Source organism: Python bivittatus, unplaced genomic scaffold, assembly GCF_059951505.1.
Source record: "Python bivittatus isolate LINGU-HERP-01145 unplaced genomic scaffold, Pbiv_v1 ctg000580_np1212, whole genome shotgun sequence".
In the NCBI taxonomy this organism is placed as follows: domain Eukaryota; kingdom Metazoa; phylum Chordata; class Lepidosauria; order Squamata; family Pythonidae; genus Python; species Python bivittatus.
In genome coordinates, this window is record NW_028277087.1 from 2,453,203 (window position 1) to 2,597,381 (window position 144,179).

Here is a 144,179-nt window from a genome sequence, read left to right on the forward strand (position 1 = left end):
AGAGAAGAGAAGAGAAGAGAAGAGAAGAGAAGAGAAGAGAAGAGAAGAGAAGAGAAGAGAAGAGAAGAGAAGAGAAGAGAAGAGAAGAGAAGAGAAGAGAAGAGAAGCAACTAAAAATCTGGGAGTTGGGTCATGGTATTGCATGGCTGATCATTTTTTCATCATCATCATTGTTTGTACTGGACACCTATGTTGATCCCTGGCTAAATTCTTTAAGATCAGGGTTACATCGTAGGAGTGTGCCAGAAATTTGAAATTCAGCTGGTTTCAAGCTCGAAACAGCGGCCCTGAGTTTGAAATGGGCCATCCCTTCCCTTGTGGGTGGGACTGAGGTCAAATCAACTTTGAAGCAGCATTTCGAGCACAGTCCAGTGTTTCCCAATCTCAGCAACTGAGATGTACGGACTCCATACATCAAAGTTGCTGAGATTGGGAAACGCTGGACTAGACCCTCAAGACTATCTTGTGGGTTGATCCCCCAAAACCAGCAGCGTCCCCAACCAACTGAAATGACACTAACATGACACCCCACACCCCACAAATGCCATCATGGCATATTGACATCTGTGTCCGATGCCATTACCCAAGCCACAGCATTTCCTTGGTGACATCGTTCCTCCCACAACATTGTCTGCCCCCCCCATGCCCATATCCTGAACCCCTTCAAAGCTGCCCCTGCCTAAATGCTAATTTTCTATCTGACAGAAAGAGGACATTTTGCATCTGTGAGGAGCAATCCAATTCAGCATTTTAACTAATTCAGTAAGTAAATGTTCGTGGCAGGTTAACTGAAATTAAATCAAACCTTGCTTTGGCTCCCTGCAAGGTCCCACTGTACAGTCAAAGATGACTGTTGACCTTGTAAAAATTCTGCACTCCTGTTAAAAAGAGTCATCAGCTACTTTTCTAGCATTTAAATCTGCCATGTAGGCAAAGGAAAAGAATGGAGTGTCGGAGGGTGACTTCTGGCGAGTTGTTTTTTAACAACACGGCAGAAAGGAGTTACCCTCTTTTCCGTTTTTTAACATCCCCTGGAATTTTCTGGTGGTCTCCCACCTGAATCTTAACCCCAGCTGACCCTACTTAGCTTCCAAAGATACCTTGGTGGACCTCCCTTTTGTGAAGTCAAGGCGGTTAGAGCCCCAGTTAATCTTAAAGTTGTCCAAATAGTTGAGAGTGTGCTTTGTTTCAACGAAAGTTCAAAGAAAGTCTTTCTCACTATCATGCATCATTTCTCCTCCCCTGCTTTGCTTCGCTCCTTTTTGGATAATGTTCAGAGCTGTTACTTCTGAACAGGGGGAAGTACTGGAGGAAACCATCCAGAAGTTGCAAGGGGACCTAAAGCACCTTGTCCAGTTGTGTTGTATCTTTGCTGCAATGAAGAACATTGCAGCATTACTGTGGCACAAAGTCCCTTGTCAGACCAAATCACAAACCCCTCCCCTAGATCATTTGATAGAAAACCACACTGGGGTACTGGTTGTGGCACCAGAAGAGATACCAGGTGGCCATGAGTTCTAATTCCTCCTCAGATATGAAGCCAGCTGGATGACTTTGGGCCAGTCCCGCTCTCTTGGGGACTTTGAAGAAGCAGGAAAGGAAGAGTGTTGACAATCTTGAACTTTGGTGTTGGAAAGGACTCCGGAGAATACTGTCAACAGCCAAGAGAGCAAACCGATGGATCTTTGAACAAATCAGCCCAGAGTTCTCACTCGAGGGACCAATGACCAGGCTCAAATTATCCTATTTTGGACACATGATGCGAAGACCCAGCTCTCTGCGGAAAGTTGTGATGATGGGAAAGGTAGAAGGAAAGAGAAGAAGAGGACGACTAGCAGCAAGGGTGTTAGAGGGTATTATAACAATGATGGGTACACCATTGGAAGCCTGAAAGACTGGGCTGGAGATAGATCATACTGCAGAAAATCAACCTATGTGCTTGCTAATAGTCGACTCTGAGGTCATAGCACACAATCGATCAATCAACATGAAGACCTAGTTCTCTGAAGAAGTCCATAATGCTGGGAAAGGTGGAGGGAAAGAGAAGAAGAGGACGACCAGCAGCTGGTTGGAGGGAATCAATTACAGCAAGACCTGAAGGGACAGATAACCTTGGAGAAGATCTTTCTATGTGGCCTCCAAGAATCACCAGCAAGGTTGAGGGACTCAGTTACACCAGCGGTGGGTGCACCACTGGAAGACTTGAAGGACCAAGTTGGGGCAGATCCTCCTGGAGAAAATCTATCTATGTGGTTGCTAGGAGTTGAAAATGACTTGATGGCACCTAATCAATCAATCAGTCTTTCTCTCAGCCCCGGGAAGGAGGCCATGGCAAATCACTTCCAAAAATGTTGCCAAGAAAATTGCAGGGCCTTGTCTTTGTAGCTGCCAGAGGTCAAGATTGATTCAAAGGCACCCCCCAAAAATATAGATAGATAGATAGGTTGATCTACCATTATGGAGGTGGGATGTGGAATGAGGTTACTTCCTTTGGGGCACAGTCTCTAAAACATTGTTTTTCAACCTTGGCAACTTTAAGATGGGTGGACTTCAACTCCCAGAATTCTGGGAGTTGAAGTCCACCCATCTTAAAGTTCCCAAGGTTGACCCTGCTCTAAAGCTATGGACTCAGAACCTGCTCATGTAAGGCTCCTTGAATTGAGGGCTTACAGCCTCATGGGGATGAAATTAGTCCTGTGCAGAAAAATGCTCTGAAAGTCTTCAGCATCCATTTCACCTTTTAACCCTCTTCTCCAGCTCTGCCTGGGATCAAACACCCAGACACACACATACACACACAAATCTTGGCCTTGCCAAAGGCGCTCTGGGAAATGCAAAATGGGAGCTGGGGAACTTCAGTCCCAATACATCCCAAGGACCCCATATTGGCAAGCTTGTTGAAAGACCTTGAATCTCCTCCCCCAAAGAGAAACATTATTTATTTTTATTTTTTAAAAGGCAATATAGCAATACAGGTAGTCCTTGCTTAACAAGCACTCATTTAACGATAGTTCACAGTTACAATGGCCTTGGAAAAAGTGCTTTATGACCTGTACTTGCACTTACGACCATCAGAAACCACTGCACCACCCTCTCGTGGTTACGTGATTGCGATTTGCAATCTTTTTACGATGGTCGTTAAGTGAATCGCTGCAGTGGTTAAACAAATCATGTGGTGGTTAATCAAATTCCAGCAAAAAACGTCCATTGGGGAAGCTGGATTCACTTAATGACCATGTGATTTGCTTAATGACTGTCATAAAATGGTTGTAAAATCGAATCTGGTCACGTGGTGACTTGCTTAACAACCACTCTGCTTAATGACCAATTTTCCAGTCCTTATTGTGGTCTTTAAGTGAGGACTACCTGTATCTATCTAGCTTATATTGGAGCCTCTGCTGATTTTTGTTCCACAAAACCAAAGCCTCAGTGTTGACAGTTATTTACATATAAACCACAGGATAACAACCCTAATCTGTCTGATTAGCCGAGGTTTGAATTAAAGTCTCAGAAATTTACCTCTTTGCATTGTCAAAGTTAATAGCAGTTTCAGAGATAAATTTCATTTGAAATCCAGCTTCCCCGCTGAGCTAATTAACACCCGTTTAGTCTCTTAGATGGGTGGTTTGGTTCCAGAGCATTGGCAACTAGCACAACCCCTTTAATAAATCAGAGATAAAAGATACGTAGGCCAAGACACATGAAGAGGAGGTCATGGTGAGCAGGTGCAGAAAAGCCAGAGAATTGGAAAGAAATCTTTGCTTAGCCAAGTGCAAAGCTGGTGATGCCCATTCTGGGACGTGTTTCAGACAGTGTGATTCCTTGGGCTAACAGAACATGGCAAGGGATGGATAAGCACTTTGGAACAGCCCAGAAGGGTTTTCCATCCACCACCTCTGTTTTTAGAATCCTGTTTCTTACAGCCCTGCTTGAAGCCATCTGCCTTCTGGAGTGATCTTCCCCTGATTTTTGGTTGTCCCCAACCTTGGTGGCCTTCAGAAAGGCTTGAAAAACCTGGTTCTCTCCTCTGGCCTTGGGCCAAGTTGATAGGAGGCCCACCTGAAGGCCGCAACAGGAATCTGGGTTCCAATCGCCTTTTAATTTCTTGTGGCTGGTTTTATTTATATTGTTAGTGGTGGTAAGCCACCCAGAGTCCAAACTGTCCAAGCTGGGGGCCATATACATTCTTTAAAACAAAGAAATGCATACATAATGCCTTTGCCAGTAATTAAGGAAGACATTTTTCCAGATAGCAAGACCATGAGGAGGGAAACGTGGGTGAGCATTGCATCAGCAACGACTAGACCCCAGCCGTGAGACTTTATAATTTCTCCTCCCTCTCTTCTACCATAGCAGAAGGTCCATAAAACCCACCTAACCTATCTCTGGAGTCTGGCTTGCTTCTTGTAAGTAGGGTTTGGGGATGGGTGCTCAACCATCTGATCTGCCATTCCATCAACCCTGTTACTGGGCTCCTGGGAAATGATTTTGGAGATCGACTTCCAGGGGAGGCATGGCAAACTGAAGACATCTCCACCAAAGTGGAGCCAACAAACACAGCAAAGCCCAAGAAACTGGTGAGTAGATCAGTTTCTTAAAACCACTTTGGCTCAGGAGAGGACAAGAGATCACCCACATGTGCTCCGGACAGCTGCTCCTCGCAAGGAGGCTGCAGAACAGTGGTTTTCCATGGGTTTGAGCGCCGGGAGATGAAAGGATCAGCCATCTTGCTCGCAACCATGGTAGAACCTTTTAAAGGACACGAAGTTTGCAAACCTCCCTTTCTAATCACTTTCAGAAATTGTCTATTAACTATCTTAAAGCTATTAGAGACTTTTGGAATGACAAGTTTGAAAAGTCTCCATCGGGTGAATTTATCTTCAATGCTGAACAAAAGAAAAATTAATGTTAAGCTTAAGAACTTAAAGAATTTGAAATAAACAGCAAAAAGTTAAATAAGATTTTGATCTAAGAAAGTTATAAATGGATGAAGGGTCCAGATAAATTTGGAATATTGACTTTTACTATAAGATTTTGGAATTAACTATAAAAAATAAACAGCTTCTCATGGGAAATAGACTTATTTTGGCTATCCTGGCTATTGCAAGACGTAACAAAAATAAATGATGATTTTAGAAATTGTATATGAGAGGGGACTAAAGATTCTAATGAGAAGAAAAAAAATACAATCCTGTTCTTGCTGTTGGTTAATACTGGGACTTACAAAATGACAAAATGTTATAACATCAGAAATATTAAAGGAAATTGTTGAAGAATGGAGCCAGAAATTAGTAACTACAATATCAACGCTGTCAGTAATGATGTCTGCTTTTAAGGATAGACTATATCTAAAAGATGAAGGAATGACAGATGTGGAACAGATTTTATTGGACAAGATACAGATGGTATCGAAAGTGGATTTACAACTGACAGGCCAAGAGAATGATTTGGAAAAGTACTGGATAGACCAATGAAATGGGCTGAAGTCTTAACAATTAAAAAGGAAATACAACTGACAAACTAAGAAAATGACCTGGAAAATATTTTCTTATTGGATCTACAAAAAACGTTTGTTAAAGCTTCGAAGAAACCTATATGATGGGATAAAGAAGAATTGAAGAGAAATCAAATCCTACGCCAATGTTTGATTGAATTAATGATTAAGACTATTAGAAGTAAAAGGAAGGAATATAAAGTTGGTTTATTTGATCAAGGTTAAAATAAGACCTTGACCGTTGTTTGTCTGGTGTTAATTAACCAGACAAGCAATCAAGCAGTAAACAATTAGCACCAAATAAACATTCAGGCAGTAAACAATATCTTAATCAAGGAACTACCAAGGAGAAAACCACACCTCCAACCAACATTGACAGGATAAGCTACTATATATAAAGAGGGAGCAAACCCCACACTTCCTCGCACAGATGACGTTACCTAGTTGGGTAATGAAATGTCTGCGAGCAAACAACCAACCTCAGAGAGCTCCAACGACTCCAGCAACCAACACCCAGATAAGCAGGGATTAACACCAGACAAACAATCAAGCAGAAAACAATACCCCAATCCAGGAACTACCAAGGGGAAAACCACATCCCTATCAACACTGGCAGGGCAAGCTATATATAAACAGGGAGAAAACCCCACATCCCCTTGCACTGATGTCACCTAGTCGGGTAACAAAACGTCTGCAAGAAAACAACCCAGTTCAGAGAACCCCAAGGAGTCCATAGACCAAATCATTTACATGCATCCTGGAGTTTGGTCACTGTTTGGCAACTGTGGAAAGGCAAAACTGTGGACTTGGAGACCACGGATCACAAGGGCCACCTCGAATATTGCACGTGGCCAAACCATCTCCACCCTGAGATGCCATGATGGCTACCACAGAGTGTTATAGAAGAGAGTTAGCCAAAGTCACAAGGGAAGATGAAGCTATTCAAATCTCGTAGACTGGTGAGGTCTCTGCATTATCTCAGGGATTCAGAAGCAGTTTGTTTCTGAAGAACAGTTGGGAAACATGAGTGGGAGGATGCTAACATTTCTGTGTCCTGCTTTGAGGTTCCCATCTGCACCTAGTTAGAACAGGAGGCTGAACTAAAGGAGATTGAGCCCAATTTATCAGAGCACATCTCTCTTGTGGAGGGTATGAAGGCAATCCTCTTGTTTTGCTGGGGAAATGGGTAACTTGAACCAAAATTCACTCTGGGGCTGTATTGAAACACTCTTCCAGGACCAGCTAGATCCTGCTGTCTGTGTGGCTGGCTGGGGAATTCTGGGAGTTGAAGTCCATACATCTAAAAATGGCCAAGGCTGAGAAACACTGGGTTAGAGAGCCAGTCTGTCCCAGTGGTTAAAGGCACCAGGCTAGAAACAGGAGGCTTTCAGTTCAAGTCCTGCCTTAGGCACGAAGCCACTTGGGTGACCTTGGGCCGGTCCCTCTCGCTCTGCCCTAAGAAGACCAGAGCAAACCACCTCCAAAAAATTTGTCAGTAAAACTGCAAGGACTTCTCCACGCTGATGCCAGGAGTCAAGGCTGATTTGAAGGCCCCCATCCTCACAAAGTAAAAAATTATAGGTTAAAAACAGGCAAAGCTCATGTCAGAGAATTACAAAGTAAATTTAGCCCCACATTCACACAATTAGATGGCACATTTCCATGTCAAGCTTTGCGAAGTATTTAACTATTTTTCTCAACCAGGCACAGAAAGAAATGTGAGTTGTATATTTTAGAGATCTCCAGGGACTTTAGCCTGAGTCTCCTTTTTATATTCGTTCCTAATCTAATATTTACATAATTGTTCGTATCTCATTTTCGACAGTTACTGTTTGTATCTCATGTTTGAGCAGCTAAATTGAGAGAATATCATTTTCTCTTCTAAATTATAAAATATTCTTGTGTCAAACATCTTTATCAGTGTGTATGTAACTACCACGAGCCAACTTGGCTAGAAACATACAAATGAAAATGAGAGGATGGATGGATGGATGGATGGATGGATGGATGGATGGATGGATGGATGGATGGATGGATGGATGGATGGGTGGGTGGGTGGGTGGGTGGATGGATGGGTGGATGGGTGGATGGGTGGATGGGTGGATGGATGGATGGATGGATGGATGGATGGATGGATGGATGGATGGATGGATGAGAGAGAGAGAGAGATGATAGACATGTCTGAAATAGATTTACATGGTTAAAATTTTCCCAGAGTCTGGATGTCTGTGCACTGTCTCCTTTAACAACATTTCAGTCATTTTCCAGAGGTCTGTCTGATTCTTAGATAGACAGGCAAAGACTTTATTATCTTAACCAATACCTTTTATGATCCTTCCTGCTTGTGGCCACCATTTGACTTTTTTGACATACACACCCTCGTGTAGACATCTCTGCTCTGCACTGGGCAAAGACTGCTTCAGATTTCTCTTCCCTCAAGCAGTTCCGATGACGGTAACTTTTGACTGACCTCTGTCGACACTGATTCAATGGCACATAGTCAGTCAATCAATCCACAGAGCCAACCCAACCGATTCCTGACTCCCTCTAATACAGTGTTGTCCAAACTTGGCCACTTTAAGATGAGTGGACTTCAACTCCCAGAATTCCCCAGCCAGCCAGTTGAAGTCCACTCATCTTAAAGTGGCCAAGTTTGGACAACACTGCTTTAAGGGTAGTCCTTGGTACATAGCTGCATTCGCAAAACCCACTGGCTTGGTTACTGAATGAAGGCTTTTTCTGGGGTTCAGAGAATCATTCACTAACCCGGAAGACGAGGTTTGCATGATAGCTTGAGCATCAGACAACTAGCCAAAGGGAACCAAGTTTTGCACCTTGAGTGAATGCTCCTGTTGTGTCTTCCCTGACCTGCTCCTGTGTGAATGCAGCCCTAGAATGTACCTGGATGGGGGAGAGAAGAAAGAGCAGGTGAAGGAGAGCAAGGAGAGTGAACCTGCCCCAGGGACGGATGAAGGCCAACCGATGCCCTAAGCCAGTGTTGTCCAAACTTGGCCACTTTAAGATGAGTGGACTTCAACTCCCAGAATTCCCCAGCCAGCATGGCTGGCTGGGGAATTCTGGGAGTTGAAGTCCACTCATCTTAAAGTGGCCAAGTTTGGACAACACTGCTCTAATATTACCCCAAATGCTTCTTTTTTTGCTCTTTCTGATATCAGAGGACCAGATGACACAGACTTTCTTTCAGAATGATAAGCAGGCAGCATTCCAGCTCACCTTAAACCTGGAAACCAGGTCAGCCACATGGAATTGCAGTGTTGCATCCCCAACGTTATGGCTTGATGGTTTAACCCAGGTTTGCACCAATGCAAAGGAGAGACCTGGATTCCTCCACATCCTGACTCCCAACGACTCAACCTCATTTTCACCGTGATGAATGTGTGAACGGAATTATCAGGTTGGATTGTCTCTCTATTAGCTGACTTTTCTCTCTGCCCTCAGGCAGGGACTTTGCTTGCTTGCTAGAGCAATGTTTCTCAGCCTCAGCAGTTTTAACATGTGGGGACTTCAAGTCCCCAAATTCCCCATGCTGGCTAGAGAATTCTGGGAGTTGAAGTGCATACATCTTAAAGTTGCTGAGATTGAGAAATACTGATAGAGAGAGTAGAAGATTGCTCCCTAAATATATTTTCCTGCCTTGAAATACATGTTTTGATGTATTTGGTATTTTTTAAGCCCAGAATTTAGTCAGAAGACACAGTTTCTTTCTACCCAGGGAAATATGTATGGCTCTCTGTCTTCTGTTTCCTTCAAGATATTTTTATTCCAGGCTGTGTTTGGCTCATCTGCAGTGCTCTGAGTGTTTTCAGCTGCTGCTGGTTCCAACTTAATGATTTTCACTTAATGGCATATTGTAATTGTCCTGTTTTTATGCATATTGAAACTCTTGGTAAACAGGCAACGTTGGGAGGCCAACATGCCTTCAAAAGCAGGTTAGAAATCCATTAAATAAAATAATTGAAAAGATAATAATTGGGACGTGTGGAAACTGCTAGAGAACTACAACCCAATCCGCTCATTAGCCTCCGGAAAGGCAATGGCTAATTTCAGATATCTTGAGCTTTCCTTTCTCAAAGCCCTTCCAGAAAAGTCAGACAGCAGCGAGGAGGAATCCAAGCCACCGCCATCAACGCTATTCCCATTCCAGCCGCCCAGGTGTCCCTGCTCAAGCCGTTCTGGGCTTTGCGTTTCCCAACACGGCCCAGGAACATCCTCCCCTTCTTCCTGACATCGCGCGGTTGCCTTAATGGCCTCCTGGCTTTTCCTTGCAAACATCTCAGCTTTGGCTCTCCGCCAGCGGCTTCCTTTAGCAAAGCTGCCCAAAGCTTTGATCCAAGCAGGGAGCAGGTTGTTTTAACCTGTCACCAAATCAGCTGGGAGGGAGGGAGGGAGGAAATGGAGAAAGAGAGGAAGGAAGGTAGGAGAAATGGAGGGAGGGAGGGAAGGAGGGAGGGAGGGAGGAAGGAAGGAAGGAGAAATGGAGAGAGGGAGAGAAGTAGGGAGGGAGGGAGGGAGGAAATGGAGAAAGAGAGGAAGGAAGGTAGGATAAATGGAGGGAGGGAGGGAGGAAGGAGAAATGGAGAGAGGAAGGAAGGAGGAATGGAGAGAGGGAGAGAAGTAGGGAGGGAGGAAGGGAGGAAAGGAGGAAATGGAGAAAGAGAGGAAGGAAGGTAGGAGGGAGGGAGGGAGGGAGGGAGGGAGGGAGGGAGGGGAAGGAAGGAAGGAAGGAAGGAAGGAAGGAAGGAAGGAAGGAAGGAAGGAAGGAAGGAAGGAAGGAAGGAAGGAGTTGAAGTCCACACATCTGAAAGTTGACCAGGTTGAGAAACACGGAGTTAGACATAATTAAAAAAGGGGGACAAGGAAACTAGATCCCATCAAGGGGGAGTGAAGAAGATGGGTATATTTAATTTTAAGAAAAAATGGCTGCTGGGAGAATAAGATAGGATAGGAAGATTGGTGTCCAAGAAAGCCACAGGCAGAGCCAGAACACCCTCATCCACGACCTTCTACCCTAGAGTCAGCCCAAAAGCCCCCTCAAGAGAAATTCAGAAGAAATGCTCAGGCCCCCAAAGGAAAAGCCCAGAGAACGGAACCCTCTTTGGTGGGAGAAGAAACATTGCGCAGATTCCACCCACCGTGCCCTCAAAGTAGCAGCAGACAGGCATGGGTCATTCCCTCCATTCGGAACCTGACATTCTGCATGACGATCTATTTCTGATATTTGAAAAATCACTGTTGTGTCTCCAATCTTCCCTCCCCTAGATTGAATGGACCAAGTGGGTTCAACCACTTCCCCTTGGAGATGGTTTCCAAACTCATCATTCTCCTGATCGCCTTCTTCTGGGCACACAGCAATTTTTCAATTTCCTCCTTGAAATGGGACAGTTAAAACTGGACCCTGGGCTCCGGTTTCTCCAACGCATCTACGCTGATGTCTCTCAAAGAAACCAATCCAGTTCTTTATGCCTTCAGACCAGGATCAGGCCACTTTATCCCCTTCCTGACATTTCTCTACCCCCTTCCAGCACCCCTCCATCTCCCTGCATTTCTTCCTTTCATGTGGGAAAGAGACAATGAATTTCTCCAAGATGAATTTCTCTTTCCGGACAGGGCCAGAGAGATTGCAGTATCTTTAATTCATGGTCCTCCAGATATATTTTTGGCTTACTCAATTTGGCCTACTCATCATTCTCTTTCCAGCCTGACTTGCAGAGGAAAGATAGCTCATTTTAAAGGATAGATCATCCCATGCAGGAGATGAAGTCAAGCTCTTCACAGAGCAGCTCGAAGAAGACGCTGTTTGCAAAGAGGCAAGGGGCTTCAGCAATTGCTGGATGTATGCAACTTAAAATGACGAAAGTCCTGGGTGTGCAGCTAGCTAAATGCTAGGAGGCAGGAAGCTTTCATCCAGGTGGCCGCTGTTCTCCTGGGGCAGAAAGAGATATCCAAAAACAAAACAAAACAGGGTTTTTCAAACTGCTTTGTGTGGAACCAAGGGTTCCACAAGAGACTAAGAGCAAAAGAAAATGTTAACTTAAACACAGCGAATTTTCTATCACTAGAGTTTTGCTTCTTGATCAGGATTTATGTATTTATTTTTTCTTTTAACTAAAAGCTTCCACAGTCTGAAAAAGTTTGGAAACTCTTGATTTAGAGCAGTGTTGCTCAACCTTGGCCACTTGAAGATATGTGGACTTCAACTCCTAGAATTCTGGGAGTTGAAGTCCACATGCCTTCAAGATCCCAAGGTTGAGAAATACTGAGTCCATCCACTTTGCTGTTGGCCATCCTCTTCTTCTATTTCTTTACATCTTTCAGAGCATTACAGACTTCTCGGAGGAGCTGGGCCCAAATTTGAGCCTGGTCATTTGTGCCTTGAGTGAGAACTCTGGGTTGATTTGTTCCAAGGTCCATTGGTTTATCACCATGGCCATCCATGGTATTCTCAGGAGTCTTCTTCAGCACCACATTTCAAAAGCATCAATAATTTTTCTATTCTGGACTCTTAGTTTTGAGTGTTGTACCCAGCGCTGGGCAGTAACTTTTAAGAAGAACGTAGAGAAATTAAAACAGGTTCACCGAGCAACAATAATGACTAGAAGACTGGAAACTAAGTCATACAAGGAGAGACCAGAACTTGAGAGCAGAAGATTGAGGAGTTAGTTTATTTATATATAGTCCAAGACCAATTGTTAAAAACACATCAGATACAGAAGATAAAACACACATACATGTATAGTGTAGGATAGCCCTGAAACAGTAATATGAAAAGGTGTCAGACAGCTTCTGTGGGGCTATTGATAAAAAATTTGCAAACTTCTTAGAGGTAACTGAAAACTGATCACCAAGAATATGAATGGTCACCTCATGGTTAAAAAAGGAACCAATGTTTCTAACAATGGGTGGTATGAGGTCTGTTTGCCATTGTGTATAAAGTGGCCATTTTAGTAATATATGGAGTATGGTTCCAACCTCCATATCTGAGCATACAAAATGCAACGTTCATAGGGGAGGCCAGTATATCTACTGTAGCTGTTGTCACCCGAATGAGTAACACATCAGTTTGCACCAGGGAGAAAAAAATTCCTCTGTTCTCCAGTACTACAAAGCCCCTTGTCCTCTACCAACTGGGATGACCTCATGGAAATCTACAGATAAGGATATCAGTATAGGAGTCTGTTCTTGCTCTTACTGAAACTTGACCAAAAGAGTGAAGGGGGATATGATGGTCTTTCTCAAGTCTTTGCAGGAAAGTCACATAGAAAAAAGAGCAAGAGCTTTTCACAATCAGATCAGAATGCAAGACATGAATTGATTGATTGACTGATTGATTGATTGTCTGTTGTAACTACCGATCATAAAATATTAGAACCTGGGCAATTTAAAATATAATAACTATAGGTAGTCCTCACTTAACAACCATTTGTTTAGTGACCGTTCGAAGTCACAACGGTGCTAAAAAAAGTCACTTACGACCAGTGCCCGAAGTTATGACCATCCCAGCACCCCCACAGTCATGTGATCACGATCTGGATGCTTGCAACCAGGTTGCACTTACAATGGTTGCAGTGTCCTGGGGCCATGTGACCATCATTTCCAACCTTCCCAAGGGGCTTCTGACAAGCCAAGTCAATGTGGGAAGCTGGATCCGTTAATGACCATGCAATTCACTTAACGACCGCCACAAAAAAGGTTGTAAAATTGGGCCCGATTCACTTAACAACCTCCCCACTTAACAACCAATTTTCCAGTCCGTATTGTGATCGTTAAGTGAGGACTACCTGTAATGCAAGACATAGAATAATAGTCTTAAGTTTCAGGAAGGCAGTTTTGAGCTGAATGTTGGGGGGAAAACCTTCCAAATAAGATCAATTTGACTCTTGAGTAAATGGGTGAAATTTACTCAAACCCGGTGGAACTCAGAGAAAAGGTGAGCTGCGCCAAGCAGGAAGGGCTGGACTACATGACCTCAAGTGTCTTGTTCAGATTCTGTGATTCGGGACAGAAACCTGGCAGGAGCTGTCTCCAACAAGCAGTGGTCTCAAGGCAAGCAATCTTGCCTTCCTGTTCTCCTCCCCTCCCAGCCGCCCCACCTCTCTCTGTTTTTAAGCGCATAATTACAAAACTGCCCCATTAACATATTTTGATGCGCTGCCTTTGAAATAATGTTCAGGTGAAGATTTGATTGCCTCTCAGGAGAGCAGAAGCGTAAGAGGGGGCAGGGGAGAGAGAAGAGGTGAATTTTAGAAGGCTGACAAACCTTGACCCTCAAGGTCAAGGCGGTTGAGGAATTCAAGCATGCACGTTGAGCTGAACCGACCTCCTGAACTCATGTAAGTCCTGAAGTGCAATTATCTTTTTCTTTTTTTGGTGTTTTTCAGTTTTTAAAAAATGGACTCCCCCCCCTCCCCCGAATGCATATTTTTAGGAGAGAAATCTATCTGGAATTGCAAAGTTGGAGAGAAACGAGATCACTAATATGTAGCTGGCATGCTTATTTAAACATGAATTCAGGGGCTGATTTTTTTTAATCATCTCAAATGAATGAACGTAGAGACAAGATGAAATAGGCTCATGAAGGAAAGCATGCAAAATTGACAGGTCCAGAAATAGCTTCTTCTGCCTCGGCCTAACTCAGGAGAAGACAAGATTTTGCATAGCGTGATTTAGACTCGATTGACGATGTTCACACAATACACTAGACAAGATGAAAACAGGGGTGGGGGGTGGGGGTTTCAGACCCTGAGTTTACACAATTGCATGAAACGGCCCTCGTCTTAAACCAGGGGCTGCAAACACCACTTGGCATGAGGACTGCAGGAAGACTAGTTCATTAGCCTGTAGGCCACGATGCTGAAGCCGGTCCATACATTGATACTCAAGTCACTGCCTTGTAATAATTACATTTTAATCTTTGCAACTCTCCAGATGGGGATGATTTACAGCATCTGGCCAAGGCTGAGAGAGGCTGGGCATTGGCGATTAGTGCCCTTCGAAGGCCCACGGACTGTCCTTGGCCAGTACACTGTCTTTACTTTGGATTTTTATGTGTGAAAGTTATATCTGGACTTTCTTTAAGGAGCTCAGGGTGCCGTACTTGAGAGTCCTCCTCCCATCTTTCCCCACAACAATCCCGCCAGGCAGGCTGGGCTGAGATAGAAGGATCACCGTGCCACAGAGAGGGAGGAACTGGCCCAAAGTCCCCCATGGAACTTCTGGGACTGAAGAGGGATTAGAACCCGGCTCTCCCCTCTCCTAGCCCAGCCCCTTCCCCCCTACACCTAATTGGCTCTTGAGACGAGAGGGAGGGACTGGCCCAAAATCAGCTAATGAGCTTCCGTGGCTGAAGATGGACTAGAACCCAGGTCTCCCCACTCCTAGTACAGCCCCTTCCCCACTACACCTGATTGGCTCTTGGGCTGAGAGGGAGGGAGTGGCCCAAAGTCCATTGGTGGGCTTCCATGACGGAAAGGGATTGGAACCCAGGTCTTCCCCCTCCTCATTCACTACCTTCACTACAGACCACGCTGGCTCTTAGAGATGGATAGAGATAGAGCAATACAGGCAGTCCTTGGTTTTCAGTGGCAATTTGGACTGGGAATTTCGTCACTAAGCAACGCATTCATAAAGTGTGACATCACATGACATGTCGCTTAGCGATGGCAATTCCAGCAGTTCTGGTTGCCATTGTTAAGCAAGGACCGCGTGGGTCATTAAGCAAGGATCTCATGTGATCGCGACTTCTGACTTCCTGTCAGCTTCCCCATTGACTTCGCTTGTGGGAAGCTGACAGGGAACGTTGGAAGTCGCAAACATGTGACCATGGGTGCTGCGATGGCTGGAACTCTGAGGACCTGTTGTAAGTCTTCCTTGTTCAGCACTGTCATAACTTTGAATGGTTACCGAATGAATGGTTATAATCCAAGCACTACCTGGAGAGTGATAGAAAGATGGAGGAAGATAGATTGATTGTAACCCCAGGTCATAATATGAACATGAACCTCTTAAAATATAATAACTAGACAGATAGACGGGATGGATGGATCGATAGACAGACGATAGACAGACAGACAGACTGGATGGATGGATAAATAGACAGACTGGATGGATAAATGATGATAATGATGAGAGAGAGAGAGAGAGATGATCGATAGATAGGTAGAATACATGGATAGAGAGAAATAGAGATAGGATACATGGATGGATAGATAAATAGAAGGACAGATGGATGGATAGACAGGATGGATGGACGGGCAGACAGACAGGATAGATGGATGGATCATTACACCCAATATCTCCTAAATACCAACTGCTGAGAAGCAACAGTGGAGAAAGAGAATTGCGTTTTTTGTCCTGATTATTAACTTCCCAAATGCATCAAGTTGCAGCAAAACCAGCTTGGCCTCACCTAATCCAACAACGGGGCTCTTCTTATGTTCCTCAGATTATGCCATCTTCCCCTTCTCCCCCCACCTCCCCTTTTTCTTCTTTCTTTCTTTCCTCATCTTCATTTATTGATTCTCTTCCTTGGCCTGGAACTGCAAAAGCTGCCTTGATCATTCTCGTTCACTTGACCAGTCCCCAAATCTAACAGTTTTATTTTCAGAGACCAAGAGAGTGCGCAAACACCGGTCGGATGTATGGCTGTCTTTAAAGGATTAGCGAGGGAGGGGTGCAGCTGGCCAAGAGCAGGGCAGGAGCACGCGTCAAGGAGAATCAGCAGGGTTTCTCAACCTTGGCAACTTTAAGATACATGGACTTCAACTCCCAGAATTCCCCAGCCAACATCTAGACCAGGGTTTCCCAACCTTGGCAACTTTAAGATATGTGGACCTCAACTCCCAGAATTCCCCAGCCAGCATCTAGACCAGGGTTTCTCAACCTCAGCAACTTTAAGATGTGTGGACTTCAACTCCTAGAATTCCCCAGCCAGCATCTAGACCAGGGTTTCTCAACCTCAGCAACTTTAAGATGTGTGGACTTCAACTTCCAGAATTCCCCAGTTAGCCATGCTGGCTGGGGAATTCTGGGAGTTGAAGTCCGCACATCTTAAAGTTGTTGCAGTTGAGAAACACTGTGCTAGACTAACATTTTCCGTTGCTTGGGAGGCGTTCACTGGGCCTGCTGCTTCCACTGAGATGAGAAAAGCTGCATTGTGCCTTTTCCAGGGGTCCCCAAACTCTTCAGCTCATCGACCCCCTCATGAAGTTTCAGATTGTTCATCGACCCCCCAAACATTTATTATATGAAAACAACCTAATAAATATTACTTTAACTAATAGTACTACGAACAATAACAATAATAACAACCACACAACACCTCACACTGAACCGTTGTTGATAAGAAAGACAAAAAAGTCTGGAGAGTGGACATTGCAGTACCTGGAGATGGCAGAAGGGAAGGGGAAGAAGTGGAGAAAATCACAAGATACAAAGAGCTGCAAATAGAAGTAGAACGACTATGGCAAAAGAAAGCCAAGAGAGTCCCAACAGTCACAGGTGCCTTGGGTGCCATCCCAAAACATCTGGAGCACCCCTTGAAGACCTTCAGCATTGACAAAATCACCGTCAGTCCGTTGCAAAAGGCAGCTTGACTTGGAACAGCTTCCATCCTGTGACGATCACTTTAACCCCATCAGACAACCACATCTGCCCATCCCAGGTCCTTGGGAAGGACTCGATCGGTGGACCAAAATGTGAAATCCAGTCTAAACATCTGGCTGACTGCATGCCCAACCATCATCATCATCATCATCATCTGATTATGTGCCATTAAGTCAGTGCTGACCCTTAGCAACCACATAGGTAGACCTTCTCCAGGAGGATCTGCCCCAACTTGGTCCTTCAAGTCTTCCAGGGGTGCACCCATCGCTGGTGTAACTGAGTCCCTCCATCTTGCTGGTGATTCCTGGAGGCCACATAGAAAGACCTTCTCTGAGGTTATCTGTCCCTTCAGGTCTTGCTGTAACTGAGTCCCTCCAACCAGCTGCTGGCCGTCCTCTTCTTCTCTTTCCTTCCACCTTTCCCAGCATCAGAGCCTCCTCCAGAGAGCTGGGTCTTCATACCATACTGACCCTGGTCTACTCTTTTCATATGAGTGAGTAAAACCATGATGCAGGTCCAAAAACTCATATGCTGCTCTTTTCATTCCTCTGCACGGAGGCATCCACAGGGGTTGTGACATCACGCCCACGCGATCACATCACATAAGTGATGCAATTTGTGTTAGCCACATGACACCCTCTGAAGCGGATTACAGATTTCACCTCCTGAGGCACGTGACCAGTTGTGGCTTGTAAGAGACCCAGAAGCTCTGCCAGATTTTCCCAGGCTTTTTCATTCATTTTAAACATATGTTCATTGGATTGTTTTAGATCTGGACGACCATCTTGCTGCCCCAAAATTTGTATGGTGTTTTCATTTTGGATTGTATTGGAATATATGCTACAGGTAGTCCTTGCTTAACGACCACAATAATAACCGGAAAGTTCATTGTTAAGCAGGGCAGTCATTAAGCAAGGCATCACATGACTGCACCGACCTTACAACATTTTTTGCAGAAGTTGTCAAGCAAATCACAGAGTTCCCCATTCATTTTGCTTACCAGAAGCCAGCTGGGAAGGTCACAGATGGCAATCCCATGACCCTGGGACATTGCAACTGTCATAAATGCAAGCTGGTTGCCAAGTGCCCAGATCACAATCACGTGACCATAGGGATGCTGTGACAGTCATAAGTGCGAGGACTAGTTGTAAGTTACTTTTTAGCACCATTGTATCTTCAAAGAGTCACTAAAGAAATGGTCATTAAGCAAAGATTACCTGTATAAGTTTTAACTGAAGCTGTTAAATATATTTTTAAAACACACTTTATTGTAAACTGCCCGGACTGCATCAGCCATGGGGCAGCTTAAAAAATAAAAATAAGGAAATAAATGTACTGCTTCCATCATGATGAGAAAAGCAACATTGCACCATTGCAGGGCAAGCTCTACCCTTTCATGTGTGGGTGTGACATCATGACACAGCTTCCAACACAACAGTCAACAGGACACTGCATCTGTAATTCCCACCCCAAAAGATACCACCAAAAAGCAGCTTATTCAATGCAGAAGGGAAAGGCAGATTGAGTTTATATAGTCTTGAGTCAGGCTCCGCCTCCTGGGCTCCGCCCTCTTGCCTGACAATGCAAATCCTTAAAGGGGTACACACACCCTCCGACTGGTGCCCTGCTACATAGAGAGCGGAACCACTGAGCTAAGTCTGAGAGCGTCCCCAACCATCTGGGGGGATGCTGAGCATTCTGGGAGTTGAAGTCCGCACATCTGCAGGGCACTCAGACCGGTGAAGGCTACTCCAGTAAGGCAGTTCTGCCCAACCTGGCTTCCTCCAGATACATTGGGACTGCAACAACGGCTCTCCCCGGGAATGCTGGGAGTTGCAGTCCCGACCCAAGCTATTCATTGACATCACCTTCCCAGAAATAAGAGCTGGAAATCAGATGGCTGGATGACCTGCTGTAGGCTCTTCTCATGGAGTGATTCTATGAAAATAAATAAAATCTCCAGGCACAGACGCAGTCTATCTTATATTAGAGTATCTTGGGTTAAGACCATGAAGGCTGTCCCTTCATAGTTGGCCAGTGAGCTTCCCAGTAGGACATCTGATTGGCCAGTCTGAGTGTCAAAATCCTGGACTAAATGAACCTTTGGTCATGTTCCATGGGGTGTTCTTATGACAAGATGCTGGCTTTATTCATTTATTTATTTCTAAGATTTATTAACTGTTCTGGGATCACTTGGTTCATACATCATATTATACCCTGGTCCAGTGGTTCTCAAAGTGTGGTCTGGGGTCCCCTGGGGGTCCATGAGCCCCTTTCAGGGGGTCTGCAAAGTCAAATAAATATTTTACCATTTCTCAGTTTTAATTTCTGTTACCGTACATATTGATCAATTTAACTCACATAAACCATAGCTGTTTGGGGTCCCCAATTGTTTTTAAGAATGTAAAGGGGTCCTGAGATCAAAATATTTGAGAGCCACTGCCCTAAACAATTCATTTCTTTGTATAATATGTTTGGGCCCGAAGAAATAAACCGCAGGATGGCCTGTCAAAATATAGGTTGCATTCCCACAACATCCCTGAGCCGGAAAAATTGCCCAACACCTTTTGCACCTAAGATATCATGCTGTGTGAAGCCGCACAATCTTACAAAGCTCCAAATGACTCCTCCATGTCCAAGAGCAGTCTACCTCTTCAAATAAGCAGGGGTTGGGATCTGATTGCCTGGAAAAGCCCATCACTTTCACGCTGTCCTCAGGATGTCGGTCCAGGTGGTCTGGTCCCCCGAGGGAACATTCCTAAAAGGATGTATTGCCCTCCAGATATTTTGGACTACAACTCACATCACCCCCAGGCAGCCTAGCCACCTTCTTGGCCAACCTGGAGATGGGACTTCCTTTCTCAGGAGATTTGAACAGCATCAGTGTTGATTTCAGTCTGGGAGCAGGTTAAGATGGGGTGAGATCTAGTTGCAGGCAGCTTAGTGTTGCTTAAATTAGTGTTTTTCAAACTTGGCAACTTTAAAATGTGTGGACTTCAACTCCCAGAATGCCCCAGCAGCATGCTGGCTGGGGCATTCTGGGAGCTGAAGTCCACCAATGCTGGATGGGGCATTCTGGGAGCTGAAGTCCACCAATGCTGGATGGGGCATTCTGGGAGCTGAACTCCACCAATGCTGGATGGGGCATTCTGGGAGTTGAAGTCCACCTATCTTAAAGTTACAAAGTTGGAGAAACACTGGTTTAAACACCCTGAGTTTTCCCCCATCTTTTCCCCGGCTACCATTGAGCTGTTTTATTGTTTTGCCCTCTCCCTACCACCTGTGTGAGAGAGAGGACAAATTAGAAACATTTGAACCAAGAACCCCAAATTCCAGAAAGCAAAAGGCCGTGCAAAAGCATTTAAATCTCCCTGGGACGCTCAGAGAGACCTTTCGCACCACCCCGTCCCTTCCCAAATTTCCCGGCCTTTCGCTTGAAGCCTCTTGGCTCCTTCCTCCTTGCCAAAAGTTTACTTTTCCCCCTCTGCAATTACGACTGGCAGCTTTGACTCATCGGTGACCTAGTTTCTGCCTCCAAGGGTTAAGCACTCCCCGTGGTACGCCACAGCCTCTCCAGCATCTTGCAGCCAGACGACGCCGTTTAAGCAAATGTTCCCGGCCTCCAGATACCCTGGGGCTAGCTCCATCTCCTTCTCGGCGGGAGCTGCATTTTAGCAGCTCAAACCGTATTCCACTAAATTAGAGCTACGTTGATTTAGACAATTACTGGGTCAATCGTGCCTCCAATTCCCCGTTTCATGCCGAGATAACAGCCGCTGGGGGGGGGGGAAGCTGGGGGAACAGAGAGAAATGAAGAAGTGGACGGCGAGAAACGGCGAGCTGCCATCGCAGAGGCTGTCGTTTTACCGGAAAAGGCAAAAACACCTCCAAAAGACAAGTTAGGAATGATGAGGCCATTTGGATCTTTTGGGGAAGGTGGGTTTGGTGGGTTAATGACAGTCCTTGAACCCGTGCCCAGCCCCCTTCATCTCACTCCAGTTGGGGGAGCCTGGATTGCTCCATCAAAATGACTGGGAAAAGAAGAGAAAACAGATCGGCGGGTTCCCGTCTCCAAATGTGATGTGAGCTCCAAAGGTCTCTGCCCTTCAGCTCCGTTGGCTGCAGGAGGGAGCGTGCTGGTTTTCTCCTTTAATTGTAACGCACGTTCAGTGAAATACCTTGACGGGGTCGGACTGATCCACGAGACCCCGATTCCTTGCACGGTTGACCTCAAGCTGCCTCCTGCTGAGATTCAGCCTCTGCACGGGCCCGAAGACCAACCGGGAGAGGGATTCAGCCAACGGAGATGCGAAACCCCGTGGGAAATACAAATGCCTGAACCGAGACCTTCAAACTAGCAAGGCCCCCGACCTCAAGGAAACCTCCTGAATTGCTTGCTGAGGCCTTTGCAGATGCTGGCTCATGCGTGATCTTAAATCAGTAGCTGCATTTTTAAATGGGAACTTGGAAGCTGCTAACCACAAAAACTGATTTGTGCCAACCTCCTCTTGGTTAACTGCGTATTCTCGCCGTAAGCAGAAAATGTAACCCATGTTGTCAAAAATAAGATGATTGGCATTTGGCATCACTCCTGGTCAGCTTTTATTATATGACTATACGAAGCAGTGTTTTTCAACTTGGCCACTTTAAGAGGTGTGGACTTCAACTCCCAGAATGCCCCAGCCAGCATTCTGCCTCTTATAAAGCTGTGTATGATATCACAATGCCTGTATGGAAAGGTAGAACTTGCCTTGTGATGTCATTCACATTTAATCATTGTGTCATCTAGGAATTCCACCCTCCAGAAAAGGAAGAGGCTGTTTTAAAGAGTAAGACCCACCTGACGTTTGAGCCACCTTTGGGGCTCAAATTCCTCCATCCTGGCTCTCAGGTTTCCACCTCCTGGCTCAGGAAGGTCTGCAGTGGGAGGAGTCAAAAAAATCAAGACCAGTAATGGGTGACTGAAGCCACCATCTTAACTGTTTTGCCCCCCCACCCAATTGAGGCCCCTGGGTTGGCATCTTTCTTTCCTTTCCAGTTCTCCTCATCCCCTCCATCTTGGATGACCTGCCCTGCCCTGAGCTTTGTACTGAGAGCAATCAGTTTACTGATTTATTCATTTGTTTATTTGTTTGCTGAATGACTGATGTGATTTAGAGGCTGCCCAGCTCCATAAGACTCTGGGCAGCTTAAAACCAGTCAACAGTAGTACAGGTAGTCCTCATTTAATGACAACAATTGGGACTGGAATTCAGGTCGCTGAGCGATGCAGTCGTTAAGCAAATCTTCACGTGACTGGACCCGATTTATGATCTTTTTTGTGGTGGTCATAAAGCGAATCACACAGTCATTAAAGTGAATCATGCAGTTTCCCCATTGATTTGCTTGCTGGAAGCCGGCTGAGAAGGTCGCAAATGACAATCACGTGACCCTGGGACACTGCAACCATCATAAGTGCAAGATGGTTGCCAAGCTCCCAGATCATGATCGTGTGACCATGGGGGCACTGCAACAGTCATAACTTCAGGCATCAGTCATAAGTCACTTTTTAACATTGTCATAACTTCAAATGGTCACTAAATGAATGGTCATTAAGCAAGGACTACCTGTACAGTAAGAATACAGGCCCCCCAAAAAATAGTTAAATATGATCCTGGAGGGACTCAAAACCTATCCTAACCCAAGGCTTGGGGAAACCAAGTTTTCTTATTTTTTCAAAGACTTGCTGAACATCATGGGGGTGAGAGCCATAGGAATTTCAAGCCATAGGAATCTTCCACAGCACGCATTGCAACAGAGAAGGTACACTTCCTAGGTCCCAATAGGTGACATTGTTTAACTCCGTGTCTTTCAACCTCGGCAACTTTAAGATGGGTGGGTTTCAACTCCCAAAATTCCCCAGCCAACATGCTGGGTGGGGGATTCTGGGAGTTGAAGTCCATCCACTTTAAAGTTGCCAAGTTTGAAAACGCTGATTTAACTGAAGGGTCCTGAAGTGCACCCACCCTGCTTGATCGTACAGGACAGGGAGAAACTATTGGAGAATGTGAGTTTAAGACTCATTCGAGTCTCTTTTCTGATATTCATCTCCAGCACCGTTTGGACAGCCTGTCCCCCACGCAATTGCCTGCTAAAGGGAGAAGGATGCTCTCTTTGATTCAAAAGAAAAACTAGAACTGCAGATGTGATTTTGGAGATGGGCTGGTAAAAACATACAATGGGGAGGTTGTTGTCTCTGACAAAGAGATTTCAGGCTTGCTGGGAAAAGATTATAATTTAAGATGCCGCGATGAGCAATTTTCACTCCAACACGGCTTGTTTGAAGCCAAGTAAATGAATGACTGTGCTGAAAACGGGCAACCATTTCATTGGGGGGCTCAAATGTCTTCGGAGAAAAGTGAAACATATTCAAGATTCCTTAGCTAAAAAAAAAAGGTGACCAAGAAGAATATGATGGAGACGTATAAAATTATGAAGGGCACAGAGAAAATGGAAAAGAAGAACTTTTTCGCCCTCTCTTCAAACGCTCCCCAAAGTTGATTGGAAGAAGATTTTAGAACAGACAAAAGGAAACAGTTCTTTACACCGCACTTAATTAACCCGTGGGATTCATTCCCGCAAGATGTGGGGCTGGATATTCACTTGGATGGCTTGAAAAGAGGTTTGAGGAAATTAACGCAGGGCAGATTTTAAAAAGGGCTATTTTGTTACCTCCAAATTGGGGGCAGCAGGTCTCCAAAGATCAGTTAGACTCAGAGAATCACAGTTGGAAGGGACCTCAGAGGTCACCAAGTCCAACCCACTGCGCATTGCAGGATTCACTACACCATCCCCAATAGATGATGATCCAGCCTCTGTTTGAACACCTCCAGGGAAGGGGAAGACTGGCCACTAAGAGAGGGAAGAAGGTGCATCAGATTCTGGAGAAACCTGGTTTTCGGTTACCCAGGCTCCTGCGGGTGGGATGGAGGAACAAATCCCACCACAAACATGGACAGCGCAGCTTGGTGGAAGAACAACAGCTGGGAGATTGTGGTAGACCTCAATTAGCAGGTGGTAGACAAGGCGGTGGCCACCATGAACCTCAGAGTGGTCAGCTAGGACTGGAGCTGAAAGGCAACTAGGAGCAGAGACCTGCAAAGACATACAGTAGGTCTTGGAAGAAGATCTCGTCTGAAACGACGCCATGGTTCCCTGATGCTTGTTGCCCTGAGTGTGTTACCCCTGTAGTGTGGGGCCTGCACAAATTTCCAGTAGGTTTCTGGGTGAAATTCAAAATGCTGGTTTTAACCTCTGAAGCCCTATGTGACTTAGGACCTTGATATCTTCAGAACACAGTTTTCAGTAGCTGTGTAAACCCTTCCCCCAGAAACTAGATGAGTTCCTTCTTTGCTATCTTCCAGAAGTAACTGGAGGTCTTCCAGGGAGTGTATGATGGATTGGATGAAGTCTCTCCATGTGCTTTCCCCTTATGTCTGTGCTTCTCCATCTTATTTATTTTGATTTTCATCCTAATTTCAGTTAATGATGTTTCTGTTTATCAGGGATGCTTTAATTCCTTGGCTATAATAAATAAATGATAAACAAATGCATATCCTAAATATCTACCTTTTTGCTTCAGTGGATTACCCCCTTGGGCTACACCTCTCCTTAGCTACCTTTTACACAAAAACAACCGTAATATTACATGCCCTTGACTTTCCCACTGTTTACAACTCTCCATAGGGAGAACTGACCCACTTATAGGGACGAACCCAGAAATGACCCTGGAGGAGGTATGCAGCAACTGTTTGTAAAGCATGAGTTTAGCCTGGGAAAACAGGGAAGTGTGAGAAAGAAACTCAGGATTGCTCCACCTTGATTCTCGTTGCTAGAAGAAGGAGGGAAGGGGAAACACTGTCAGGCTTTCAAGATTCTGTTATTTTAGCCTGTATTAATAAGTGCTAGTATTTCTTGCGGGGTGTGTTTCCTAACCTGGTGTATCTCAAAGAGTGATGCCAGCCTTCCCAAGTAAACCAGACAGGAAACACAACCAGATGAGCTAATTCTACTTTATTGTAAGGCTACATTGACAGAATCTTCCAAGTCTAAAGCACAAATCTCCCGCCATCTTTTTAGAGCCTGAGAAACTCGGGAGGGTCCCTTCTGAGCCTCTTTCTCCTTCCATTATCCAGCTGCGGGCGATGCCCTCTCTTATCTGACCATTCCCTAGGCAGCATCTCTTCACCCCGTTTCTCAAGGTCTTTCTCACATACCTTTACAGGTTGACATCAATCTTGAAAGCCTGACAGGGTTTCCCCTTCCCTCCGTCTTCTACCAAAGAGAGTCAAGATGGAAATCTTGAGTTTCTTTCTCACACTTTCTTGTCTTCCCAGGTTAACTTCGGCATGGGGCCAGGTTATCTGAGAGGGCGCCTCTCCCTAGCATGTCTGCCCACCCCCTCAGGAATAGCAGGAGAATCATGTTCCGCGTCCTGTCTACTAGGGAATAACATCTGATGGGGCTCAGGAAGAAAGATTTTCCTGTCGTGGCAACTCTTTGTGGTGGTCTCAACCCAATGGAACCAGGTGGAAAAGAAGAATCTGAAGTGGTAAAAGTCCTTATCTTCCTAGCTTCAAAAATTCACAGGGATGGTGTGAAAGAAAGAGACATCTGCTACTTGGGAAAAAGTCTATGGCAGATCTAGCCTAAATATGAAAGTGCGGAGACATCACACAGACAACCAAGGTAAGTATTGTCAAGGCCATGGCTTTCCCAGTTGTAATATGTGGCTGTGAAGGCTGGACCATCAGAAAGCTTGAACAAAGATGAACAGATAGCTTTGAATGGTGGTGCTGGAGAGTCTAGCTAAGAGTCCCTTGGATTGTGTAGGAAAATGCAACGGTTTGTGTACTGGGTACAGTCTAGCACATAGCACAGTAGAGGTAAAAAAATTGCTTAGAGCAGTGTTTCACAACTTTGACAACTTTAAGAGTGTGGACTTCTGGGAGTTGAAGTCCACACTCTTAAAGTTGTCAAGGTTGAGAAACACTGGCTTAGTGAATATTTTTTTAATACACATACATATTTACCATGACTTTGTCTGTATCCAAGTATGGAGTTGCCTGACACCTAACTTGTAACCAATAATCTGTTTGTAATTTGAGTCTCTCTGTTCCTGTAAAGTAGATATGGCCTGTATTTGGTGGTGGGACAGGGTCTTCCACCTTGGGAGTGTTGCTAATGTGTCCTTTGTGTGACTGACCAAGCTCTGCAGACCCTTACAAATAAGCTATTTGGAGACCGGGTATTGGGTTCGTGGTCTTGACTGAGTAGATGAACGAACTGGAATGAACCTGGCTGTAAAAAAGGCTGAGAAGGGAGAAGGAGCAGTGAGTTTTCTCTCCAAGAACTGGAAGAAGAGAGAAATCATTCAATTGTAGATGAAGACAGCCAGGCTGATCGCCAGAAGCACTAAGAGTGAAGCTACAGATAGTTTGGACACACGAGGTAAAGGTAAGGATGACTGGAGAAGACCCAGATGCTTGGAAGAACTGAAGACATTCAAAAGAGAGAGCAAGAGAAGACGAGGGGACTAGATACCCTCACTGATGACACAAGGAGAGAGTTTACCAACTCAAAGAAGCTGTTGCAGACCAACAATCTTGGTGCCCACTGGGTCACAAATAATTGGAAGCGACAATACATAATTACCTGAGAGTAAGAATGATTAAACTTAGTGGAACTTACAGTGGTACCTCTACTTACGAACGCCCCTACTTACGAAATTTTCGAGATACAATCAGCTCCGGCCCCAAAAATTTGCCTCTACTTACGAATTCGCCTCGACTTACGAGCCATTTTCCACCCGTTCCACGTGCTCCACGGCCATTTTCCCACCCGTTCCACGTGGTCCGCGGCCATTTTCTGCCCATTCCACGTGGTCCACGACCATTTTCCGCCCGTTCCACGTGGTCTGCTGCCGTTTTTCCGCCCCTGACACGTGGTCCGCGGCCATTTTTTCCGCCCTGCCGTGTGGTCAGTGGCCGTTTTTCCGCCCCTGACGCGTGGTCTGCGGATGCCGGAACGGATTAACGGTAATTACATTGAACCTTATGGGAAAATTTACTTCGACTTGCGACCAACTCGACTTGCGATCAGAGTCACGGAACGGATTAAGTTAGTAAGTAGAGGTACCACTGTACTTTGGATTCGGCATAAACAGGTTTGCGTGCGTGTGTACACAGATAGGGGATCAATTAAGTTTACAGGGGTTCCTTCTTTTATAGGCAATTAATTTTCATCCATAGTCATTAATTCAATTCATATAATTATTGCCTTGGTCCTTTTCTGAGGGTGGTTTCTGGGTAGTGCCTATGTACAAATAATTTTTTTTTTAATCCATTCATTCGTGCCCGATTCTTGGAGACTGCCTGGACAAGCCCCTGCGGTTTTCGTAGTCAGGTTTTTCAGAAGTGGTTTGCCCTCGCCTGCTTCCTAGAGCTGAGAGAAAGTGACTGGCCCAAGGTCACCCAGCTGGCTTCGCTCCTAAGGCGGGACTCGAACTCACCATCTCCCGGTTTCTAGCCTGGGGCCTTTAACCACTAGGCCAAACTGGCTCTACAAATAGATATAAGAATATACAATTATCTCACATGTAGATAATGGTTGGGAGGAAAAAAATCTCCAGGACTGGGTTCAGTGGGAGTTGACAACTGTTGTTGACAAGCTAGAGATACACTGCAGTATGCAGGATTTTGTGTGTGTTGCCGAACCTCATTCTGAGTAATCTTCCTTTGGCGGAAGGAAGGAAGGAAGGAAGGAAGGAAGGAAGGAAGGAAGGAAGGAAGGAAGGAAGGAAGGAAGGAAGGAAGGAAGGAAGGAAGGAAGGAAGGAAGGAAAAGGGTAGAGAACGGACCAGGAAGGAAGGAAGGAAGGAGGGAAGGAAGGAAAGAAAGGCCATCTTTCTTTTAAGTAAATATAGTATTTGTTTTGACAGAATTGCAACAGAAAATTCATTTTATTCAAGTGAACATTGGGTTCACAAAAAGCCAGAAATTATGGGGTCCCATAATTCCCAGATTTGGGCAGTGAAATACAGGTCCTAGTGGTGGGAATCCAGCAGGTAAATTTGGAAACCTTGGAGAAGTGAGCATTTGTTCTTCTAACAGCTACTGATTCCTCAGATTATGAGAAATATGAACCAAATTGTCTTCAGATTTTCATTTGCAGGTGAAATTTAGAAGCAAAAGCTGCTGGAGGGAGAGAGAGAAAGAGCGAACTCCAGGTAATGAGAAACAAGCTTCTATGGTTATGAAATCCCCATCTGTGGTCTCATTCGTGTAGCAATGTGGTTTTCGTGTTTCCAACGGTGGAAAATCTGCTTTCAGTTCAGAGGAATGGCACGTTCTGTAACAGAGAACAGCAGTAGCAAGGAGAGGTCAAACACGACGAGAAAATTTGTTAGCAACTGTTTTTCTTTTCTAAAAAAGAAGGCTTATGTAATAGTTGTCCGCAGGTATATTTTAAGGTTTTCTTTCTTTTTCCTTGAGAAAACAAAATATGGGAAGCCCAGTCTGATGGAGTGCAATATGGGGTGACATTTCAAAGATCCCAAACACACACACACCCAAGCACACATTTTCAGCTAAAGAGCTTTTTAAATTCAGTGTACTATTTTTTGCATTCGAAATGGAAGGGAGGGGGAAAGTCTGTAACTTGATTATCCAACCTGGTGAGCTGAGTCTTTCCAAGGTTTTCCATTTTATTTGCAAGCTACTGCCCAGCGCCTGAAAGCAAACGAAGACGCTAGTCCTCATGGTTTTAAAACGTGTGAGGTTTTAGCCTATTTTTAAATGTTCTGTTATTTTTTTTGGTTTCATAACCCACCACCATCCCAAAAGACTCTGAGCCACCTTTATTTTACTTATCTTTTTTTACATTTTTATTTTCTCCTATGGATTTGCTAGCTGCATTGTTTTCATTGCTAGGTTGAATGTTCATTTTTAGCCTGCGTGGTGCAGATAGGAAGACGCGTACGCCACCCGGAATCTGCTTCGAGCGGCTTATAAGCCTTGAGACAGAAATAATAAACAAATTAAATGCACACAAATAAGGCAATAAGGGAAATGAAAATCAAACCAAGGAAGGGGGAAAAAACATAGTAATAAAATCCAAAATAGGGCCCCAGAAAGATGCCCTCGATCCATCAATCAGTCTAGACCGAGGAATAAAAGCGACTTAACTAATTTTCAGAACATCGGCCTTGGGAGTTATTAGTATCATGACACTGATCAATAATATGCAATTAGAAAGTAATAGTAATTGAAATTTGTTAGGTGGTGCAGTAGTAGTGAACATCCAGTTAATGGAAGCCTCAGAATTGATGCTATATTCTAACAGCCCTCCTTCCTTCTGTTATTATCTTCACCACAACCCTGTGAGGTAGGTTGAGTTGAGAGATGGTGATTGGCCCTAACATCCTAACCCAGTGTTTCCCAACCTTGGCCACTTTAAGATGTCTGGACTTCAACTCCCAGAATTCCCCCAGCCAGCATGCTGGCTGGGGGAATTCTGGGAGTTGAAGTCCATAAATGCTGGCTGGAGAATTCTGGGAGTTGAAGTCCAGACATCTTAGAGTGGTCAAGGTTGAGAAACACTGTCCTAACCACACACCATACTGGCTAAACAAGAAATATTAACATAGGATGTTAAGATCATCTTAGCCACATTCTCCCCAAAACATCTGTCTCTTCCATTTTTTTTTTTAAAGAAGAAGCTCAGTTTGGTCCGTTGGAATCTGCTCCTCCAGAAATTAACTTGTCTGCAGAGAAATCCTCATAAGTTGTGTCTGTACAGGTGAAGACTTCATGGTTGTGACTGACGTGGTAGAATCATAGAAGATGAGGTTGAAAGGGATCTTGAAGATCATCTTTTCCACCCCTCCAATGACCTTGGAGGTCCTTTAGTCCACACCTCCTGGCTTGTTGATGATTTCAATGTGAAAACCAGGTTACATGTGTGATACCAGCCATAAGATAGCTATTTGTTCCCCCTACTTCAACACGGCATCTTTCCGCTCCCTGCATCAGACATGAGCCCAAGAGCAGACAACCAGGATCCCCACACACACTGCAAACAAATGAGAAAATGTTTTCTAAACTGCACAGGAAAAATCTCAAAAAGGGGAGGAAGCTTCTTGGTGGAACCACCATACTTTCTGAAGCGTTTGACGCCCTTCGAATGAAACCATCATTTCATCTTCTTCTATTTTTAGGTCTTTAGTTTTCTGGAGCCTCTGTGGTGGGGAGTTGATGGACTATTTGCTCTGCTCCATGAGATGGCCAAGCTTTTTTTCCAGTTTTTTCCCTGTGTTGAATGTGGGGGTCCCTGGTAATGCTACAATTGGACAAAGAGGTGAGTTGGGCTTGAGTATTTTGGAGCGTCCATACAAGCGTGGGAGGATGGGTCCGCTGCTTTTCATCCACCACTGTTCTTCTTCCATGATTTGGTCTTTCTTGGTTAGGCCATTAAGGGTTCTCTTGATCAGCTTGTCTAGTTTCTGTATTGGGTTGATGTTGACTGGATTGTACATTTCTTTGTCCTCCAATAATTCTTCGGCTTTTGGTATGTATTGTGATCTGCCCATGATAACCATGGTTCAGCCTGGGAGGAGGAGGATGGTTTGATCCTTCTAGCTTAGCTAAACTTCCCGTTGCTGCTAACTTGGGTGTCAATGCTCAATTCAGGATCTGCAGGATGGGTACCAAAGAACGAGAACATCAAGAAACGCCAGGATGGCAACAAACTTTGAAGAAAGTTTACTAAGAATTTCCCCCCAAATATACTCACAGTCGTAGAGGGACCATCCTTAACCTGCCGGGTGAGCCCAAACAGCAAGGACGGTCTCTGGAATTTGACTCACAAAAGGGTTGTGTGTGCTGGGCAGGTTGTATACCCCTACAACCTTTCTTTCCCCCTCCAGCCCCAGAATTGCTTAGTTTAGGCACCAGCAAAGGAAAGTTAGATATTAATGAGGATTAAGGCCCTGGGCTCCTGCTGTGACAAAAGGGGGAAATAATATCTGATTCGGATTAGAGCAAAAAGTGTGTTAGTTCACCACTTGAAAGAGTAAATAAGAAGAGCTGGGTTCTCTAAGCAACCTCTCTTCCGGGTGATAAGTGAAAATGCAGGTCAGTTCCAGGACATTTCCCAACCCCAATAATTCCAAAGATGCTCCAATGATGGTTTGGTTGAAAAAGTCATCACCCAAACATTTCTTTGCTTAGGAAACAGAGGTGTCCACAGGAAGGGTCAAAAAAGTCAAGATGGAAGCTGCATATGACAAAAAAAGGGGCAGGGCTTTGGGAGGTCATGGCTGAAGCCACCATCTTGACTTTTTGGAGTCCTCCCCCCTTCCAGATGGTTAACCATGGAGGACACCTAGGAATGACACAGGACAAAGTCAACAGTCTTGCTGGGGTGAAGCCTTGGGTGAACCATCTTGCATGCCTGAATTACTTAACCCTGCAATATGGGAACACTTTGGATGGCCTGCTGACTTTAAAGCAGAGTTTCATTATTCATTTATTTATTTCCACTTTTAAACTGCCCAATAGCCAAAGCACTCTGGGTGGTTTGCAATAAAACACGCTAAAAAATACCATTCGAATCAAAACAGGTACAACAGAATCGAGTAAAGGGCTAAACAATGAGGCGGTAGCAAGGTAGCCATTCAAAAATCTAAAATGCTATGAATTAAAAACCATTTAAAATGCCTGGGGAAATAGAAATGTCTTCGCTAGCGCTGAAATGATGCTACGGCAGACTCCAGGTAAGCCTCGCTGGGAGAGGGGGGGCATTCCACAAATTCCATAAATACAGTGCAACCCCAGAAAAAGCTCTCCCCCTTGTAGACACCCACCTCACCTCCTTGGAGAAGGACCTCATTCAATCATCTGAAGATCTGGGTAGGGAGAGCTAGAAGATGCTCCTTCAGGTAACCTGGTCCTAAGCTGTTGCACAGTTGTAAGAAAGATGTTCAGTGAGGCAGGATGAAGTACCTGCATGAGGAAAAGTGGTTGGGTCCATGCCAAAGTCATGGATTTTTTTTAGGGAAGGCAGATGACTCAGCAGAAGAACGAGAGCACGTCGGCAGAAAAGGGGAAAACACCTGTCAGCCTTGCGAGGTAGTCCAGGCACAAAGCACGCCCAGGAGTACTAGCTCTATCTTATTTATTAACAGAATCTTGCAAGTTGGAAAGTACATCTCTCCCCCATCACCTTTACAGTCCAAGAAACTAGGGAGGGCCCCTTCTGAGACGTTTGCCGCACCCCCATTCCTTCTGCAGGCTCAGCTGCTGCTTATCTGGCTGTTGCCTACTCTGTGGCTCCTCCTCCTGTCTCCCAAGGTCATTCCCACATACATTACAACATACATCACCCTGATGCCTTGCACCATGCCTCGTACTGATGGTGTTACCTAGTTGGGTAATGAAACGTCTGCAAGCAAACAACCATGCTCAGAGAGCATCACGGACTTCAGCAACCAACATCCAGATAAGCTGGGATTAACACCCGACAAACAATCAAGCAGAAAACTTGATTTTATCTGTTGGGGGAAGCGGAATAAAACCAGAGATGGAATGGACTTTCTGTACAAAGGGCATATCTGACTGGCACCGGTGATGTTACCTAGGCAGGTAATAAAACGTCTGCAAGCAACCCACCAAGTCAGAGAGCACCAAGGACTCCACAGTCCACCCCTGAGCTCCAGATCTTCTTTCCTGTTGGAATGGGGGAAATGCTAGAAGGCACCTGTCACGCGGCACTCATACGTTTTGGGTTCGGAACATAAAGAGAGCAAGGGAAAGGAAAGAAAGGGGGGTTAATTTCAGATGCTGCAGGACATTTTTCTGGAGAGGACGTCACCTGGTTAATGTGGAGTGGACGGAGCCTGTCCAGTCCAGACATCCCACCCAGGACAAAGAGGAAGACCGGGAGGAAAACCCTGGAGAGGCTTGCGAGAACATGGAAAGGCCAGGAGGATGGGCTGGGCTGTGTGTGCAGGGAGGCGGACGCTGGAGGTGGAAGGTTGTGAGTTAAAGACTTCGATTGTCAGCGATGCAGCTGGGAGAAAACTCACAGACATTTCAGTGTCAGTAATTGAGATAAAGAGGGGAGGAAGAAGCCCCAATAAAGCTTAAGCAGAAAGCCTCCCTCCCTCCCTCCCTCCCTCCCTCCCTCCCTCTTTCTTTCTTTCTTTCTTTCTTTCTTTCTTTCTTTCTTTCTTTCTTTCTTTCTCTTTCTTTCTTTCCTCTCCTCCCTCCCTCCCTCTTTCTTTTTCTTTCTTTCTTTCTTTCTTTCTTTCTTTTCCCTCCTCCCTCCCTCCCTTTATCCTTCCTTCCTTCCTTCCTTCCTTCCTCCCTCCCTTCCTTCCTCCCTCCCTCTTTCTTTCTTTCTTTCTTTCTTTCTTTCTTTCTTTCTTTCTTTCTTTCTTCTTTCTTTTCTCTCCTCCCTCCCTCCCTTTATCCTCCCTTCCTTCCTTCCTTCCTTCCTTCCTTCCTTCCTTCCTTCCTTCCTTCCTTCCTTCCTTCCTTCCTTCCTCCCTTCCTTCCTCCCTTCCTCCCTTCCTCCCTTCCTCCCACCCTTTTCTCTCCTTCCTCCCTCCCTCCCTTTATCCTTCCTTCCTTCCTCTCTCAGTCTTTTGGTTTACTTTTGCTTTTGTTGCTTATATTTTCTTTTTACTTCTCTATGTTTTCTCCACTTCTGTTTACAAATTAAAAGCAATAAATAAAACAACAAAAACCTCTGTGTGCCTCTTGACATGTCCTCTAGCAACATTCCACTGAACGCGGCTTTCGAATGGCAAAGAGGAGGCCAACAGAATTGGAAGTGAATCCGTGCATTAAACACCACTCTGTGGGCCATTACTGATGTCCTCGGGTATCAGCCCTCTGCGTCCTCTGCTGATATGTTTGCCTCACCTGGAGACGCCAGTCGCAAACCCAGCTCTTCCTGCCAAACCTATTATGCACCGGCGAGTGATAAGTGGCAGTAAAAAACAGCAAAATCCATGTGTAAGAACTGAGAAGACAATGACAAAAGGCAGTGTAAGCAAAACCACAACAATACCATAAAAATAGAAAGCAAAAAATAAAGGGGGCAACATCAGAGGAGGGGAAGGATCCAAAACAGCTCAGTTTTCAACAATTTTTGAAATGTTGACATCGTTAGCAGCGCAGAATCTTTGGGAATGGTGGCATACAAGATGGATGGATGGATGGATGGATGGATGGATAGATGGATGGATGGATGGATGGATGGATGGATGGATGGATGGATGAATATATGAGAGAGAGAATCCATTTAAACAAATCATATGGCCGTCCAACTCACTCATGGTGACTCTAAGCAGCTTACAAGAATAAAAATCCCAATACAATGGGACTTTCTATGTCAAGAAGACTCCTAAGATGTTAGCCCTTCAAGGCAGACCAAACTAGGAAACCAAAGTTATGAATGCTAATGCTACTTGTATTATAGGGTTACAGTAACAGAATCTTGCAAATCTGAATGTGCTTCCCCCTCTTTATGAGAACTAGGGAGGGTCAACTCTGAGACGCTTTCTCAGATTACAGTTCTGGCCCGGACACAGATTTCTTTTATCTGACCATTGTCTTGGTTGTGGCTCCTCCTCCTGTTCCTCAAGGTGATTCTTACAGCCCATCTCAAGGATCAAATTCTGAGGCTGGGTTAGCAAGTGAGAGGAGCAGTTGCCTCTGCCAAAAATTGCTCCATTGGAATTTAGCCAGTGCTGGAACAACAGAGACTCTGGCCCAATTTCCTGCTAGACAGCTCCTCAGCTACCTTTGATCACAGGACAGTAATAGCCTTCTCTACCAGTAGGAGCTTGCACTCAGCCATGGCCCTGGCAACATCATCCAGCCATCCATCCATCCATCCATCCATCCATATCTTATCTATCCATCCATCCATCCATCCATCCATCCATCCATCCATCCATCCATCCATCCATCCATCCATCTCTATCTATTTATCCATCCATGTCTCTCTTCTCTGTCATCTATCTATCTTTCCATCCATATCTATCTCTGTCTACCTACCTACCTATCATCTAATTTTGAAGCTGCCCAGTTTCTTCACACCTCTGGGCAATTTACAAATAAGAAGAAAACAATACAGATTCAGCCAGCGGGAAGAACAGTACACCCACTATAAGCTAAACATAACTAACCCACTCTCTTCTTTTTTCCTGCCATGTCCCCTTGATGTTGCCTTTGTCTCTTCCCCAGTCCAAGAGAGAGGGAGGTTAAGCCTTTCTTAGCTGTATCGGCATTCACGTAGGTTTTCCCCCCTTTCTTTGGACACCATCAAAGGCAGCCTCCAGGTCAGTAAAATCTGTTAAGTTTTGTCACGCATCAACTCAGAAGGAAATCAGGGACTGAGCACAGGAACAATTGAGGCAGGAGTGAGTTCAGGCCTGGGGAAAGCAGATTACATACCAGTCCATTTTTTTGCAGACCCAAAAATGCTGTGGAAAGCCACAGAGATGACATTGGAGAAACTATGCAACTATGCAGACCTAAACCTGGGAAATGAAGAGAGCATTAAAAAGAAACTCAGACTGACTCCACCTTAACTTCCTGCGGTATAAGAGGAAGGGACAGAAAAGCACAACCAGGCTTCCAATATTTTAATATTCTAGCCCAATGTTTCTCAACCTCATCGATGTGTAGACTTCAACTCCCAGAATTCCCCACCCAGCATACCTTAAGATGGGTGGACTTCAACTCCCAGAATTCCCTAGCCAGCATACTTTAAAATGTGTGGACTTCAGCTCCCAAAATTCTGAGAGTTGAAGTCCACACATCTTCAAGTTACTGAGGTTGAGAAACACTGCTCTGCCCTTTCTCAGCAGAGTTCCAGCCTTCTCGTAGAGTCTGTTTCCTGACTTGGCCTACCTCAAAGAGCTGAGAGATAGGCAAAGAGCACTTCAGTTCATCAATAGGGAAAGATCTGCTTGGATCACTCTGTCATATGGGGCTGAATGCTCCACTTTCACCAACTCTTTGTTTAGAAAGCTATGAATGACAGCTCTGGGCTTCTAGATAGATGACAATGACTCGGGAGAAATTTGATATTAGTTACGCCAGAGATGGGCAATGCTTGGGCTTAAATGAAGAAATGAAGACACTCTGAACCCCTAAGATGTTGTTTCCATAACGCTGACAGATGAAACACCAACATCTATTAAGAAGAGCGACGCCGATTCAACCAGCGGCATGGACTTCTGTCCTCCCATTACCACAGGGATCCTCAGGGCTGCATCAGGCGTCTTGGAGCTGTGCAACAGTAACTGGAAACTTGGAGACGGATTTTTCTGGTGTCCATGGAGACCACACATTTACGAAAGAGATCACCGTTGGCAGCTGCTCGCCAAGCTTCTCAAAGAAAGGAAGGAGGAAAGTTTCAGACTGTGTGTGCTCTTTGGGAAGAATTCCCAGGGCGTCTTGGTTTCTTGGAAATTCGTTTCTTGAAGGAATGCGTTGGACTGGGTCTGAGGCAGGCGTGCAGATGTGTTTGCCCAAGAAGAACCAGGCTGAACATGAGATGGACAGGCTTGGGCTTGAGAAGATGGATTGTTGGTTCGGAAACGTTGCAAGCCACCTTGGGCATTCCCCAGAGTAGGAGAAGTTGCAAAAGAAGCCAAGAGAGGAAATAAAAGGAAGAGAACTAGCAGCTTTAAGCCAATGGGTTGTGTTGACATCACACAAGGGATCAGACTAGAGCTCCGAATGTTGTGTGAATGCAACCTGTGTGATTGGTTTATGGTCCCATTTCTCATCTATATGCAAACTCAGGAAAGTTCATTAAGTCAGCAAACCAGGGTTATTCCCCATAGGTCACCATGTTATGCTAACACAGCCATTCAAGAGACTATACTGACATGTCTACTCAAGAGTAAGTTTGACAGAGTTGAAAGGGACTGGGGTAAATATGAAACAAGATTAGCAATGCATTTGGGGGAATAATTCCTACTAAATTATTTGTCATGCTGGCAAATTCCCCATGCTGGCTGGGGAATTCTGGGAGTTGAAGTCCACACATCTTCAAGTTGCTAAGGTTGAGGAACACTGGTCTAAGGCTTTTAGGAATGAAGCATAGCTCCAGGATCTCAAATGGCACAGCTCTGCTTTAGAGGATAAAGCAAATGTTTTTGATACATCACAGCTGGTTGGATCTGGGTAGCCACTGAATGGGAGACCACTAGGAAATTCCAGGATGGAAGACCAGACTGGAAGCCGAACAAATATCTGGAAGAAGGCAAGGATAAATCACTTCTGTTTTTCTACCCCCAAACCCCTATATGAATATGTCCATGAAGTCATCCAGAGTCGTTTCCCACTCAACAAAGACTTTATTTTTATTTGGAGCCAGTTGGTTTGAGCCCCCGACAGCCCGTCCAATGGGTAGATTTATCAAAGCCCAGCTTAGCCTGGAAACGTTGGCGACTGGTGCAAAGGGGGTGGTGGGAAGCAGCAGTTGAGGGACAAAATCTAATTATGGGTCTCCAACTTGTTTGCAGCAGGCAAGATTGGGCACCTGTTCAAGTGCAAAAAAGAAAAGCGGGGGGGGGGATATTTGACTTGGAATGGGCCATTGGTTTGATTTAAAGCGGTCCCTGAAATGTTTGCTTCAGACAATACAGCAGAAAGGAGGGAGGGAGGGAGAGAAAGAGAACAGCAAGCGAAGAAAGGCTTGTGCCAAAATCTAATGAACGTGCAATCGAGAAAGAAAAACGGAGCACCATGTACCAGGAGAGAGATTCTATTTTTTTTATTTTTTTTGCAAAAAGGCTTGGTTTTCTGCCCTCTGCAGCTTCAGAGAGGGAGTTGTCTACGGTCACCTGCATCAGGAGCAGCAAGACCCCTTTGTTTGGGTCCACGGATGCAGACGGAAGAGGGAGGATTACTTCCCCAAGCTACGTCTCATTCCTGCAAAGCCGGAAGGGACCGGCCTGCCTTTGACCTTGAGAAAGTTTAGCTCATGCAGGGAAGGGAAAGGAAACCACAGCTCGGGAAGCCATTTGATCCAGCCCTTGGGAACCTGGTTTCCTTGCCTAGCAGAAGCCAGCTTCTGCGTCTCCTCCTTGTCACAAATGCACGGGTTGGTCTCCCTTCTCCTCCCCGTTGCAAGGCGTAGAGTTGTGATGCAAGCACAAATCCTATGCAGAAAAACCTTTCTGCCTTTTTGCCATCTGTTCTCACCGGGTTAGATGAAAGAGAATTTGTTTTCTGGGGAGAATGTCTTTCCTGGAAGAATTTTGCAAAACGCAATTCTCCTGGGTGTGAAGGACAGGGCTCTTGTGCTTAATTAGAAACCATGTGGCCAAGGGGGTGTGGAGGTGAAAGTCTTTCATTATATTTTCATTATACTCTTCCCACCTTTCCCTTCAATCCAAGGGAAGGCTTCAGAAGAGGACTCCCCCACCCCCGGTGCTTTTTCAGATGGGGAAGGGTGAACAACCGAGGATGGGAAGGGTGGATGGAAAGATGTGTAGCAAAACAGCAGTTACACCCCTCCACCCCCCCAGCAATCAAGTCAGCTCAAAATCCCCACCAAGAGGAATTTGAAAGAAATTCTCAAGCAGCCTGAGAATAAGGTAGAAAACCAGAAGCCTCCTTAGCCAGAGAACCCAGCACTGGCTTCTGCTGATCTACTTTGGCTCCCTGTTTCAATCCACTGGGATCAAAGGACAACAGATGAAATTTGTTATTTTAAGACAAGATTATCAATAGTTGTTTAGATAGCATTCTGAAGCCACTGCTTACTCCTGGACGTATTTGTGGAGGTTGCATCTTCCTGAAAGATGCAACAAGGAGCAAAGAAGATCTGGTAAATAACTGGTCCATGAGAATGATGATAAAATTCAGTCTCTCTGTGATGCACAACTTGGAATATCTGGTGGGTACCTCATATTTCTCTGCCTGTCATTGGAACTGCAGATGTATTCTTTCAGCAGATTTCTCTGCCTCTGGATGAAGTCCAGACGCCGTTTACTGGATTAAAAAACAAACAAACAACTCTGCAATACATTCAGAAAACAATTACAGTTTCCTAGTTCTTGTGAATTATAAAGTTAGTGTCCTGAGACTAACAGATATGTTGTGCTTACCATTTGGGGGGTGGTAAAAAACCTAGAACGTATTAAAAATAACATTAATTGCTCCATCAAAGCAGAAAAATTCTCCTGTCACTTTACACTCTTTAGATTAATTACACTGTTGGCTGCAAGATCATTTTGGAGAGATACCTAACAGCAACTTTCTCCAATTTGATGCCCTCCAGCTATGATGTACACAAACAATGCTTGAGCAAATGCAGATTTTGGACCTTGGTTATGGTATGTAGAGCCCTGCCTCGGTGGTTGTGTTGGTATTTTAAGTTTCTGACAGGGGTCCACCACATTTCTAAGTCCACCCTAGGGCTGTGAAGCCTAGTGAGAACACTGGATTTCACCACATTTCCATAATCTCACCCATGATCTTCCGAGCTCCGGTTGGAGAATGTGGAAATCTTGAGAGAACTTGTGGAAGATCTTGGCAACCTTGAGATCTCCTGCAATCTTGTGTGACATAGATGGAACTCTGGGACATTTGGTGACCTCATACAGTTTTGGCCATTTTAGATTTCTAGATAATGGTGGTGGTGGTGGTGGTGATGGTAGCATATGGTAGACACCTATTTTGAGGGAGATGGGTTTGGTGCGAGTGATGAAAACTCCCAGGACCAGATGGGCTTTGGTGCCATGAGATCTCAGGGGTCTAGGGTGATGGGCTAGAGGGTGAATCATCAAATCTAATGGAACCAGGGAGATGGGCTATGGAGTGAATCTTCAAACCTCCTGGGACAGGGAGATGGGCTTTGGGTGAGTTATCGTCTGATTATGCTTGTCCATCTAAAACCCAACTGTTGTTCTTGCGCGTGTGTTTAAACAGAAGAAATCAATTAACTGCCTGTGTTGTTGGTTATAAATCAACTATTTACATATTTAATGATTACACCTTTAATAAATCCCATGGAGGGGAGCCGAGCTGGCAGATTTCTAAGCTCTTCTTCGGGCGTCATCAATTATTCTGAAAGCCCAGCCATTACACTAAATCTTCTCTTCCACGAACGCTTCTTGTCAGAGAAAGATTTGTCCCCTCCCTTGACCACCAAAAGGCTCTGGAGCTGGGCCACCAACATTACATTAGGAAAATTGCTTAAGCAGCAGTTTTAACTCACAAAAAGGGGGCAGCTTTTAATTTTTGCCACACGTGGAAATCGATACGTTGCCCTTCAGCTCTCCGGAGTGATGGGAAAAGGCCCGTCTCGTCTGACTAATCCAATTCCTGAGACTCCGTCGGAGCATCCGAGGGCCTTCAGGAACAATTGCAGTGGTTTTAAGACCCATCTGGGACCTCATCCTGGAATCCCTTTGATTAAATTAGCTGCCTCTGTCCCCTTTGGTTGAAAGAGAGAGATGAATCCTTATTGATAAATGGCCCTTGATCAATATGCATGGCTTGTATTTATGGGTGCCCAGCAGTTACAACCTTTTTAATGTAATTTACGATGACACGGAACCCAATTATTACAAGGGGTGGTAAAGATGCTCGGCGTGGTGATGCGGGACTCCACCGTGGACGTCCTTTTTGAAACTCGCCAGTTTGGAAAGAGCGAGACCGTAATTCTCCAGTCAGCAGATATAGCTGGGAGATAGCGTTTGGGTGAGTTTGCACAAATCAGTTGCTATTTGATAGGGAGTCACACCGGGCGTGATTTCTAGCCCGTGTGACGGTGCAGAATCCTGATGGCCACTGCCAATTGCCCAGAGATGAAGAGGGGGGGAGAAGGTTGGCAATCCAATTTTCCAAGGATAAAAAAGATTTCAGAAGGCGAGGGGGCGGGCAGGGAAGTAACTGAAGCAAGTAGGGGGTAACGATGAACAAATGGGACTGCACGGACATGAAATAATGGATGGGTAGAAGGTTTTGCTCTGGGGCAGGGGCTCTTGGGGGTCTGTGGTTAGATTTCAGGGTGTCCATGAACGTGGGTGAGAAAAGAAAAAAAGCTACAGTTTTAATTTTACGAACCTCCAACTAAAAGGCAGCCTTTCATTCCATAGTGAATGTAGGGAAGCGAGTAATTTACCGCCTCTCGGTTCCAGAAATGTTTGTGAAGTTCAATACATCTCCTTGTCTAAAATTATTTCAATTATTTTTTCATCTTTTGAGAACCGCATTTGAGCATAATTGGTTTCCTTTGCAGTACAGTCTATGTGTTTTATTTGATGCATTTAAATGCTGTGTGTGTGTGTGTGTGTGTGTGTGCGCGCGTGTGCTGAGGAGGGTTTCAGCAGATATTCAAAGGGGTCCATGGCACAAAAAATTAAGAACGTAAGTAGGAAAACTTGTATTCCCCCCACCAGTTAGGCCCTTGACCCCCAACCGCTTCATCCTTCATAGCCAATGGGAAAGGATTTGGGTCATTGTAGTCCAAAAGGCACATTCTTCCTCTCCTGTGCTCCTACAGACTCTTCTTTTTCTTTTTAATCACCCTTCCTCCCTCTGTCTCCTTCTTTCTTCTTCCCAGCCCGGGAAGAGAAATATTATCCATGCCTTCTGGTAGAAGGCTTTTGAAATCTGAAGGTCACCCAGGGCCCTGGGATTGTGAGTTATTCTGAGCTAGTTTAAACAATGAGAGCCAGCTTGGGGTAATCGTTAAAGGCGCCAGGCTAGCAACCAGGAGGGTGTGAGTTCTAGTCCTGCCTTAGCCAGTCGGGTGACTTGGGGCCAGTCTCTTTCTCTTAGCCCAACCCACCTCACAGGGCTGTGGGGAAAATAGGAGGTAGGCACCTTAAATGCACTGCCTTGACTCATACAAAATAAATCAAAATAAAATCTAGGGACCTGCCCCAGCAGGGGTGACCACAGAAGAGGGTTGTCCATGCTTTTGCAAGATGGCAGGTGTGGACCCACAATCGCATCTTGCAGATTGCACTACACACACACACACACCACACACAGTCCCCACAGGCACCCTTGCACCCAAATAAACTCCCCCATTATAAGGCCGTTTTTGATATGATGTGTTGAGATTATGCGAAGAACAGTTCAAATCAATGGTGGTTATGGAGGAAGGGAGATTCACACTTGGACCAAATCCACTAAATTTAGCAAAGGGTCAGGTCTGAACCCAGGGATGAAGCTGAATTTTGGCAGCTGCACTTGCCTTCATTGCTTATAAAGTCAGGGCTCTCCATAAATTCTGTATTTGGGGGGTAGAATTCAGCATCCTTAATTCAGCATCCTTTGCCTCGTTAACGAATATATTTTTCCCAAGACTATATTCGCATCCATTGTCTCTGTGTGTCCATTTGAAGGGGCGTATTCTCTCTTGAACTGGGTTGACCAATAGAGCCATTCACAGATCTCAGGTTGGCACGACTTCAGCTGCTTTTTTGCTTGTTCTGTTTGTATCCCAGCTCAATCCAATGGTGGCTTACAGGGTGTAATGTAGAAAAATGTAAAATATCCACAGTAAGTCTTCAAATAAAGAAGTTTAAGGAAGATTGCAGAAGCCAAATGATCAAATAAAAAGAAAAGAAAAGATAAAGATGGCCAGTATAACTAAAATCACTGGAGGTTTTCAAGATAGGATTAGTTAGTGATTATTCTAGGATTGTATTAGAATTTCTGCCCCAGGCAGGGGGCTGAACTAGAAGACCTCCAAGGTCCCTTGCACCCTATGATTCTGTGATTCTCTTATTCTTTGCTTCTGTGATTTGATGACCCTGTGCTTCTATGAATCTGATGCTATTATTCCTTGATTCTCTGATTCTCTGTATCTGATATGATTATTCTGTGATTCCCTGATTCTATGGCTGTAATTCTATAATCCTATTAATCTATTATTCTGTGATGCTATGACTCTGTGATTCCATTCTGTGATTTTGTAATTCTCTGATTCTATTATTCTGTGATTCTGTGATTCTATGAATCTGTAGTTCTGTATTTCTGTGATTCCATGTAATTCTGTGATTCTATTATTCTGTGATTGTATCATTCTGATTGTATCATTCTGGGAGTCTGTAATTCTGTGATTCTATAACTGTCATTCTGTAATTCTGTGTTCTATTATTCGATTATTCTGCGAGTCTATGATTCTATGATTCTGAAACTAAATAGCTAGAAGACTCTCTAGAACTGTTCAGTTTTAAGCATCTTGCTGAATGCCACCAGAGAGATGCCAGTCTGATCCCTGCTGGGAGAACCTTCTATTGAATCGCTCCCACCGTTGAAGAGCAGGACTTCTGGCTTCATCTCCCTTCACTTCCTGAATTCCCACAGTTCATCCCTGACATGATCAGTCCATCTGGACCACAGCACTGGTTTTATCCCTCTCCTTTGGGACCCAGGAGAAGGGCTGACTTCCCATTCTTCTGAGCCAAGTAAAGGCCACTGAACTGGGGCTCGAGACCAGAGTCCAGAAAAGCTGGAGCTTGGTTCCTGTTCTTCCTGTGAGAAAGGAAACAGGAGAGCGATTCCTCACCAGAAAGAAAATGGGATGTGCGAGGGGAGGGGGCAGGAGAGGACAAAATTAAATTATAGCACAAAACTTTTGTCTCTCTGCCAACGTGCCTGCAGGCAGAAAGCAAAGCAGGTTGCCCTCCAGGAACTCCGCAGATGGCATGGAAAACAACAAGAGCATTTAAATGCCATAAAACGAGAGATTTCAATGCCGTTTATTGGGGGAGCATTTGGAATCAAATGCGACGGTGCACGTGTTTCTTTTCCCTTCAGAAGGCAGCAGCATTTATGAACTTGCTCACCTCTGAACACAACCTCTCTTGTTTTCTTCAGCCAGTCAAGCGGTAAGAACAGAGGCCACGCACGTTTGCAGGCCTGCACATGTGTGCGTGTGTGAGCGTTTACGAGGGAGCATGAACGCAAGATAGTTATTGTTTTCCGATTACAGGCACAATAATGCCGATAACGGACGGGTGTTCCTTTTTCCTACTCCTTGCCGTCTCCCCACACCCCCATAACATAAGATGGTGCCTCAGATCCTCTCTGCAGGAGGGCAAATAGCAGAAGAAATGCCAAGGAGACCTCAGTGGTGCCGCCGATAAACCATGATCTAAATATCACAGAAGACATGCTGATAACCAAGAAAGTGGAAAAGAAAGGAAGTGGATACGCTCCAGAGAAAGATGCAAAATGAGCTATGGATGAATGTCTACTGTGCTGCTTTCGACCCAAACCTTGTAATCTGGGGTATGGAGTACAAGTATGAAATTTTCACATGAACATTTCTTCACTCTGAAGTGGAATCCTCCAGGTTTCATATTAGGGCTATTCAGCATTTCAGATCCCAAGGCCAAAAGGTGTTGAGGTCTGTGCATGGCACCTGTCTGCACGTTTCTAAACCAGTGTTTCTCAGCCTTGGCCACTTGAAGATGTGTGGACTTCAACTCAACATCTTCAACAGCTGACTTCAACAGCTATGCTGGCTGGGGAATTCTGGGAGTTGAAGTCCACACATCTTTGAGGAGCATGGAATGGAATCATCATGCCTGTGATTCTTGCAGGACAGCAAGGATGTATTCACCCATAGCTGACCCTTCTATGTTAGCCTGCATCTAACCTAGATAACCTATTAAATGTATTCAGGATGTATTCACCCATAGCTGACCCTTCTAGGTTAGCCTACATCTAACCTAGATAACCTATTAAATGTATTCAGGATGTATTCACCCATAGCTGACCCTTCTATGTTAGCCTGCATCTAACCTAGATAACCTATTAAATGTATCCAGGATGTATTCACCCATAGCTGACCCTTCTAGGTTAGCCTACATCTAACCTAGATAACCTATTAAATGTATTCAGGATGTATTCACCCATAGCTGACCCTTCTATGTTAGCCTGCATCTAACCTAGATAACCTATTAAATGTATTCAGGATGTATTCACCCATAGCTGACTCTTCTAGGTTAGCCTACATCTAACCTAGATAACCTATTAAATGTATTCAGGATGTATTCACCCATAGCTGACCCTTCTAGGTTAGCCTACATCTAACCTAGATAACCTATTAAATGTATTCAGGATGTATTCACCCATAGCTGACCCTTCTATGTTAGCCTGCATCTAACCTAGATAACCTATTAAATGTATCCAGGATGTATTCACCCATAGCTGACCCTTCTATGTTAGCCTGCATCTAACCTAGATAACCTATTAAATGTATTCAGGATGTATTCACCCATAGTTGACCCTTCTATGTTAGCCTACATCTAACCTAGATAACCTATTAAATGTATTCAGGATGTATTCACCCATAGCTGACCCTTCTATGTTAGCCTGCATCTAACCTAGATAACCTATTAAATGTATCCAGGATGTATTCACCCATAGCTGACCCTTCTATGTTAGCCTGCATCTAACCTAGATAACCTATTAAATGTATCCAGGATGTATTCACCCATAGCTGACCCTTCTAGGTTAGCCTACATCTAACCTAGATAACCTATTAAATGTATTCAGGATGTATTCACCCATAGCTGACCCTTCTAGGTTAGCCTACATCTAACCTAGATAACCTATTAAATGTATTCAGGATGTATTCACCCATAGCTGACCCTTCTAGGTTAGCCTGCATCTAACCTAGATAACCTATTAAATGTATTCAGGATGTATTCACCCATAGCTGACCCTTCTAGGTTAGCCTACATCTAACCTAGATAACCTATTAAATGTATTCAGGATGTATTCACCCATAGCTGACCCTTCTAGGTTAGCCTACATCTAACCTAGATAACCTATTAAATGTATTCAGGATGTATTCACCCATAGCTGACCCTTCTAGGTTAGCCTACATCTAACCTAGATAACCTATTAAATGTATTCAGGATGTATTCACCCATAGCTGACCCTTCTAGGTTAGCCTACATCTAACCTAGATAACCTATTAAATGTATTCAGGATGTATTCACCCATAGCTGGCCCTTCTAGGTTAGCCTACATCTAACCTAGATAACCTATTAAATGTATTCAGGATGTATTCACCCATAGCTGACCCTTCTAGGTTAGCCTACATCTAACCTTGGTAGCCTATTAACTGTATTCACCTGCAGTTGACATCTCTTGAGCAGACAAAAGATACGGGGATTGGTCCACTGCACAGAAGAGATCAAAGGGAAATCCCAGTTCAGGTGATGAAGAACTTCTTGAACCATCAGTAATCTCTAAATGTTATATCTCCTTGAAGCAAAATGTATAAAAACCCTGATCTCTTTGTGTTCGGCGAGCCTCTTTCAATAGAGGTATCCCCTTTACTGCTGCGCACCGATAAAGGAATTTTGCTCTAAGGAGTTTCTCGTGTCCGGCGAAGTTATCGGCTGTTGTTTCCAGGCTAAGAATCCCGTTTTGGGTCCAACGTCTTCAAGTGGCCAAGGTTGAGAAACACTGTTCTAAACTAAATGCATCTTTTCTGGGGATTGCACTGCAACTGGGAATTGGAGCTGGGATTGTGGGAGGCTGGAAAAAATTGCAACTGCTTTAAGAACTCGCGGACTAGTCCTGAGCAAACGTCCCCGTGGGCTTCAAAGCACCTCTTTGACTTTGAATCTGAAGTACTGCCTAGCCCAGTTTCATATATGCTTGCCTTAGCAAAAAAGAAAAATGAAATAGATGTATGACACCATGGGTGAGAGTTTGTAGATTTGCAAACTGTGGGAAAACATGAGAGGTGACAAGGGTTTTTCAGTTATGTTGTGTGATACATACTTCTATCAATAACTTGAACTGGTTTCCTAAATAGATATACGGAGCCAATTTGGCGTAGTGGTTAAGGCTTCAGGCTATAAACTGGGAGATGGTGAGCTCTAGTCCTGCCTTAGTATGAAGCCAGCTTCATACTAAGGTTGGGGCCAGTCACTCTCTCTCAGCCCTAGGAAGGAGGCAATGGCAAACTACTTCTGAGAAACCTTGCCAAGAAAACAGCAGGGACTGGTCCAGGCAGTCACCAGGAGTCAAAAATGGAGTCAAAGGCACAAATGTGCGTCTGTGTGTCTTGACGCAGAGTTCTCACTCAAGGCATAAATGGCGTAATTCACTTAGCTCATGTAATGACCACGTCACTTAGTGATGGAATTTCCAGTCCCAGTTATGGTCGTAAGTCAAGGACTACCTGTATAAGTAGTATTGTGTAATGAACTTGAATCATTGTGTATTTAAATCATTGTGTATTCAACTCAAAGTTTGCTACAATAGGCTCTGTTCTTAACTATGGGTCATCTGTAAACCGGGCGTTCTTAACCCAGGGACCACCAGTACATAAAAGGGTTCAGGGTTCTCCCCATCTGACTGTCTATAATTCTCCCCAAAGGTAAGAAAACAGGACAAATTTGGTGGTGCAGGGGGGATGAGAAGCTGGAAAATAAATATCAGGTCTAAAAATGGGCTGATTCCAGCAGGGCTGCCAAGAGGAACGGTCCACAACAATTCCCCATCACCTCCCAGTGCATCGTTATGGGGAAAGAAGTTGGACATCTTTCCTGTGACTAGAATGAAGTATATGTAGCCCACCCCATTGTAAAGAGCTGTAGAAATAAACCTGAGGAACAGGAGGAAGAGCTGCAGCCAAGGCAGCAGTCAAATAAGAGAAATCTGAATCCAAAGCAGGAATGTAATTTGAGAAGGCATCTCAGACTTGACCCTCCCTAGTTCTCATAAAGATAATGGGAGCGGGAGGAGAAGTGTATTGAGACTTGTAAGATTCTGTTACTGCGACCTTATAATAAAAGGAGTATTAGCATTCATAACGTTGGTTTTCTAGTCTGGTCTACCTCGCAGGGCTGACACCCATGCTTCTCAGGGCACATATACACAAACACCGATGGAATGCCAAAACACTCTCACACACAAAGACATTTTACTTCATCACACAGGAAAAAATACAGACCCTCCTATGCCCGCTGCTAGGGAAAGGCATGAACGAAAGAATTCCAGAAACCAGGCTCTGCAGCCTGGATCTTCTTTTGAACCTGGAGGGATGTTGGAAAGAAAGTGTGCAAAGGGGGTCTTTGTGGGGGATAACTCCCCCCCCCCAAACTGAACAATACAGGACAAATTGAGGGGCAGGGGGAAGAATCCAGCTGAAGAAAGATTGAGTTGAAAAATGGGCCAGATCCTGCCGAGGAGAAAAACCTTCCAAAAAAGATTTCTCCATAGATCCCCATGGTAGAGGCAAGCCCCCTCCCTCTCGTCTCCCGGTCATGTGACTCAGCGGGAGGGTACGCAACCCCCCCGAAGTGCACGCATACATGCAAACACCCACCAGAGAAGAGCAGAAGAACCACCCACCTATGTAACCCATGACTATGTAACACAGAAGAAAATACAGATGCCTCCTAAGGATACGGGTGAGATGGGGTTGCAGAGAACTCCAGAAGTGAGTTCTGTAAGTACAAAAGCCAGAAAAACGGCAGATTCTTGGAGAGATGGATATAGAATAAAGGCCATTTCTTGGGAATGCTGTAATAGTGGATTTCTGCCCTGAGCAGGGGGTTGGACTATATGACCTCAAAGGTCCCTCCAACTCTTCCATTCTAGGGTTCTGTCCTCCTAACCTAAGAGGCTCGGTTTGCACTGTCCTCAGACAGCCTGCCATGAACAGGTTGAAACTCTTACTGAAACTCCACGGGCTGTTCCAATGATCTGGGCTAAGTGATTTTTGCAGCCAGAGCCCCTGATTCCCCCCCCCCCCAATTTGGGACCCCACCGTGAAATCCATCCATCCTTCTCACCAGGTTTACGATCCTCCTGCTGCCAAGCTGCCACTTTTGCGACCCGGGTCCGTGGAAACGGCGCTTCTTCTGTTCTAGCAAGCCATTGCTTGGAAGAGGCTCAACTATCAGATTTTGGGCTCCTTCAGTAATTGGGATTTTCCCCCCCCCTTCCCCCTTGTGTCTTGACACCACCCTGGTACAATCCAAGTTTTATGGCCTCTCATGCGGTGGTGCCCTGCTGATGCGGCTTGCCGTTTGTTTTATTTACAACCAAGGGGGGGAGCGGGGGAAAAGACACCCCCCAGTTCTCCCCTTGCTTTTCTCCTCTGCCAAGGCTGAGTCAGCAAAGACTTTCTTTAAAAGGGGGAAAAATCATTTTCAGGGAGAGAAGAGATACGGGCCTTGAAAGCCGAAAGAGGCAAACTGTAAGGGGGGGGGGAGCATATTTTAATCCTCTCCGTTATGCAGGGTTGGGTGCCTCGTTTGGCCATCGCCCCATGCATGAAAAGCCATCCTTCTTGGACTCCGAGGCCTATTCAAGATCTACGTGTCGGATGAAACCTGACTTTCTGTCCTCAATGTTTCTGCTTTGGTTTGCAACCGGGGTCTGAAAAAGAGAATATGTTTGAAGGCTGGAGGCCTGGCGGCTCCGCGGCAGAGCTTTTGGGAGACGGCGAGGACATTTGAAAGGCCTTTCTAAAGGAAACAATGCTGTTGCTGAAGGGTTTGTCCGCAAGCTGGAGGGAAGAAAGTGCCCGTTCTTTATGCTTCAGCCATCCTTGTGGACCAGAACATTGAGGGCAGCTCAGCCAAAATTGCTCAAAAGGCAGGACATGAACGAACAAACTGGAGGGGGGGGGTCTCTCCCCTTATTCAGGTCCCGCTCTCTAGAAAAAAGAAAGCCATTCGACAGAAAAGTCTGAATAATTCGGACCCCTTTTAAAAGGACTGATTTGCAAACTTCCTTGTGGCATTTACCTGAAAGGAAGATTCCTGTTGCTCCCCCACAATGATTTGGCTTATCTTAGATTCGCTCGAAAATGCAACTTAGGGAGGCAGAAGGGTTTCCACTGCCTAATCCTTGTGCAGGAGTGGAGGGGAGCCTTGGGCTTGTCTGGACTGCCCTGTTTTTCCCATAATGCCTCAGGATGATACGGTACTAGATCAATGTGTCGGAGGGTTTGTGTATGAAAAATGCAAACTGGAAGCCAGAATTGCCAAGGGACACTTCTGCTGCCTCCTGCAACAGCTGGCAAGCAAAAAAAAGTGGAGGGAGGGAGGGAGGAAGAGAGGAAGAGAGGAGGGCACGGGAGGAGAGGGAGGGAGGGAGAAAAGGCAGGCAGGCAGGCACGCAGGCCATAGTGTATGATGAATAAGAGTTAAGATGGTGGCCATGATGATGTGATAAAAGCTTCGCCTGTTTTTAGGTGCGTTGCGCTCACATGGTTTCCCAGGGAGTGAAGAGCAATTGAGTAGATCGTCAGAGCTTGGAATGCAAATGAAGGCCGCATTCTTATTGGTCTCCTTCTCATTAGCTGAAGACATCAAAAGCCAGCTAATGCTTGGGGAAGGGAGACCTAGCTTCGAATCCTCACTCACCTATGGAGCTCAGCACTCAAGCTCTCTTAACCCAACCTGTACCACAAGGTAGTTCTGGGGAGAATGAAATCACGGGAGACCTCCTTCTACCCACGTCTGTTGACTTGAGCTCCAAGGGAAAGTGGAAAGCAATACTGTACATCAATAATAGCACTATATAAACAGTGAAACAACCAGTGTGCCGCCAATACTCTTAAAGATCTGTCAAGGGGGGCTCAGTTGCAACTGAAAAAATTTACTGTACAACCATTCTTACCTCACACCCACCTCATTTTAGGGGAGAAGAAGAAGAGGTCAAAGCAGGAGACTTGGCAAACGATGAAATCTCATCCTGTAAAAGCCAGAAGGGTGGATCTATGCGCTCCACCCTCCCATATTTTCACAAGCTTGGCTGCCCTACATTTACTTCAGTTCACCTAGAGGTCAGGCCCCTCATCCCCCACATGACTGCTTCTCCGGCTTCCAATTACCTTTGCAAATCGCTGGTCTTGTCTGATCCGAAGGCATCCTGTGCAATTCTTTTCTCCTCCCTGCAAAGAGGGAGATAATAAAAACAAATGAGAGTCTATCAGAAATTTAACAGAGCCCATTAGAGACCTTACTTTATGAGCGCTTCCTTATCTGCAAGGAACATAGACCCAAATGGCTGGAGATGACATTGCTCCAAAACTGGGACACCCCTAATCCTTCCTGACGTTTAGGACATTGGATGGATGGATGGATGGATGGATGGATGGATGGATGGATGGATGGATGGATTTTAAGTGTTCTTATGGCACTTCAGTCAGACAGCTCTAGGTGGCTTACAAACCACAATTTACAAATACATAATCATATAATCCAGAAGCAGGATAGGAAGAGATCAACACCTTTGAACTTTGGTGTTGGAGAAGACTCCTGAGAATATCATGGACAGCCAAGAAAACAAACCAATGGATCTTCAAATGAATCAACCCAGAGTTCTCACACAGGGCACCAATGACCAGGCTGAAATTATCCTACTTCGGACGCATTGTGTGAAGACCCAGCTGTCTGGAGGAAGCTCTGATGGTGGGAAAAGTGGAAGGAAAGAGGAGAAGAGGATGACCAGCAGCCAGGGGGATGGACTCAGTTACAGAGGTGATGAGTGCACCATTGGGAGACTTGAAGGAACAGGTTAGGGAGAGATCATCATGGAGAAAATCTATATATTTGGTTGCTAGGAGTTGAAAACAACTTGATGGCACATAATCAATCAATCAATCAATCAATCAATCAATCAATCATATAATAAAAATTTAAAAATACCAGACAATAAAATGCAATCACCCATTAAAATATGAGAATCATAAAACCATACCACTGCAAATCATCAAACAGCAGAAAGTAGAAATATTAAACCTGGTTGCAAGGAGTGCTCAACTGCTCCCAACATCTTCCAGTCCAGGATTGTGCAAGATTTCTATATAAACGTATACATATACACACACCATTTGGGGGGGGGGGGAGGGGAGGAGGAGAAGGTTTTCTAAAATCACATCCATTACATTTCTTTGGCATCTGGATCTATTTTTGTTTGCCTTCCTCAATTTGGTGCCCTGGCAGCTCCATTTTATCAGAGCACAAAAGATGCATTGATCAGGGTGTTTTGGATTATCTGTTTGTTTGCTTGTTTGTTTGGACAATTTATGCAGCCGCTCATTTTATGTGGGTCTTGGGATCCTAGAGGCAAAAAAAAGAACATGGTTCTGCAAGCCTGAGGTTTTCTACAGCCTTTGGAACCCTTGAATAGAATTTCTCACCATAAACCCAGCGGCTTTTCTGATAGTAGGGAAGTATGTCAGAGGCAAGCCAGATTGTAAACTCATCAGTGGGAGACAAAAGGACCAGGCCACTGAATACAATTATTAATGGATAAGGTAATAGACAAATGGGTCTAAAGAAGACTCTGAAAAGGGGCTTCAGACCAGGTCGTGGCATTGTCTGGGACAATGTCAGTTCACATTGCAAGCTTGTAAACGGCAACTTGGGGCGAATTACAGGATCAGCGACATTACAGAATCAGAAGGGCATGAAAATGAGGTGCAGGTGGCAGTCGTGGCCAAGGGGGCCTTTGCCCAACTTTGTGTGGTGCACCACTTATGCCCTTTCCTGGATCAGGAGGCTCTCCAGTCAGTCACTCACGCCCTGGTCATCTCTCAGCTAGACTGTTGCAATGTGCTGTATGTGGGGCTACCCTTGAAGAGTATCCAGAAGCTACAGTTGGTTCAAAATGCAGCCGTGCGGCCAATCTTGGGTGCCCAAGGATGGCATATATAACACCTTTGGTACGGGAGCTGCATTGGGTTCCGGTTTGCTTCTGGGTCCAATTCAAGGTGTTGGTTATCACCTTTAAAGCCCTACATGGCATGGGTCCGGGTTACCTGAGGGACGGTCTCACCCCCATCACATCAACCCGTCCCACTAGGTCAGGGAGAGAGGGCATGTTGCAGACCCCGTCAGCGAGAGAATGTCGACTGGCGGGGCCCAGGAGGAGAGCCTTCTCTGCTGTTTCCACCGTCCTTTGGAATATTCTCCCCCCGGAGGTGCGGCAGGCCCCTACCCTCCCAGCCTTCTGGAAAGGACTTAAGACCTGGCTCTGCCAGCTTGCATGGGGGGATAACAATCTTACCCAATCCTGAGGGTGGCTGGCGCCTTGATGACGCTCTCTGAGTGACTGCCAATTTTAACATCTAACCTTGGATTATATTTATGTTCTATTTATTTAGGATTTGAAACTCAACATTAAAAAAACTAAGATCATGGCATCTGGCCCCATCAATTCCTGGCAAATAGAAGGGGTAGAAATGGAAGCAGTAACAGACTTCATTTATTTGGGCTCCAAGATCACCGCAGACGGAGACTGCAGCCATGAAATTAAAAGACGCTTGCTCCTTGGGAGGAAAGCTATGGCAAACCTAGATAGCATATTAAAAAGCAGAGATGTCACCTTGCCGACAAAGATCCGCATAGTCAAAGCTATGGTTTTTCCAGTAGTAATGTATGGCTGTGAGAGCTGGACCATAAAGAAGGCTGAGCGCCGAAGAATTGATGCCTTTGAACTGTGGTGCTGGAGAAGACGCTTGAGAGTCCCCTGGACTGCTAGGAGGTCAAACCAGTCAATCCTAAAGGAAATCAACCCTGATTGCTCATTGGAAGGATCGATAATGAAGCTGAAGCTCAGATACTTTGGCCACCTAATGCGAAGAGAGATCTCTTTGGAGAAGACCCTGATGCTGGGAAAGATGGAAGGCAAAAGGAGAAGAGGACGGCAGAGGATGAGATGGTTACAGAGCATCACTGAAGCAATGACCACAAAACTGAGCCAACTCAGGGAGGCAGTGAAGGACAGGAAGGCCTGGTGCGAGGTGGCTCATGGGGTCACAAAGAGTCGGAGACGACTTAACAACTGAACAACAACAACAACAATTTAGGATTATTTCATACTGTAATTTTAATTAATTTTAACCAGTTTACAAAATGCCCAGAGTCATTTTAACATGGTTTAAAATGGGATGGCTGGCACCCTGAGGTCACTCCCTGAGTTATTCGCCAACCCCATCATTCTTGGAATTTATTCAGATTGTTTTTATATTGTATTTTAATTGATTTTATCTCCTCTGTAAACCGCCCAGGGTCGCTTTTCAATGCGATGAGTGGTGACAAATTTGATATATAAATCAATCAATCAAAATAAATAAATAAAATCACATGCAGAAATGGTGGCCCAAACTTGGTGCATTAGGGGAAACTGCAAAACAGAAGGGTACGTTTGGGGAAAAAATGAAATGGGGAGGGAAATGAAAAACATACATTGTGATGCATTTTTAGAAATGGAAAGTAATGGGCATCAGGGAATGAGTCAAAGAAAAGCAGGACAGCCTCTGAATAAACACGCACGAACACACTAGAGCAGTGTTGCTCAACCTCGGCAACTTTAAGATGTGTGGACTTCAACTCCCAGAATTCCCCAGCCAGCCATGCTAACCCTAACCCTAACCCTAACCCTAACCCTAACCATGCTGGCTGGGGAATTCTGGGAGTTGAAGTCCACACATCTTAAAGTTGCCGAGGTTGAGCAACACTGCACTAGAGTTGCCAAACATCTGGCAAAGGGAGGACGTGTCCTCCTTTTTTTCATGTCCTCCATCTGGCAGCACAGCCTTAAAATCAGATATTCTCCACCTTTTTGAGTATCTCGACCTCTCTCTTCCTGAGCGTCTTTTCTCCAAGGCGCAGCGCTTCCCTAATAAATGCAAACTCTTTATTTCCTGCCCGCATTCCAGGTATAGATTCACCACCGGTGCAAACAGATGCCGAGGAAAACATTTCAGTGTTCAAGCTTCCTTCCCTCCCTCTGCCCAAAACCTAAAAAAAAAAAAAATCAGAGAAATGGCTAACCAAAGACAGCCAGTGCCAAGATGCCCGTAAAAAGAGGCGAGTTCTTGGTAGTTCTGTGCACGGTGGGAAACCCAGAGCCTTGTGTGAAGCGTGAACCGGATTTCCTTTAACCCGATTGGAGCAGATTTAATTTTTAAATTCATTTCACTTTCATTTAGTTTCGCCTTAAGCCAAATTCAGCAGGACCGTGAACCCTTCAAAGCCTCGGTGACTCTGGGCCAGGAATAAAACTGATTTATTTATTTATTAAATTTGTTTATTTTTTATTTATTCGTTCTTTGTTAGTTACTAAATTTAAAGGTTTCATTGGGGTTAGGGCTGGGCGAAAAATAAAGGCACCCCTTTGAAGAATTAAAATGTCATCCGTCTGTTTGGATTTTGCCATGCAACGGCTTAGGGTGGACATGCTCGGAAAAAGTGAAAGAGGTTGGGCGGTGTGCCCACGGGCATCGGGGTTGGAAATGCTGGGTTCCCAACCAACCACCCAAAGGCCTTATGGGAAATTGCTGAAGCAAGGAGCTTGTTAAAGAGACTGGGGAAGCCCCTCATTAAGGAGCGGAATGTTGAGACAATGGGGGGCGTGTCCCGGAGGGAGGATGGAACGTTGGGGATTCTCAGCTGGTTACAATGTTGCAACTCCTTTCCGGGCCTGCCCTGGGGCTGGACTGGGTGGGGGGGCAGGGGGTTCTGTTCTTTGATTAGATGGGAATGCAGGGGGCTTGGTCTGGGGCAGGGGGGTCCCTTGGGGTCTGATGGGATCAGGGAAAGAGACGAACTGGCTGTGACCCGGATCGTGTCCAAAAGACAGGAGCGGAAAAGGGTGCAGCCTCCCTCTGGTTTGATTTATTTTCTCCGTTACAAGCCTGGTCTGCCTTTAGCGACTGGCACAGCAGCAGAATGTGCCTGATTCTAGAAGGTGCAAGTGGTAATTATTGTTCATATCCCTTGAGACTTTTTTTTCCCTCCTTATGGGTTTCAGGATTGAAAAAGATGTGGATTTAGCGAGGAGCTGAAGGGATTTGTGTAACATCTAAGAGGGAGGGAGGATTATACGATCGTAATTATCTGTTGAAGAGAAGGTCGGAAGTCATTATATTTCATAACTTTAGATTCTTTTATTTTTTCTTTCTTTTCTATCTTTTTCTTTAGATTTGACTTTTACTGGTAGGTAGAATTCTCAATAAATATAAATACATAAAAAAGGAGATTTTTCCCCCCAGGCATTTCCCTAATTTCCTTTAAAACAGGGTTTCCCAAACTGTGAAGTGCACCTCCTTGGGGAGGTGCAGACAGAGTCCAGAGGATGTGTGCTTTTTAAAACTGTTTACGTCTTTACTGAAAATAAGTTTTGTATTGTTTTCATTGTTCATTTGTGTTCATTTTGGTGTTTGGGGGAGGTATGTACATAAGATTACATTAAAGGAAGGCGTGATGGCAAAAAGTTAAGGAACCCCTGTTTTAAAAGATCGTCTAAACCAGCGGCTACCACCTTTTCCTGTGGCAGAGAGTTCCAGAGGAGAAGGAAGCATTGTGTAAACTAAGATTTCCACTTGTCTATCCTGAATCTTCTTAAAGCCAGTCCTTTTTTTTTCTCCCTCTCTCTCTTTCTCTCTCTCGCTCTCTCTCTCAGCCCAATCTACCTGGCAGGGTTGTTGTTGTGAGGATAAAATTAGGGGACCTCTCCAAAAGTTGCCTTGTGCGCTCAGAAATACAAATGCAGCAAAAATGCCATGGATAATTAGCTATATCCAGCCATTTTCCTCATCACGCCTCTCATGCATCCCCTCACACCCTCACACCCTCCCCGACCCTCCTCGCACCTCCCCCACAGCCCTGCACACCTCCTCACTCATTCCCCCACCTGGCAACAGGCACTTACCTACCTACCAACCTGGCACTTGCAACTTCCTGCCAGCTTCCCCACTGACTTTGGTTGTGGGAAGCTGGCAGGAAGTTGCCTTGCCTAACGACCATGGGATTTGGTTAAAGATGGCAACCAGAACTGCAGGGATTGCCGTCGCTAAGCAAAGCAGTCATGCTTTACAACCTCATTGCTTAGTGATGGAAATTCCATTACCCATTACGGTCGTAAGTCAAAGATCATCTGTAATCAACTAATTAAGGTCACAGAGCTGAGCTTGTTAACTTGTGGTTAGCACTGCAGTGCTGAGAAAAGGAGCTCAGGAAGAAATAGTTTGTTTAAACAATCTCTCCACCCTGCGAGGGGGCAAAAAAAAGGGGGGGGGGAAACAGGTCAGACACAGGACACTGCCCTATCTGAATGAGATGGCAACTAGTGATCTTCACAGTCTGTCTCTCTTTCTCAGTCACATGTTCACTTAGTGACCATTTTGTTTAACGACAGTCACTGGAACACGCTGCGGTTGCTAAACGAGGAAAGGGTGTATTTTCAATTCAACATAAAGTATCCAAAAAGTATCTAATCCAAGTGGAAAAGTATCCATCTCTAGCCTTTTCATAGCCTGCTTTTGGTGAGTGGTGCATGAGGGGTGTCACTTGCTAAATGTATTCAAGCTCTGGGATGGGACTGCAATTTTTATTTATTTAAATTTATTATGGCTGCCCAACTCCAATGGACTGGGCAGCATACAAAACCAAAGCCAGATGTCTTCAAAGACATGGCATTTCTGACCTGACAGCTCTTTTTCTTGGCATCCCTGTTGTGTGGCCTGGAATCTCCTCTCACCGGCCAGGAGAGTATGCTGGATAGTAGACAATGAGGGAACTGACTAGTAAGACATAATCTGGAACATCTCAAGAGGATGCAGCAACAAAACTAGGGACTAATCGTTCGGCTGGTCCACAATGCTCTTGCCTGAAGTTCTCAGACCTTTTAGGGTCAAAGGGGATGAGCTGGGGATGACATTGAATCCTTGGGAGAAGAACTGTCACTCTTGCACTGAAGGATCTTCTGATCAAGGGACAGAGCCTTGTCATTATCCTGAAGGCAGAGGATGGATTTACAGCCAAATCTTCCATCTCTTCAGCCTACAAAATTTGAGATTATAACCAGAGGTTCAGATAGTTCTTCCAGAAAACAATGGAGCTGACTCGTAGAATTCTAGAGTTGGAAGATGTGTGGATTTCAACTCCCAAAATTCCCCAGCCAGCATGGGGAAGGCCTCTACCTACCATGCCTGTATCTTCTGCCCAGATCTGATACCGCTGGCTCCCCTTTGAGCCTTGAATAGCCATAGGATGACACAGGCCCATCTAGAAAGTAAGCATGGCCTGAAGTTGGTTTTCTTTTCACCACCAGGTGTGTCCATCAGGGCTTATCTCAAATTGTCAGCCCTTCAAGGTAGACCAGATTAGGAAACCAAAGTCATGCCGACCAATACTACTTTTATTATAGTTGCAGAATCTTGCAAGCGTCAGCCCTTCATGGTAATCTAGACCAGGAAACCTAAGTTATGAATGCTAATACTACTTTTATTATAAGGTTACAGTAACAGAATCTTGCAAATCTGAATGTGCCTCCCCCCTTCCTCCCTTTATCTTTGTGAGAACTAGGGAGGGTCTTGTCTGAGATGTTTTCTCAGATTACAGTTCTGCTCTGGGCTCAGCATTCTTATCTGACCCTTGTGTTGGTAGCAGCTCTTCCTTCTGTCCCTCAAGGTCATTCCTTCTTTCCATTACACAAATCCACTTCTCCAGGTGATGCTGAAGGATCTAAACCATGGAGCTAACAGTTGGCAGGTGATGTTTCCCAACATCTTGGCTTACTCATGTATACTATCTTCACAGCAGTGGCCTCCAGGGAGAAATAGTTCAGGTCAACATCCATGAACTTGTCAGGTTAATGATAGGGTCCTCCTCCGAAGTAGGGAGATCCTGAAGATGGTCCTCATAAGTGGTAAAGGTAGACTATGACCATCTGAAACTCAGAACCTGGGGGCAGGGTATACCAAAGACGACTATGGATTATCCATCTGTTAGTTCCCCCTTTACTTTCCGCCAGCAATTTCCTGCCCACTTAGCTATAATAACAGGGTCACTATTGTAATCAAAGATTTTTCTCCCCTCCCCTGTCACAAGGCTTAACAACACACAATGCGGTCAGATTTATAATGCTCTTGTTTAAATGTCACCAAATCCAGGACTCAAATATTATAACTTCTTGGCATTTTCAAAGAAATTGCACAAAACCCCCAGGAGCTGTAGCAACAGGTGGGGAAGAAGCAATCATGGATGGCAGTTGGTGAGCTTGGCAAAGGCATGTGGGGGGTGGGGGGCTTCTTAGCTGAGTAGAGATGATTGCTAGGAAGATTGGCAGGTTCCCCCACATCAACCTATTTGCTCCCCATTATACTGCACCAGCTAAAAGATCCCACTTCCTCCCCCCCCCCTTTTTTTGCATCTCTTAAAGGCATAGAAATACAGATTCCTACTTTGGTCACACACCAAGAACCTAAGAAGAATAAATTGGCTGAATCCAAGGCTTTTATACCAAGAAGAAACTAAATTTCCAGCTCTGAATCTGAAGCTAATGGTCAGGGACCCTGCAGAACCCATGGCAGAACTTACAATTTCCTAATTGATTGATTAGATTTAACAATTTAAGCTGCCCAACAACCAAAGCTCTCTGGGCAGTTTGCAATAAATCACACTAAAAGATGAAGTTCTAATAAAAACATACAGGTAGTCCTTGACTTATGACCATTCGTTTAACGACTGCTTGGAGTTATAACAGCACTGAAAAAGTGAGCTACGACTGATCCTCGCCCTTATGACTGGCGCAGCATCTCCACAGTCACATGATCAAAATTTGGGCATGTATTTATGAGGGTTACAGTGCTCTGAGGTCACATGATCGCTGTTTGCAGCCTTCCCTGCTGGCTTCCGACAAGCAAACTCAGTGGGGGAAGCCAGATTCGTTTAACAACTGTGGCAAAAAAGATTGTAAAATCGGGCACAACTCACTTAATGATCACATCACTTCGCGACGGAAGTTCCAGTCCCAATTGTGGTCATAAGTTGGGGACTACCTGTACAATTAAAATCAAAGTAAATGCAAAATGCAAACACCATACAAATGAAGCAACAGCAGTAAGGTGGTCACTCAAAATCTGAAATAATATGGATTAAAAGACAAATAAAAGCCAATTAAAACGCCTGAGAAAATAGAAAGATCTTTAAGTAGCACCAAAATGATGCTACCAGTCAAGCCTCTCTGGGGGTGAGGGGGTGGGAATACCATAAAGGGAAAAAGCTTTATGGAATCCTCCACACCTCCCCCCCAAAAAAACCCATCTCTACAAGGCAATAGACTTTGGAAAAGTGGAGACAAGGTTTCCTCCACAGCAGTAAGCCTGGTCTCCAGGGGAGATGGAAGAACTCTTAACTAAGACAACGGGAAACGTATTGTGGTGGGAATCACAGATATGGGATAACTGATCTCATCAATTAACTCCCAGGGGTTAATTGTATTCCGAAAGTGACAGAAGTCATCCAAAGTTATGCTCTGGTTGTTACATTTTTCCAGACTGACAGGGCTCCCGTGCTGGGAATAGTGCAGCCTCTGGGCATTCTGGGGTGGGTGTGGAAGGGTGTGGAACCACTCCAGGGGCTGTGGTTCCCCCCCCCCCCATAAAAGGAAGGGAGGAAAAGAGGGAGGAGGAAGCAGAAATCGATGTGTTGGGAGAAACGGATGGAGAATGTGTTCCCTTGCATATTTATAATGAGACCTTTCCAGCACTTACTGGAGAGCCCACTAGTGCCCCAATGCAGATCCAGGTGATCCTGAGTGCCTAAAAGACTTTGGTGCAAGAATCAGCTTGGAAATGCTCAAAAAAGGTGAACCAGGGCCAGATCTGGTGAGTCCTTGTATGGGGATAGGAAACCACTTGGAAATCTCAGGACTATAATTGAGCCTAGGATTTAAAAAAAAAAAAAAAAACCAAAGAAGGCAATATTCATACAATGTATTGATGCAATTTATCTACCGCCTCAATTCTCCTGGACTCTGAGCAGACATTAATTGCAAACCACTTCAGCATTTGTGCAGAAAAAAAGTAGATGAATATATTCACCAAGTCACCAATAGCTGAGTGAACTAGGAGTCTTTATTTGTGCCAGTTTGAGGATAGTAGCTAGACCCCTCTGGCTGATCTTGGAAAAGCTAACAGGGTTAGAGCCCGTTAGTGCAAGAAGTAAACTAGCATTCTCCCATCTAAGATTGTACTCTAGAACAAGCTGCCTATCATGGATAACAGAATGAGTAAGATCTCCAAACCGTAGAACATCAGTAATAGAAGGAGCAGGTCTAGCTGGTGGACTTCACAAGTATCTATGGCGCAAAGGAACAAAAGAAGGAGAGAATTTGAAAGGACCTATAATAAGAAAAAAATCTGGAGTCTTTTAAAAGCAAGAATAAATCTGGCAATTTCACCGCTAGCCTCACCATCAAATGCTTTTTACTCTAAGGACAATTACAGTAAAAAAGATTTGACTACGTATGCCAAGATGATATATCCAGACCAGGAATTCGGCTCGACTCCAGGGATTCTTGAAAAGCTGCACTGAACTTAGAAGATCAGAGACGGGAAGCGGGGAAGAGAGGGGAGGAGAAGAGAAGAGACTGCAGCCTTCCAATTCAGGAAGGGTTGTCCCAGGGAAGGGGGTGTGGATTTACTCTCCTTAGCTCCTGAGGCCAGGACAAGAACCAGTGGGTGGAAGCTCTACAGATCCAGACTCAAAATAAGGAGAAACTCCCTAATCTTGAGAGCTATGAAGCAGTGGGACAGCCTGTCTCCTAGAGCAGTGTTTCCCAACCCTGGCAACTTTAGGGCGGGTGGACTTCAATGCCCAGAATTCCCAAGCCAGAATTCACGGACTTCAATGCCCAGAATTCCCTAGCCAGCACGCATAGACTTCAATGTCCAGAAGTCCCCAGCCAGCATTTGTGGACTTCAATGTCCAGAAGCCCCCAGCCAGCATTTGTGGACTTCAACTCCCAGAATTCCCCAGCCAGCCATGCTGGCTGGGGAATTCTGGGAGTTGAAGTCCACACATCTTAAAGTTGCCAAGGTTGAAAATAACTGGCCTTGAATCACGGGGGCTCCATCCCTGAAGCATTTCAAGCCAAGGTGGGACAGCCATTCGTCTGGGAGGGCCTGAGGATGCCTGCACCGGCCGGGGGCTGGACTAGAAGGCCTCCAAGGTCCCTCCCAACCCAGTGATTCTATGATTTTGAAAATAACTTCTGAGACATCCCTTTTTCCCAGTTCTGCTGAGTTTGGCCTCATTTCTGGACTTCTGTCTCCAACAACTCCTTGCCCCCAAGGTGGGGCACTTACCTGACCCTTCCACACCCAGTCTTGCTCCACTCTAGGGCTTCCTGCCACGTTCAGATTAATTCAGATCAAGGCCCCAGGCCCAGCGGATTGGCACGGATCCACCTTGGCCAGGCGTGCAAGGATAAGGCAGCGTAGGATGCTACGGAGAACAGCTGGATGAAAAATTCCCTGGCTCCCTTTATCCCACCCACCCCCATTTAGAATTCCACTTCATTAAGTTATAAGGGAGAGATAACGTTCTTAACGCTAGAAGCAGGAACATTTGCATCGGAAAGAGGGGGCTGCGCGGTTTCAGAGAATGCATCAAGTTGCGGAGGGGAGCTCGCCTGAAAAATTGCAGGGAAGATCAATTCTCCACCCTTAATTCTCACCTGAGGTCTTCTTTAATTATCATCTGCAAACGTGTTGCAGGACAGGCCGCCTTTTTTATCTATTCCTTCGCTTAATGTTTGAAGCCTCCCAATTCTCAGACGTCTCTGGGCCGATTGCTGTTGCGGTAGTTATCCCCATCCTTACGACTGTTGTATTATTACTACTAACACTGCGGTGGTACTACTGGGAATTGACAGGGAGACAGATTCCGGTTGAGCGCTAGGACAAAATTCTTCACAGCAACAGCGGTATAACGGTGGACGTGGCGGGCTACCCCATCTTAGATAGGTTCAAATAGCCATCAGTTGGGGGGGAGCTTTAATTTGGATTCCTGCAGCAAACAAGGGTTGGACTAGGTGACCTCTAGAGCCCTTTCATACCCAAAGGATATGGAAGAAAACGTTGCCAGCCTTCCTCCTTGTTAAGATAATCAATCCATGATGTCTGGAATTGTCATGATGTCATGGCAGCCCATTCAGGCACTGGGGGAAAAACTCAGGCGTTTGCATCAAAAAGGAGGGAGGGATCACAACTGGAAAAATAAGGAAAACTCACCAAAGCTGTTTTTATTCTGCTCATCTTTAAATTGAACAGAGTGGGGAGAGGGGTTGGGGCAGGGAGGAATATGACTACAAGCAGCGGTTGCTTTAAAAAAATAAAACCTGAGTAATGAGAGATTATTCTTGCGAAAGGAAATTAAAAAGATTGCACACAGGCCTTTCAGCGAGAAGCAACTCAAAACGGTGTTGCCAAACAATAGGACTTTGGACAGGAGAAACACCAAGCTCTCCCATATTTCATTGACTGGAGAAAATGCAATGGGAGATTTACGCTAAGCCACCAATTTCTACAGTCAAAGCACCTCCCAAATTCCCACCACCATCCCGCTAAGCGATCCCGGTTTTTAAAGGTTTAACTTTCCAATATTTGGTAAATCCTTACTTAACAACCCTGAATGGATTCCAAGCTACTTCATACAGTCTCTCTCTTTGGAATTGTGGGGTAATAAAAAGGACACAGAGAGGGTCACTTAGAGACTCTGCCCCCACCAGAGGGGGGGCAGAGCTGGGAATAGTGGGGGTCTGGGTTCAAGCCCCCCATTCTTCTATTGACTGCTGCAGTGCAGGGAGCTGGCAATGCTGATGATCGCTCTCGGATTCCCTGTTTTAAAATATGCAGCGGAGTTCCTACCCTAATACATCACTTAATCATCTTGAGGGGACATGCGATCAAAAAAGCATGGGCCCTGGAAGCATATTTTGGTGAATGGACAGGGGGACCCAGGAGTGTGGTGGAGCCAGGTAGTTCCTGGGTTAAGAACATCTGGTTTACAGATGACCCACGCTTAGGTACGGAGCCTGTTGTAGCAAAATTCGAGTTAAATACACAATGGCTTGAATTCATTACACAGTTCTACTTATACAGTATTATACAATAACACTGTTCCGACTTATGTACAAATTCGACTTAAGGACACACCTGGGGAACGGAACTCGTCCTTAAACTGGGAACTACCTGTAGTAACTCTGTTGATTGTTTGCATGAATGGGATTATGGGCTGTGAGTTTTATGTCTTTTATGTTGGTTTTTTTATAAGCTTTTACGTTGGGTTTCTTCCTTGCTTTCAAATGGTTGCATTGTTCTTTTTTGCTGTTTTTATCTTTGTCTTAATTGTTTGTTAAGCTGCCCAGAATCGTGAATACGGGAGGAGTGGCTATATAAATTTGAAAAATACAGGTAGTCCTCACTTAATGACCACAATAGGGACTGGAAAATTCATCGTTAAGCAGGGTGGTTGTTAAATGAGATATCACATGACCACATCCAATTTTACAACATTTTTTGCGGTGGTCATTAAGCAAATCACACAGTTCTCCATTGATTTTGCTTGCCAGAAGCTGGCTGGGAAGGTTGCACACAGCAATCATGTTACCCAAGGATGCTGCAACCATCATAAGTGCAAGCTGGTTGCCAAGCACCCAGATCACGATCATGTGACCGTGGGGGCACTGTGACAGTCGTAAGTGCGAGGACAGGTCACAAGTAGCTTTTTTCAGCACCATCAGAACTTCAAATGGTCACTAAACAAATAGTCATTATGCGAGGACTACCTGTAAATAAATAAATAAAAACATGTGAGCAAAACAACATAGGGCAAGGTCAACAACATTTCTGGCCCCTACAGTTAGATCCTGGCCCTAACCAGGTCAGCTGGGGGTTAGTGAGTCACGTGTAGGGTTCACAATCCATTGGCTTGGCTCCGTTTATATCAGTGTTTTTCATCCTTGGCAACTTTAAGATGTGTGGACTCCCAGAATTCCTTATTTAAAAAATAAGAATTTAATGTTGAGGTGGCTTGGAGGCCAAACAGTTTGATGGTGGATATCCTGCAGGTGACATGTTGCCAGGGGTTTGTCAGTAGCCAGGAGAAAAAACAGGGGCTTCTCAGCCCTCATCTTGGCCAGTTGTACTGTATAAAGGAGACCATTGCCATAAACCAGTGTTTCTCAACCTCAGCAACTTGAAGATGGGTGGACTTCAACTCCCAGAATTCCCCAGCCAGCATGCTGGCTGGGGAATTCTGGGAGTTGAAGTCCACCCATCTTCAAGTTGCTGAGGTTGAGAAACACTGCCATAAACCATAATTGGTCAAGCATCGCATCTTCCATGAGCACAGAAACAGTGTTATGATAATCTGGTTTAGGGCCCTGCGTGAACCCAGCTTCATAATAATCATATAATCAAGGAGGAAACACATACCTTGATCCACAGAGTTCACATGGACCATGTCAGACCTTCAGGATTCTTCTCCTTGCCTGGTAGAACCGCTCCCAGCATACTGACACCCCAGCTCCCACTTCTGCTGGGGATCATGAGGGTTGTAGTTGAGGTGGAATTACTGGGTAGAATTTCGTCCAGTCCTTGGTTGAAGGACTGGATGAACTGGTTCATCCTTCTGCTGGGGATCCCCACTTCTGCTGGGGATCATGAGGGTTGTAGTTGAGGTGGAATTACTGGGTAGAATTTCATCCAGTCCTTGGTTGAAAGACTGGATGAACTGGTTCATCCTTCTGCTGGAGATCCCCACTTCTGCTGGGGATCATGAGGGTTGTAGTTGAGGTGGAATTACTGGGTAGAATTTCATCCAGTCCTTGGTTGAAGGACTGGATGAACCCAATGGTTCATCCTTCCATTATCGAAAGAGGGGAGATGAAAATTCCCCCCACAATTGATTTCTTAAAAGATTTCACTGGAGGGATCCCCCTTTGGGGCCAAGAGGAAGATGAGGGATCCACATTTGGGGTGGTCTTGCTGAGCATCCAGCCAGATCAAGAGGAGAGAGCCGTCTTGACAGTACCGAAAAGACATTTCATTTCAGATCTATCGACTATAAACTGCCATCTTCAAGGAAACAGGCAGCGGGCGAAGCAATCTACCCCAATCATTACTGCAGCTTTTCTCCTCCTCCCCAGCAAATAAATCTCCTTCTTGAAACTTCGCCATTAGCCATAATCCATCTCCAGATGAGAAGCAAAAGGTCGCAGCTGAACACAGCAACAATACATAAATTAATTAAACTTTCAAGGAGGGTGGTTAAAAACAAAACGCAGAAAACAAGTTTGCTGGAATCTGTACCGGTGAATGTCAGCAGAAAGGCCAGGGCCCTGAGCTAGCCGGTGGGCTGGGAAGATCAATGAGTTTGGGGATCTTTGAGTATCTTTCCCCAAACCTGGGGGAAAGTCTGAGGTCCCATCCAGCATCTCCGAGATGTCAGAAAGCAGATCACTTTCCAATCAAGTCTGGGCTTCCTTCTTAATCTGGAGGAAATTAAATCAGCCGGTTAATTGCAACCCTCTCGATCCCATCAGGGCTGGCCTGTAATGTCATAAAACTCAAAACCCTGGTGATAACTTTGGGCTTTGGGTTATCCAGCAAAGGCATCCAGAGATGAAGCTGCCGTCATTTTCTCCTTAGATCCGATTGTCAGCTTTTCCAGCAGTCCAGCAAAGGTCATTCCGGCCCTTCTGCAAAACGTCTGGAGGCCAGTCTCAGATTCGACACATCTGTTTAGGACTTAGCATCACGTCCACTGAAGGGACTTCCTCCTCGGTGGGCAATGCTATGGAATTCCGAGCTTGCACGGAGTAGTGGGAGCAGGCTTGGGGTAAAACCAGAATGCAGGGGTGCAAAGAATGAATGAGGGCCCCTCGGTATGCCCGTTGGACAGCCTTGTGAGGTAGTCCAGACAAGAAGCACACCCAGGAGTCCTAGCTCTAAAGATGCATGAACAGAATCTTGTAAGTCTGAAAGTACATCTCTCCCCCATCATCTTTACAGTCCAGGAAACTAGGGAGGATACATCTCTGCCCCGGCGAATTAAGCGACACTGTGAATGTCTTATCCCGGTGCCTGGAGGCTGTGAGGGTCTGGATGGGGAACAACAGGCTTCAGCTGGACCCTGGCAAGACGGAGTGGCTGTGGGTTCTGGGGCCTCCTGGTGCTAGAGTTATGCCATCTTTGGTGATGAGTGGGATGGCACTGCCCCAGACAGACCCTGTGCGCAATCTGGGGGTCCTCCTGGACTCACAACTCCTGCTCAAAGAGCAGGTGGCAGTCGTGGCCAGGAGGGCCTTTGCACAGCTTTGTATTGTGTGCCAGTTGTGCCCATCCCTAGATCAGAGGGACCTAATCTCTGTCACTCATGCTCTGGTCACCTCCCGTTTGGATTTCTGTAATGCGCTCTATATGGGGCTGCCCTTGAAGAGTATCCGGAAGCTTCAGCTGGTGCAAAACGCAGCGGCATGGGCAGTTATGTGTGCCCCTACGGCGGTACACGTTACATCTCTGCTCCACGAGCTGCACAGGTTGCCAGTTTGCTTCCAGGTCCAATTCAAGGTGCTGGTTTGGACCTTTAAAGCCCTTCATGGCATGGGGCCGGGTTACCTGAGGGACCGCCTCTCCCCAATTACATCTGCCCGTCCCATCAGATCCGGCAGAAAAGGCATGCTGTGGGTCCCGTCTGCTAGAGAATTAGACTTGGCGGGTCCCAGGAGGCGGGCCTTCTCTGCCATGGCACCCGCCTTGTGGAATCTTCTCCCCCCAGAAGTGAGGTTAGCTCCATCCCTCTTGACATTCCACAAGTCCCTGAAGACCTGGCTGTGTGATCAGGCCTGGGGCTCCCAGGGGACCGGGGAAATTTTACGATGGCTCCCTTATTCATTTTATCCCCTCCCGTTTTGTGTGTTTTTACCGTTTTTATGTCTAATTGTTTTTATATATTTATTTTTTAATTGTTGTGCGCCGCCCAGAGTCACCTTGTGTGAGATGGGCGACTATATAAATATGATATATAAATAAATAAATACAATACAATACAATACGGGTCCCTTCTGAGACATTTGCCACATCCCCATTCCTTCTGCAGGCTCAACTGATGTTTATCTGTTGCCTAGCCTGCGGCTCTTCCCCCTGTCTCCCAAGGTCATTCCCACAGACCAGTACCCCATGCAACCCCTCTGCTGTGCAAGCCGAAGTGATTACTGGGTGCAATCTGGGTGTAAATTACTGTGGGTAATTTCCAGTTTAGTAGTATCCAGCCCTCTCCTACTCAGTCCCTGTTTCCAGATCCAAGGAAGCACCCATCTCATTCAGTCTGATGCCTCCTTATTACACATCAGCAAACCCTGAAGACTTTTAAGTGGCAAAATGGGGTAAAAGGCAGGCAAAACCAAGAAGAGAAAGAGAGGTGAACCCCAGGCAAAAATGTATATCCACCTTATTGGTATCTCTAAATCCAAAGGACAAACCTTCCCAGAGCCATCTGAAGCCATGAAACGGACCCCAATTGCAAGGCCGTGTGCAGGGAGCATTCCAGGAGGGGATTTTCACTCCTGGAAAGGATCCGTTTGTATATAAAACTGTATTCACCATTATTGGCCCTCTCTGCAGACTCGCCTGGCATGCTTGAGATCTAAACCTTGAAACGCTATTAATCTTCAGAGCGTTTGGCCCGTTTCCTCTGGTGCTGCTGACCTTCAAAGGGGGAAAAAGGCAGAGCTGAGAACAGAGAAGCTCCCTCTGAGACTATCACAATGTACAGAGCAGCTGGCTGGGAAGCTGCTGGTGGAGGGGAGGCCGGGCTGGCTGAGGGTGGGAAGGGAAGGGCAGGCCCGGAGGGAAAGGCGTTTGCCCCCTCCACGGGGGGACCTGGGAGGCCACCCGCCCGTCCTTGTCCGGAGGATCAGCACGGGCTGGATGTACCAATGGCAGCCTCCTGGGGAGAGTTGCTCAACTGCATCTCACTGCGGCCCTGGGGTGGGGTGGGGGGCTGGCCCTGCGGACCCGCAGTCATGGGGGCCACCTGGATAGAGGAGGAGGAGGAGGGAAGGGGGAAGGGAAGGGAAGGGAAGGCAGAAGAAGAGGAAGAAGAAGAGGAAAAGGAAGGGAATAAAGTAAATAGATGAGGAAGGGAAGGGAAGGAGAAGAGGAAGAAGAAAAGGAAGGGGAAAGGGAAAAGGAAGAAAGCAAATAAACGAGGAAGGGAAGGGAAGGGAAGGGAAGGGAAGGGAAGGGAAGGGAAGGGAAGGGAAGGGAAGGGAAGGGAAGGGAAGGGAGGGGGAGGGGAGGGAAGGGAGGGGAGGGGAGGGGAGGGGAGGGAAAATGGATGAAGAAGGGGAGGGGAGAGGGGAGGGGAAGGGAGGGGAGGGGAGAATTTCCTTTGACGAATGAACCATCCTTGAAGGATCAACGTGTTCTTCCTAAGTTTGATGTATGCACAGTGGTTACAGAGGAGGAGGAGGAGGAGGAGGATCTAAATTTAGAGTTTGCCTTTCCTGCAGGAATGAAGACACATGCCTCCTCCAATCTTTCTTCACAGCAACCCCATAAGGTAGGCTGGGCTAAGACAGAGCAACTGGCCTCAAGTGGGTAGATTTGAACCTATGTCTCTTCAACTCCAGTCCATCCCTTAATCCCTGCACCACCTTGATGATTCATATCTTGTGGAGAAACCTTCTGGGCAAATGGTGCTGTTTTGCCCAGAAAACCCAGCAGGGCTCACACCTGGACATCTGTGCCCATACCCCTACACCCCCACCTCTCTTTCATCTCGACTCTGAAGCTCTTGATGACTTGACCTTGTCAAGTTAGCCTTAAGAAAGAATCTGCCACCTTCTTTGGAATAAAGACCATTTCCTATCCATATCCTATCCTCGTGACTGTATTCTTCCTTCCTTCCTTCCTTCCTTCCTTCCTTCCTTCCTTCCTTCCTTCCTTCCTTCCTTCCTTCCTTCCTTCCTTCCTTCCACACAACCCAGTGAACAAGATGAGGAAGCCCACAGTCTTCCACCCATATTCCATGGGAAAATGTGGCCTTGAACCCGCGTCTTCATCCTCCTGGTCCAGCACCCTGACCAATAGATGACCATCATTATTAACACCAGGAAGCAATAAGCAAAGAAATTCCTGTTGCTCTCTGCACTGATTTCTAAGATTTATTGACGACGTCGATCCCCCGGTGGCCTACAAAACAAAACCGAATAAGAAAGTAACTCCTAATGATAATTTAAAAATCCCACCTACGGCCCTCACAGCCACTGATTAAAAGCAACCGCAACACAAGCAAGCAAGCCTGACACATCTGGGCTTCATCTACTGGTTGTCCAGATGTTTGCCCCCCCCCCATATCAACACGTTGGATGAATTCCATCTGGGCCAACGAACGATCCAACTCTTGGATCGATCCATGGACGGAAATTGACTCAGGTCTGAAGATATCTATAGATACCTACTTGTGGTCGGAAAGGGGTGAGATGGGCGGCTGCATAAATGGGACAAATAAATAAATAAATGCATAAATGATGCTGCCTCCTGTTTTATGGTGGTAACAGCATCGCCCCGTCCATGCGCAGACTAACTGGGAGGTTGTGCTTCTCCCCATATCCTGCAAGTGAGCTTTCCTAGGTATCAAGTAACACCATTAATTGCATCCTTCCAGTGAGAATGGTACATTTCAATACCTATTGGAAAGTGTATTTATAGAAGGGTTTTTATTATTGTTGTTGTTGCAGCTCAGACAGTACCGAAGAGAAATTATGGATAAACGCTCACTTAAGTGATGGAGACGGAAAATAGAATGAAGATAAGGGCCCTTCAGTGACGTGGGGGAAGCTGGAAGAGGACGAGGAAGGAAGGGAAATTAAATAAAACCAAGACTTTGGAAACAGTTTTTGGAAATTCTCCACAGTGTAAGGAAGGTATGAAAATAAAGCTAAGTTGTAGAAATTGAAATTCCTATCATAAAAGTCCTCTTTGCCATCATGGCCACGTAGGAGCAGAAATAAGGGGTCTAAGATGCAGTAACCTAGATTTTATGGAACTATAAACCCAAAATGGCAAGATCTCTACAACAGTGGACCCGTTCTCCATCTCTGGAGGTTTTCCAGAAGAGGCTGGACAACCTCCACTCAAGGAAGAGTTAATTGATTTCCCTGCATATGACAGAGGGTTAGACTCGATGATCTTTGGGTCTTGCCAACTCTGCTGTGCTATGACCCTATCAAGGTCGGTAATGTCTAAGTGACGTGGCTTCTGAACCTGGATCAGGACTGGCGAGACCCAGGGTCTAATCCCCTCTCAATCCCCAAAGCTCCCTGGGTGACTTTAGGCCAGTCACTCTTGGCCCAGCCTACCTCACAACATTGTTGTTGGGTTTCGTAGGTTTTCTTTAAATATAAGGAAACACTTCCCAACGGTAAGATCTGTCCAACACTGGACCAGTCCATAAGAGACTTCACATTGTGGGTTCTCCATCTCTGGAAGGTTTCAAGAAGAGGCTGAACAAGGACGGTTGAATTGATTTTCTTCTACACTGCAGAGGGTTGGACTAGATGACCCTTGGAGCCCCTTCCAAGTCCATAATTCCATGATTCTTGCCTTTCCCCCAGACCAGCTGCTGCCCAGTGTTCCAAGGATTTCTTCTTGTATATCAAATATTTGCTCTCCATTTTAGATAAAGACAAAGCAGAAAATTCTGCTTCCCTAAGTCTGCTTCCCTGAGGGGTGTCCACTAGAACGGAGTCTCAAGAGTCAAGATGGGACCACACCAATCCAATCAAAGCCCACTCACTTTTCTTGTAAGTAAAAAAGGGGCAGGGCTTCAATTGCGTGGTTGTGGCAGCCATCTTGACTTTTTTGACCCTCCCATGGCCCACACCCCTGGGAACCCATTACAGTACAAACACTTAATGGTTAGGTCCAGCAACTGACTTGATTGGTGAGGCTATAGGCCAGTAATTCTCAAACGTGGCCACTTTAAGACATGTGGACATCAACTCCCAGAATTCCCCAGCCAGCATGAACCTAGAGAACCAGTTGTAAACCTAGCAAAAATATAATCTGAACAGGGATTTAGCCTAGGGTAATTGTGGGAGATCAGCCCCCCCCCCCCATTTTGCAGCCCTATCGTATCCTGAAGTCAGGCCAAAGGAATTTAGCAGAAAAGTCATTTTCACTCCGTTTGGGCCATTGGGGTGGTTTTGCAGAGAAGGAAGAGGAACACTCAGATTTCCTGGGGTCAAAATGGCCTACCAATTCTTGCCTTGGTTCTTCAGCACCCCATTTCCAGAAAGCCCCTGCAGGATCAGGAGACTTTGGGGCAACCCCCAACTCAACAGGAGGGACTCGACCCCGTCCCTCTGAATCCGGAGCTGAACATCCTGCAAGATCCTAGCTAGAGAAATGTTCTTCCCACCACTGGCTATGTAGAAATGTTATGGCTGTCAGAAGGCTGGGAATTGAACCTGTGGCCTTTTGCGCACAGGACAAATCTGAACGATGATTCCTGCTTGATTAAAAAGGGGAAAAAATCTAGGAAATCAGAGTTAAGTGGATGGAACAGCTCCCCGTCGACCCCTTCAACGGGGAGTTGTTGGCCCCATTTAGACCACAAACGTATCCCAGTTCCCCAATTAACCCATTTGGGGGGCTTTGCACAACGTATTAACCAACCCAACAAGCTGCGTTTGCACTAGAAGAACCCACATCCCCGACCAACATTCAAGCTAACCAAGGATGTGCAGAAGCAGCCAGGCAGCCGTTCACTACCCTGATTAAGGAAGTTGTGGGAGTATCATCTTTGGGTTTGGCAGGACCTCTGGGCATGATGGAGCAACCACGCAACATCCCTTTCTGGTCCAGCTGTTGCAACCTGGGGTTCGTGCATGAACTGGCTGCAGCAGGGTTTCTCAACCTTGACTAGTTTAAGATGGGTGGACTTCAACTCCCAGAATTCCCCAGCCAACATGTTGGCTGGGGAATTATGGGAGTTGAAATCCATTCTTCTTAAAGCATGTTGGCTAGGGAATTCTGGGGGTTGAAGTCCATAAATCTTAAAGCGTATTGGCTAGATAATTCTGGGAGGTGAAATCCATACCTTAAAGCATGCTGGCTGGGGAATTCTGGGAGTTGAAGTCCATAAATCTTAAAGTATGCTGGCTAGGGAATTCTGGGGGTTGAAATCCATACATCTTAAAGCATGCTGGCTGGGGAATTCTGGGGGTTGAAGTCCATACATCTTAAAGCATGCTGGCTGGGGAATTCTGGGGGTTGAAGTCCATACATCTTAAAGCATGCTGGCTGGGGAATTCTGGGGGTTGAAGTCCATACATCTTAAAGCATATTGGCTAGGGAATTCTGGGAGGTGAAATCCATGTGTCTTAAAGCATACTGGCTGGGGAATTCTGGGAGTTGAAGTCCACATATCTTAAAGTCGCCCAGGTTGAGAAACACTGCTTTAGGTTCTCGTCACATTTTAATTGTGGGGAGGAGCGGCTTGCTTTCCAGAGCAGCTGGACTGGGTGTTTTCATTCAAGCAAAGCTTCTCCAACAGCTTTGGGTTGGGAGGAAATGGGTGGATTCTCATCCAAAAAGCCAGTTGCTCAGCAGTTGAGCTGCTCTTTGGGATGGTTGGAGACTCTTTAACGAGAGTATCACATTGATTTATTATTTCATTTTATTAAACTGACCATGGCCGCCCCCTCCAAAAGACTCTGGGTGGCTTACAATTTCCAAAGATACCATTAAAAGAGTGAACCAGGGGACGTCACCAGGGGACGGGCGATCGAGTGCTGCGGCTCCATTACGTTTAGCATCTCTTCGCATATTATTTTTTGTTTTAGTTGGGTTTCTTTCAGTCTTATTTAGTTTGTTTATTTTTATTCTTTTTCATGTATTGATTGATTGTTTTTTTAAAACCTTGTTGCACGCCGCCCAGAATCACTGGGAAAAAATGAGATCGGCGGCTAATAAATGGTGAAAGTAAATTAAATAAATAAAATAAATAAATAAATAAATAAATCAAAACATGGCAGCAAAACGGGACAGTCCAAGCTAAAACAACCTTAACCATAAAGACATGACAAGGGGCCCACCAACACGTTAACCCCAGGCGTGGGGCCAGAGCCCGGCTTTAGGACCTTCTGGAACCCCAGGAGCACCGTCTGTATCTCGCGGGGGAAGCTGTTCCGAGGGCCACAACAGACCAGGTCAGTCCCACAAGATGACACCGTTTAATGGAGGGCACCTGGAGCACGCCTGCTCTGCCCAAATGCACCGGGTGGGCAGAAACAATTGGAGACAGCTGGTCTAACCAGGCCCTATGCCGTGAAGGTGACAACCAGCACCTTGAATGGCACCCGGAAGCCAGCGGGCAGCAATGCAGCTTGTGGAGTAGCGATGATGCACGGGCATTAAGAGAAGTGCCTGTTTATGCTCGTGCCGCTGCATTTCGAACCCGCGGCAGTTTCCGTATGGTCTTCAAGGGCAGCCCCATGTAGAACACATTGCGGTAGTCCAGCTGTGAGCTGACCAGGGTATGAGTGGACATCAGAAGGGACTCCCAGTCAAGGAAAGGGCACAAGAAATCCATCTCTCTCCTCCACCCACTGCCATCCTCTATCCTGATCTTTATTCTGCATTTTGTATCCATCAGGCAGAGCCACCGACAGACCAGAGCAGTGTTTCTCAAGCTTGGCCACTTTAAGAGGTCAGGACTTCAACTCCCAGAATTCCCCAGCCAGTGGCTGGCTGGGGAATTCTGGGAGTTGAAGTCCTGACCTCTTAAAGTGGCCAGGCTTGAGAAACACTGAGCCAGAGAATCCCCCCTCCCAGCCCTGCTCTTTTCCTTTTAGCAATAGCTAAAATTAAATTAAATAAGATAAAACACAAAGAGTTTTTCCATTGCTGTTTCATTTGCCATTTGCAACACAGACAGCTGTTGCTCAAAACAGAGACGCACAGGCTTTAAAAAAAATGGCCAATTTTGCAGGCAGCAGATGATGCCAAAAATGATGCAAAGCTTGAGTCTTCTTCCATCTGCCTCAGCTTCCAAAGTTTGGGGCCAGGGATGGAGCAGCCCCCAGAAATCACCTTTCTGTTTTTTTAACCAAGCTGGACAGCATCCACTTTACTACGTTTGTCTCTCAGAATCAAACTACACTTGGTTTCTAGGCAGAGGGCAAAAAGGTCAAGAGGGAGGCCACATCCTTGCAATTTGAAGCCCTGCCCTGTTTTACATGTAACACAACCCATATAAAAAAAGAGCAGGGCAGTGATCGTACAGTCACAGCTGCCATCTTGACTTTTTTGACCCCCACACATGCACCGTGGACATTCCTGCATCTTCCAGCCTATAACAATAGACCCTCAATTTTCTGCACTGTCTGGGAGTGCTCTGAAATCCAAATATCTGTCCAATCCGTGTTTTTCAACCTTGGCCAGTTTAAGATGTGTGGACTTCAACTCCCAGAATTCCCCAGCCAGCCATGCTGACTGGGGAATTCTGGGAGTTGAAGTCCCTACATCTCAAAGTGGCCAAGGTTGAAACCACTCATCTAGACCTACCTACTGGGTCTAACTGCTGCTTATGCACGGCTTACGAAGCCAACCCTGATCTATGTTTAATATTGGAAAAGATTATTTACAGCCCGGTAAACACGGTACATTAGATTCTCGCTTAGTTATAGGCAGATATTAGGGTGCTAGGGACAATATATCAACGAACCTAGGAGCAGAGCGTACAAAGCCTTCTCCATCACCTGGGCCGGGAACGTGCTATTAAAAAAAGCCACAAGAAAAGTGGAAATTTACTGCCTGGTGGAAAAACGCCACCACCGTTTCCGCTGCGGCGTGCCTCCATTTCTAATCGCGCCCCCGGTCCCTCTTTCCCGACTCATCTCCTACGAATGCATGGACCATTCAGCCTGCTGGTGATGCTCTCCTTTGCATCGACCCCCGGGGCAAATGGGCCCGGACCAAGCCAGGATTTCTGTAACGTGACCGGCTGCTTCCCCCCATCTCCCCGCAAACATGCAGCCGATGAGACAGTGCTTGCGAGCCTGAAACATTTCAACATCTTGTCTTGGGGGTGGAGGAAGTGGGAATTGCTTTCCTCCGCCCCGGTTTTCTCCTTCTAGAACAACAAGCAGGCCTGCTTCAGAAGGGCACGGATTTCATCTGCCACGCTCAAGGCGACTCACGCTCTGCCCGCACAGCACCTGGCGCCTCGCGCAAGCCGGCTCCTGAGCAGCTGGGGGATTCGTCTGCCTCCACGCCTCCCAGCACCCCAAATTCCAAACTCTGCACCCACACAAGGAGAGGGAGAGGCATGCAAGAGGCTCAGGACCAGCCCCCAGCCTTGGAAAGGGCCGAGGAGCATGACTTCCTCTTAAGTTGGGCGGCTAATCAATCCAAATCAATAAATAATAATACTGTAGTATGTTACCAAGAGACTCAGTCTGAGCCCTAATGGTTTAGAAAGGATGAGGAGCACATTTTCCTGGACTGTGGTTCCATGTTAGCTGGGCAGCTGATAAATTCAAATAATGATCATAATGAGAAAGTAGCCACAATGGTGCACTGGAATCTCTGCAAGAAATGCCACTGGCCTGCAAGCAAGAACTGGTGGGACTGCAAAACAGACAAAATAATAGAAAATGAAGAAGCTCAAGTGCTCTGGGACTTTAGAAGTCCAACAGCCACACAACGCCCCAGACTGAACCCCGGTTGATAAGAAAGACAAAGGAGTCTGCAGAGCGGACGTTGCAATAGCTGGAGATGGCAGAAGGGAAGGGGAAGAAGTGGAGAAAATCACAAGATACAAAGAGCTGCAAATAGAAGTAGAACGACTGTGGCAAAAGAAAGCCAAGAGAGTCCCAACAGTCATAGGCGCCGTGGGTGCCATCCCAAAACATCTGGAGCACCCTTGAAGACCCTCAGCATTGGCAAAATCACTGTCAGTCCGTTGCAAAAGGCAGCTTGACTTGGAACAGCTTTCATCCCATGATACTTTTAACCCCATCAGACAACAACATCTGCCTATCCCAGGTCCTTGGGAAGGACTCAGTAGGTGGACCAAAATGCCAAATCCAGCCTAAACATCTGGCTGACTGTGTGACCAACCATCATCATGATAATACTTTACCCAGGTTCCTAGTTAACCTGGCTCTACTTTCTTAGCTCGTAACACTTAATTAGCTTAGCTCATTAGCTAAACTTAATTAGCTTAACCAATTAAGTTTAGTTTAGCTTAAGCTTAGCTTAAGCTTAGTTTAAGCTTAATTTGCTGAGCTAATGAGCTAAGCTAATGCTTAGCTAGTAATGCTCAACTGCATTGTACATCCAGCCAAATTAGTAAGTCCCCCCCCAATGATTCCCCCAGATTGCATTTTAATCTCAGCTTGCAATAGCCCTTTCGCCTCTTCCGCCCTTCTGTCCAGAAACAGACCTGGCTTAAGCCCCGACAGCAGTGCACAACCAAGGAAACACGATTCACACGGGGTTTTGTTGATGGGGTTTAAGGTCAGGAAGAAGGTTTACAGAATCTTGGAAAGTAAATAAGAAAAGCACATTCCTTGTTTATTAGCCGTGATAACGGGGGCTGTGTGAATGGTTTGATCTTCTTTCTTCTAGAGCATTGTTTCTCAACCTCGGCAACTTCAAGATGCGTGGACTTCAACTCCCAGAATTCCCCAGCCAGCCCTGCTGTTCCCCTGTTGAGAAACAATGCTCTAGAGGGGAATTCTGGGAGTTGAAGTCCACGCATCTTGAAGTTGCCGAGGTTGAGAAACAATGCTCTAGAGGGGAATTCTGGGAGTTGAAGTCCACGCATCTTGAAGTTGCCGAGGTTGAGAAACAATGCTCTAGAGGGGAATTCTGGGAGTTGAAGTCCACGCATCTTAAAGTTGCCGAGGTTGAGAAACAATGCTCTAGAGGGGAATTCTGGGAGTTGAAGTCCACGCATCTTGAAGTTGCCGAGGTTGAGAAACAATGCTCTAGAGGGGAATTCTGGGAGTTGAAGTCCACGCATCTTGAAGTTGCCGAGGTTGAGAAACAATGCTCTAGAGGGGAATTCTGGGAGTTGAAGTCCACGCATCTTGAAGTTGCCGAGGTTGAGAAACAATGCTCTAGAGGGGAATTCTGGGAGTTGAAGTCCACGCATCTTGAAGTTGCCGAGGTTGAGAAACAATGCTCTAGAGGGGAATTCTGGGAGTTGAAGTCCACGCATCTTGAAGTTGCCGAGGTTGAGAAACAATGCTCTAGAGGGGAATTCTGGGAGTTGAAGTCCACGCATCTTGAAGTTGCCGAGGTTGAGAAACAATGCTCTAGAGGGGAATTCTGGGAGTTGAAGTCCACGCATCTTAAAGTTGCCGAGGTTGAGAAACAATGCTCTAGAGGGGAATTCTGGGAATTGAAGTCCATGCATCTTAAAGTTGCTGAGGTTGAGAAACACTGTTGGCTGGGGAATTCTGGGAGTTGAAGTCCACCAAACGTAAAGCTTCCAAGGTTCAGAAACACCGGTTTAAAGCAACCAGCCAACAGTATTCTACTATCCTTTTACTATCATCCCTGTAATATCGGCCCTATTTGAACTTCCTGGACCAAGCAGAGAACGGGTCCATCCCCCAGGATTTCGCTTGAACCCAAATTTTTGTACCAGGATTTTGTCTATGAAGTTGTGGGAATGGCCCATTAGGAATCAAATGGAGGATCTGCTTGGAATAATACAAAGTTTCTTCCAAGTCCGGCTTTGGGGATTCACTTTTCTTGATAACAGTGGCGTACAGTTGCCTTTTTCCATGGTGTATTTCACCTTCCTGGTCTAGCTGATAGACCGGGCTTTCGCAGTGGTCTCCCATCCCGGCCAGACCCCATTTAGCTTCCCAGCCAGTGGAGTGTAAGGAAGGTGGCCTTGATGGAGATGCGCAAGAACCCCACCCCTAAGCAAAAGGGGGTGAAGCATTTTTTAAGTCTAGAGCAAAGAGGTAACCTTCAGAAGTGGCTCAGACCGACACCTCCCTAATTCACATGGATAGAAGGGTATAAGAAGGGGAGGAAATACAGCAGAACCAGACTTGCAAGATTCTGTTATTAAGCCAAACTCAGTAAAAGTTTGGTCCGGTCTATCTAGCAGAGCTGACAGCTCCAACAAGGTGTGCTGAGACTGTCGGAAGAGTAACTCTGCAGCATAAGCTTGCCTTCCTCCTGTTTCTGCTTTTACAATTCACAGGGTGCACATCGATTCCGACACAAACCGCTCTGGGTGAAACTCACCCACCTCCAATTCTCGCCCCGACTTCCCGAGTTCAGACAACCGGTTGGGTCAGTCGGCATTTTGCATTCTCACTTCTCGAGTCTGTCGACAAACCAGAGGCCCATCTTCCTGATATTTAGCTGAGTTTTGCAGGTTGCCAGGCAGGTTTTCCGAAGTTAAGAAGAGAAAAACATGGAAAGCCAAGAGGCGTTTAGACCCAGATGCAAAGAATTTGCATTCACGCAAAAGGTCCGCATTCAGGTAAATGTACTGAACGTGATATCTATTTCAGGGGCAACTTTTCTTTAAAAAAAAATAATCTCAGACTAAGATGGGAAACAGGTGACTTGGAAAAAAGGAGAAGCGAAGAAAAAGTGTGTTGCTTGTCCATCACCTTTTCCTGCCCCAATCAAGGCTTAGCGGAGGCTTTTGAGATGCAAAATCTTGCTATTCTCCTCCTTCCCCACTTATGTGACTTGCTTATTTGAACTCATTTTAAGTTATTAATGAGAGGCCAGCCGCACGCTATGCAAGCCCTGCCAGATGGGAAAAGCTGAATTATTTCAAGCCAGGGTTTGTATGTTAAAAAATGAGCCGTTCCTATCCTGGCAACATTTATTAAGATGACACGGCACCTGCTTACAAACTCTGTTATCTTATTGAGTTTACTATTCAAACAGAGCTGCAGGAAATTGGATGTTCTGGCAGCCTCCAATGATATCATCTGAATATCAGGCCCGGGTTCTTCCATGTGGCTGATCCTTGGCTTTATATTCCATGTGCCACAAGGAGATGGGCGCTTCCTCTGGCCACGATCAATCAAACTGCTTCATAAGGATGTCAGAGAAACCCACCACGGGTTTTGATGGCAGCCGCTTTACAAAAAAGACTCGCCACGCCATCCCCAAATAGATTTGGTTCATGCCCATCTTTTGGGGTCATTTCCTTGTGAAAGAGGTGTAAGAAAGAATGTGTGTTTTGGATGGTTAGATCAAGGCAGAGTTATGACGCTAACAAGAAAATGTGCTCTGAGTTCTTTTTTCCCTGAAAATGCCGGTGCCGGGGAAATGAATCGAACAAAGGAGAACATGGAGTGCATTTACATCAAAATCAAGATGCCTTGGGGGGGATTTGTGTTAAGAAGTAAGTACATTTGGGGAAGGACCGAAAGATTGTGAATGAAAACAGATGAGGTTTTTCTATATAGATCTTTTTCCCCTCCTGAAAAGGAATGCATGATAGACTGAAATACTTCCCTATTAATCCACGCAGCAAAACATCTATATTATTCGGCCCATCCTTTCTTTGAAACTGTGTTTTTCCTCCAGGCTGGTTCCTGTCAATTTATTCAAGGGTCTCTCCAGATGTGAAGAAGATCCATTTGGAAATGCTTTGATCTTGAACTCGTTTGGATTATGTGGGAACGCAGCAAGAGAGGGAAGATCTACATAGTTGCAATGACGAAGGAAAATTGGTAATGCTTGGGAAATGAAAGGATCGGCACCTTGAAAGACATTCAGAAGATGCTAATATTTCCAGTCTTGTCAAGTCCTTGGTGTTTTCTGAACTTGGTTGTTTTCTTGCAGGTGTTTCATTACCTATCTAGGTAGAAGCACTGAAGATGTTACCTAGACGAGTAACAAAACGTCTCCAAGAAAACCACCAAGCTCAGAGAACACCAAAGACGCCACAGTTCAACCCTGAGCTACAGATCTCCTCTCCTATTGATTTCCAACCTTCTCTGCTATTTTGTCCATGTATAAATGACTGACTGACATCGCCATTCCAGGTGTATGGTGTATTTAGCAGGGAGCAAAGACCATGCTGTATTCTTCGCCCATGTGGTCTTGCCATCTCTTCAGTTTGACTCTCTTCCCCTGTTTTGACAGCGGGAAACAGGGCAGGAAGAGAGAGGGAAATGCACGGGAACTGTTCTTTTTGCAAGGGTGAACAGGGAAGCGTGCCATCGGCAGAATTATCCCTGCCAGGGAGGCATGTCGTATTGAAAGGGGTACTCCTTTCTCTGTTGCTTGCCATTATTTTCTGATTACAGGGTTGTTTCATGCCCTGGACCACCAGCTCCTTGCCCTGATGGACTCCTGGTCCTCAGCCTTAATTGCATCCTTAAATTATATTTCCCTACCAACTTCAATTAGCTGTTTAATTAGTCAATTATACTGAGAACAGCGGAGTTTCTGAGAACAGGTGCGCAGTATTGGGCTTAAGCCAGTAAGGTTGTAATCCTTTAACCCAATGCAATTTGCACCTTGTGTAGGATATAATCCAATTATAATCCTGTGCTAAGGGCAGATCTTTTCTCCAGTTCTGCCTTCCTCAAGTAGCAGCACCAACAAACAAAGAGAAATCACCCTGCAATTTCCCCCCCCGGGAACTGAGTAGATCCCCTTGCAGAATTGACTAGACCCTGTAGGAAATTGACTGGATAGAAAATGTGTGTTTCTCAGGTGAAAGGTATGACATTTGTAGCTAGATCTGTAATGATGTTTACAGGGATTCAGTCTTAGCCTCGGCTCTCATATGTTGCACTGTGGGCATTTTCAGAAAAAAACATTTTAAATACATTTTTTGCACTTACGCTGTTTCAAAATTGCAGGCAGAGAAAAAGGACAGGCGCCACAACGGCAACGATTTTCAAATGCTAGGGGGGGAAACGGGCTATGCCCGTAAGGGTGGGAAGCAGGGAGGGAATCGCAATAGCTATACATTTGTGTTATGCAAAAAGTATGGAAGATTGCAGAGAGATCTGTACGGTAGATCAAAAGAGACTTAGTTCTCTCCAGTGTGGGTGGTTAGTGAAGCTTAGAGTGGCAGAACAATTAATAATAATAATAATAATAATAATAATAATAATAATAATAATAATAGCAGCAATATGAGTTCACAGGTAAAAAAAAAAATCAAGCATAAATTCAATAGAAAGCACATCAGGTTGTTCTTTTTTCCACTAGACTTCATCATAAGTTTTGGGATGCACTAATCTTGATTAAAAAAAAAAATTCTGAAACAGCTACAGGCGGCTTCAAAACTGAATTAACAAACAAATAAATACCAGCCACAGTAGTTACATTCACTGCATGCCAATAATAGTTGAATGTTAAAAGAAAGCTGACATGATGGGAATTCACACTTCTGAAACATTATCGTACATGTCAAAGAACAGAGGCTATTCTACTTTTAAAAAAAGATTCTTGGGTCATTTCCATTAGTATTTACACAGATGGGGGGATGAACAGAGAAAGTCACCCCATTTTCCAAGACACTGCAACATAAAATTACATAATTTGCTACAATTTTGAGTTCATACTCCCCTGACCCTAACAGCTTTCTTCCTGAATGCTTCTACAATCATGCACTGAAATTTTAAAAAATGCCCACCGCTTCTCAATTCTCCGTTTATGGTCCATTAGAGCCGTGCAGAGTTGGACAATGATTCAGAAGAACGGTGTTGGTGCTTGCCCACGTGTGAGTGCAAGCACCACTGTGCTGCCTTAAAGGGATCCAACTTTGGGGGGGCGCTACTCTGTAAAGAAAGATGCGGCTGCTTTAATGAACCCCCCCCCCATTCAAGTTGATGGGGCTCTTAAAGCAGCCACGTCTTTTTTTCAAGCTTGTGAGGTAGTCTGAAAAAAGGCCCAGAGCACTGCTTTGGGATCATTTTTGGCACGCACAGCCCTGTGATTCATGTATTCAGATGGGTATCAAATACAAGCAGGGGCCAGAGAGATAGACATTGGTCTCTATCCACATAATTCACCAGCTTCCCAAATGATTTATCCACACCAGCCTTCTCTAAACTGCACCCCTCCAGATATGTTGGAGTTACAAATTTCCAACCAGCCTGGGCTTTCCCGATCTCCAGATGGCTTAGAACATTAGCTCCCAGAATTCCCAGCCAACATGCCCCAATGCCATGGCATATATATTTCTCCTAAGAATTCTGGGAATTGCCTAGCACACAACTATACACTGAATTGTCCTCCCAACATTTCTGCACAGAAAAACACCCGCATTACTATTCTCCTTCTATAGGCTAAAGGTAGCGTTCTTATTTAGCTGTACTGAGGCCTGGCATGAAGAAGTAAACCTTCCTATTTTGACTTTTGCATCTTAAAAAAAATGTTGCTCACCCCTAATTTTGTCCTCTTCCATGCAGTTATTCTGAAATTCTCTGGAATCTCTTTTCACCCGTTTCTATTTGCAAGGAGATTGAATGCTGTATGTTGGCCTTGCTAATGGACATCCCTGGGGGACAAGAGGGGACAAGTGAACACATACACAGACACACACGTACGTCCTGATGCAAATATGTAATTGTGACATTGGCTTGATTACATTGTCATCGTTTGCTGTGGACATCACTGCCCTGACGTGTGTACTTTTAGGCTGAAGTCTTAATTCTATAGGAAATAAAGTGTGTATAGTGGAACCTCGGTTTACGTACTTAATTCGTTCTGTGACTCTGGTCGCAACCCGAATTGGTTGCGACCCGAAGCAAATTTTCCCATAAGGTTCAATGTAATTACCGTTAATCCGTTCTGGCATGGAGGACAGGGAGGCGGCTATTGCTTGGAGGGAGAGTCCCCCTCCCTACGACCACGTGTCAGGGGTGGAAAATGGCCGTGGACCATGTGTCACGGGCGGTTGACCGCGGATCACGTGTCAGGGGCGGAAAAATGGCCGCGGACCACGTGTCACGGGCGGGAAAATGGCCGCGGATCCTGTTCGTAACCCGAGGCGGAGTTCGCGAACCGAAGCAAAATTTTGCGGCTGGAGCTGGTCGTCACCTGAAAAGTTCGTGAACAGAAGCGTTCGTAACCCGAGGTTCCACTGTATTTCCCCTTTTTTCTCTTTATGACAGTGTTTCTCAACCTTGGCGACTTGAAGATGGGTGGACTTCAACATGCTGGCTGGGGAATTCTGGAAGTTGAAGTCCACCCATCTTCAAGTCGCCAAGGCTGAAAAACACTGCTTTAGGAGGATAAATGACACTTCGTCAGTGATGTTTAGTACCATTTCAGGGTCAGATCTGGACCAGATCCATCTCATATTGTCATTTGCTGGGTTGAATCCAAGCCTTATTTATTTCTGACTCTGCTCTGGGTTATTGCAAACTGCAGCACAGCTTATATTTTCCTTGGAAGAGCTGAGGCTTCGCAGATGGCATGGCCCGCCTGTTTTCTCAAGGGGGGCAAAGCCACCCCCACGTCAACCCCTCATGGTGGCTCCGCATCCTCTTCCTGGATCCAGTCTTCTCTCCTCTGCCTCGGTCAGGTCTTTCCTCCACTCCTTCCCAAACCAGTTTCTGTAGCTACCTTGGTTACAAGCCTCGGGAAAAGCACCTGGTTGCCCACTTACCCAGCGAGTTGTCCCCTTTACAAATCATTGTTGTTGTTGTTGTTCAGTCGTTAAGTCGTGTCCGACTCTTCGTGACCCCATGAACCATATTGCGCCAGGCCTTCCTGTCCTTCACTGCCTCCCTGAGTTTGCTCAGTTTCGTGCTCATTGCTTCAGTGATGCTCTCTAACCATCTCGTCCTCTGCCGTCCTCTTCTCCTTTGGCCTTCCATCTTTCCCAGCATAAGGGTCTTTGCCAAAGAGTCCTCTCTTCGCATTAGATGACCAAAGTATCTGAGCTTGAGCTTGAGTATCGATCCTTCCAATGAGCAATCAGGGTTGATTTCCTTTAAGATTGACTGGTTTGACCTCCTAGCAGTCCAGGGGACTCTTAAGAGTCTTCTCCAGCACCACAGTTCAAAGGCATCAATTCTTCGGCGCTCAGCCTTCTTTATGGTCCAGCTCTCACATCCATACATTACTACTGGGAAAACCATAGCTTTGACTATGCGGATCTTTGTCGGCAAGGTGACGTCTCTGCTTTTTAATATGCTGTCTAGGTTTGCCATAGCTTTCCTCCCAAGGAGCAAGCGTCTTTTAATTTCATGGCTGCAGTCTCCGTCTGCAGTGATCTTGGAGCCCAAATAAAAGAAGTCTGTTACTGCTTCCATTTCTACCCCTTCTATTTGCCAGGAATTGATGGGTCCAGATGCCATGATCTTAGTTTTTTTAATGTTGAGTTTCAAGCCAGCTTTCGCACTCTCCTCTTTCACCCTCATCAAGGGGACAAAAGGGCAGAGTTTCCCAACATACCAACTTTCTGGGTTTTTCCCCCCCACAACCCCTAGCAAATGCAGATCAATTCAAACAATGAAAAACCTGGAGGGGGTCTATTTTATTTCCTTTTGGGATGAAGGGGGTGAGTGAGCAGGTCGGTATTCACACACCACAGGGGCAGGAAATGGATTGGATGAGGTTCTCACACTTTGCTTCTGCTCATCGGTAGGGAAGAGAAAAAGCACTGATTGGCTCATGATGTTCTCTGGCAGTTCTCTGTGTTTTGAAGTTTGCAAGGTAAGATATATGTCCCTTCGTTTGAACTGTGCCTTTCCATAGACCAAACTGATCTTTCATTTCCAGTCCCCCGTTTCAGCTGGAACAGTAACTTTTTTAGAAAGAAAGGGACTCCAGCTACAAATGATTCACCATAATAGACATTTCCCTAATCCTTGAATACCATTCATGATTAAAAGGCAGCTGGAATAGATATTCTCCCCAAGCCCAACACCCAGAGACTGGACACCAGCCGGAAAGAGGGCGGGAGGGGTCTGGTGGGCATCAAAGCCACAGTCCTGGACGAAACCCAGAGCATCCAGGAGTGCACCAGTAAGATGGCACCCAAAGAGCTGCTGAGAGAACGCCTGAGGCAGCAACAGACATGGAGGAAGTTCAAGCAGAGGAAGTGCCGTGGCAAGACAAGACCCTCCATGGGATGGACCACTGACAGATAGCTGAGGTGGCTGACACTGGGAAATCCTGCCAGTGGCTGGAAAGGGCTGGGCTGGAAGACAGCCCAGAGGCACTGATCATAGCCGCACAAGACCAGGCGCTGAGCACCAGATCCATTGAAGCAGGGTCTGCCACACTAGGCAGCACCCAAGGGGCAGAGGCAGCCCAACACAGAGTGGCAGGGTGCCAGATGCGGGCAGGAACAGCATACACTGAACGGCACAGCCAAGGAGCTGGTACTGTGTGCAGGAACATCTGCACGGTGTATGGGCTAGACCCTCCCAAGTCCAGATGGGAGACTACACAGAAGGTGGTGGAGAATAACAGGGCTAAGATCCTGTGGGACTTCCAGACCCAGACAGGCAGGCAGGTACTGGCCAATCAACCAGCCATCATAGTAGTCGACAAGGACCAGAAGACAGCGCTGGTGAAGATTTTACAAGGAAAAGAAACTTAAAATGTTCCAGGGAGGTTGAGCATTATGAGCAAATGCTAATGTCCACCTCACTAGTTGCCCTGCTCTTCTCCAGCGTGAGGGGATTCTCCAGAAGATATTGGCACCTAAAGATCAGCAGGGATCTTGTTTTGAACTTTTTTGGATGATGTGTTCACCTGGCAGATAACTTTTAGATCCCATCACTGGGAGGGGGAAATAACTAATTCCAGAGTGATTGGAAGAGAGCTATTCAAACATCACCAGGACCGACAATAAACTGCCATCACAGAATCTCCAGTGTCTAAGGAGGGTGTTTATGGCTTCCAACCAGTAATTATGAAAGCAAACGTGAGGTGGGGTCCCAAATTCCTAGTATGTTCAACCTACAAAACTCTAATCGAATATATGGGGCATTGGGACTCACCCATGGCTCCAGAGTTGGGGGGCCTGCCCACGCGGCTCCCTTCTGCCGGCCTCCCCTGCGGAAAAGAGCGCGAGGATATGTCAGCCCTTCAAGGTAGTCTAGACAAGAAGCAGAACCAGGAGTACTAACTCTACCTTTACTGTAAGGTTACATCAACACACCCTTGCAAGACTGAAAGTCTTTCTCCCCTCCTTTCCTTTTATTCTCCAGAAAACTCGGGAGGGTCCCTTTTGAGATGCTTTCTCCCCAACCCTTTTTCTTCTGTGGGCTGAGACACCTTTTACACACCGGTTTTACATGCTGGTTGTGTCAGAGTCTGCACACTCATTTCCCAAGTTCAGTAAATCCTCTGGACTCTAATTAATAACCTGACAGGTTGTCTTGTCTGCAGCTCTTCCTCCTGTCTCCCAAGGTCATTCCCACAGATCATTTCAGGATATTATGTGCAATAAACCTCCTTCTCCTTCTCCTTCTCCCCCTTATTCAATGGGTCTGTAACCTTGGAATTATCCAAAATTGGGAGAAAGGGTTTGGTTTCCTTAGGGAAAGCAGTCGGAGCCGTGAGCTGCCATGTCCATTGCCCAGAAATCCAATAGGAAATAAAACTGGTGGTAATGGGAGCAGTACTTTTCCCACAACGCTTTGGTGCGATGCTTCATGGGGGGCCTTGTGGGAAATCAGATTCCTGCTCACCTCCATCACCAAAGCAGCTCAGCCAGGCCTCTTGTATGTCCTTTTGATGAGTCCCAGACAGTCGTTCAGTCAAAGATTGGCTTGGTTGGGTTGAGATTGCTTGGGTTGAGCAAGGCTAAAATGGAGTTGAGTGTTAGTGGTTCAGCATGTTGTGGGAATCCCTCCTTTGCCTTAGCAGGCTGGGAGAATCAGGCCACTGCACAGAACTTGGTTTAGGTGCACCTTATGTGTCCTTGAACACAGCAGTTGCATTTTGTCAAGCCAGAGTGTTGTGTGAATGTAGCTATCCTTTAGTGCAATGTTTCTCAACCTTGGCCACTTGAAGACGTGTGGACTTCAACTCCCAGAATTCCCCAGCCAGCCATGCTAGCTGGGGAATTCTAGGAGTTGAAGTCCACACGTCTTCAAGTGGCCAAGGTTGAGAAACACTGCTTTAGTGACTTGCCTCTTAGTGAGTTGTGAAATTTTGGATAATTTAGAGCAAGATGTTAGAAAGCTAGATGGGAAGAGCTTCTGCTGTAGGAAATGAAAAGCAGACAATCATCTTGGGGACACCATGAATCACCAACTTCATTATTCCATATCAAGGGTGGGCAAGAGGAGGCACTCATGTCTCTCCATAATTTCAGGAATGATGGTCTATATTTGTTTCAGGAGTGAGCTGAAGTACCAAACCGTGTCTCCCCTTTTCATTTATAATAGGGTGGTGGTGTTTTTCCCAGCAGTACCCATCTCAGAAGGATGCTTTCTTATGACATCATCCCTGCTTTATGATGACATCATCTGATCTTCTGACTCCTAGAGATACTATAACACCCTGATGGTTTCTGAGAAGATAATAGATGTACACCTTGAGCTCCTGTGGCTGAGGGAGGACTAGAACCCAGTTCTCCCCCCTCCTAGTCCAGCCCCTTCCCCATCACACCTGATTGGCTCTTGGACTGAGAGGGAGGGACTGTCCAAAGTCAGCCAATGAGCTTCTGTGGCTGAAGATGGACTAGGACCCGGATCTCCCCCCTCCTAGTCCAGCCCCTTCCCCACTACACCATACAGCCTCTCATCCCCAGATCTAATATTTCAAGGGGGGGTCTCCCTTGCTTTTCTACACCCCCACCAAAGTCCCCTTATTCAAGCACTGCTCAGATTAGGGAAACTGACATTTACTGCAAACCTGTGGGTGAGCCAACAAGTGGGAGAAAAATAATCTGCATTAAACGGGTCGGTTTCCTTAGCCACCTCGTCCTATTGCTGGAAATGAATTACACGCACTTTTGCCTCCAGCACCCTGTGACGGATACTAAAGATCCCACTAATGTTGTGGCTGCGTATGAAGAAGACACAAGATGTTCCTCTTTTTGCTAATGGGGACGGTCCAGGTCTGACTCTGTGTGTCATTATTCCTGTTCCACAGATCGCTGCGGATCTTTAATGGGGCCCAAGGATTTAATGAGCAATTTAGCTGAACGGCTAGTCGGGAGATGCTATCGCTGTAAGCTATGCTGAGGTCAAACTGACAATCTGCTTAATTGAGACGGGCCGGGGATTTGGGGTCAGCCAGGTAGGTGTTTTCACACTGGTGGGGCCTGAAGCCTCTTGAAACAAACGGGCGACCTTCAGAAAGAAGAGGTTGGGAGGGAAAGAGCCCTACGGAAAAATCCAGGGGAAAAAGGGTTGAGCTCATGTGGCTGAGGGAGGACTAGAACCCAGTTCTCCCCCCTCCTAGTCCAGCCCCATTCCCAAAACGAAAGCTAAACCAACCGGATTGAGATGGGGCTGGATTAAGACCTAGGAGACCCAGGTTCGGGTCCCCACCCCACGCCTCCCACTCCTCAGCCACGGAAGCTCATTGGCTGACTTTGGGCCAGTCCCGCCCTCTCAGCCCAAGGGCCAATGAGGGCTAGTGGGGAAGGGGCTGGGCTAGGAGGGGGGAGAACCGGGTTCTAGTCCCCCTTATCCGAGGAGGCTCGCTAGGTAATTTTGAATCAGTTGCTCTCTCCCAGTCAGCCTACCCCACAGGGTTGTTATGGGGGGGGATGGAGGCACTATGCCCATTTATGCTTGCAAACAGGATTAAGCAGGACATACAAGTCTAGCAGATAAATAACCATTGTGGATGAGGAGGGCTAGAACCTGCATGTCCCAGCTCCTAGTCCAGGGTTTCTCAGCCTTAGCAATGTTAAGAGGTGGGCTTCAACTCCCAGAATTCCCCAGCCAGGGAATTCTTCATCCAGCTGTTCTCTGTACCATCCTGCACTGCCTTATTCTTGCACACTCAGCCAAGGTGGATCCGTGCCAATCCCCTGGGCCTGGGGCCTTGATCTGAATTAATCTGAGCATGGCAGGAAGCCCTAGAGTGGAGCAAGACTGGGTGTGGAAGGGTCAGGTAAGTGCCCCACCTTGGGGGCAAGGAGTTGTTGGAAACAGAAGTCCAGAAATGAGGCCAAACTCAGCAGAACTGGGAAAAAGGGATGTCTCAGAAGTTATTTTCAAAATCATAGAATCACTGGGTTGGGAGGGACCTTGGAGGCCTTCTAGTCCAGCCCCCGGCCGGTGCAGGCATCCTCAGGCCCTCCCAGATGAATGGCTGTCCCACCTTGGCTTGAAACGCTCCAGGGATGGAGCCCCCGTGATTCAAGGCCAGTTATTTTCAACCTTGGCAACTTTAAGATGTGTGGACTTCAACTCCCAGAATTCCCTAGCCAGCCGTGCTGGCTGGGGAATTCTGGGAGTTGAAGTCCACAAATGCTGGCTGGGGACTTCTGGGCATTGAAGTCCACACATCTTCAAGCTGCCAGGGTTGAGAAACACTGTCCCAGTCCCTTTCCCACTACACCTGAATGGGAGGGACTGGCCCAAACTCCTGCAGAGAGCTTCTGTAGCTAAGGAAGACTTGCCCCCCAGTGCCCCCACTCCTAGTCCAGCACCTTCACTACAATCTCTCCCTGGGTGGTGAAGCTCACCCTGATCCAGCACAAACCCGCTTCTGATTCTCCTTGGCCATCCTGATGGATGAGGAGGAGGATGACCCTGAACTAACATCCAACCTGAGGCTCACCAACATCTCTTCTACATTCCATTCTAAGATCTCCGGAGATGTATCAGCTGCTCGCTTGGCCTGTGAACACCTCGTAAAGTCCAAGCACATGTTTGAGGGTTCCATGGCCCATTTCACGGAGCACAACACAGGTTACCGGCCAATGTTCAACCAGGCCAGTTTGCTTCTCCAAGGACCCTCCTGCCCGCCTCGCCTTCCCACCTTCTCCCCCATCACTGGCGAAGACTCATCTCTTCCTCATTAACCCACATGCATTATTCATCAAGGTCACCATCTCAGTCAGATCTGTCAGCAGCAGAGCCTTCAGCCAGAAGAAAGAAACAGAAGGTTGTCTTTCTTTGTGAAAATGATTCAGGCAAGGTGGGTTGTTGAAATAAAATAAACAAGGAGAGAAATGTGTAGAAAAACAGTACAGGTAACACTTGTTGGGTGGCAGAATGTCATGAACAGCAGGGAGTCAGGGAATTTTTTTGTAAACGCATTTTGTTCAGGGCATATTTTGGCCTCCTGGATTGATTCACACTTGGTTGGACTGGGGATATTAGCGATTTATTTTAATGCTACTCTGGACATTTCTTGCACATTTTTCAACCCTTTTAATTGATTCACAACACACCCACCACCCTAAAACTGCTTGCTTGCTTGCTCCCTCCCTTCCTCCCTTGCTCCCTCTATCTCTCCTTCCTTCCTTCCTTCCTTCCTTCCTTCCTTCCTTCCTTCCTTCCTTCCTTCCTTCCTTCCTTCCTTCCTTCCTTCCTTCCTTCCTTCCTTCCTTCCCTCCCTCCCTCCCTCCCTCCCTCTTTCTTCATCCTTTTCCAAAGGCAAAAAGAAAACTCTGTGGAAGTTTTTTGCTTGGGGAATGTAGACCCTTTACCTGATATATTTCATTTCTTTATTTGATTTATAGGGCAATGTACTGTTTCTATTATTTATTTATTATAGGGTTTCTGTGTCTGAAACCCGCAGTCAAGAAATACACCACAAACGCGCTCTTGGTAGAGCAGCCATGAAGGCCCTGGAAAAGATATTCAGATGCTGGGATGCGTCTGTTCCTACAATGATCGGAATCGTGCAAACCATGGCCTTCCTGGTGACCCTCTATGGGAGCAAAAGATGGACTCTGAAGAAGCAGGAGAGGAGGACCATCGATGGTTTTGAACTTTGGAGTTGGAGAAGACTCCTGAGAATCCCATGGACAGCCAAGAAGACAAATTGGTGGATCATCATTGAACAAATCACCCCGGAGTTCTCACTCGAGGCACCAATGACCAGGCTCAAATTATCCTACTTTGGACACATGATGTGAAGATGCAGCTCTCTGGAGAAGGGTCTCATGCTGGGGAAGGTGGAAGGAAAGAGGAGAAGAGGCCAACCAGCAGCAAGGGGGATGGACTCAGTCACAGTAGCGATGGGGGCACCCTTGGAAGCCCAAAGGACCAAGTTGGGGACAGATCATCATGGAGAACATCTATCGACGTGATCTCTAGAGTCAGTACCAACCGGATGGCACATAATCAAGCATGCCAGCCAGCGTGTTGTGTAGACGCAGTTGCTAAGTCTTTCCCGGAGGCGGTCACGTCTGTTACCTGACTACGGCTAAGAAGATCTGACTTAAGGTACAACTGTGGAAAATGTTTTATTGGGAGGCAAAAACATTGGGGGCAGGAGACTAGAGCAGATGGCCCTGCAACTGCCGAAAGGGAAATTGTTTTATCCTATTTGGAATTCAACAGCGAGAGCCTAACATTTTCCCCTGAGCCAAGCGACTCCCCCCAGCCCGCCTCTCCGACAGCGAGGAGGAACTGAAGCCCCCCTGGATCAGATGGTGAGAGGCGGCTGTTTGGCCTTCCCTGCAGGATCCGCTCCCACTCGGCCTGCTCGGGGAACAAGGCGGCGCGGGGAAGGGGAGGCCGAGGGGGGAGGAGGCAATCTTGATCAGATGCCCCGGGGGGAACAGGAAAGGGGGTCCTTTAGCAACCACAAAAAGCTTGGCACACAGGCCAAGACTGAATGGGCAGCCTTGAAATACTGTACTGCACAGAGCAGCCATCCCTGCTTTTCCTCCTTCTTCAGTTCCTCCTTCATTTCCTCCTACTTCTTCTTCTCCATTTCCTCCTTCTTTATTTCATTCCCTTCCTTCTTTTCTTCCTTCCTTCCCTTCCTTATTTTCATCTTTCTACTCCATTTCCTCCTTCCTTTCATTCTTTTCCTTCTTCTCCATTTCCTCCTTCCCTTCTTCTTTTCCTTCTTTTCTATTTCCACCTTCCCAAAGTTCCTTTTCTCCTTCTTTTCCACTTTCATCCCTTCCTTATTTTCCCTCTTCTCCATTTCCTCCTTCTTCTTTTCCCTATTCTCCTTTTCCTCCTTTCCTTCCCTCTTTTCCTTCTCCACTTCCTTCTTCCCTTCTTTCTTTTCCTCCTTCTTCTCCTCCTCCATCCCCTTCTTCTCTTCCTTCTTTTCCTTCTCCATTTCCTCCTTCCTTTCCTTCCTTCCCTTCTTCTTCTCCATTTCCTCCTGCCCTTCCCTCTTCTCTCCATTTTCTATCGCTCTTCCTGAGCTGCCCCATATAAAAGCTGAATTTTGAAAACTATATTATGCAAACAAGGCCATTTAGAGTATGTTTTCTCCGGATCATTTATTCATATTCTGCTGTGCACAGAAAGGGGAAAATCCAGGCCCAGCTCCATTCAAAAGGTTAGTGCTTGTTCTTAAGCCTCTATGGCAGAATCAAATACCGTGACCAGTTCTGGTTAACACACTTTTAAGGACATCGACAAATTGGATCACGCTCAGAAGAAAAAGTTAAAGATGGCCATTTGAATTGGAAATTGGGTCCTATATGCTGGAAAGAGTGGGAAAGGTTTGATGGGAGAAGAAAAGATGTAAGAAGAATGTCTGAAAGACTGTAACGATGGGGAAAAATGAGTTTCTGTTGCTCCCATACAAAAAACTCGAACCAAGCGGTGGGAATTGTGAGGAAGCAAAGTTCAGGAGAAGATTAGCATGGGCAATGGGCAAGGGGTTGGATTAGATCAGTCTGGATTAGATTATCTTCAAAGATGTCCTCAACCTAATATTCTGTGATCTATTATTTTGTTTCTCACCAAGGCCAATCAGTTCCACTGGGGTGCTCATAAGCAGGAGATGGAGACATGGCCAGGTTCCCACAACATGTGGAACCATAATGAGCCCATCCCCTTTTGGCCTAATCTGGGATACTATGTGAATATCTGTTATAGAAGTATGCTGGCTCTTTTTTAAAAAAAAACAAACCTTTTCTTATTTCCTAATGACCTTCCAGAGATTTTTTTTTTAAAAAACCTCTTTCAAATAACACCCCAAATGACCCTAAAGCTTAGAATACAAAGCAGCAGGAACAGATAACAGCAAGTGTAATTAGAAATATAAATAAAACAGCCATCTCATGAGAGTTTTAAAAAGTCTTCACTGGAGACCAAAAAGACTGAAAATCCACCCTGGGAACCGAAGGCGGCAGATACCATGTTGGGGCCAAGAAGAAGCTGTTCTCCATGACCAGATATCTCACTTCCAACATGTGGTCAAGGAGGCCTAGAGAAGGGACTCTGCACACGGTCAGAGGCTCGGTTATGGATCCTTCCTGTTTCCAAGTTCCCAAGTAGTTGCAATATAAGGAGATGGGTGGTCCCTCAAATAACTATGCCTATAACAAATAATTATGCCATGGAGAGCTTTATAGGTAACAACTACCACCTTGAATGGCAACCAGAAGCCAAATGGCAACCAGCGTAGTTCACAAAACAGTGGGGACATTGGCACATACCACGACCTGCCCGTCACTATAGCTTCCGAGTGGTCTTCAAGGGCAGCCCCATGAAGAGCGCTTTACAGTAGTCCAATCACCAGGTGACCAAGGTAGAACCAACTGTCTGCAGGGCCTCCTGATCCAGGAAGGGGTCAATGGGCCTTCCAGATGACCCTGTGCAAAGGCCCTCTTGGCTACAGTTGTCATTTGCTCTTTGAGGAAACCTTTTGATTAATTTAGGATAAACTCTCCCCACATTTTTCAACGTGCCCCAAACAATGCCAGGGTCAATGGGGCCTCCTCCTGGGTATTATGGGGGAATACATATGGCGGCCAACCTCGGTGAAGAATGGGGGAACATCAATAAATCTTCCCCAGCGATGACTTTTCCTCCTTTCACCAAATCTCAAAAGTATTTGGGGTCAGCCATTCCAGTTAGAAGGACTGAGAACTTGTTCAGAAGAAGAAAAATTTCCAAAATTTAATATCCAGAAGGTCTGAAGGTCACCCTCTGGGTTTAGATTCACAGTGTTTCTCAAACCTGGCCACTTTAAGACATGTGGACTTCAACTCCCAGAATTCCCCAGCCAGCATGCTGGCTGGGGAATTCTGGAAGTTGAAGTCCACATGTCTTAAAGTGGCCAAGTTTGAGAAACACTGGTTTGGAGGGACAGCCAAGCAAATGCCATTGTTAGCACCAGCAAATAATGCCGAATTTCTGTTTGCTAGCTAGCAACCAACAATCGCATTATCTAAGCAGAGCTTACTCCGGGAAGGCTGAGATAACAGCCTTTAACACACACCTGCTCGTACCTGATACAGCTGTAATTTTCATTGATGAGGGATAATCAACCCATAATTATCTGTTTAGATTTCCATTCAAGATTAATCTAGCCCTTTTGTGAACTGAGGGAGGAAGCTGACGGCGGAAGACTCGCAACACGTTTTTTTTCAGGAGCTGATCATTTCTCATAACAGGGAGTGCCAACCATGAGTTGCTGGAGGACTTTTGTTCCACGTGCAGGGGTGCACGCAAGTATGGGCGAAAAAGTCAAGATGGTGGCCACAGGGGGGCAGGTGAAGCTCTGCCTGGTTTTTAAGTGCTTCCTACCTTTCAACGTTCTTCTTCGAAACTCTTCTCTCTTCCATTGATAGCATCATCTTTCTCAACCAGCTTCCAGGTCAAACAGGAGAACTTTCACGATTGCCTTGTTGACTATGGAGATCTCATGCCAGTTGCTCTTGGTGCTAGAACATCACAAGAACCATGGATGGCCCTTTGGAACACCGAAGGGTCTTAGATGCCTTTTCCCAACGTGACGAACCAAGCTGAAGACTGCCCTGCGGAACGATGCATTTCTTTAAGTTACCTATATGCAAATGTTCCAACGAATGTCAGAGTGATTTATAGCAGGTAATAGTAGTAGTAAAATTTGGCAGCGTATACCGTTCATTAATTCAATAGTATTGACGGCATACCTCAAACTAATGGCGGGACAGACATAGAATAAAAGCTGCCGTGATGAGGACAGCGTACTGCGATCAATGGTAAAGTCACAATATTATTTACTTATTCGTTCCTTCCTTCCATTTATATTGCTGCCCATCTCGAGCAAGTGACTGGACAGCTAACAATTAAAAAAAAATACCAAAAAAATAGACAATCAGCAGTGGAGATTAAAAAAACAACTACATTGATACAGAAACAATACAAATATTTCAACAAAATTAATTCATAGACTCCAGCAGACACTCTGGCCCATAAGCCTGGGAACACGCCATATCTTCAGGGCCTTGCCAAAAGGGTTGGGGCCAAAAGGCCAAAAGGGTTGGGGCCAATCTGATCGCTGGAGAGATGATGTTCCACAGGGGAGACATAGTGACAGAAAAGGCCGTCTTCCTACGTCCCACCAGCTGGTACTCTTTAATGGATGGGCCCCATAATATGCCTTTCCTGCTGGATCTTCTGGGACAGGTAAATATGATCAGGGAGAGGTGGTCCCACAAATAACCTGGCCTGTGTCATGGAGAGCTTTATAGGTCACCACCAGCATCTTGAATTGAACCCAGAAGCATATTAGCAACCAAAGCAGCTTACAGAGCAGAGATATAACATGTGTAGACTGAGAAGCTCCCATCACAGCCTGTACTGCTGTGTTTTGTAGCAACTTCAGCATCTGGAAGCTCTTCAAGGACAGCCCAATGTCCTGTGCCTTGCAAAAGTCCATTCAGGAAGTGACTAAGGCATGAGTGATGGTGAGCAGAGCCTCCCAGTCCAGGAGAGGGCACAATTGGGTCACAACACAAAGTTGTGCAAAGGTTCTCATGGTCACAGCTGCTATCTGTTCCTCAAACAGGAGCCACGAGTTGAGGAGGACCCCCAAATTGTACACAGGTTCTGTTTGGGGTAGTGCAACCCATCCAGAACAAGAGAGAGAATTCCAGGAATCCAGGGACCCCAGAACCCAAAACCACTCAGCCTTGCTAGGGTTGAGTTGAAGCCTGTTCTGCCCCATCCAGACACCCACAGTCTCCAGACACTGAGAGAACTTTCACAGCATCACTCGGACATTCCACGGTGAAGATATAAAGCTGAATAGCATCAGCATGTTGATGATATCTCACCCCATGTCATCAGATGACCTTACCTAGCAGCTTCATATAGATGTTTAAGTGGAGTAGGAAGAGTGTCAAGCTCTGTTGCACCCTACAGAGCAAGGGCTGTTGACAAGACCTCTCCCCACCCCCATCAACACTCATTGGAACCATCCCTGGAGGATGGAGGAGAACCAGTACAACACAGTGCTGCCCACTTCCAATCCCCAAAGGTGGCCCAGATACCACAATCAATAGTATTCAAAGCTGTTGAGAGATCAAGGAGACCAAGGATGGATGCATCATCCCCCTCCCATGCCTGCTAGAGGTCATCTATCAGTGCCATCAATGCTGTTTCAGTCCCACACCTAGGCCTGGAACCCGACTGGAGGGGATCCAGGTAATCTGCGTCATCCAGAGTTCTTTTGATGCATGACCACCTTCTCAACAGCCTTCCCTGAAGGTTGAAGACTGGACAAAAAGTGGCCAGCATCATTGGGTCCTGTGATGGTCTCTTGAGGATAGGCTGTACCACTGCCTACTTCAGGGATGATGGGACTACCCCATCTCTCAAGGAAGAATTAACCACTGCCAGAACCCAACCACATGTCCCCTCCCAGGAAGCTTTAGACAGCCAAGAGGGACATGGGTCTAATATGCAAGTGGCCAAGCTAGCTGTCCACTCCATTGGAAGTAACAAGGTTGAACTCTTCCCAGAATAACTAAGCTAGACTGAACTTCAGACATCAACATGGGACCAGCCTCCAACCTGAAGTGAATCCAAGCGACTTCATCCAACAGATGCCAAGCATATTCCTCACAGCAGCCCTGCAAGTAAACCTCTGAATCAGTCCTCCCCAGGAGGACCCAGGTTCTCTAGAACAGAGTAGCTGAGCAACTTATTATAGATGCAATAAAAGAGGAGAAATACTAGAGTCTCACCACCCTTAACGCCACGACGGAGGCCTTAAGCATGGCTGTAGCTCATGCTTGGTTGGGTTCATTCTTTGTTGTCCTCCAGTGGTGTTCTAAGTGTCTCTTAAGCCATTTCATTTCTCTCAGATCCTAAGTGAACCAAGGGGAGTTCCAGGACCCATGGGAAAAGAGAGGCTTTGTGGGCACAATCTGATCAAAAGCCCTTGCTGCTCTCTTGTTCCAGGAAGCGACCAAGATCTCGCCGCCCCAGACCTTCAGAGACAACCCCAGGCTCCCTCTGGAATCCCGTTGGGCCCATCAATCTCCTGGGATGGACCGATACAGCCTCTCTGCAATGGGAGTGGGCACCAGAGAACTCCAGGGCCAACAAGAGTGACCAGACCATGACAGAAGAGTGATAGCCATCTCCCTCAACTTCAGATCACATTGTCACTGCTCCAACAAGAAGACTAGCTCTAGCATATGACCACTGTCACATGTTGGTCCCTTGATAACCTGGGACAGGCCCGTGGCTGTCATGGTGGCCATGAATTCCCAAGTCACCTCTGACTTTGCCCCCAAGGAAGGCAGGTTGAAGCCCCCAAGGACCATGAACCGAGGAAACTCCACCGCCCATCCAGTTACGAAATCAAGTTGTTCACGCAGGGAGGTTGCTACATAGCAGGAGGCTGGTACAATAGCAACAATCCCAGGTGATCCCTATGACACAACTTAACACACAAGGTGTTGCATCCAGAAATGTGTGGACTGAATGCCACTGAAGAGACTCCGATAACCATAGTCCCTCCCCTGCTCCTGCCCTGGGTTCTTGGTTGATGCCACCCCCAAAATCCAGGTGGACACAATCTGGGCTCAGCCAAGTCTCGTGATACTCAGTGATGATGCAACATTACCCCAGTGTTTCTGAACCTTGGCAACTTTAAGACGTGTGGACTTCAACTCCCAGAATTCCCCAGCCAGCTGGGGAATTCTGGGAGTTGAAGTCCACGCGTCTTAAAGTTGCCAAGGTTCAGAAACACTGAACTAGCCTAAAAAAAAAAAAATGACTTCATAGGCCCCCAAAAAGAAATATTTTTCATGCTTAAGAGAAGTCAATTGAAAAAAAAATAATCAGAGCCAGCAATTAAAGCCATCCTTTACTGTTAAAGCCTACATGAAAATGTTATAAAAAATATATAGAATAAAATAAGGCGTCAAATAACAAAGCAAAGAAGAAGGCTGCAGTGAAAGATTAAGACTCACAGCAGCATTATTATAAAGCAGCCTGGGAAAATAAAAATGTTTTTTGTCTGTAAAAGGCGTTCTTAAATGTGGGGAGGGAAGACCCACGGGTAAAATGGAAAAAAAGCATTATTGAAAATGCATGCAAACAAGATTAAACTGTTTACACTCTAGATTTACAAGCACTTCAGCTTGTGCTTTTTCTCTTTCTTTAAAAAAGAAAAAAAACTTTTTAAATTCCATCTCTCCCCTAAAATTCATGGCCTGAGGACTGTGAGTTTTTTTTAAGTTCTTTGGAAATGAAATAATCCCCTTTTTCTCTCTTAGCAAAACCAACAAACTGTTGATTTTTAATTACTTTTTTCAATTAACAATAATATCCATCAATGCAAATGAATGCAGATGAGTTCATTGTTCTGAGAAATTTTAACACCCTCCATCTTTTCCTGCATTTAAGCTAATTAGTATTTCTGGAAGGGAAAGAAGGCTCTGTGTGTGTGTGTGCGTGTGTGTGTGCACACGTATGTGTGTCCAGAATGCAAACACTGCAGTGAGTTTAGAAAAAGAAACAGGGCTTTTCTGGCATTGTGTAAAATCCTGATTATCTAACTTGCACCCTTGTTCTTAATTTCAGCCAGCTAGAATACTGGGCCTCCCAAAGCCTCATCACAGGCTTAATCACATAATATGCTGAACCTGATTCCTGAATTAACCCATTTCTGGGTTTGCCAAATATATGATACAGTGGTACCTCTACTTACGAACTTAATCCGTTCCATGACTCTAATTGCAAGTCGAGTTGGTCGCAAGTTGAAGTAAATTTTCCCATAAGGTTCAATGTAATTACCGTTAATCCGTTCCGGCGTCTGCGGACCACGCGTCAGGGGCAGAAAAACGGCCGCTGACCACGCGTCAGGGGCGGAAAAACGGCCGCTGACCACGCGGAGGGTGGAAAAAATGGCCACTAACCATGTGTCAGGGGCGGAAAAACGGCCACGGACCACGTGGAACAGGCGGAAAAATGGCCGCAGACCACGTGGAACAGGCAGAAAATGGCCACGGACCACATGGCATGGGCAGGAAAATGGCCCCGGACCACGTGGAATAGGCAGAAAATGGCTGCGGACCACGTGGAACGGGCGGAAAATGGCCGCAGACCACGTGGAACGGGCAGAAAATGGCTCGTAAGTCAAGACGAATTCCTAAGTAGAGGTAAATTTTTGGGGCCGGAGCTGATCGTATCTCGAAAATTTCGTAAGTAGGGGCGTTCGTAAGTAGAGGTACCACTGTACTATAAAACAGTCACTGTCAAACTTTGTGGTGTCATATCCGTTCTCCTTCTTTCTCTATTCTTTCTTTTCTTCTGTTCTTTTTCTTGGTTATTAGTTCTTGTTCGTTTTTATCTTCCTGTTTTTGAAATTTAATAAAGTTATTATTTAAAAAAACAACGTTGTGGTGTCATGACCCCCTAAAACAATACACAGATCTGTGCAAATCTCAGCCTACAATCGGATAGCACTCCCACACTGCCTGGACAAGCCAGCTCTTGGTTTATCCAGGCAGGTCTGGCGTGTGGTCTGGCAGCAATCCAGCTCTGGGTGTGCAATCTAGGATTATGCACCCATAACCTGGATTATTGTCACTCCTGGGGCCTGAACTTTCCTTGAATTGCTGTTTTCCTCATAGCAACAGGTTCTGCAATAGCTTCAACATACTCCTGAGCGACCAAGACTGAGGCATTCTTGCCTAATCTCATCTTCCCCCTCTTTCAAGGGCATCTCTTCCTGGATTTCTTCTTCAGGGGCTCCATAACAGCTCCTGGCATTGAGCTTTTGTGCCCACTCCAAGAAACACAAGTGAGCTAGCCACCTGTCATGAAACGTCCTCTTTTCTGTATGTTGCATATGTGATGCACATAAAAAATGAGCAGAGCTTCCATCCAACCATCACGGCCACCATCCTGATTTTTTTCACCATATTCCAGAGGACACCTCTGTCCAATTGTCAATGTAGCCTTACAATAAAGTAGAATTAGCTCATCTGGTTGTGTTTCCTGCCTGGTCTATCAGGAAAGGCTGATATCAATCTTGCAAGTCTGAAACTACAAATCTCCCATCTACTTTATAGTTCAAGAAGCTGGGGAAGGTCCGTTCTGAGCATTTTTCTCCTCCCATTATGCAGCTGTGGGCTATGCCTTCTCTTATCTGACCATTCCGTAGGCAGCATCTCTTCACCCCGTCTCTCAAGGTCTTTCCCACATCCCATTACAGTAACATTGGTCAGCAGCAGATATTATAACAGGACATGTACCTCTCATCATTCATGGCAGTAAATCAATGCCTGTGATGGAATGGAATTATGAAGGCCAAGCTCAGGGAGATAAACATTTTCTTAGCTCGCCAGAACCGCGTGGGAGGAACAAGAGGATGAGACTGGCACCTCCCTGAGGAATTGGGAAGATTGATGTCAGGCCTAGCCCAAGGAACTCCAAGAGACAATGCCAATTCAGTCCAGCTATGTTTATTAGCTACAACCTCTAGCAAGACTCTTCCCAGACTAAAACCCCAGTTCCCAAAGTCCTCCAGCCACAACAGTGTGAATTCCTCAGGGAGGTGCCAGTCTCATCCTCTTGTTCCTCCTATGTGGTTCTGGCGAGCTAAGAAAATGTTTATCTCCCTGAGTTTGGCCTTTATAATTCCATTCCATCACATCCCCAGAGCATCAACAACTAGAGAGGGTCCAAACCATCATTTTATTGGTTCCAAAGCTAGCAGTTCCAGCGAATCACCGGTCTCTTGCACCCAAGAGAAAGGCTGCCAGATTACATAGACCTTATCTAGAACATTGACCAAAGACCGTTTGAATATGCATATGCACTAGCAGAAGATCTTACATATAGGGAGAATTGCTTTACCCCAGGTAAGGGAAGAAGATAAGCACACACAGGGAGCCTTCATGGTGTGAAAATGTTAGACATGTTCTTCGAAAGCCAGCCCAGCAGCTTTGATATATGAGTTGATCCAAGGCCCTGATGATTATTCTAACAAGCTGACCCTGTATTTATAGCCGGAAGAGACACGGAGACACAGTAGCATATATCCTTGACTCCAGTCTCCTCTCCAGCCACAAACTCTGTAATCAATTAATCACAAGCAGACACAGATTGGCACAATAATAAAAAAATCCCATTCTTAAGCCTGTTATATGAAAGGTCCAGCAAAGGACATCTAAGAGCCCCAAGAAACGTATATCTATGCAAGTAAACAGAAGCTTGATTATGAAATGGATTCAACTTGAGTTCTTATTCCAACCCCCCACATTTTACTGAGTACAATTTGCTCCAGCCCCACATGCTCGCAGATTCAGACTTGCCCAGTCCCATCGCACGCTGGCAAAATAATGCCAGGAGCACTGGGGAAGACGGGAGTGCTCAGGAGATGAGAGTTCCACGTGCAAATTGAAGGTCTTCCAACCAATCTCCTCTCCCCCCTTCCTTTTTATCTCATCTTAGCTGCCCTCCATGACTAATCCCTACAGCCATATGCTTGGTGGTTTTGACTGTTGCTGAGTTCAGTAGGACCCATCGCAAAATTGCTGGTTCCACTTCCTTATCTCTTCTGGCTCCCATCTGTTCCCGTCTGGTTGTAGTTTGTTCGTTGACTTGCCTGATCCTGGTGGAACACCCCTTCATCGATCTGTGTTCTCTTCTGCCATGTCTGCTTCTTCTTAGTTTTATCGGCAACACATTGGCATACTGAGGGGTGCCCGTCACTATTCACGCTGCCCCATTCTGCCCGAGCCATAGCTTCTGAGCAGTCTTCAAGGGCAGCTCCATGAAGGACATGTTGCGACAGCCTGGATGAGCTCTTCCTGTGGGATGGATAGGAAGTGTGGAAGGACAGAGGCTGGGTTTTTTGACGAATAAAGAAGGAGAAAATAATTCAGCCTAGGCTGAAGGCAGATGGCTCTCACACTGGAGAGAATTCTGGAGTTGAAGGAGAACGTGGAGGCCATTGTATCCAACTCCCACTCCGTGGAGAACTCCACATTAGATCTCCCACCCACGGCTGTCCAACTTTCACCTGAAGGACTCCACTATTCATCTGAATCTGCCTTCCCGTAAAATGTAAAACTACAATTCCACATCTTGCTTTCTGGAACAAGAGAGAACCGGCCTGGTCCTATTCTCTGAGACAACCTTTCAGAATTTGAAGACAGCTCTCCTAGTGTGAGGGATGTTGTTGGCACAGGTGGGAAAAGGATCAGAGAAGACTATTATGTAGACCCAGTGCAGCCGGAAAAATGGGCTGCCAACTCTCTGTTAAGACGAAAGGCCAGGAGAGTCAGGGTTTCGCTGCATGACTAGATTGCCCCAGCCCACTACAAGCCATTAAATGATACTTCTATTGACACAACCTAAAATGACATCTGCCTTTTCTGCAGCCACATTACAAGGCTGGCTCGTATTTCCTTTACAAGCAACTCCTGAGATCTTTTTCACTGACCCAACCAGGTATCTCCCATCCTACACCAGTGCATTAATTTTTTCTTTGCTAAGTGAAAAACGTGGCCTTCAGATTCACAGCTGCACAACCCTATACAGAGCACAAGAGAGCAAGGGACGTCTTTCTAACTCCAAGCTTGAAAGAGGCCAGATCCCTAAACCACAATTCTCTTTCCACAATGAGGCTAGCCAGCGTGCCGCAACTCTCAGAAAAACAGTCCAACAAACAACATTCAGATGAAACCAGGACTTTTCGCATTGGGACTTATGGATAGCCAATTAGAAAAGATTAACAGAAGACTGATTTTGTACATGGTAAATGCAGTGAGACTCTTATATGCACGAAGATGGGGAAAAAACACTGAAATACCTACGGTGGAGGAATGGATCAGCATTGTACCATGTACAAAATCAGTCTTCCGTTAATCTTTTCTAATTGGCTATCCATAAGTCCCAATACGAAAAGTCCTGGTTTCATCTGAATGTTGTTTGTTGGGCTGTTTTTCTGAGAGTGGATGATGGAATTTGCAGAGATGGCAAAATTGACCTGTTTGATCAGGGATAAGACATCCAACGCTTTTGTTAAAGACTGGAAACCTCCTACTGGACTTTTTGCTGAAAACAGAAAAAAAAAACCAAATGGATGATTTATGGATTTGCTGATTAAAAAGGGTTGAATATGGGAAGAAGGGAAGCGTGATCTAACTTACAGAGGGAGGAGAAATCATAACATGGCTAGTAACAGCTGTAAAGAAGATCGGAAGTCGCTTCTTCATAATCTGTTTTCTTTCTTTTTTTGCTCGTACTACTTTTCACACTTCTTTTTCTTACTTTTACCGGATATTGCTTCATGCCCATCTTTTATATCTGGGTATACCTTTAATAAAAAACACAGGTAAAAAGAAAAAACAGCCCAACGCCGTTTGGCCATGTGTTAATTGCCTCCCAAGGAAAGTGCCAAACCCCACTTTTTGCACGTCAGCCTGTTAACCGATCAAAGTTCGGCACACAGTTTAGCTTTTGCATATAGTGAGAAGGACCCGCAGCCTCAAGTCACAGCACGCTGCATTTATCTTTTTCCATTTATCGGCCAGCGATGTCTGCAAGCCAGCGAGGGACAGCTCCATTACACGTTCCTCGCAGCCAGATCATGCGGTTTTGAAAATGCCTTTCTGTCTCACTCACCCAACCCCTCTTCCTCCCCAGCAGGGGTAGATCTGGTATCTGCTGCTTATTTGCTAATGCTGGAGGAAACGTTTAAAAGATGAGACCGCTCACAATTCAGAAAGCAGCAGGCCAACCCCTGGGCTCGCAACATTTTGAGCCATACGCCTGAAATTATCTTGGTTTGGTACTGGACATCAGGACAAAACTCCTGGAATGCAAGTATTTTACTTTATTTTGTTTTATTTATCAAATTTATACACCGCCCATCTCACTGTATAAGCAACTCTTGGCGGCTTACAAGTAAAAAGTTACAGAAAACGGTAAAAATCTTGACAAAAATATACAAGGCTAAAAGAGAGGGCGTCGTCAAGGCACCAACCATCTCTAGTCCTGCGAACCCCCATTGGGGCCCAATAAAACCCCCATTTTATTGACTTGGTGGAAGGAGAGCTATGTAATCAATGGTTACATGTAATCCATGGTTCCAGAAGGGGCCTGTAGAGGGAATGGAGAATGGCCTTGAAGGACAGGAGGAAGAGCCGCTACCAACACAAGGGTCAGATAAGCGGGGCTTGAGCCCGGACCAAGAAAGTAACGCGAGTAAACGTTTCAGACAGGCCCTGCCCTAGTTCACACCAAGATAAAGGGAGGGAGGGGGAAGCACGTTCAGGCTTGCAAGATTCTGTTACTATAGCTTTACAATAAAAGCAGTCCCGACCTATATGACGTTGGTTTCCTAGTCTGGTCTAACTTGAGGGCTGACAGAGCCTGACAGCACCTTTTCTGACTAACAAATGTTGTTAAAAGGCAGACGCTTCCGTGAGCTACTGATGCACCTAATGAAGTGAGTATAGATCACAGAAGTGGATGCTTTTAACGGCATTTGTTCATCTGAAAAGGTGCGCCCAGACTCCTTCTGACTTCAGATGTTTTGTTCCAAACTTGGAACATACTAAATAGCTGTTCTGAGTTGGGAACACTCTGAGCATGGAACATTTTGCACACCTCTAGAATAAAATTTGATACATACTAGTAGTCTGAGCTTCCTTAAAGAAAAGTCTGGGGATTGATGGATTGACGACTCCTCTACCTCCTCCTCCTCCTCTCTAGATAATCCCACAAATGACCTTGGAGAAACTATGATTTAAGTCCAGGACAGGAAGAAAACATTAGGAAGAAACTCAAAGTAGCTCCACTTTAATTCTCTGGAGTATAATTGGAAAGGAGGGAAAACACCACCAGGCTTTCAAGATTCTGTTCCTAAAGCCGACATCAATAGAATTCCAGTATTATTTATGGAACCTGTCTCTTGAACTGGCCTACCTCAAAGGGCTGACTACTTCTTCTCATTCCAGAGAACCAGTATATTTGAATCCAAAGAGTCGCGTTCCAGGGCCAACAAAAAGAAGGAATAAATAGTGGAACACTTTCCAATTCTTGCATTACGTTTCCTTTATATTATAGGAAAGCTTTGGAGAGTCTCACTTTTTTGCAAATCCAGAGAGATTTTCCATTCCTTCTCACCAGCTCCCCAGCCTAGCCTCTGAACTCCGCAGCTGTTACTTCATTTTGCATCATGGAAGACCAAAATTGCATGCCCACAGCCTGTTACATGTTCACTCCTGTTGCTTGACAGATTGTGTATCTTGGATGCATATCAGGGAAAAACAGAATCCCTTTCATATCTCTGGTGTATCTTTACAACTGTTTAGTATTCATGTCAATCCCACATAACTGGCAGCTTTTTAAAGAGACACCTAATCAATCTCTTTTAAACAAAAAAGCGTACCATTTTTCTACCTGCAATGCACCTTTGTGTGTAATTATATTGGAAGAATAGGACTGATAGTGACTTGAGGGGAGACTAGATGGTCTCTGAATTATCTTTCAACTTCTACGATTAGTAAGAGAAACAATGAAGGAACAAAACAGGAGAACATCTCTCCTGGCTAACTGATTGATTATGTGCCATTAACTTCATGTCCACACTTAGTGACCTCATAGATAGAGTTCTCCAGGAGGATCTGTCCCCAACTTGGTCCTTCAGGTCTTCCAAAGGTGCAACCATCACCCCTTTCCTTCTGCCTTTCCCAGTATTATGAGCTTCTCCAGGAAGCTATGATGTGTCCAAAATAGGATATTTGGAACCTGGTCATTTGTGCCTCGAGTGAGAACTCTGGATTGATTCATACAATGATCCATCAGTTTGTCTTCTTGGCTGTCCATGGGATTCTCAGGAGTCTTCTCCAACCCCAAAGTTCAAGAGCATCAATACTCTTCCTAACCTGCTTCTTCAACTTTGGATTCTATAGAGCAGTGTTTCTCAACCTTGGTGACTTTAAGATGAATGGACTTCAACTCCCAGAATTCCCCAGCCAGCCATGAGCTGACGTCCACCCATCTTAAAGTCACCAAGATTGAGAAACACTGCCATAGAGGGTCACACGGAAGACCACAGCTTGCACAGTTTTGATCTTTCCCCGGGATAATGCTGTATGAAAAATGGAGGACTCGGGTCAGCCTAAAATGGGTAGTGGATTTGGGTTATCTTTCCTTTTATTAATTATCTTTGAAAGGTGAGGACCAATCCTTTTATAGCTGAAATAGCATTCTTCAAGCACAAAAAGGAAGACCATCAAAAGTGTAGAGGTGTAAAAAAATCCCCTTAGGAGAAATGCTACAGGGATACTCTGCAGGGAATACTCTGCAAGGAAAAACATTGTAGTTTCATATATATATATAGAATATATAATTAAAACTAAAAAAGAAAGATAAAAACTAATACCAACTACTATAAAGTAAGGAAGAAAAGGGGAAAAGAAAGAAAGCAAAGAGAAAGCAAAAAGTGCAAGAAAGGGAAAAAAAGTTAAAGAAAAATAGAAAAGAAAGAAAAAAGATACAAAGAAGTGGCTTCCGATATTCTTCAGTTATAATTATATTTTTCACTCTCTAAAGTTACATCATAATACTCTCCTTTGTATAATCTATTCTGTCAAACCATCAAAGCCATAAATCACAAGTTCATTTTTTTCATTTTTACATAAAACGTCTATAAGAGGTTTCCAGTCACCAAAAAATGTAGATGTCTTTTCTTTAATCAAAGAAGTCAGTTTATCCATTTCACCAAGATCCTTCAATTTCACCAGCCATTCCTCCATAATGGGTAGTGCCAAATCTTTCCATCTCTGTGCATATAATAATTTTGCCACGGTAATCCTATATTGAAATAAACTTCCATGGGTTTTTTCTAACTGTTTATTCATCAGTTCTAAAAGAAAAAAATCTGGCTTCAATTGAATATTAATCATTAAAATCCTCTGAATCAAAAAATGTTTAGCTTTTTTACATGTCCACCAAGTATGATAAAATGTCCCTTCAAGTTGTTCACATTTCCAACATACATTCGAAACATCTTTATTCATTCTAGATAATTTCTCTGGCATCATGCACCAACAGTACATCATTTTATAAAAATTCTGTTTGAGATCATAACACAATGTAAATTTCAACCTTCTTAACCACATATTTTCCCATTGATCCATCAGTATATTGTAACCAAAATTCTTAGCCCACTTTATCATGCATTCTTTAACCTCTTCTTCCTCTGCTTCAAATTTCAACAAAAGTTTATTCATTTTAGCAATTACAGGTTTGTCATCAGTGCACAATTGTACTTCAAATTCTGACTTACTTTGCTCTATATCATAAGTCTTTTTGTCTATTTTAAATCTCTCTGATAAGTATAAATGGGAAAACCATTGACAACCATATGCTTCTGCTATTAATTGCTCTCTTGATTTAATTTTAAATTTCCCAGCAACATCCATTCTTTCTTCCAGACCAAACAGCAAACAGCGAAATTCAGTTTCGCATCCGGTAAACCCAATCCTCCTCTTTCCTTTGCATTTTGTATCACTTTACAATATATTTAACTCATGTTTTTTTTCCCTCACCATATAAAACTAGATATATCTTTTTGCCATTGTTTTAATGCTACATCAGTTGTCAAAATAGGTATTGCCTGAAACATAAACATCATTCTTGGCAAACCATTCATTTTTATCACAGAGATTCTCCCCAACGGTGTCAATTTTAATTTCTCCCATCTTAACATGTCCTTCTTAATTTCATTCCATGTCTTAACATAATTGTTTTGAAATAGCATACAATTCATATTTGCCATAGTAAAACCTAAGTATTTTACTTTTGTCTCAATCTTAAAACCAGTTTTCTCCATCGGTTCTATTTGACCCTCCAATTTCATATTTTTTGTTATCATCTTTGTCTTCTGATTATTAATCTTAAAACCTGCTAACATACCAAAGTCCTCTGATTTTCCCATTAATGTTTCTATTCCCTCTAGTGGATCTTCCAAAACCAGCACTGAATCATCCAGAAACGCCTTTAACTTATAAGCTTCTTTTTTAATCTTAACTCCCATAATTCTGATCTTGTCTTATGTCTCGATTCAATACCTTAAAAACCAAAATGAACACAAGTGGAGACATTGGACATCCTTGCCTTGTCCCTTTTCGAATCTCACAAGATTTTGTTAGTTCTCCATTAATAATTATTTGTGCTTTCTGAGACGTATAAATCAACCTTATCCATTCAATAAAATTATCTCCAAGGTTCATATGTTCCAGAACTCTAAAGCAAAAGAAATCCAATTCAAATTGTCAAAAGCCTTCTCTGCATCTAAGAATATCAAGGCAGCTTGTCTTTCATTATGTTGCTCCAAGTACTCCAGAATATCCAAAACATTTCTAATATCATCTCGTCATTGTCTTTTAGGTAAAAACCCGCACTGATCTTCATGAACAAAGTCCTGTAAAATTATCTGTAACCTTTCCGCCAAAATCATAGTAAACAATTTATATCCATTATTCAATAACGATACTGACTGATAATTTCTTGTTAAAGTCATATCTTGTCCCTTTTTAGATATGACTGGCCTCTTTCCAGCTATCAGGAATCTTTCCATTCGGGAGAATAATATTCACCATTTGTTGTAAAGGTTGTAAAAGCTCATGTTCACAATATTTATAGTAAGAAGCCAGCCACCCGTCTGGACTAGGTGCCTTTCCTGTTTAATCTTTTTAATAGAGAATAACCCTTATTGTTATGGGTCCATTCAAAATTTGTCTCTGATTCTCTGTAATCTTCAGTAAATTCTGTTTATATAAATATTCATCTACTTTATCCGAGGAAATTTCTTGACCTTTGTGTAAAGTAGTATAATACAGTACTGATGAAATACATTCTGCATATTTGCATTATCTGTTATTACAGTATTCCCTTCTTGTAACTTTTATATTGCTTTCTTTTCTTTTTCTTTTCTCAACTTATATGTCAAACATTTCTCCGGTTTATTTGGAAATTCAAAATTTCTTTGTTTTGCATAGTTCATCTTTATTTCCATCTCTCTCACTGTTAATATAGATAATTGCCTGTTAAAGCTTAATTTGGGGAGTTATCATCCTTGGAGTTTTTTTTTTTTTAACTTTTCTTCCCTTTTTTTAATCTCATCCAAGATCATTTGTATTTGCTCTTGCCTTTTCTTTTAAGTTCACTATTACGTTGTGTCAAATATCCTCTTACAAAAGCTTTACATGCATCCCAAACCATCCTTACTTCTGTGCCTTTATTAAGATTAAGCTCAAAAAAACCCTTTAACGTCTTTTTACAGTCCTCCATCATCATTTCTTTTTGTAATAACATCTCATTCAACTTCCACCTAAAAGATCCATTTTTCCTTTTAAAAGTTAAAGTTGCTGGATTATGATCTGAAAACGTCTTGGGTAATATCTCCACTTTATAGACACTATTAGCTAAAGAAATCCAAATCATGTCTATTATTGAAAAAGGTATATGTCTTTCAGAAAAATAAGCATATTCTTTTGAATCACCATTTTTATATCTCCATGCATCAACAAGCTCCAAATTATCCATTAAATAAAAAAAGGTATATAAATAAATAATAAATAAATAAATAAATATAAATAAAAAAAGGTATATATTTGGTAGTTTGCCAATGTATTTTTAATACTTTTCTCAGAAGTTCTATCTTTTTGTGAGGAAACCACTCTGTTGCAATCTCCCAGGAGACACCAAATTTCATATGAAAAATCCAATAATTTGTCCATAAGTCCTTTGTAAAATGCTGTTTTATCTTCCTTTGGGGCATAAATTACCAGTATCAAAGTCTTAGCCCCTTTAGGTTAATTTCTGCCCCAACATATCTGCCATAATCATCAATGAATGTAAGTTTTGGACATAGTTGTGGATTTATATACAAAACAACTCAATTTTTCTTTTGATTCCCGCTGAAATGAATTCTTTACCCAGATTTTTGCGACTCAAATAGTTAACATCTTTTTTCTAATATGTGTTTCTTGTAAGCAGATCATGTCTTGTTTTAACTTTTTCAAATAATGATTTTTTTCTCTCTCTCTTTTGAAGAGCGTTTGCTCCATTTATATTCCACGTTAAGCATTTACAATCCATAGTTAGACCAAGATTTTAGAAAAGTCAATACCTGCAACACCCATCATGGAATCTTCTTCAGTGTCTTTGGGGCATTTGTTTCGTCAGAACTGTCATTGTCACTTCCATTTGTATTTCCTCCAATTCTTCTTTAGATTCTTCAAAAACATCTCTTGCTTTGTGCACAGAGTTCAATCTAAATCTCTGTTGTTTGAAAGTAAAAATCACCCCCTCCGACTTCTCCCATCTAAATGGAATTTTCTTCTGTTTGAGTTTGTCTGTCAGAAAAAAATACTCTTTTCTCTTATGTAGTATTCTAATTGGAATTTCCTTAAGTACAATTACGTCTGTATTATCAGTCCTCAATCTAGTATTAAAATGCTGCTGCAGAACTTGATCTCTAGTCTTCTCCCTGACAAAGTGCACAAGGAGATCCCTTGGAACATTTTTTAATTTTCCAAATTGTGTATTAATCCTATAAACCTTATCAATCTCTGTCTCGATGTCATCTTCCTCCCAGTCCAGGAAATTAGACAGAGAGTTAACAACCTCTTCTCTGATATCTTCTCCACGTTGTTCTGGAATTGCTCTAAATCTTTTTTAAAAATTCTTTTTCTCTCAGTTCCAATAATGCCAAGTTGTCCAAATCTTTCTCCATCTCTCGATTTAGAACTTCTGTCTTACTTTCCAAAACTTCCACCTTGTCAGTAATTTGTTTTAAGTCTCCAATTACAGATTCTTCAATCTTCTTAACTTCTTTTTTTATTTCTGCAAATCCTTCTTCCATTTCTTTTTTAAAAGCATCCAAACTATTGGCAATAAATCATAGTTTCTCATGAAGGGCCCCCATTAAACCTCTGAAAGTCAGCTGATAATGATGTACCATGGCCCAAACTCCACCCTTTTGTATGTCTGTGTGACATCACAAGGTACATACAAAAGGTGTGAGGTTTGAATCATGCTTTCATCGTATTGCCTCCCTGACATGCTGGGGAGGGGGGACCACACCGCATCACAAAACAGTGGCTGTCTTAGGTAGTGTTGCTAAAGTTTCCGTTTAATGGACGCTCATTTACCAGACTTTGGCTACAACAGACAACATTTCCATCAGAACATACCTCTTACTGCAAATAATATAAACGTGATTTAATGTATATTTAAGTCCCATGTCAGGTCTCCTTTATATAGGTCCAGATAAGGTACTTATATTTACATCATGCTTCTATGTATGTTCTTTGCAACGTTTAATATGTTATTATGCAAAAGACGTAAATCGCCATGAACTAAATACTTTCAGATTTAACAGACATTTGGGGGTAACAGACACTTAGTAACCCTCCCCAGTTAGTCCATTAAACTGAGGGTTTACTGTATTTATTTCAGTTTAAAATGAGTTAATCAACTCAGTTTGTGTGGACAGAGCAGCATTAGCCTGATTTCCAGATTGTGCTAAGCCACTATTGTTTTAACAATGGTTTATTAAATAAATTCAAACATGCTACATCAAACATGGCTTATTAGCCACAAGGGCTGAGTTCACACAACACAGGGAAACCAGACAAATAATATTACAGTTTAAATGAGTTGCGTGAAATCATCCATTGCCTTCCCCATCTGCCACACTTAACTTTTGGAACTCAACGTCATCTTTATTGGCCTCCAGGAGAATATGAATACCAAAACAGAAAGTTAACTTGGTAGGATTTAGAAAATGCAGAAATCAGTTCAGCTTACATAAATGTTTAATTTAGGAGTTCTTAACCTGGGGTTAAGATTTCAGGGGGCCTGTGAATGTGGAGGGGAAAAAAGTTAGAACTTTATTTTCACTCTAACTGAAATGTAGCTATTCTTTTCATAATTAAACAAAATAATTTATGGCCTCAAGACTCCAAAAAGATTTGTTAATGCATCTCACTATATAAAATTATTCTACCCCAGCAAAGGGTACAGAATGTCTTGTCATTGATTGAATAGATTAATACAGAAGAACATACGTTACATTAAAAGAAAAAAAATCCCCTCTCACCCTCCTATGGGTGGTCTGTGTCTTCCTCAATCCCGGGTCCTCCACCAGAGGCCTGGGAGTTGGAGGGTCCTGCGCAGGATCTGAGCGGTTCCTAGCCCTGCACTCTTCTGGGCAGAGAGCTCTGAGGTTGCTCCTGGGACCTGTGGGAGCCCCTCGCCCAGCTTAGGAGTCACAGCCCTAGTGCTCCCACCACCATGGGGACCCCTTTGGCCTTGACTTTCCACATCCTCTCCAGTTCCTCCTTCAGGCCCTGGTCCTTCTCCTTCTTCCTGAGGTTGCTGTCACTTGGCTCCGCTACATCTATCACCACCGCTGTCTTCTGGTCCTTCTCTACTATCACGATGGCTGGTTGATTGGCCAGTACCTGCCTGTCTGGAAGTCCCACAGGATCTTAGCCCTGTTATTCTCCACCACCTTCTGTGGAGTCTCCCATCTGGACTTGGGAGGGTCTAGCCCATACACCGTGCAGATGTTCCTGCACACAGTACCAGCTCCTTGGCTGTGCCGTTCAGTGTATGCTGTTCCTGCCCGCATCTGGCACCCTGCCACTCTGTGTTGGGCTGCCTCTGCCCCTTGGGTGCTGCCTAGTGTGGCAGACCCTGCTTCAATGGATCTGGTGCTCAGCGCCTGGTCTTGTGCGGCTATGATCAGTGCCTCCGGGCTGTCTTCCAGCCCAGCCCTTTCCAGCCACTGGCAGGATTTCCCAATGTCAGCCACCTCAGCTATCTGTCGATGGTCCATCCCACGCAGGGTCTCGTCTTGCCATGGCACTTCCTCCACTTGAACTTCCTCCATGTCTGCTCCTGCCTCAGGCGTTCTCTCAGCAGCTCATCTTTGGGTGCTGTCTTACTGATGCACTCCTGGATGCTCCAGGTTTTGTCCAGGACAGTGGCTTTGACACTCACCAGACCCTGCTTGCCCTCTTTCTGGCTGGTGTACAGTCTCTGGGTGTTGGACGTGGGGTGGAGACCTCAAAGTCCTTGTCATTATCTGGCCGAGGGGGTTCAAGCCTATGCCGAACAGCAGCAGGGACAATACATCACCTTGGTCATTTAATGGCCACTTGTGCAAGCTATTTTGGGATGACTTCCAGTGTTGTCTTCCACAGTCCCATTGAGTTCTTGAGGAAGGTCCTTCATGTCCTGTTGACTTTGTATAGTGCCAGGCATTCAGAGATCCATGTGCGTGGCATTGAGTCATAGGCTCTCCTGCTACTGTGGTGGTGACTGGTTCAAGTTCTGGGAGATTGCTGTGGTCCGCTCTCAGGTCCTGCAGCCACTTTGCACTGGTGTTATGTGTCTTCTCTTTCTCCCATACTGTGTGTTCTTCCAGAACTGTTCAGTTTCTGCTGTTGGTGGCTCTGCTGTTAGTGTGTTGCTGCACTCCAGTTGGGAGTGCACCTCAGATGCTTCTTTGGAGAACAGGGCATTTATCTGCTTGGCCTCTGCTTCTCTAGTGTACCTCCTTGGCCTGGCAGCCAGTGCTGTGAGCCTTGTTTAGCAGTCTCTAGAGCTTCAGATGGAGTCAGGGCCATGTTTTTTTCAGTAGCCGAGTCTTATCCTTGATCTCCACACCCTTCTGGAGTTCCACCAGCTGACTAACTTCTCTCCAAGTTGCCTTGATCTTTGCCTCCAACCTCATTTTCCAGGAGGGTACGTACTGCTGTTCTCGATTGTGTAGCCAAGCATTTCCAGGATTACAGTGGCTGTAGCGTATACCAGTTCATTGATTTGAGTTATGGTGGTAGTAGGGATTGTCTGGAGGGCTCTATTGGCATCTCATCCGACGGTACTTCTCCACTGAGCTTTGGTAATCGGTCTCGAGGGTTGACTGTAGCTAGTTTATCCACGATCTTCTGCCTCATATCAGCTGCTGTGCTCTGTAATGGAGGGGGTGGCAGTGACGTTCCAGCTTCCAGTGTTGGCTGTACATCCCGTTGTTCTTCCAGGTCTGCTTGAGTCCAGGTTGTAACGTGGAGTTGGTCTATCTCAAGTTGTGAGAGCAGCTTCCTCTTCACTATGTTGAAGTGTCAGGCAACTAGCTTTTTCTCAGTTACTGTGGATGTAGGACTTCTGTCTATCCATAGTTCCCTCATACATTTCATATCTCCCCTCTTATTAGGTCTACCGTTGTAGTAACATTCCATCAATTCTCTCTTGTCTCATCCATGCATGGTTTGTTCCAGTATCATCAGATTGTCCTGGTTCCCCAACATCTGGCACAGTTGTTGCTAACCCAAGTGACATCCAAGCCAGCATGACTCTCTTAGTTCATGTCACTCTCATATCCGAGGTAGGCAGGTCAGGGGATCTTTGCCCAAGGACCCCTCTCGGTAAGGTAGGTACCAGCCAGGATTCGAACCCTGGTCTCCTGCGTCAAAGGGCAACGCTCTAACCGCTACACTATCCAGCTGCTTAATTTTTATTTTTTATCCATTTGTTTTTATTTTTAACGTTATTAAGAATTTTTTCACAGATAACAGACAAATACAGAAATATATAAAGAAGAGAGAGAGAGGAAAGGAAAAGTGCAGAAAACAATATAGCGCAGTTAAAGAAAAGGGGGAAAAGGTGAGTTAAAGACATGACTTCTGCCCTTCTTTACAGCAGTTATCAACAAACTCATGATCCCTTCTCCCTCCTTAACATCACAATAATCCCTCCAACCGTTTATTTAATCCTTCTTCCATCATCCAAACCAGAAATCCCCGTTTCGCTTTTTTCCGTTTTCAGCAAAAAGTCCATAAAAGCTTTCCCGTCTTTTATAAAAGTACTTGGTGTTTTATCCCTGACCAAACAGGTCAATTTGGCCATCTTCGCAGTCCATTCCTCCATTGGGCGCATTTCTCCATCTGTGTGCATATCATAATCTTGGTGCAGCACTGTTACATATTTGCTCTTGTTCAGAACAACCTGATCACTGCATTTGAGCATCCAAATTGTAAATATAGTCTATGACTGTGTATTTTATTTTAGGCCTTGAAATGCGTTTTTCTGAGAAGGGGTGTGTCGGTTTCTCCAAACTGTCAAAGGGGTCCAACGGCACAAAAATGTTAAGAACCCCAGTTTTCATTTCATGCCAAGTAAACGAGGTATGGTTAAAATGAAGCCGTCGTATCCCGCACAAGAGAAAACTCTTGATCAGATATAATCCTCTCCTATATCCTGTCCAAATTCATCTTCTTACTTTCAGAAGTATGGCCACAATTGCTTAAGATTTCTGGAAAGATTAGGCACACAAACTGAAGCCTATTTACTCTGACGGATGCTCTCCGCAAACCCAAGTTCAAGAGGCCTAAGGATTAGCACCCATGAGGACTAGAATCTTATAAAACTTTAAAGGGAAAGCCCACAAGAGCCTGGATAAAGTGTTTGGCATGTGTTCCATCGCTAGCCTTTCCAGGTTAAAGGGATGCAGAGCGGCAAGTGAAAGAAAAAAGAACTCCAGGGAGGGGGGTCCATGAGGGGGTCAAAAAAGTCAAGAGGGTGGCCGAGCACACAATCAGAGGCCCATCCATTTTAAAGTTGCACCCTTGTGTAAAAAAAGGCAGGGCTTTGATCGCATGATCGTGGCTATCACCTTGACTGTTTTGACCCTGTTTCTGTACACACTCCTGGCTCCAGATAAGATTAGGAAGGATTTTGCGGGGCTGGACGTTTCCTTAACCTGGTTATTAAATTAACTCATTTTCCGTGATTGCACAATACTGCTGCTGTATATTTTTGCATTTCGGCTAAATTCACACAACTAAGCCAGGAAAAGGGCCCTAACCAAGGTTTAAACCAGTGTTTCTCAACCTTGGGAACTTTAAGACGTGTGGACTTCAACTCCCAGAATCCCCCAGCCAGCATGCAGGGCTTCCACTCCCAGAATCCCCCAGCCACCATGCATGGACTTCAACTCCCAGAATTCTGGGGAATTCTGGGAGCTGAAGTCCACGTATCTTAAAGTTGGTGAGGTTGAGAATCACTGGCCTAAATTACTGTAATCTACTTCGTGCGTTCGAATGTTTTTGACTAATCTGCTTCCAGCAATACGAACACACCCTTTTGGAATCTAACAGCCCCAAGCAGTCAGTCGGCAAACTTGATCTCTTCTCAAGAAGGCCCCTTCTTACGGTCCGGCTTGCTCCCTAAAATGGATTTGGAGGATTGCTCTCCAAAAGCTTCGATTAAGTTGGCAATCGGGAAACGAAACCAAAAACCCATCTTTCTGGATTTTACAAAACCTCTCTGCGGGGTGCCTGATTTCTTTCCCCTGCATAGCCACCCCACGAAGCGCAGGCTGACGTTTCCTAGGCAGGGAGCGAGATCCGAACTCGTAGCGGCAGGCCGTCCTTGTGAGTGACGAGCGCCAGGCTTCGCCCGATGGCTGGCCTGTCAATCCGCAGCGCTGTCCGAACACATCAAGCAGACGGGGATGACAAATCGCACCAACAGCGGCATCTCCGACACAGTAGGACGTGTCTCTCAGCGTTTCCGAGATCGTGACACGGAAGACTGGATAAAACGGATGGAAGAGCCTGTCAGTTGTATCAAGGAAGCAGGTCTGCTCGGGGGACGGCATTTCTACGGAGCAACGGATCCAAACGAATGGAGCAAGGGAAATCAGAAGCAGAACCACTGAGGACTAGCAGCTTGGCTTCCAGAGTGTGGAAGAAGCAAAACGCACCTCTGCCATTATAATACTTTTATCGAGAATAAATTATTCACTTTGAGGTGACTGATTAAGCCGGCTTCACCTGGAGTCCCCCAAAATAACTGGGGGGGGGGGACTGATTAAATTTGTATACGCTTACCTAGGTATCCAAATGTGGCAAATACATTTCAAAAAGGCATCCGTTTTTGTTTCTCATTTGGGGAGGGGGGCACGTGTGTGTCATGCTAGATATTAGCTGGACGACAGAGGTTATCATTGCTTTCCCTCTGTTTGACTGCTTTTTATTAGCTGTTTTTAAACTTTTTGTGCCTCCCTGCTTGCACTTAGGGGGCTCACAAATGAAATAAAAAAACATGTTATTTAATACAGTGGTTCCTCCTTGCAGTTTTGATAAGCCCCAAGTGGAATGGGGAAAGTACATGGCTGATTAGCTGACCGGGATTTTTCTCACAATGCATAACTTTTCCTACCGCACACTTGGACTTGTAGCAATTACTTTTGCCTGCTGATGGGTGAAAAGGCAGTTCACATCTTTGGGGCGCACCGACGGGATCCATCCAGCCTTGCCAGAATCAAAATGGCCTGGTCCGGTCACCTCCTGCCCCATGTCTCTGGCAGGATCGACCAACTCTCCAGACTGCAGGAGGTTTTTGTGAATGCTAGGCTGGGAGTAAATACAGCATTTGGGAAACCGTCATAGGAATTTCCAAGCCTTATTTATAAAAACTCTCAGAAGGAAAAAGACGGAGGAAAGTCTCTCTATTTTCAAATACTTCTGCCCAGGTTTCTTCCCACATAGGCTGAGCTGATGTTTAGGACAATGGTTTCCAAACTTGGCCACTTTAAGATGTGTGGACTTCAACTCCCAGAATTCCCCAGCCAGCATTCAGTTGTTCATTTTCTAAATCCAGAGTATGGGGGAGTGCTAGCCCCTCCAGGTAGTCCAACATAGACTTACATTATGATCTGGTTTGGGATCTTTGTGGAATTCTGTGAACTGTGAAGTATTAACTCTAGAAGCAGAACTGTGAGTACTAGCTCTATCTTTATTGTAAGATTACATTAACAGAATCTTGCAAGACTGAAAGTATTTCTCCTCTCCTTTCCTTTTACTCTCCGGAAAACTCGGGAGGGTCCTTCTGAGATGCTTCCCACGCCCCTTTTCCTTCTGTGGGCTGAGACACCTTTTACACGCCGGTTGTCCAGTCTGTGGCTCTTCCTCCTGTCTCCCAGGGTCATTCCCACAGACCATTACATGGAGCCCCTTCATGTCCCACCCTGCAGACCTGGAAAGACTAACTTTAAATGATGGCTTTTGAAAGCCTCTTGAGGATGGGTGAACTTCAGGGGAAATTGCCTTGGATCCAAGATAAACCCACCTCCAGATCACCGCCAAGTTGCCCTCTGCAATACCGACAGCAAAATCTGCCACCAAGAAGGAAAATGTCATTGAACATGGTCATAAATTAGGACAGCATTGTTGTAATTATTATTACGGTGTCTTGATTGATTGATTGATTGATTGATTGATTGATTGATTGATTTAGGTGCTGGATTTCCAAGGCCACCCAACTCAAACGGTGTCACTCTGCGCAGCGTGCAACAGAAAAACAAATGATAAAACAGAAGAAAAACTACAGGCGAGTTTAATGAAAAATGGAGAAACATCTGGTTTGATTTGAATTCTACAAAGATTCTGAACCAGGGGCATTTGCAGGGGGGTCAAAAAAGTCAAGATGGAACCCATTGCAATATGATGACATATTCAAAACCATTAGAACAGTGTACCTCAACCTTGGGAACTTCCCCATGCTGGCTGGGGAATTCTGGGAGTTGAAGTCCACACCTCTTAAAGTTCCCAAGGTTGAGAAACACTGCATAAGAAGCAGCCTGAGCCACCTCAACATTTCCTCTTCCATGACAAGACATGGTACAATTGATTTACGTTCAGTACCAACTCATATCTTTAGTTTGCTTTAAGCTTTTAAGGTCTTCTCTAGGAAAGCATTTATTTTTCCTGAAGTATTATCTATTAAAGGACCAGGTTGGGGGCAGATAGAGGAAATCTATCTATGTGATCACTAAAGGTCCACCCCAACTTGATGACACCTCATCAATCAATCGATTTTCTAGTGTTACAAACAGTCATCACGACACATGTAAACAAAGGGGGCGGGACTTCCGCTGTGGCCTCCATTTTAACTCTTTTGACACACCTTCCCCCCCCCCCACGGACACCCCCATGCAAGCAAACCAGGAGGCCTCCCTGCTACAAAGCCCACCGTGGTGCAACCAAGGCACCAATAGGCCGCGGGTTTTTGTTCAATAGCTTTTGTGGAGTTGCCAAAACTTGCCGAAGCTTTTTAACCAGAGGGGGGGAAAATAATCCGTTTAAGGAGAGAAAGCTTTCTGCTTTAACTCCCTCCAAAAAAGCTATTGTTTGCTGCAGGCCCCAGACTCTCAGGAACTACAATGCAATCCCTTTGGGGTGCCCGTAAAAATGGCTTTCTCGCTGCGGAGACAAACTGACCATGGCGTGGAGTTTGCATTCTCCAGCGAACAACACAGCCTGTCCGGTTTCTTTCTTTGACTCTATAAGCAGGAAAAAAAAGAGAGAAAGAACAAAACTGCCAGCCGGGCAATTCTTTGGAGTCGTCAGGCCCTGCCCGGAGCCTGCAAGCTGTAAACCCAAGATGGGAAGAAAGATTTGGAAATGAAGCGGTCCTTCGTCCCCCACCCATGAATGAAGCAACCTGGACTTTCCAGGATCCCCAACTGGGATGCGACCGAAGCATGGCTGTGTGATGAAACTAGCACCTTGCAGAAAACTCCTTGGATGTGTTTTTTCTACGCATCCTCATCCGACTGAATGAAGAAGAAATTGGCTTCAGAAATTTCGCTCGAAGCTTCCAAGAATCTCTTTTTGGCGTCCGCAGCAAAAGGGATGGAGGTGGGGCAAGTCCTCCACACCTCCAGGGATAATCTCTGTGGAAGCCCTTCCTTTATGGGCCTGCAGTGACATGCTACTGTGGGTCAGGGCATGGGGAGTGATGTCAATGCACATGCTCAGGTGCCGTGAAAGCACATCTTGTTTCGTGCTTGCTGGCAAAAAATGGCCCAGCCTGGCAATGGCATACTGCTTCTGGCCTGTTTTTTGCTGGCAAGGAATCGTGAAAGCTCCTTTTTTATTTTTGTGGCATTTGCTTGGATTTTTAAGTTTTCTGGGAATCAAGATCTTTCAATGGACTTCACTCTCTACAGCAGTGTTTTTCAACCTTGGGAGCTTTCAGATGGGTGGACTTCAACTCCCAGAATTCCCCAGCCAGCTGAAGTCCACCCTTCTGAAAGCTCCCAAGGTTGAGAAACACTGCTCTACAGTTCAGATTTTCCAATAACCCAATGGCTACCCTTCTCCTGGGAGCCTAAAGGAAAGTATCCCCCCGCCTTTTAATTCCTCCCCCCTTTCTTCCAGACAGGGAAGCGTAGACATCCCAGGAGGCTGCTGAATGAAGGATGTCCACAGCCACACGTCTACCACCCCCACCAATTATCAAAGGCCTCTTGAAGAAGAATCTGCAAGAAATTCTCAAGCAGCTTGAAAATAAATTAAAAAACCAGAAGCCTGCCAGAGGGGGAGAATAAGGCTAGTAAAGATACAAGGTGGCTTTGGAGACATGACTGGACATCCTGAGATGGCGCAAGGGAATGGAAAGACGAAGAGCAAATCAGGAATGTGAGCACAATCTATTCTCTGGGCCCCCCAACATCGCCGTGGTGTGTTTCTCCAATAATTTGAGCCCCCCAAATATTTTTCTGCCCAAGAGGAATTATTTCCATTGGAAGAAGAAAACATTTGCGAGGAGAAGGTGCTAAAAGAATTCGAGATTAGGGATTAGATTGTTCTCCAAAGGGATGAGAGAAATATCAGAATTAGGAAAGGATTTTTCCCCCCCACACCCGTTTCTTCTTCCAAAACTGGACCTCTGCGCTTAAACCGGGGTTGGCAACCAGATGCCCCCAGCTTCCATCTTGCCCAGGAATACTTGTCCCAACCTGCAGTCCCTAGGCTCCCATCCCACCTGGCTGTTTGCAGATACGATGGGACTACAACTCCCAGAGTTCCCAGCCAGAGGTCTAGCTGGTTAATTAAAGAGAGCAGGGAAAGAAGAGAGTGACATGGGTGGGTGGAAAGGTTGAGAAAGGTAGGAGAAGTGCAGGTAAGCCCATATGAAATGCTCAAGCTTGAATCATAGAATGGTAGAGTTCGAAGGGACCCCCGAGGGTCATCTAGTCCAACCCTCTGCAGTTTAGAAGAAAATCAATTCAACTGTCCTTGTTCAGCCTCTTCTTGAAACCTTCCAGAGATGGAGAACCCCCAACGTGAAATCTCTTATGGACTGGTCCAGTGTTGGACAGATCTTACCGTTGGGAAGTGTTTCCTTATATTTAAACAAAATCTAGGTAGCCACACCTACGGAACCCAACAACAACCTTGTGAGGTAGGCTGGGCCAAGAGTGACTGGCCTAAAGTCACCCAGGGAGCTTTGGGGATTGAGAGGGGATTAGACCCTGGGTCTCGCCAGTCCTGATCCAGGTTCAGAAGCCACGTCACTTAGACATTACCGACCTTGATAGGGTCATAGCACAGCAGAGTTGGCAGGACCCAAGATCATCGAGTCTAACCCTCTGTCATATGCAGGGAAATCAATTAACTCTTCCTTGAGCGGAGGTTCTCCAGCCTCTTCTGGAAAACCTCCAGAGATGGAGAACCTGCAGCCTCCGGGGTAAGCGGTCCCACTGTTGTAAAGATCTTGCCCTCAGGAACCTTTGGACTTATAGTTCCATAAAATCTAGGTTACTGCATCTTAGACCCCCACCCCACCCCTTTATTTCCAGGATGGGAAAGAGGTCTTGGCCATCTTTTCTGTAGCTCCCTTTTATGTAGAGTCGGGGTGGCAAATTGAACTACAAACAAACCAACAAATAAATGTATCTGACTACCTGGGCAATTTGGCTGCAGAATTTGTAGTATGCAAAGGCAAGATTACTCTCTCACACACGCGCATGCACACGCACACAAACCTACACACTTTTTCCCCCACTCTACAGCATATTCTCTCTTGCTTCCTTCTTCCTCTCTGCTCAGCCATTGAGGCTAGGTAGGTAACTTCCAGATGGTTCTCTGAGTTCCTAAAACCCTTTGCACAGCCGATTAAATTCTTCTTGTTGTAATTAAGGCAGACACAATTAGCTGTCAGGGAGGGCAGTCATCTGTTTTATGTTGCAATCTCCACAACAAGGGCCTGGTTGTTTGAAAAGATTGTCATTTTCCCAAACACATTTCATCACTTACCCTGGTCTCCGTGTCAGATGGCGAAATAGGAAAGAAAGTTAAAAAAAGAGAAAAAAATTAAACACACTCACACACGCACATCCAAAGCACCTTGTTGCAGCCAGCGCTGGTAAAAAGGAGGAAAAAAATCACGCAATGCACCTTGCCAAGGCTTATGAAAGTAATGTACTCTGAAAATGAATGCATTTGGAACATTTCAGGGGGAGAAAGTAATTTGTCTGCTAAGAAATAACTGCCGCGTGGGTTTTTTGCTAGCTGACTTTTGGAAAGCACGCCTTTGACTTGAGGTTGGGAGCCAAGAGAGAGAAAAATGAGTTTTCCCTGTTCTTCCCAAATGACATGAAAACAAACAAAGCAATGGAGGCAGAAGAGTTTTGAAGAGTTTTGAAGGGTCCCGTCATCAAATCTAGCAAAATGGGGGACGGGGGGGAGGAATCTGCAATTACAAGACATTTTCTAAGTTCCCAGTTTGGTAGGCATCGCTTGCCGGGAATCCAGGGGAAGAAGGATTCACAGGAACTGGAACAAGTTCAGTGAAGGGCAACGAGGCTGCTCAAGGGACTAGAAACTTGAGTCCTGCAAAGAGAAATGGAAAGACCTGGGAATGCTTAACTTGGAACAGAAAATAGACAGTGGGGTTGAAGTATGCTAAAGCTTTCCCCTGAAAAGATCAAGATCCATGATCTCTTCTTCCAGAGGGCAGGATGCTAAATAATGAATTTAAGTTACAGGAATGCAGATCTGGGTTGAACCTTCGGAAACTCTTCCTACCTAGGAACAGCAGTTCTGCAGGGCCATCCGTGACCCCGAAAGATGGTGGGGTTTCCTTCCTCGGATGTGTTCATGCAAAGCCGTCTGCCTAGGATGCTTCCATTGGGATTTCCAGGGGGTTGGTCTTGATGGCCTCAAACGTCCTCCTAACTGGTGATGGGAGAAAGAGGACTTCCCATGAAACGGGGGATCCTAAGGTCAGCTCCGGTCTGAAAGAGGCAGCGTGAGAAAAACGTGCCGAGCGCAATCCAAAAAAACCAGCAACAAGCTAAACAGAGAAGCAGTGACGGTCCCTAGCGGTCTCTCTCTCTCTCAAAAGACAGTTGAGTTGTAGGAAAACAGGAGCCGCGGTACTGAGGCCATTTTGAATCTGGTTTCAATCAGGACTATGTCGTCTACATATATATGAATGCTCTTTTGTAAGATGTAGGAAGCAGATTCATGGAGAAAATCTGTCTATGTCAGTGTTTCTCAACCTTAGCCACTTGAAGATGTGTGGACTTCAACTCCCAGAATTCCCCAGCCAGCCAGGCTGGCTGGGGAATTCTGGGAGTTGAAGTCCACACATCTTCAAGTGGCCAAGGTTGAGAAACACTGGTCGGTGTGGTCACTAAGAGTCGACAATGACTTGATGGCACATCAATCAATCAATCAATCAATCAGATGATTTAAGTATGTGGTCTCACGCAGAGAGGAGTAATAGGTGGTCTCAAGGTTGTAGTTCCAACATCCATTATTTCCCCCCCCCCCAAAGCCCTGAATCTACCCCAGGTAGCAGGAGTAGACTAGATGGCCTCCCAGATCCCTTCCAAGCTTCGCATTCTAAGTTTCTATGATCAGGAAGAGCTTCCGAAGGTTAAGAACTGTTCAGCAATGGAAGAGATTGCCTTGGGAACTGGTGGACTCTCCTTTGCTAGAGGGGTTTCAGCAGAGGTTGGATGGTCATCGGTTGGAGTTGGGGATGCTGTAGGGATGGGTTTCTGCAATGGGCAGGGGGTTGGACTGGATGGCCGTGAAGATCCCTTCCAAACCTTTGAATCTAGCATTCTACGATTCTACGATTCAGGCTGCTTTGGGAGGTGGGGGACTCTGCTTTGCTGGAGGTGTTTAAACAGAGGCTGGGTGGCTGTCTGTTGGGGATGCCATAGGAAAGGATTTCTGCCACAAGAAGGGAGTTGGACTAGTCCAGCGTTTCTCAAACTTGGCCACTTTAAGACATATGGACTTCAATTCCCAGAAGCTGGCTAGGGAATTCTGGGAGTTGAAGTCCACATGTCTTAAAGTGGCCAAGTTTGAGAAATGTTGGATTGGATGGTCTTGAAGGTCCCATCCAACCCTTCCTCTCCAGGGTCCTATGATGTTACAAGGAAATAGATTTCAGCTGGACATCCAGAGGCATTTCCTAGTGTTTAGCAAGGAAACAGAGTGCCTCACGTGGTGGTGATGTAATGGTATGTGGGAATGATTTTGGGAGACAGGGCCCAGAGATGTTGTCTAGGGAATGGTCAGATAAGAGAGGGCATAGCCCTCAGCTGCATAGTGGATGGGTCAAGAGGCTCAGAAGGGACCCTCCCTAGTTTCTCAGGCTGTACAGGAGACGGGGGCAGAAATGTACTTTCAGACTCGCAAGATTCTGTCAATGTAGCTTTACAATAAAGCAGAATTAGCTCATCTGGTTGTGGTTCCTATCTGGTCTACCTCATAAGGCTGACAGGTGGGCACTGGAGGTGCTTAAAAGGAGGCGGGATGGCCATCTGTCGAGCAGCAGATTTCTGCAGTGGGAAGCGGGTTGGACCAGATGAGTGTTTTTCAACCTTGGCAGCTTCAAGATGTGTGGCCTTCAACTCCCAGAAATCCCCAAACCTCATAAGAATAATAACAACGAAAAGCTGTAAAAGCAACAACTTGGCGCCGCCCCATCTCACCCTGGGAACCAAGATGCAGCATGTCCAGGAGGGCGAACATCTGGTTCTCCAGATACTACGCAACTCCACGTCCCATCCACTCTAGCCTGGATGACCAATTGTGACAGAAAATCTAAATTCGATTCTCACACCTTTTAACTATAAACTTTAGCCTGGGCCCCCAAATTGTTGGCCGATGGGCAAACGGTAAACACATCCATCGAAGCCTCCAAACACATCTAGAAGTGTTTTGGGGATAGCGTTATTCCGTAGGGAAGAATCCTGCCCTCCAGAAACTGTTGGAGAAGTTCATCTTCCTCTAGAGAAATTTGAAAAAAAAAATCCCCCACGTTGCTCTGCCCACGAACGCAGTGGCGGATTTGGAAAGGCCATCAAGATCCCTGTTGCGCCACGAGCATTTTGAGAGAACAGAAGTAATATTTTCAGGTTCGTGGGACACTGAAGCAGATAGAAAGACTTTGCCTCCATTTGAGGTGAGTGACTTGGCTGTTTCAGAGGCTTCCTCCAATGATTACAGTGATGGATGAGTTAAAGGGTGCGGGAAATTTTTATTTATTTATTTAATTTATTTATTATTTATTATTCAATTTGTATGCCACCCATCTCCCCCCCATGGGTTACTCTGGGCGGCTCAATGCTCCCCCACATCCCCCCCAGAAGTGACAGAGATGGCATCAAATTGGGACATCAAGTGCTGGAGGAACATAGGAAAAGAAGGCCACTTTAGGCATTATTTTTTGCAAAATACCCACTATGAGGGCTGTCAGGAAAATCTTTCAATGCCAGGGCAAAAGCGAACGGGCCATACGGGACTCTGTTTTGCTGTTCATGTTGGATTCTTGGAAAGATTCACTTTAATAAGATTTCCAGCACAGATCAATTTAATCTTCGGAGTTCAAGAGGTATAAAGCTCACCTTGCATAGAAGTAAATCTAAAGCATCGCTCGGGCAAAGAGGAAGCTTGGCTGCTGAGTGCGGAGAGAACGGGAACTCAAACTGGGCGAGATCCTGATGCTAGGAGAATTGCCTATATTTTCAAAAAAGAAATAAATGAAATCCAGCCAAGAGGGCCTTCTAATGGATGGCGTGCTTAAGAGGAAGAGAAATCTGTTCCGCTTCCACGAAATGCACCCTTGGCGAATCGATACCACCGTCCTTTGAAGTCTGCATTTTTTCTGCTGCCTGGAGTTGATGATCTGAGTTACGGGGACTCATTTTCCGGAGGCTAAAGATATAGATACAAAGAGCAGTGGCCAACTGCACATCTTACGTTCTTCCACCCAAAGCAAAGACAGGACCCATCGTTCCACTTTCTCTTGTTGCCTATATTGACCACCAACAGGCAGGACATGACCAGTTTCACCCTGATTTGGAATAATCAGATCTACATAGCGAGATGTTATTCTATGGGATAACCCTTTACCAGGAATTGAACTCATGGGCCATTGCACTTTAGAAGACTGTATACAGTGCATTAGTTTTAGCACCAACCCGGTCCTGGCACTCAGCAGCATTGCAGGAAAAGAGCGAGAAAGAGAGAGAGAGAGAGAGAGAGACTCTACCCTGATAGCTGAAAATGCAATGGATCTACAAGCCCTAGTACTAAAAATCAAAGAGCACAGTGAAAAAAATGGGACTGAAATTATATAAACGAATGACAACAGGTAGAACAACCAGCCTTAGAATTGATAATGAAGATATCGAAGTGGTGGAGAGTTTCTGCCTTTTTGGAACAACCATCAAGAGTAAAAGAACCAGCAGTCAAGAAATATCCCACAGACTAGCATTCAGTACAGCAGACATGAAGGTCTTGGAAAAGATATTCAGACACCAGGATGTGTCTCTACCTACAAAGATCAGGATTGTGCAAACCATGGTCTTCCCAGTGACCCTCTATGGAAGCAAAAGTTTGACTTTGGAGAAGCAAGAGAGGAAGAGCAGTGACACCTTTGAACTTCGGTGTTGGCGAAGACTCCTGAGAAGACCATGGACAGCCAAGAAAACAAACTGGTGGATCATCAAATAAATCAACCCAGAGTTCTCACTCGAGGCACAAACAACCAGGACAAATATCCTACTTCAGACACATGATGCAACATGATTCCTCTCTGGGGAAGGCTCTAATGCTGGGAAAGGTAGAAGGAAAGAGAAGAAGAGGATGACCAGCAGTGTGTGGAGGGACTCAGTTACAGGGACGATGGGGGCACCTTGGGAGACTTGAAAGAACAGGTTAGGGAGAGGTAATCATGGAGAAAATCTATCCATGTGGTCACTAGGAGTCAGAAATGACTTGATGGCCCATAATCATTCAATCAACCAATAAGTCACCTTCCCTTAAGTTCTCAGAAAGAGAGAAATACAGATGTCATACCATTCTGATGCGTGCTTCACTTTGGCCAGCCCAGGAAACAGACTAGATCTTTGGTTCCATCTGGTGGTGCTCTCCCTTCATGCTCACAGGGTCCAAATGGAGCCCCCATATTCAGAGGCATGCTACCTGTGCTCTCTGGTGACACCAGGAGACAGCCATTTCCTTCTTGCCTGCCTGGGGCCTCCATAGCAGGGTTAGTCAAGCTAGCACTTAGGACTTGGGTTCTAGCTGGCAAGGCCAATCCAAAAGATTTGTGGATGATGAAGTCCAAAGCATCTGGAAGGTCTCAGCTGGTCTCTCCTGTTCCAGAGGGGCTGTTGAAATGTCCTTCAACTAGATTCAAGCTTTCAGAGAAGCCTCAAATCTTACAATTGGAAGGGAACATTTAGGGACCATTGGAATCCAACCCTTCACTTAGGGCAGTGTTGCTCAACCTTGTCAACTTTAAGAGGGGTGGACTTCAACTCCCAGAATTCCCCAGCCAGAATTCTGGGAGTTGAAGTCCACCCCTCTTAAAGTTGACAAGGTTGAGAAACACTGGCACAGGGTCAGAATCTCAGTTAAAGCCTCAATTACATGAAAACAGGATTAAGTTGGTAGCATTGTGGACATTGTACAAAGCTTCCAATCCTTATAAAATGTTCAGGTCTGGCTAGACATAAATCAAGACCATAAACACTCAACAATGTTTTGCAAATAGTCCCCAGTTCTTTGCCCATCATTTATTACCTGTCCGCCTCTGCCCGTGTTAAAGTTTCTTTTGACACCACGCAACTCCTCTCTCTCTTTCCTAATCCAATAAAGTGTTATATGTCTCCTCCTTGCCTAGAATAAATGCTTTAGATAGGATAGGACCCAGAAAAACTATAAACGTTTTATAAAAATCATCAAAGAGAAGGATTTCTTTTTATAGAGAACGGGGAAGGTTCTTCACACTCTTCTTCCACCATCTCCTTCCATAAAGATATCAAAGAGTTTTAATGCAATGAAAACAACATAATAAACTGGACAGATTTGAACAAAGTCCTTTTTTTTTTTCTTTGAGATGGTGCCAGAATAGGAAAAGTGGTTCTAGCAGAATCTCAAAGGTGTTTCATGGGTTGAATGTTTTTTTTTGTTTGTTTTTTTCAGAGTTCAATGAATCAGAAGTTTGATGGAAGAAAGGAACAACTGCAACAAAGTGTGGCAGTAAGGGAGGGCATGAAATGGAAGGGGAAACGTTTAATTCCAAGGACAGAACAAAACAGCCTTACTCAGAAAGTTCATCAAAACCTTTTGAGCAGATTGTATCCGACAAAACTCAAACTATTTTGAGCGTTCCGCCATAAGAAACATTCCCCTTGCTCCCTCATTTTGTTTTCCATGCCAGAGATATTGAGAGGGGGGGAGGGAGGTAGTAGCCCATGCTGAGTGCACCCGATGTGATGGAATGGAATTATGAAGGCCAGGCTCAGGGAGAAAAACATTTTCTTTCATCTCCTGAGGAGCGTGGGAGATACAAGAGGATGAGACTGGCACCTTCCTGAGGAATTCACAATGTTGTGGCTGGCATTACTTGGGAGCTGGGGTTTCAGTCTGGGAAGATTCTTGCTAGAGGTTGTAGCTAATAAACATAGCTGGACTGAATTTACATGGTCTCTTGGAGTTCCTTGGGCTAGGCCTGATACCCATCCCCTTTATAAAAACTGGCCAAGTGGATGATTTTTAAATTTTAAAAAAGTTGTGGAAGCAGGAAGCAAAAAGCAGGCTTAATTCTCACTTCCACGATTTGCAATGAGAATTACCTTTCTTTCATTAAGAATGGAAATTGAGGGATCACAGGTTTATTTCAAGTATGCCTTATTCCCAATGGTGAAATACTCCAAGGGACTTAGAAGAAACAGTCAGGACAGAACTCCAGAAGATGAGGCATTTTGATCCAAGCTCAGAACTCTTGAAATAGCAGTTTCGAGGCTGAAAAAATATGGATTACAGGCCTATAAAAAGAGGCAGAGTGTCGATCGTACCACTGTGGTCCCCCATCTTGACTTTTTTGACCCTTTTTGCAGTCCCCCCTGCCTGGGACTGCAAAAAGGGTCAAAAAGGTCAAGATGGGGGACCACAGTGGTGCGATCGACACTCTGCCTCTTTTTAAACAAAGACCTGACTTTGTTTAAAGTAGCAATTATCAATCTGAACTACATTATTTTGCTCCATGCCCCCTTTCTCTGTCATGTTAAGGAAGGACCCTCTTTTCTTTCTCTGAGAAGACAGACACATCAGCCTCCACCAGACGTCATCACAGAAAGGAAGAACGACAACAGCATTGCTGCACCAACATGGTACAAACCCCGCCTCTTTTGTACAGGCATCATGACGCCACACGGATGCTCCAAAGGGGCAACGCTTGCCAGGCAACGGTGCAGCTGCTGGACAGATGTGAAGAAGGGGCTAAGCCATGCCATTCCCCCCCCCCATTATTTCCACATAATAGGCCAAGAGCATCTTTGGCCTTTATTTTGGGCATCTCTCCCACCCTTGATTCTTATTTTTAGCATTCCTTTCCAGTGTTTCTAATTTCCTCCCAGCTGACTTCTTCCTAGATATTAGCCCGGCTTCCATTCTTCTACATTTTTCGGCTGGTCCATAAACTCACTCCTCATTCCTACAAGCCTTAAAGCAGATCGTTCAGGCCACTAATGAGGTTAAGGGTGGTGGGTTAGGCTACCAGATCTGGGCCGCAAAATCCTAAGGGCCCCTGGAAATTCAGAAAAGTCTAGCTCAGTGTTTTTCAAACGTGGCCACTTTGAAATGTGCAGACTTCAACTCCCAGAAAGCCCCAGCCAGCCCTGCTGGCTGGGGCATTCTGGGAGTTGAAGTCCATACATCTTAAAGTGGCCATGTTTGAAAATCACTGGTCTAGCTCAGTGCTGCCCCTAGGGGCGATCAGCAACACAGAAATTGTAGCCTTAGCATTCTGTGAATGCCACTTCTATCTTATTCTAATTGCTGGGCCTTGAAGTTCATGGGAAAAAAACAGGAAGAAGGCAATTCCCATCGTCTAATACATGAAGAGGTGTGGACTTCAACTCCCAGAATTCCCCAGCCAGCATGGTTGGCTAGGGAATTCTGGGAGTTGAAGTCCACACCTCTTAAAGTTGCCAAGGTTGAGAAACACTGGTCTAATATCTATCTATCTATCTATCTATCTATCTATCTATCTATCTATCTATCTATCTATCTATCTCCCTCCCTCACTGCCTTGGAAACAACTCACTTAAAGATAAGATCATTATTGCAAACTTTTCTTCCGGTTCCCAATGCTAGAATTTTAGAAAGTCCTAGATTACCGTGCATCATTATTATTGGGGGAAAACTTCCATGCAGCCAGCAAAACATCATCTGAATACCGAAAAGGCGGTCTTGACGTGGATCCAAGTTCCTTCTCGTTCCAGTCCCTGCTCCCTTTCTCGTGCATTTGGCTCCAGCCTTTCTCTGTCTGCTAATTTACTTTTAATAACCGAATGCCAAATGAGAGATCGCGATGGAAAACCATCTTTCCCCACAAAACTCCAAAGGTGTGACATTCCATAATCATGTTGCCTGATTCTCATTCTTCCTCTCTCTCCTGTTTGCCTCGGAGGTATCTCATAAAGCGTAAAGGAACGCTAAGGAAAAACACTAAAAACTCTTTATCTGTCAAGATTCAAGGATCAGTGCCACGAGCGAGTCAATAATTAATGGGGCATCTTTATAATACATCACCGCAGCTGCGAGTGTGAAATTTCCCTGGAAGGATTTTCAGATATATTTTTTTTTGAAATTATTATATTACAGAAAGAGGAGAAAGGAAAACCTGCATTTGTATACAGCAGGGGTGGACGGTAAATAGACTGGAATGCACTGGCAAATCTCCAGATGATCTGCTAAGGAATGACTGGGATTTTTAAGACCAAGCCAATAACTGAGGCTGGGATACAAATACTTAAATGAAGCTGCTGAAAAGAAGGATGCTTAGAAGAGGGGATTTGAGGGCCAGAATTCAATTCACTTCTGGTCCTGATGGCATCTGCAGCCCTAAATGATTTGCCTTCCTAACTGAGCCAAGAATTACATCAACAGATTTGGGGGATGTGAAAAAAGGGGGTTCCTCGGGGCAGTTCCTTAAGTCCCATGAACCACAGTACAAAGAAAATTCACTCAGTGTTTTCAGGGGACAATAAGTTCAATACCTTCATGATATTGCCTTCCTCCCCAGGGGAGGAGGAGGAGGAAGAGGAGGAGGAGGAGGAGGAGGATGGGGCGGGGTTCAGTCCAGCTCCTATTGGCCAACTGAACTGCTGTTGGCACAATCACTTCTTCTGGTCCCTGAACACACTTTTCCAAGGTCATCCTGTTTTTGGTAGCAGACATGTCCAAGGTTTCCAACCAGGTTCTCCCCCTATAGCCACTGGGTGAATCCACAGAGTTGATCTACGTGATCAGGGACCCAGTGGAGAAAAAGCCACCTCCGCCCACTCGTACCAACTAGGAATAGAGTAGCAAGAGAAGTGGAGTGGGGAGGAAAAGACTCCATCTTTGGGGGGCTATTTGGGGGGCTTTTCAAAACATGGGTTTAGTACCGTGGTGGAAGAGCACAAGGTCCATGTATCTCTTTCCACTTCGCTTGTCAGCGGAAAAAGCGGGCAACAGGGAGAAGAACACAATAAAACAGGAGACCCCACTTTGTTGCAGAAACACAGACACACACACCTTACAGCTCTTACAGAAGTTTTTCAGTGACACTGGATCTCTGCACAGGTTTATCTTTCCTCGATCAGGTGGACCTTCAGCCAGTCCCTCATGCCCTGGTCGCCTCACAACTGGATTATTGCAATGCACTCTACAGGGGCTGTCTATGAAGACCATCCAGAAACTATTGGTGAACCTTCTCTATCACAGGCCTCTGGAACAGCATCCCCCGCGAGATACAGACGGTGCTCCTGGGGTTCCAGAAGGTCCCAAAGACCTGACTCTGGTCCCACGCCTGGGGTTAATGTGTTTGTGGCTGCTCTGTCATATTTTCGATTGCTGTGTTTTGCTGTCATGTTGTAGTTGTCTGTTCTGATGTGTAAGTGGCTTAGAGGTTTTGGGAGTGGCCGGCCATAATACATTTTAATAATACTGTAATTATTAAAATGTAAATTATCAATCACATTTTTGGGCAGGCTATAGTTCTGACATTGCTTTGGTCAGCTTGACCAGACATTGGAATAGACCTCAACACCCTCAACTCTAGACCTCTCTAGAGGCCTAGACAACTCTAGACCATTGACCATCAACCTCTGGACCTCAGGCCCATCAACTATGGTTTTCTTCTGGACCATTGGCAGGACTAAACCAGGGGGGCACTGTTTTACAATGGTTGTAATCTTTCCAGTCAGACTGTGTCCAGAAGATGGTGCTGGCCAATTACCATTGAATGCCAAGGTTGTTGATTTCTGGAGCCAACACTGGGAGATGTCATCTGAAGAGCCCAGTTCTATTCCAGGGAAGTGGTCCTCTCCTACTTCATTGCCCAAGATCAATCATACATTGGATTAGCAAGAACTTTCTAAAATTAAACTTAGATGAGACAGAGCTGCTGCTGGTAAATAGGGAACTGGAGTAAGGGACTGTGGTTCAAGCTGTTTTGGATGGAGTTACTCTTTCTCTAAAACAGCTGGTTCACCTTCTGGGGGAGCCCTTTGATCCTCAGCTGGGGTTCCTCGCTGGATTTGCAGTAGTGAAGAACATCTTTGCAAAATTACATTGGGTGGCTAGAGACAACCATTCCTGATCTGAGGAAACTTTCCTGAGGTTTAGTCTGTTTCAGATGGAGATCAGATGAAGCAATGGTTATCTATGCTTTAGTTATACCTTGTCTTGATTACTGCAACACATTGCTCATGGGGCAACCCTTGAAAAGCATCCGGAACTTGCATTTCATGCAAAATGCAGCAGCTTCTCTAGTAACTGGTACAAGGCTCAGAGTTCATATGACACCTGTTCTGAATTATTTTCCTGTATTTCAGAAGTTCTTTTTTTTCTTTTTGATTGAAACAAAAAAAAAACTTATTCTAAGCATAGACTGTAGTCCCTTTCCATTCTTCGAGCTGATGATAAAAAAATAAAGAATATAGATCCAAAAGAGCGAAATACTGAAAGCAAAGACCAGAGTAAAATCCTATAAAGAAATGAATATCCTGTGCTATAATAAATACATCGTAATGTCTGTAAGCTGCTGTTTGTATGTCTCGCTGAGAGAGACTGACTCTGTTTAGGGAAGGTTTCATTCATCGATTCCACTGCTTGCTTGTTTGTTTTAAATCCAAGGTATTTTGAAAGGCATCTTTATGCAGCAGCCAGTTCCACCAGTTGATTGCGCCTGGTGCACGGCACAGCTCCTTTCTTCTGAACCTTTTGCAGATCACGCTGGCCAAAGAGCTGCAGCTTTTGTCCGCTGATTGTGGCGATTCTTTAGCATTTCTAATGGAGGCCTTTAAACATCTCACAAGGAACGGAGCATAGGCCAGCCCGCTCTGGAGGGACGGCCTTTTAGTCCAGTGATCAAGAGTGAAGCTCCAGTAAACCTCCCCAAACATCTCTGCCTTGCCTCATTTATATCCCAAATGGATGGATCTGATGTTTGGAAGAATCAATTTCTGAGTAAATTGCTTGCTGGACAAAACAGCCATCTTCCCTCAAGCCAAAAGGGTTATATATCACCGTGTTTTTATGTGTGCACAGAGAGAGAGGGTGCGGAATCAATTGGATGGGTTCATTCCTGTGTCATAGACTGAAAATTGCCCCACAAATGCAAGCTGGGGCGGTGGGGGCGGTGGGGGCGGTGGGGCTGGGATCTAGCCAGAGCTGCAAACTTCCAAGCCCCAAAGGCAACTGGATCCTCCAGTGGGTTCTTTCTTTATTGCTTTCTCAGGCAAGGACAACATCCCTGCAAGAAATCAAAAGCAGCCGGGCATTGGAAGAATACAGGAGAAACTATTGATGCAAGTAGAGGTAGTCCTCACTTAATGACCACAATAGGGACCGTAAAATTAATCGTTAAGCAGGGCAGTTGTTAAGTGAGTTGCACCCAATTTTACGAACTTTTTTGCAATGGTCATTAAGCGAATCACCAAAGCCATTAAGCAAATCATGCGGTCATTAAGTGAATCATGTGGTTTCCCCATTGATTTTGCTTGCCGGAAGCCAGCTGGGAAGGTCACAAATGGCGATCATGTGACCCCAAGACACTGCAACTGTCATAAATGTGCGCTGGTTGCCAAATGCCCGGATCATGATCATGTGACCGGAGGGGTGCTGTGATGGTTGTAAGGGCGAGGACTGATTCTATGTCCCTTTGTTCAGCACCGTTGTAATTTCAAATGGTCACTAAATGAATGGTCATTAATGGAGGACTACTTGTAGGGGAAGAAAGGGAAACACTTAGGTGCGCTTGGCAAAAAGGTTCATTTAGCCCAGGGTGTCTAAAAAAAAAATCCTTCTGGAGGGATCTCAAATATGATGCACAAGGTCTAGGGATGTCCAAGGGCGGTGAGGGGGTGAGCATCCACAAGAGGGCAGATGTGTCATTGTGATCAAACTCTGCTTCTTTAGTACAGAAAGGGCAGACTTCGATCGCAATGACGCACCTGTCAGATTTTGGCCAACATATCCTGTAGTATGGGTGAGCCTGTTTCTTGATCACGGGTGGGTTCAATGAGGGTTCTCGGCTGCTATGTTATCGTATGTTATTTCTGTTGCTTTTAAGTCTGGCTGTTTTTTACTATGCTTTTCTTCCATTTTTAGCTGTTAGCCGCCCAGAGTCATGCATATGAGATTGGGGGCCATATAAATTAAATGAATAAATATGCTGCAGACGCCTGTATGCAAGGTATGATTCCTCTGTTTACATGACAGGCCCTGCCCCAATAAACTAGCCTGGCTTAACTCAACAGGCTAAGATCAGGGCTGGGTTTCCCACGGCGCCCTGAATTTAAATCATTGCCCAATCCTATATGAGCCTAGACAAACATGTGGTGTGAACACAGACACTGTTGTTTTGATCCCTCTAGTAAAGATGACCTCAGTTCATTATTTGCTCCCCGGTGAAGAAAGACCTTCGGTGGAGCTCTCGCGGAGACAACAATGAAGTTAACATTTGCACTGGCTCTGAGTGCAAATCATTAGTCTCTTGGCCACTTAGCCCCTCAAAAGCAGAGGTTCTGACAGCCCACCAGCTGGGTCCAAAAAATGCCCCAAAATTTGGAGAATCAGCATAGGAGCCCCTCACACCACTGCTAGAATGTACTGGCACAACTTCATGACATCACTCATCCTTCCTCATTGGCCAGGTAAGTAGCAGGGGGCGTGGCATGGCCACTGGAGGCCATCCCCGACTGGACCGTGTGCTTTGTGCTGCCAAGCCTGGACAGTGAGTTCTGTAGCAGAGAGGCTGTGGGGGGGGGGGGTTCCCAGCCGCTCTGGCTCACCAGCTCTTTGTCATGGAGGACTAGATAGCCAACATGTGTTAACTGACCAAGTTTAGACATTCCCACCACACAGTTGACTTTAATTTGGAGCATGACAGGGCCTGTGTCGTACTAAACTAAACCCTGCAGGTGAACCCTTTTGGGATGTTCCCAGGACATGCTATTCCCCACCCTTGCCCCCAATTGCACATATTGTAGGAATCGAGTCATAATCTAAACGAATACAACCGATCCGGTGGACATTAGGTGAAAGCAACCGGGGGGGGGGGTGTCTCTGAGCACCGAATCTATTCCAAGCAACATTCCACCCACAAGGGCCATTCCACAGACTGCTGTGAACAATGAGGACTAGTTACATGTTTGATTCAGCTGGGGAAGGTACTGTATTCAAATCTCATTGTGCCCTGAAGATCAGGGGTAATTTTTAGCCAGACGTTATTTCTATTTGCTGGGGTTGTTGTGAAGAGGAATATGGACACCCCTCTTTACACTGCCCCTCAAATTCTCAATCAGGGGTGTGTATACATACAACACGTAATAAGCCTTAAAGGAACATGGCGAGGCCCAGCCTAAATGCTCTTCAAAATGTGTTCTGAGAGTGATTTTCCCAAGAAATGTCGTCAGACGTCAACTGCGTGCATTGTTTTCATTTTGCTTTAACTGCAATTATTTGTTCCTTTATTTATTTATTTATTTATTTATTTATTTATTAATCAACCGCGTAATCAACCCATCTCACAAAAAGTGACTCTGGGCAGCAGACGACAATCCAACAAAACAATAAATATGTAAACCGTCATTACGTGGTAATTCTTAAAAACGTTAAAAACTATAAAAACAGAACTAACACAGAAAAAGAAAATTATAGGCCAAGGGATGTTAATAATTAAGAATTATTATTATCCTTACTGTTGTTATTCCTAGGGGCTGTGAATTATCTTTGTGTTTGAGACATTTCTTAGTGTCCTCCCAGGATCCCTTCCTCTCCAATTCCCTGCATTGTTTGCTCAAATCCTCACGCTTTTAAATAACCCCCCTTTTTTTTTGCTCATTATCAGGCAGGCACTGCGAGGACAAGCAGAAAACCAATATCGCCTTTGGCTGGAAAAGCAATTGCCTCCTTCTTACCAGCTGCAGACTTTATTACGCCAGGACTGTCACTATATCCCAATTTGGTGGAATGGTCAGAAAAAGGACAATGCGGGGTCTGCCACTGTTTCAAAGTCCAAATGAGTTGAAAGCTTTTCAATTTATTCATCTGCAAGTCCCCATTCATTTTCCTCTGCTGGAATGTTAAAAAGGGCGAGCTGATGTCCCGGAGGCATCCAGAGGGAGGGAGGTCAAAAAAGTCAACATGGTGGCTGCAAGGGTGTGAGGGAGGCCTGGCCCATTTTTGTGTGCAATCGTCACAGCCACCAGCTTGAATTTTCTGACCACCCCCTGTAGACACCCCTGGCTTTGATGGTGTAGTTGCGTTCGCCATCTTGACTTTTTCGACCACATCCTCCCCCACGGGCAGCCCTGTTTGGTGGCAAGGTTTGGAGTATGAGCGGCCATATCTGTGGTTCACCCTTCTGATCAGGTCCATGAAAGTTTGCAAAGGGAGGCAAGTTATCAATGTGCGTGACGACAACGTCATTGGGTAAATGGTGTGAGTTGCATCCTTGCATCAGACGTTCAGACACAAGGACATACGGCTGGCCTTTCGTTGTGACATTGCTGCTCGCAACATCATTCAAAGGCCATCATGGTTTCCGGTGGATGAGGCTGGCCCTGCTCTCTCCTGTCAAACTCTGGGCCCCAGAAACAAGCAGAACCAGAACCCAAATCTTGGGACGGGCCTCTTTCCCTCGTGCACACACTTCTGTGTGCAAGTTTCTCAAATGGGCATTCTTTGGGGCATCGTTTCTGAGCGAGCAAATAGATCGAAAAGGGACAACCAAGTCACTTGGCTCCGGGTCTGGAGGAATCCGTCAAAGTGATTACAACTCATAACTTCCAATATTAGGAAAACCAGGGTGTGGTGTGTGGAAGGGACTGGACCAGGAGGGGGGAGACCCGGGTTCTAGTCCTTCTTCAGTCCCAGAAGCTCATTGGCTGAATGTGGGCCGGTCCCTCCCTCTCAGCCCAAGAGCCAGTCAGGTGCAGTGGGGAAGGGGCTGGACTGGGAAGGGGGAGACCCGGGTTCTATTGTCCCCACAGGCACAGAAGCTCATTGGCTGAGTTTGGGCAAGTCCCTCCCGCTCAGCCCTAGAGCCAATCAGGTATAGTGGGGAAGGGGCTGGACCAGGAATGGACTCTGCAAAAACTGAAGTGAAACCCCTCTTCAGTCCCAGAGGTTCCCTGTGTGGCTTCTGGCCAGTCGTGCTGTCTGAGCTCAGCCTACCTCGCAGGGTTTTTGTTGGGGGACAAAACAGACCTTGGCATGTACTTAGTTATCATTTCAAACCCAATAAAATCCTAATACCGGGAAGCCTTTGTTCTCTTCCAAGCTAATAAAAGAAAGGGACCGAACAATCGCGATTTAAAATGCTCAGAACGACGAAGAGCAATGAACGCTGTGGAATTATTTACTCTCTGGTTTCTGATCCTGCAGTCACGCGCCGGAATCGAAGCAGCTGCGCAGAATGAAAGCAAAGGCCGTCTCCATTCAGATGCATCGGCTCGAGATTTTATTTGCTGTGCTTTCCAAAGGAAACAAACAAACCTCTGCGTGCCTATAAAACGCAGCCTAGAAACAAGAGTACAAATCAGTGCAATAAATAAATAAATACATAAATAAGAAGCTTCCTTTGACTGATTGCTAAATGAACTGGGTGAACCACATTTGGACTTCAAGCCAGCGGACGACTTACAAAATCCTAGGCTGAAATCACTTCTTTGCAATTCCCGGAGTCCCTTTTGGTCGCAACGGTCAGGTCCCCAAATTGTGGTTTTCCTGCTTTACTGAAGCAGAAAACACCCCAACATTTCAGGGTCAGCCACAAAACCATCTCTTTTTTCCTTTTTTTGGAGTTGAGCTCAACTCTTGCTGACTTCATCCCTGCCGTTTCCTTTGCAGCACGGCAGAAATATTTGTGAACATCTTGCAGGATGTTTCTTGCAATGTCCTCTTCCAGCCTATAACCTTGGGGTCTCCTGGTGGTGCCCCATCCAAGTATGAACCACAGCTGGCCATGTTTCGCTGGCAAGGTCAACCCAAGGGAAAAAATTGCAAACAGAGAGGCTGTTTGGGTGCATCGCACGGTCTTACGCACTGTGCATTAAACCCCCGAGCAACATGGCTCAATATGCCGGTGTAGGCTCTTGCGGCTGGTATCTGTGGGGCAGTGTTGGGCTTCAGGGTTTAGTGGCCATGGGCTAGACCAGTGTTTCTCAACCTTGGCAACTTCAAGACGTGTGGACTTCAACTCCCAGAATTCCCCAAGCATCGTTCCCCTAAATTCTGGTTCAATACTTCTTCAGGTTTCAGGTTGTGTAGACACACCTACACAAACACACCACCCAGTCTGGCACTTTGCCTACCTAAAATATTGGCACTCATAATTCCATCACTGGAAATAGAAAAAGAGGTGATTATTTATCCCCTCCAACCATCATAGGATCATGAAGTTGGAAAGGACCATAGTTGGTCCAGCCTTTTGGTCCGTGCACAGCCATGTTGAAAGAGTGCCATCCAGCCTCTCCTTGAAGACCCCCAGGGAAGGAGGACCCACACTTCCTGCGGCAACCCGTCCCACCGGCTGACACTCAGAAAGTTATTGAGGTCTAGCCTGAATCTGCTTCCTTAGCAGAACCCTTGGTTCTGATCCTGCTCAATAAGGCAGTGTTTCTCAAGCTTGGCAACTTGAAGACCTGTGGACTTCAACTCCCAGAATCCCCCAGCCAGCATGGGAGTTGAAGTCCACAGGTCTTCAAGTTGCCAAGCTTGAGAAACACTGCTCTAGGGCAACAGAGAACCAATCTACTCCCTCTTCTAAATAACAACCCTTCAAACCACTGAAGACCACCCTCAAATGTCCCAACTCTTCTCTTCTGCAGGCTAACATACCCAGATCCGTGTGAAACTTAGTTTTCAGACTCCTCACCTTGATAGTCCTCCTGTGAATTTGGTCTAATTCTCACTCTCCTTCTCAAACTCCGGTGCCCAGATGTGAATGCATGAAACCAGGTGGAGTCTGGCCAGGGCAAAGGAAAGGGGATCAGTGACTTCCCATGGTCCAGAACCCTGTTCTCCTGCCCTTGCACCCCAAGATAGCACTCGCCCACAAGATAGCTCTGGTTTAATGTTGTTCTCAAGGACACCCAACTCTTTTTCCTAGGCCGGGCCTCCCCAGGGCTACCTTAGTGCCTTTCAAGATGAAGAGAAATCATTACAATCTCACTGTTCTGTTTGTAAGCTGAAAGAACATGTCTATTTTCCATTTTCTAATCTCACGTGTGGATGTTTTTAGCATCTCTCTTTTCCATCCTTTTGCCAGATACATTAGTGCATTTTTCTTCATGCCGTTCCAAATGCATATTGTAAACATTATTTCAATTATACGTCCTTGGATGCTTTCGGGAATGGATTATCCTCTCGACGTGCCCATTTGAATCTGTATGTTGGATGGTAGAATACTGCAGCTTTTGGAGAATACAGACTCTGACCAGGGTGTTTGACGCAGGGCAACACAATGTTGAGGTTCACCAAGAGTGCATTTATTCAGCAAATGTTAGCTGGAAAATCCAGGATTTGTAATCTAGATGTATCCATTTAGAAGGCTTGTCAAGGAAACCAAAGGGGCAGCTTGATCTTAGGCCCTCGGCAAGGGGAGATAAGAATGGCTCACTCTGACCCCTTTTCACATGGTGGCCCTTTAGGTCCAAGTTCATCTAGCTTTTCCAAGATCTGGGTTTACCTGCCTGCACAACAGGGGCTAGACATTCCTTCCCTTAAAAATGAAGTAAGGTTCCAGTCCTCATGGTTCTAACAAAGGACAGGCTTGCATAAAACCATAAGAAGAACGGGCCACCTCACTCAGCCTTTTCTCCCAAAACTAAGGCCCAAAGCCATTGCAGAATGAATCGTAGATCTGTCGGCAGAGCATGTGGAGATTTACCACTGAATGAAGGTCCTTCCATGAGAAATGTTTACATCTTCAGAAACGCCGTTTCACCTCCTTGCAGGAGACTGAAACCTTCCTTTGCTCCACCCTCCCCACTCCCAGCTGGGAGCTGGAATTTCTTCTTTTCAGACCAACCGCCGGGCAAAACTTCCTCCCCAAACCTGTTTGCCCCTCCCAGCTGAAACCAGAAATTCAAAAGCGGGAGTGTCTGGAGGCCGAAAGAGACTGCCTTGATGTGCTCATCCCTGTGGCAACGTAGCTGTGTCGGCACGTGGACGGTTGCATCACCTTCTCCTTGCACAAGTCCTAAAATGCAGCACAGAACAGAGGGAAGGTGCAAAGGAGAACTACAGTAATTAGTTCCCATCCCACGCGTCGTTTCAGACGAAGCAATGTTATGCAAAGTGCGGAGAAAGAGGATGGAAGGGAAGGAAATCTAGCTGAACTGAGGCATTCTCCCTCTCTTTCTATCCTTGGGAGCCAGGGGGGTCAAAAAAGTCAAGATGGTAACCACAGCTATGCCATTCAAGGCCCGTCCCTTTCTTATATGCATGAAAAAGGGGCAGGGTTTCAACTGCATGGTGCTGGCCTCCATCTTGACTTTTTTGACCCTCCCCCCAAGGACACCCCGGTGGCACACCCTCCATGCTTGCACTCCTTCCGGGCACCGCTTCCTACATTGCTTTTCATACTCAGGCAGCAATGTCCGCGGGAAGATTGGGGGCCACACAGAATGCTGGAAGCAGCGTTGCATCGAAACGCAAGCCCCGCCCCTTTGATGCCTGCATCATGATGTCACAGGCTCTGAGAGAAGGGGCAGAGCTTGTGGCACAAGGGCATGACACTATTTTTGCCATAGGGACCGAAGCAGGAAGCTTCTGCAAATGCCCGGGATCCTGTCTCCTGAGAATTTTGCCATCTCCTCCAACCACAGCTTTCTCAGTCTTCATATCTGATTTGCAATTTGATTCTCAGTGATCCTCTCTACAGCTGCTTCCCCACTAGTGCAAGTATTTCTCAACCTTGGCCACTTTAAGATGTATGGACTTCAACTCCCAGAAGCTGGCTGGGGCCTTCTGGGAGTGGAGGTCCACACGTCTTAAAGTGGCCAAGGTTGAGAAACATTGTTTGACTGACAGCTTTTTCATGCTACCTTCCAGCCATCACTGACGTTATGAAAAGCTGTCCCCATCGCTGTTAATTTGGCAGTGGCCTCTCCCCATCCTTCTATAGGGCTGAGTGATGGTACAAAGCCACCATCAATTACTAGTGGGAAAATAATCTATGAATTGCTGGTGGGGAAACGGCCCATACAACCAAACCGTGCTCAGCACCCTGAGCGGGCCAGTGTATTTCCCACACCTTAAAGCTGGTGGGATGCAGGAACCAGTATGTTGGCCTGCAAAAGTCTCTGGAGTAGGAATCCTGGCTTGTGTAGAAGGGTGGGGATGTGTTTTGAAGAACACTGGCCTTAGGCCCCATTTGTGGCATCCTGCCAAAGTGTGACAAAACAGGAGTGTCCGCAGGACGGGGTCAAAAAGCTCAGGATGGCCGCTGGGGTGGTGCAATTGAAAATCTGCCTGTAGGGAAGGGAAGGGAAGGGAAGGGAAGGGAAGGAAAGGAAAGGAAAGGAAAGGAAAGGAAAGGAAAGGAAAGGAAAGGAAAGGAAAGGAAAGGAAAGGAAAGGAAAGGAAAGGAAAGGAAAGGAAAGGAAAGGAAAGGAAAGGAGAAGGGGAGGGGGAGGGGAGGGGAGGGGAGGGGAGGGGAGGGGAGGGGATAAATGGATGAGGGAGGGGAGGGGAGAAGGCATGGCCTGTGACAGTTCATCCTTCACAAAACTGCTCTGATCCTCTTAAAGTCCACTGTGCCTCCTGAGAAAAGCACGTGACAACGAATTCCACAAGTTAATTATACCCTGATATTCATTCAGTGCCCTGTCATTACTCCATCGCCACTGGATGACCCTGAAAGGTTTTGTTCTGAGAGCAGGAGGGGAAAAGAAAACAAGGCCATCCTTGGCAAAAGCCAAGGGTGCCTCCCCACCGGCCCCGTTACGG